Source organism: Chiloscyllium plagiosum, unplaced genomic scaffold (assembly GCF_037043375.1).
Source record: "Chiloscyllium plagiosum isolate Xiang-an unplaced genomic scaffold, Cpla_swu_hap1 HiC_scaffold_42, whole genome shotgun sequence".
Taxonomy (NCBI): Eukaryota; Metazoa; Chordata; class Chondrichthyes; order Orectolobiformes; family Hemiscylliidae; genus Chiloscyllium; species Chiloscyllium plagiosum.
The window spans coordinates 71,136,040-71,280,218 of NW_028270180.1; the positions used below are offsets into that span (position 1 = coordinate 71,136,040).

General features: G+C 43.1%; 1 long non-coding RNA gene and 1 other non-coding gene across 2 annotated transcripts; one reads left to right on the forward strand and one right to left on the reverse strand.

Moving 5' to 3' along the window:
* Positions 1 to 78,839: 78,839 nt before the first annotated feature.
* On the reverse strand, positions 78,840 to 109,429 carry LOC148137898 (uncharacterized). The gene is made up of 5 exons (XR_015754091.1): positions 109,322 to 109,429; positions 100,689 to 100,797; positions 95,529 to 95,635; positions 85,009 to 85,579; positions 78,840 to 78,960 (listed from the first exon to the last, which is right to left on the reverse strand). It is a non-coding gene; the product is annotated as an uncharacterized LOC148137898 (long non-coding RNA).
* Positions 109,430 to 131,260: 21,831 nt separating this feature from the next.
* trnav-aac (transfer RNA valine (anticodon AAC)) lies at positions 131,261 to 131,333 on the forward strand. Its single transcript has one exon. It is a non-coding gene; the product is annotated as a tRNA-Val (tRNA).
* The last annotated feature ends 12,846 nt before the right edge of the window (positions 131,334 to 144,179 follow it).

The window sequence follows — 144,179 nt, forward strand, 5'->3', positions numbered from 1 at the left end:
TCCACAGGACACGTGTGTGGCTGTCGACTTTGTGAGGGGCAAGCTGCAGGGGGACGCATGCGCAGCCTTCCCTGGCAGGCTGTGATAGGGCAGGATTTACACAGTGTCAGAGTCAGGATGTTTTCAATGTCAAAGGGTGTGATGCTAGAAAATCACAGCCGGTCAGGCAGCAGCCGATCAGTGGGAAGGAAGATGGACATGTAGGACAGGTCAAGAGGACGGTGCTGAGTTGGAAGGCTGGATCTGAGATAAGGTGGGGGGAGTGGAAATGAGGAAACTGGTGAAATCCACATTGATCCCATGTGGTTGGAGGATCCGAACACAGACGATGAGGCATCAGATGCCTGGGATTTGGCGGTGGAGGTGGCCCAGGACCTGCATGTCCTTGGTGGAGCGGGAAGGGGAGTTAAAGTTTTGGGATACAGGGTGTTTGGCTTGTTTAGTGTTTTACTGTTCGTTCACAGACCTTTTGTAAGTTAATTTTCCTCTGCTGCACAACCACTGACAATGTGCTGCTCTCTAAATGGACTAAATTTTCCACAGTATCTTTGCCAGTGAATAATTCTTGTTTTCAACAAGAGTGCATTTTCCTTCCATTTCTGACCATTAAATTTTGCAACATTCTCACTTCCTGTAATGCATTTAGCACTCCCTGTGTTTCTCTCTCCACAGACACCAGTGATTAATGCTAAAGCCCCATTGCCTGTGGAGAGGGTGATGTTTGACTTCCTTGTACAGCTGCAGTTCGTGTGGTGAAGGTGCTCCCACAATGTAGTTGGGGAAGAGCTGTTACAGATTGTTCACTGCGACAGTGAAGAGTTGATAATGTGTGTGCAAATCAACAACAGTTTGTATTTTTATCATTTTTATAATTTCACAGAAGTTGAGAATTTCTGACATAAGGCCACAGATGGGGATATTAGGTCAGGTGATCAAAAGTATTGCCAAATAAGCAGGTTTTCAGGAATACTTTAAAAGAGGAAAGCAGGTCTGAGAGGGTCAGGGTGCGAATTCCAGATTGTGTTGCCTTGACCGTGTCGAAACAGCCAGACCGGTGAAGCAATGAATAAATGCATCTTTGGGAGTCTGAAAGAAAATGAGTTGTCGAGGTCTCACAGGTTGTATGGTGCAGGGAGACAGGGATGTTCACAGCCAGGAATTACATCAAGGGAGAGAATTTTAAATTGTTGCTTGTAAATAGGAGCCTTTTGATGAATCAGCAAGTTTTGGTACAAGTGAACACTTGGGCAGTAGATTTATAGATATTCTTGAGATTATATGTAAGTTGAATGTGGGAGGCTGGCCAGGACTGTGTTTGGATAACGAAGTCTAGAGATAACACAAGGATGGATGAGTATTTCAGTAAATGAGCTGAGACTAGGGTGGAGTTGGGTGATGTCACTGATGTAAAAATAGCAGTTTTGGAGTCTGGCTCCTCCTCATCACTCCCCCTCACCAATTCACAAATTATGTTCCTTGTTCTGTCTGTCTTTTCTGGTTATGTCCTTCTCTCCAATTCTGCTAAGAACTAATATTTGACATCAAGGTTGTTGGAAAATCCTGCTCCATCTCCACTCTCCCTTTCCTTTCTGAATTCTTCATATGTGGTGTCCATCCAGGATCTATCTTTGTCCCCTCCTGTATCTCACCTATATACTGCCAGGAGGTGACATCGTATTGGTTTCACATGTACACTGACAATGCCCAGCTCTCTCTCCCCATCATCCCTCGCCATTGCTCCACTGTTACTCATTCATCAAACTGCTCACCACACGCCTACAACTTGATTGGCTGCAATTTCCTCCAATGAAACACTGCAATGATTAAATCCATTGCCTTCAGTTGCTATTACAAATTCCTTTCCCTGACTGCTGAGCCCCTCCCCCAGCCACTGGGAAATGCCTGAGGCAGAACTACACTCTTCACAATATTGCTCTCATATTCTGACCCCAAGGTGATCTTCTGAACAGACATCTACACAATCGCAAACACCAGGAATTCCAATCTCTAAAATGTTGCTTTTCTCCACCTCACCCCAGCTCCATTGCTACTGAAACCCCTTACCCATGTCTGTGTTGCATTAAAGTTGGCACATCTAAAACAGAACCCTTGATTCTGCAACTGACCCAGAGTCTGGTTCTAGGTTCCCTCATGATGAGACACATCCTCTCAGTATTTACCCTGTCATACCCCTTAATAAGCCTATATGTTTCAATAAGATCCCCTCTCATTCTCCCCCAAATCCAATGAGTCGAGTCCCAACTTCTTCAGCCTTTTCTTAAAAGATAGTCCCTGCAAACCAGGGATCACCCCACTCAATCTTCTCTGAATGCTTCAGATGAAGTGATGTATTTCCTTAAATAAAGGGACCAAACCTTCTCTCATTACTCCAGATGTGGTCTCACTTGCACTATATAAAGTGGCTCTCAGATATATACTCCAAACTCTTATACTGCAAATCCCCTGAAATCAGGAACAATATTCCTTTTCCCTTCCTGATGACCTGTTTTAACTGTGTGCTAGCCTTCTTTGTTTCCTGCACAGTTACCCACGGGTCCCTTTTGTGTTGCAGGTTTCTACAGTTTCCACCATTTAAATAGTCCTCTGTTCTTTTATTACCTCCTCCAAAATGAACAACTTCACATTATCCCAAGTTATGCTCCATTTACCAACTTATCCACTTCTCCAACGAATCCCTCTCTGTATGCAGTTTATAATCCTTCTGGAAGTTTACTGTTCTGCAATTTCTAGGAGATTCCCCCCTCATTCTTCTAAATATTTCCAGGGAGCACCGGGCAGTGGGAAGCATGCTGAGTTGCTGTCTTTTCAGAGAGACTCTTTGGAGTAACTGTGAGGACCTTGCTGCCCATTGGTCAGAATGGAGACAACTTGCCCATCAAGCTGCATGAACCTTTCACTCCCCATGTCTTATTGATGAGGCACAGCGGCAACACGGAAGGAAAGAAAAGGAAGCAAATCCTACTCTCCGCATCTCACTGACTCTTGGAACATTCTGTCCCATGTGTCAAAGATCTGCCCTGTTCAGTCACATGAAGTCCCAAGGTGGAAACTCATAGAAACCCAGATAGATTTCCCCCTGAACTGACTGCTGACCTCCACAAAGAGTAATGTGTACAGTCATCCTGGGCCATGAGGAGGGGATGGTGTGAGTTACTAACCTGACCTGACAGTGACAGATTTTATAAACTTGTATTACAGGATACTACAGGTGGATATTCAGATGGGAATCTCAGTAATTGTAACGCAAAACTCTGACTGAATTACTCAATTCATCAGGACCAGGATATTTGCACTGTGTGTGAGTATTTTGTTCCTGCTCAATTCCATTTTCTGCATAAAAATTCTCCTTTGAATCAAACCACCCTGTCAATAGATCTCCCCGAAATCTTCAATATGTGTCCAGTAATCCTTTTTTGATGAGTGTAAGGTTTAACATCCTAATGTATATGTTTTGTAAGCACTTGTCTCTCAGCTCCCTTCAATTTCCTTTGCTGCAAGGAGAACAATCTCAGTTTCCCCAAACCCCAGATTCCCCAATGTCTGATTGTTGTCTATAAGGCACACATGGGTTGTGTTGGAACATTCTCCACTTGCCTGCATCAGTGCAGCTCCCAGCAATGTTAAAGAAAGTGAACATCCTACAAGAAAAAGCACTCTGCCTGAGTGAAGTCCCATCCACCACATTCAGCATTCCCTCTCTCCACCCCCGAGGTACAGTGGCATCACTGCGCAAAAGGTATCGTCAGTATTGTCCTACCAGACCATCGAGCTGCTCTCTCGTTAGGGAGAGACGTCTGGTGGTGGTTTAACCTGAAGGTTACCACAGCCCAGGCAAGGGGAGAGGTTGAGAACAAGAGTCCATCTATTATAGATGGATAGTCTTGATATGTATTAACAACACCCATGTCCCTGCAAATAAAATCCCCCATTCCTTGAACCATCCTGGTAACTCTCCTGTGCCCCCTCTCAGGGACCCTGCCATCCTTCCCAATGTGTTGGGCGACCTCTGGTTTGCACAGCTGCTCTGTATCCCTGCGGGTGATGTCGTCATCGAGCAACAGTTGCACTAAACCTCACTGTCTGTGACGGTGGGAGACACAGAAATCCCGAAAACATTTGAGATGTATTTAGTGTGCACTTGCGATGCCATGATACATGACACTTTTCCACAAGTAATGGAAAATAGATGAGGATAATTCGGTGGAAGTTTTTTTTCTCACAGACCCGATGGACCACCAGACCTTTTTCTGTTCTGTAGACCGCTGAGATGTTTATTATAGGAATATGACAGGCTGCATTGGACATCAGGTCAGAAAAGGTGATACGAGAATAGATGACTGGTAAATGTTTTGGGGAGGAAAGTGAGACGCAGAGGTTTAAGAGGAAATTCAGAAGTTCAGCACAGGAATTGGAAAGGGCCATCATCAAGTGAGAAATAAACATTGGGCATCCTGAAAGCTGGAAATAAAGAAAGGCACATCTAGCAGAGCTTTGAGAGACTAGAGGGGATTAGACATGGGGAGGATAATGAAACTGGAGGAGATGCAAATTGGAAAGGATTGTGAGGATGGAGGATATTACAGAGATAGAGATATTTGTGATAGAGATTTTTGGATTTTGAGGCTGGAGAGGAATTATAGAGATGAGGAGGATTTGTAAGGCTGGATGAGGTGGCACTGATAGGGAGAGTTCCAAGCATAGAGGAATTTACAGAGGTAACGAGTCATAAAGTTATACAGCATCGACACAGACCCTGTGGTCCAACCGGTCCGTGTCGACCATAAATTCGAACTGAACTAATCGCATCTGCCTCCACTTGGTCCAAGTCCATCCTCGCATTCCCTATTGATATATGGGTCCAAATGTTTTTTTCCTATTAGAATCCCATTCCCCTACCCTTTTGCTCTACATTTACCCCTGACTAATTCACTCAACTCAATCATTCCTGAACACTATGGGCAATTGAGCGCAGCCAGTTCACCTACCCTGTACATCTGTGGATTGTGGAAGGAAACGGGAGCACCTGGAGGAACCCACGCTGACATGGGGAGGAATATGCAAACTCCACATGGACAGTGACCCAATACAGGAATTAAGCCTATGTCCCTGGCGCTGAGAGGTAGCAGTGCTAACCGTTGAGCCACTGTGCTACCCTGAAATTGTAATTGTATTCACAGCTGCCACGTCCTCTGCAAGTTTATTCCACATGTGAACCACTCTCTGTGCAAAAACAAAAAATAAAATCCGGAACTTCTTTTTAAAGCCTTCCTTTTCTTACGTTAAAAAGTATGTCCCCAATCTTCAATCGCGCCCCCTCCTGGAAAGGGCACCTGCTGTTCACATTACTGAAACTCTTTAGGATTTTATAAACCTCTAATAAGGTCACCCCTCAGCCTCCTGTGCTCCAGTGAAAAAGTACCCAGCCTATCCAGACTCTGCTTATAAATCAATCCCTCCGTTCCCATCACCATCCTGGTAAATCTCTTCTGAACCTGCTCCGATTTAATAATATCCTTCCTATAACAGCACAACCAGAACTGGGCACAGTATTCCAGAAGAGGCCTCACAACACCCTGTACAACCTCAACAAAACGTCCCAACTCCGAGGTTCAAAGATCTGAGCAATGAAGGCAAATGTGCTAAACCCTTTCTCAACCACCGTGTCTGCATGTGACACATACTTCAAAGACCTGAACCCCTCGGTCTCTTTGTTCCATATCACTATCCGAGGCCCAACTTTTAATCAGTGTAAGTCCTGCCCTCGTTTGTTTTACCAAGATGTAATATTTTGCATTTATTCCAATCCAAAAAATCACAAACATCCTTCGAGTATAAAGGCAAGAATAGTATACTTAAGAGTAAAATCAGTAAGGCAAAAAAGGGGACAGGACTCCGCTTTGGCGAATAGGATAAGGAATAGGGAAAGGGTTTTTAGAAATACATTAAGAGCAAATGGGTCACTAGAGACAGAATAGGCCACCTCAAAGATCAACAAGGCAGCCTATGTGTGGAGACGCAGGAGATGGGGTTGTTGGGTGGGTATACTAAACAAGAGGCATCAGTGTTTACTGTGGAGAAGGACAGATTTGTGGGGGTTGTCAAGATTTGAGATCGTGAGGGTGATGAGATGGGAGGAGATTGGAGGATGTTACAGAGATTGAGATATTTGTGATACCAGAGATAGTGATGGTCCTGAGTCTAGGGAGAATTTCTAGAGATATGGAAGGGTTTAGTCTGGATGAGGTGAAAGTGATCTGGGGAGTTGTGAGGACCGAGGAATTCACAGTGATAGCGAGAGTTAGTCATAATGTTATACAGCAAAGTAACAGACCCTGTGGTTAAACCAGTCCATGCCGACCATAATTCCCAACTAATCTAATCGCACCTGCCTCCGCTTGGTCCACATTTATCCAAATATTTCCTATTTATGTACTTGTCTGAATGTATTTTAAACATTCTAATTGTTTGTTCCATATCACGACTCAAAGCATTACTTTTAATTAGTGTAAGTCCTGCCCTCATTTGTTTTATCAAGATGTAATATTTTGCATCAGTATTTACTGTGGAGAAGGACACCGGAAATGTAGAATGTGGGGAAATAAATGGTGACATCTTGAAAAATGTCCATACTACAGAGTACTGGATGTCTTGAAACGCATAAAGGTGGACCTATCCCCAAGCTTTGATCAGGTGTACCCTAAAATTCTGTAGGAAGCGTGGGATGTGATTTCTGGGCTTCTTGCTGAGATTTTTGTATTATTGATAGTTACAGCTGAGGTGCCAGAAGACTGCGGGTTAGTTAATATGGCGCCACTATTTAACGGAGGCGGTTTGGACAAGCCCGGGAACGACAGACGCTGTGCTAGACTAGGTGTTGGAGGGAGCCCTGAGCGACAGGATTTGCGTGTATTTGGAAAAGCACGGACTGATTAGGGATAGTCAGCATAACGTTCTGCATGGGAAATCATGTGTCACGTACTTGATCTGGTTTTTAAGAAGTAACAAACAGGATTGATGAGAGCAGAGCAGTAGAGTGATCTATATGGACTTCAGTAAGGCGTTCGACAAGGTTCCCCATGGGAGACTGGTTAGCAAGGTTAGATCTCACGGAAGTAGCCATTTGGATATAGAACTGGCTCAAAGGCAGAAGTCAGAGGGTGGTGGTGATGGATGATTATTTTTCAGACTGGAGGCCTGTGACTAGTGGAGTGCCACAAGGATCGGTGCTGGGTCCACTACTTCTCATCATTTATATAAATGAATTGGATGTGAACACAGGAGGTATAATTAGTAGGTTTGTAGATGGCACCAAAATTGAAGGTATAGTGGACAGTGAAGAATGTTACCTCAGATTTCAATGGGATTTTGATCAGATGGGCAAATAGGCTTAGGAGTGGCAGATGGAGTTCAATTCAGATAAGTGCGAGGTGCTGCATTTTGGAAAAGCAAAGCTTAGCAGGACTGATACCCATCATGGTCAGGTCCTGGGGAGTGTTGCTGAACAAAGAGACCTTGCTGTGCAGGTTCATAGCTCCTTGAAAGTAGAGGCGCAGGTAGATAGGATAGTGAAGGTGTTTGGTATGATTTCCTTCATTGGTCAGAGTATTGAGTAAGAGAGTTGGGAGATCATGTTGCGGCTGTTCAGGTCATTGGTTTGGCCACTCTTGCAATATTGTGCGCAATTCTGTTCTCCACCTATCAGAAGGATGTTGTGTAACTTGAAAGGTTCACATAAGATTTATAAGGATATTGCCAGGGTTGGAGGGTTTGAGATATAGTGAGAGGCTGTATAGGCTGGGGCTGTATTCCCTGAAGTGTCAGAGGCTGAGGCGTGATCTCAGATTAGATTAGATTAGATTACTTTACAGTGTGGAAACAGGCCCTTCGGCCCAACAAGTTCACACCGACCCGCCGAAGTGTAAACCACCCATACCCCAACATTTACCCCTTACCTAACACTACGGACAATTTAGCATGGCCAATTCACCTGACCTGCACATCTTTGGACTGTGGGAGGAAACCGGAGCACCCGGAGGAAACCCACGCAGACACGGGAAGAATGTGCAAACTCCACACAGTCAGTCGCCTGAGGCGGAATTGAACCCGGGTCTCTGGCGCTGTGAGGCAGCAGTGCTAACCACTGTGCCACCGTGCCGCCCAGAGATTTATAAAATCATGAGCATGGATCGGATAGGTAGACAAGGTACTTTCACTGGAGTGAGGGAGTCTAGAACCAGAGGGCATCGATTTAGCACGAGAGGGGAAAGATATAAAAGGGACCTAAGGGGCAACTTTTTCATGCGACGGTGGTGCGTTTATGGAATGAGCTGCCAAAGGGAGTTGTGAAGGCTGCTACAATTGCAACATTTATTAGGCATCTGGATGGGTATATGAATAGCAAGGGTTTACAGGGATATCGACCAAGTGCTGGCAAATGGGAAGGGATTAGTTTCTGATATCTGGTCGGCAGGGACGAGTTTGACTGAAGGGTCTGTTTCCGTGCTGTATGTCTGTGACCCACAGCCGGGGATCAGCTCAGTGGGTTTCAGTCTCTTAAAAGGTAAATCTTACTCTGTTTTACATTTTAAAATCTGCAACATTCAGTAGAGTGAGTGTTTATTAGTTTAAATGCTTCTATTATGATCTTTTGGTTGAATGTTTTAAATATAAAATACAGGTACTAATGTATTCGAGTAGTCTTTTGTAAAGCTGTAAGACTGCCTTTTTCTGGGTCTACCGATTAAAGTGCAGAGATGGCCATTCGTACAGTGCTGTGCACTTCCTGGAGGAGAGTAGGGAGAGTTTGAATGATCCTGATGATAGCCTGCAGGAAGTGATGCAAAACCTCTTGGATCACATAGATCAGATGGAGCGGTGCTTAATGGTAATGAAGAATTTACAAGAGTCAGGTGTGTGATAGGTGGCAGTTTCAGGCCGGAAAACTGCAGATACAGTTAGGTAGATAGGTTACCTCTCGGTAAGGTAGGAGAGGGAGATAGGTAGAGCAGGAGTCTCCTGTGGCTATCCCCATCTGAAACAAATATACTATTTTGGATAATGTAGGTGATCATAGACTCTCAGGGGAATGTTACACTGACAGCCAAGTTACTGCTACTGAGACTGGCTCTACTATAATAAGAGGTATATCAGATTCCAAACACTCAATGATGATAAGGGACTCTGTAGTCGGGCACAGACTGCTGTTTCTGCAGCTGACAGTGAGACATCAGAATGGGATGGTACCTCCCTGGTGCCAGGATCAAGGATGTTTCGGACAGGTAGCAGAATATTCTCAAAGGGAAGAATGACCAGTGGGAGGTCATTGTACATTGGTACCAATGACATAGGAAGGGGAAAAGATGAAGTCCTGATGAGAGAATATAGCAAATTAGCCTGGAATATAAAAAAGTAGGTCCTCGGTCATAATATCTGCATTACTCCCGGTGTTACACGCTAGTGAGAGTAGGAATAGCAGGATGGAGGAGATGAATGATTAGTTAAGTAGCTGGTGTAGGGCAGAAGGATTCACATCTTTTGATCATTGTAATCTCCTCTGGAGTAGAGTGGACCTGCATAAGAAGGATGGATTGTACCTGAATTGGAAAGTGTCTAATATCCAGGCAGGGAGATTTGCTAGTGTTACTCAGGAGGCATTAATCCAGTGAGGGTAAACCCAAAGAGATAGTGAGAAAAGAGATATGTCTGAGGCTGGTACAGTTCAGAAGTCAAACAGCTAAGGCAGGCAAGGGCAAGGCACTGAACCAGGTAGAACTGACAAGTTACACTGCAGTTACTTCAATGCAAGAGGCCTGACAGGGAAGGCAGATGGGCTCAGGGTATGGTTTTGAACATGGGACTATGATATCAAGAGTATGACAGAATCGTTGCTGAGGGATGAGTGGGAGTGGCAGCTTAATGTTCCAGGGTGTCGATGCAAGAGGAAGGATAGAAAGGGGGACATGAGAGGAGGCGGAGTGGCCTTTTTGTTTCGGGATAGCATTATAGTTGTGCTTAGGGAGGATATTCCTGGGAGTACGTCCAGTGACGTTATTTTGGTGGAACTGGGAAATAAGAAAGGAATGATCACCTTGTTGTTATTATCTGCGTGGGCTTTGTCTGTTTGCTCTGGTTTCCTCCCACTATCTAAAGATATGCAGGTTGTGTGGATATTCCAGGCTGAATTGCCCATATTGTTAAGGGATGTGCAGGTTAGGTGGATTGGCCATGTGAAATTGCCCATAGTGTTCAGGGATGTGCACGCTAGGTGGATTAGCCATGGGAAATGCAGCGTTACAGTGGTAAGGTAGGAGTCTCTGAGGGTCGGTGTGGTTGTGATGGGCTGAATGGCCAACTTCCACGCTGTCAGGATTCTCTGATAATTCTTCTAGTTTTAAAATAGTTACAGAAAATAATAGACCAGATCTAAACGTTGTTCTAAATTGGACAAAGGTGAATTTTGACAGCACAAGGCGAGAAATTTCAATATTCCTTTGATATTCCCAGGGAAAGGGACGGATGGAAAGTGGGAACATAACATAAGAAAGAGGAGCTGCAGCAGGCTACCTGGCCCCTCAAGCCTGCTCTGCCATTCAGTAAGATCAGGGCTAATCTTTTCATGTCCTCAGATCCACATTCCTGATCTCTCACCATAATCCTTAATTCCTTTCCTGTTCACAAATGTACCTTTTGATCTAAAGATAATCAAGTCGATAATCTAACCTGCTGCACTCAGCAGCAAATTCCACAGATTCACAGATTTAGCTGAAGAAGTCCATCCTGAACTCAGTCCAAAATCTGATACCCCCTTATTTTGATGCTCTGCTTCCTAGTTTGACCCACCCCCAGCAGAAATCACCTCCTTGCTTATATCTTATCTACTCCGTTCATAATTTCCTATCCAACCTCCCATACTTCGAAATTCCAATGAGCATACTACCAGTTTCCTCAATCTCTCCGCATACGCCAACTCTCTGAAATCCTGACTAAAACTAGTGAGCCTCCTCTAAACTTCCTCCAGTGTCAGTACATCCTTCCTGAAGTAAGGGCACCAAGCCTGTACACAGTATTCCAGGTGTGGCCTCCCCAGCACCCTGTACAGCTGCAGCATAACCCTCCCTCTAGCAAGGAAGGACAATATTCCCTTCACTGCCTTAATTACCTGCTGTATCTGCAAACCAACTTCCTGTGATTCATGCACAAGGACACCCAACTCCCTCTGTACAGCAACATGCTGCAAGTTTTCACCATTTCATCATCAGTTTGCTGATGGTCCGACCAAAATGTATGACCTCACCTTTCCCAACATTTAACTCCATCTGCCAGATTCTTACCCACTCACGTAACCTACCTTTATCCCTGTGCAGACTTACAGTGGCCTTGGCACACATTGCTCTACCACTCATCTTAGTGAAGTTTACCTTTCATGAATCGATGCTCTGTCTGCTCGATGAGACAGTTTCTATCCACATAGCTCACTATTTCTTCCTTAAGAGATCAGGCATCTTCCCCACTAAGGACGTTATGCTAACGGGTCCATTTTAAAATATTCGCATCACATTTGCAACTTGCCAATCTGTCAGAACTGTCCCAGAGTCCAGCAAATTTTAGTGAATTATTAGGAGTGCATTTGCTATTTATCCTCTGCCATCTGTTAACGTCCCCTGGGGTGCATTCCATCACGGCCAGGCGACCCATCTATCTTTAGGCTGTTATCTTTCCCAACACGACCTCTTTACTGAGAATTATTGCTTCTCTGTCCTCATCTGCCATTGCGTCCATAGGCCTGCGACAACGAGAGTACACAGACAGTATGATCCTGTTAAGGCCTTAGCAGGTAGTGTGGGAAATGCTGCCCGTCGAGAAGAATTGAGGGTCTGGTCAAGAAAATGAAGGAGGGATATGGCAGGTGCAGACATCTGTGTTTGTGTGAATTCCTGGAGGAGTATAGGGGCAGTAGGAGTATACTCGAGGGAAACCAGGAGAGCAAAACGGGACATGAGAGAGCTTTGGGAAATAGGTTCCCGGAGAATCCAGAGATTCCAGAAATACACTAAGGATAAATGAGTAACCAGGCAGAGAATAGGAACCCTCAAAGATCAAGGAAAAGCTCCTGTTTGTCCTAGATAAGTATATACCTGTCAGACAGGGAGGAAGCTGTAGATTGCGGGAGCTGTGGTTTACAAAGGAAATGGAATCTCTCTTCAAAAGGAAGAAGCCGGTTTATGTTAGGATGAGATGTGAAGGCTCAGTTAGGGCGCTTGAGGGTTACAAGATAGCCAGGGGTGTCCTAAAGAAAGAGTTCAGAAGTGCCAGGAGGAGACATGAGAAATTGTTGGCGGATAGGATCAGGGTAAACCCTAAGGCTTTCTATAGGTATTTAAGGAATAAAAGAATGACGAATAAGATTGGGCCAATCAAGGATAGTAGTGAGAAGTTGTATGTGGAGTCAGAGGAGATAGGGGAAGCACTAAATGAATATTTTTCAACTGTATTCACTTTATAAAACGACAATGTTGTCGAGATTACTGAGATACAGGCTACTAGACTACGTGGGATTGAGGTTCATAAGGAAGAGGTATTAGAAATCCTGCAGAGTGTGAAAATAGATAAAACCCATCCGGCCCAGTGGCCTTATCCTAGGATCCTCTGGGAAGCCAAGGAGGAGATTGCCGAGCCTGTGGCATTGATCTTTAAATCGTCATTGTCTACAGGAATAGTGCCAGAAGACTGGAGGATAGCACATGTGGTTCCCCTGTTCAAGAAGGGGAGTAGAGACAACCCTGGTAATTCTCGACCAGTGAGCCTTACTTCAGTTGTTAGTAAAGTGTTGGAAAAGGTTATAAGAGATAGGATTTATAATCATCTAGGAAAGAGTAAATTGATTAGGGATAGTCAGCACGGTTTTGTGAAGGGTAGGTCGTGTCTCACAAACCTTTATTGAGTTCTTTGAGAAGGTGATCAAACAGGTAGATGAGAGTAAACCGGTTGATGTGGTGTATATGGATTTCAGCAAGGCGTTCGGTAAGGTTCCCCACAATAGGCTATTGTACAAAATGCGGAAGGATGGGATTGTGGGAGATAAAGCAGTTTTGATCTGTAATTAGCTTGCTGAAAGCAGACAGAGTGGTGGTTGATGCGAAATGTTCATTCTGGAGTCCAGTTGCCAGTAGTATACCGCATGGGTCAGTGTTGTGTCCACTGCTGTTCGTCATTTTCATAAACGACCTCGATGAGGGGGTAGAAGGGTGGGTTAGTATATTTTTCCAGACAACACTAAGGTCGGTGGAGTTGTGGATAGTGACGAAGGATGCTCTACGTTACAGAGAGACTTGGATAAGCTGCAGAGCTGGGCTGAGAGCTGGCAAATGGAGATTAATGCGCACAAGTGTGAGGTGATTCACTTTGGTCGGAGTAACTTGAGTGCAAAGTACTAGGCTAATGGTATGATTCTTGGTAGTGTAGATGAGCAGAGAGATCTCAGTGTCCAAATACACAGATCCTTGAAAGTTGCCACCCAGGTAGACGGGGTTGTTTAGAAGGCATACAGTGTTTTAGCTTTTCTTAATAGTGGGATCGAGTTCCGGAACCATGAGGTCATCTCTATGTGGAGAGTTAGGAGAAGGTCGGATAATTCTCCTTGGAGCTCGGAAGGTTAAGCAGTGATTTCAACCAAGAGCAGATTTCTTTCCAAGATATTTAATTTATAGAGAGACAGAGGGAGAAATTATTAACGTCATCATTTTTAGTAACTGCTTTCAAGTAATCGGCAAATAATGCAGGTTAAAAATGTGAACATTATTTTATTCCGTAAGTTCTAAGCATGTGGATCAGTTTGAACGACAGCTGGATGCAGATTCAGTAATTATTGTCAAAATAAATTTGCAATTTAGCTTCTTTTAAGAAAGGATTTGGAGGAATACAGGCAAATGGGAGGTGAGTTGGGACAGACTGGCACCATCTCCAGAGGGAGAGAGGACAGCCCCAATGGGATGAATAGCCCCCAGTCCCTCTACTGTGATACTGCCCGCTTTCACTGAATGTTGAAGCTCATTCTAGTGCAGAGCCATAGAGATGTACAGCATGAAAACAACCCCTTTGGTCAAACTAGTCCATGCTGACCAGATTTCCTAACCTAATCTCGTCCCATTTGCCAACACTACATCCTTCCAATACATATACCCATCCAGATGCTAAAGGGTCTAATTGTAGCAACCTCCACCCCTTCCCCTGACAGAAGATTCCATACACGCACCACCTGCTGTGAAAAAAGTTAACCCTCTGATCCCTTTTAAATCTTTCCCCTCTCACATTAAACCTATGCCCTCTCGTTCTGGACTCCCCCACCCCAGGGAAAAGACATTGTCTATTTATCATACCCGTGCCCCTCATGATTTTATAAACCTCAGTAAGGTCACCCTTCAGCCTCCAATAATCCTGGGAGGAGCGCACAACTCGTGTCACAATGGGGTCCGGGTGATTGATGGCAGCTTCAGACCAATAGGAGAGTTGGTGTGATCCTCCAGACAATGGGAGTGAATGAGGGGTGGGTCCAGTGGGCCAACACCTGACCATGAACTGTGCAGGTGCAGTGTCACTGTGGTGGGGGTGCACTCAGTGAGTGTGAAGGGAGTGAGAGAGACAGCAGAGTCTGGGAGAGAAATTGTGTTTGTGTGGACTGGGAGTGTTTATAAACACGGTTTTAGGCGGCTAGATCTGAATTAGAAATTCCTGGTAAATTAGAACCAAAAGAACTGCGGATGCTGTAAATCTCACACAACAACCAAAAGGTACTGGTAAAGCTCAGCAGGTCTGGCAGTATTTGTGAAGAGAAATCAGAGTTAACATTTTGGATCCGCTGACCCTTCCTCAGAACTGATGCGACTGAAAAGAAATGTCAGTTTATATGCAGAAGGTTGGAGTTAAGGAGTAAATGATAGGTGGTGATAGAGTCCAAAGAAAGAGATGGGAGCGTTGGAGGGGGAGGGTAAATAGCTGTTTATGGGGACTGTTAGTGGCTAAGCATAGGTAGTGTGTAATGGCAGGCTATATGATAACAAGGACTGGTGTGTGGGTTAAGAGGCTAGGGCGCTAGGACATTGAAGAGTTCAGGACCTAAAATTATTGAATTTGATACTGGGGATAGAGGTGTGCAGGGTCCCCAAGTGGAAGATGACGTGTTGTTCTTCCAGCTTGCGTTAAAGTGTGGCGCTGGAAAAGCATAGCAGGTCAGGTAGCATCCCAGGAGCAAGAGTTTTGGGCATAAGCCTTTCATCAGGAATGCTGGGATTGGAGGGGGAGGGGTGTAGTAAGAGGGCTGAGAGATAAATAAGAGGGATGTGTGGGGTTGGTGGGAAGGGAGCTAGGAAGGCAATAGGTAGATGTAGGTGGAGGGTAATGGAGAGAGGGTGGAGTGAATAATTGGAAAGGAAGTTGAACAGGTGGGACAGCTAAAGAGGGTGGTGACGAGTTGGAGGGTTGGATCTGGGATAAGGCAGGGGCGGGGAGATGAGGAAACCTTGATTCTGTGGTTAAAGGGTCCCAATGTGGAAGATGAGGTTTTCTTCCTCCAGGCATCAGGTGGCTGGGATTTGGTGGTGGAGGCAGCCCAGGACTTGCATGTCCTTGGCGGAGTGGGTGGGGAAGTTGAAGTGGTCGGCCACAGGATGGTTGGGTTGGTTGGTGGATGTGTCCCAGAAATGTTCCCTGAAACATTCCGCAAGTTGGTGTCCTGACTCCCCAATGGAGAGGAGACCACACCGAAATCAAAGGCCGTAATAGGTGAGGTGTTTGGATGTGCTGGAAAATCTCTGCTGGATGTGGAAGGGTCCTTTGGGGGTGAGGGGGAGGTGTGGGCACAGGTTTTACACCTCTTGCATTGGCAAGTGAAGGGGCTGGGAGTGGAGGGTGGGTGGATCTGACTGGGAATTCACAGGGAATCGTCTCTGTGGAATGCTGAAAGGAATGGAGAGGAAAATATATCTGGTGGGATCTGATTGTAGGTGGTGGAATTGCAGAGGATGATGCGTTGTATCTGGGTGGAAGGGGAGGACTAGGGGGTTCTATCCTTGTTGCAGTTGGAGAGGTGTGGTTCAATGTCAGAGGTGTGGGAAGTGGTGGAGATACACTGGAGAGTATTGTTGACCACATGGGAGGGGAAATTGCAGTCCTTGAAATACTGGGTGTTTTGGTATGTTCTGGAGTGTTCTGCCAGCTTGCATCAAGCTTCACTGGAACACTGCAGTAAGCATGAGACAGATGTTGGCCAGGGAACAGACTCGTGTGTTAAAGTAGCAGGCAGCTGGAAGTTTAGGGTCTTTTTTGTAGCAGAACGTAGATCATCAGCTGCCATTTCCAGCACCTCCACTGAGATGCTGCCAGACACAGGTTCCTGTGCCCTTCATTAACAGCCAAGCACCCTCCCACTAGATTGTTATCCACTCCTTTGTCTTTCCAAATGTTACTGTTTCTTTTGGGCACTGACCTCACCTATTATCTACTCTTTATACCCCTATTTCCTGCAGTCCAAAGGTATGCAGGTTATGTGAATTGGCCAAGCAGAATTTCTCGTAGTGTTCAGGTATGTATAGGTTAGGTGCATTAGTCAGGGGAAGTGTAGAATAATAGGGTCGGGGGATGGGTTTGGTTGAGAAACTCTTCAGAGGGTGGGTGTGGACTTGTTGGGCCGAATGGCCTGTTTCCACACTGTAGGTATTCTAATTTTCCCAGCTGCCATCGGTTCTGAGGAAGGGTCACTGGACCTAGAATGACCCTTGGTGTGTGCAGGAAGCGGAAACGGGAAAGGGGAGTTGGATCCGGTTTAGACTGGGAGGGTTTAATTACACTCTGTACAGGTAGTTAGGCCTGAATTAGAAACTCTTGGTCCCACGTTTACAGCAAATGGGAAAATGGCTGTGGCCCTCAGGCGGTGATAGGTCCTGGGTTATGGCCGCCATCTTTATTGGGGGCAAGGTACAGCGAGGCACATGGACATGTCCTCTTCCTGGGTGGGGGCGGGGTGATTGAAAGAGGAGCATTTACACATCAAACACATACCAAGAGAAATATTTGTCTTTACTGTTCAGCCTGCACTGACTGAGTTTTGTTTTGTCAATTCATTTTATAGGATATTAATTGAGAATAATTGAGACAGGGATCTCAAAAGCATTTTTCTATCATCAGCAGGGTCATCAGGATCTGAATACCATTGACATTTAACTGTGGAAGGAGAAAGGTGTGTCTGTTCTGTCTGTGGGCAAGTATCTGGTTTTTATTTCAAACAAAAAGCAGAAAGATGTTCAAATTTGTGGTTGGATCACCCTTGGGGTTTGTGTTCAATTCTGGGCCCTGCAGCTGTGGAAGGAGGTATTGGCCTGAGAGGGAGCACAGATTTATCCAAATTACACCTCGTCTCTTTATAGGAACTGTCAGATTTAGACCCAATCACCCACTTCATGATGTTAATCTGTAAACTCCTTATTTTCAATTCCTGCAAACTTCTCATTAAAATTCCTTATGGACTCAATTTCCAGCACCATTTCAGGTGGAATGTTCCAGGTTCTGACAACTGCCTATTCATTCAGAAACTGCTGAAGTCCTTGTTGACTCTGGGATTACAAAGGGCTGAATTGAGAGATGAGATGCTGTTCCTGAGCTCCCATTGAGATGCATTGGAGGTTGGGGCAGTGTAGGTGGGAGTAGACAATGAAAATGATAGGGCTGCACTGTGGGTGCTGCTTGGCTCAATGAGAGTGTTTTGGAGTTGCTGGTAAACCGAGCGAGGGGAGACAGGGAGAATGTGAACCCACAGCTTCAGTTTTAGTGCAGGCCATTCATAACTTCACATGATCTCAATGGGAACAGCCAAGTTGTAAGATACCTGCTGAGTTTTTTTTTTAAAAAACAGTTTTTAAAGTATAAAATGTCAGCTTAAGTAAAGATAGGGGCTTTTGATTATAATGGAAATGTTTGAAGAGAAGGAAGGTTGCTAGCTCATTTAAATTCTCCTGATGGGAGTAACTAACTGAAACGAGAGAGACATTGTGATCGGAGACCTCAGACCAGCGGTGTGCTCCTCTTGCGCAATGTGGGAAATAAGGGACACTTCCTGTGTCCGTGACGGCAATGTGTGCAGGAAGACTGCCCATCTGCAACTACTGGGAAACTGCTTTTCAGAGCTGGAGCTGAGAGTGAACTCACTGGAGCAATACTGAGAATGTTATGGACAGCAGGTTCAGTGAGTTACTCACACTGCAGGTGAGGGTTACACAGGCAGAAAGGGAATGGGTGACCATCAGATCAAGTCAAAGGCTCAGGAAGGAAGTGCAGGACTCCCCAGTCATCATTCCCCTTCTCAAACAGATATTGTGCACCGTTTGGGATTCTATAAGGTGGGGGGGGGGGTGGTGGGGGGAACAGGTGGGGTGGACTCTCAGGGGAAATCAGCAACAGCCAGGTTCATGACACCACAGATAGCTCCGCTGCACAGAACGGGAGGAAGGAGAATGGCAGAGCTGTAGTCAGGGTCAGAGACAGGCGCATCTGTGGCCACAGACATGAATCCAGGACAGTGGAATTGAACCCAGGTCCATTTATTGATAAGTGCACAGACCCTTAAAGGTCAGCGTCCCAAATGCAACCTTCAGCACTTGATCACCCTGAAGCTCTACTTTCCAGGGACTGTGCACTTGTTCTGAGCCCTTCAGAGAGATTGAAGGGGTTAGGGAGAAAACAGGAACAGGGTTGTGTTGTAGCTCTACAAAATAACGGTCACCCTTCCCTCTCAGTCTCCCTCCTCTGTCTCCCACCTCCCATCGTGCCTCCTCCCCACCGCAGGGAAAATACCTTGTGTATTTACCCTATCCATGCCCCTACTGATTTTATAAACCTCTCTAAGGTCACCCATCAGCATCTGACGCTCCAGGGAAAACAGTGTATTTATCCTCTCCCTGTAGCTCAAATCCTCCAACCCTGGCAACATGCTTGTAATACTATTCTGGCCACTTTCAACTTTCACAATATTGTTTTGATAGGAAGGAGACCAGAATTGCACGCAATATTCCAAGCGTGACCTAACCAATGTCCTGTACAGCCGCAATATGACCTCCCAACTGCGATACTCAGTGCTCTGACCAATAAAGGAAAGCATACTAAACACCTTCTTCACTATCCTATCTACCTGTGATTCTGCTTTCAAGGAGCTATGAACCTGCACTCCAAGGTCTCTTTGTTCAGCAGCACTCCCGAGGACCTTACCATTAAGTGTATACTTCCTGCTAAGATTTGCTTTCCCAAAATGCAGCACCTCACATTTATCTAAATTAAACTCCATCTGCCAGTCCTCAGCACATTCAACCATCTGATCAAGATCCCGTTGTAATCTGAGGTAATCCTCTTCACTGTCCACTACACCTCCAACTTTGGTGTCATCTTACTAACAATACTTCCTATATTCGCATCCAAATCATTTATATAAATTATGAAAATTAGTGGATCCAGCACTGATACTTTGTGACACCCCACTGGTCACAGGTCTCCAATCTGAAAAGCAACCTTCCACCACCACCCTCTGTCTTCTACCTTTGAGCCAGTTTTGTATCCAAATGGCTAGTTCTCTCTGTATTCCATGAGATCAACCTTGCTAACCAGTCTGCCATGGGGAACCTTGTTGAACGCCTTACTGAAGTCCATGTAGATCATTTCCACTGCTTTGCCCTCATCAATCCTCTTTGTTACTTCAAAAAAATTGACTCAAGTTCATGAGACGTGATTTCTCACACACAAAGCCATTATTAATATCCAGGACTTAACTCTGTACATTGGGATCTGTGTCACCCAGTTATGGGTGTTAATATTCTGGATAAAGTTCAAGTACACCAGCTTTATGTTAGTGACTGTGTTGAGTCTTGTTAATATCACCCGCACAGGTAAGTTCCATTTGAAAGGCAGTCCCTATATCCCTAACCCCGCTCTCATCCCCACCATAGACAGTAAGTGGGAGGAGCTCATGGAGTTTCCATGTGAGAGAGATTGAGAAAACCTTCCCTTCTTTCTACTAGCCCACCAGGAAATGGTGGTAGTGTCCTTACCTCTGAACCAGAAAGATCGGGCTCAGAGTTGAGTAACAGCATCTTTGAAAAGGCTGATTGGAAAACATGCCCAAGCCGCCAGGCCATATTGTCTCCCAGCTGTCCCTACCTGAGACTCTAAACAGAACCTTCCGGTAGTTTCTCTCCTGTCAGACTCTCTCTCCCATTGCTCACTTTGTCCAGGGTCCCCTCCTACTGCTGCACTGATCCTGTCCCTCTCTGACCTGTCCATCCCCCAGTCGCCTCCACATTCATTCATTGTTTACAATCTCCAGCCCTGCCCCCTCCACCCTATTGGGCAGCAGCTGCTGTCAATCATCCAGCTTCGTGTGTGATCTGGAGCATGTGCTGTAGGAGGGGAGACAGTGCACGTGCGCAGTGCTGGCCAATTGTTGGTGTATGTGCAGGGCGGGTCAGTGCCAGGAGGGAGGCTGTGCGTGTATGGGATTAATCTGTCATTCGCAGTTTCCTCCCTCTGGGAACAGGACCCAGGGAAATGGCCCCTGCCCTGATATCATGACAAGTGGCACAGTGGTTAGCACTGCTGCCTCACAGCGCCAAAGACCCGGGTTCAATTCCCGCCTCAGGTGACTGACTGTGTGGAGTTTGCATATTCTCCCCGTGTCTGCGTAGGTTTCCTGCGGGTGCTCTAGTTTGCTCCCACAGTCCAAAGATGTGCAGGTCAGGTGAATTGGCCACACTAAATTGCCCGTTCGTGTCAGGTAAGTGGTAAATGTAGGGGCATGGGTGGGTTGCGCTTCGGCGGGTCGGTGTGGACTTGTTGGGCCGAAGGGCCTGTTTCCACACTGTAATGTAATCTGTAATCTGTAAGTGGTCGGCTATCAGTGGGGGGAGCATTTTGCAGAAAGTTATCAGAACTCGTGTGAAGATTCAGGAATGTTATGGAAAGGAACACAGATGGGCCTGCAATTAAAGTTCTAATTTGGTTCATCTTAGTTCAATCAGATATGACTTGGCCAGTGTGTGCAGGATGGTTCTCATCAGAGGGTCCGTGTGGGGGAAATAAATAAAATGTTCCAGACTGGGGAAAAGAAATATCAGTTTGGTTCTGACCAGGAAGGAAACCTGGGAGGTGGGGGAAGGATTCACCAACATCCAGGAGGCTCCGAGTCAGACTCATTGATTTGATTTGATTAGATTTCCTACAGTGTGGAAACAGGCCTTCGGCCCAACCAGTCCACACTGACCTTCAGAAGAGTAACCCACCCAGACCCATTTCCCTCTGACTAATGCATCTAACACTGTGGGCAATTTAGCATGGCCAATTCACCTGACCTGCGCATATTTGGATTGTGGGAGGAAACCTTTTTTTGGTTCTTAGTCTGCAGGCAGGAGATAGGAAGCTGATTTCAAAGAGAAGAGAGTGTGTGTGAGAACTGGGTGTGGAGGAAAAGGGGTGAGGAGATTGGTTTGGATTTCAGTTCACAGAAGAGAGCAATTGTGAGACTGAGATTTAAAGCTTTGGGGGAACAAAGAAACTACAATTTAATACTCTCACTGTCTTATGAATTTCCATCCTGTGTTAACGGTGGTGACCTGTTTTCTCTGTTGTAGGGTTCTGAAAGGGTGGATTTGTGGATGAGAAATTCAAATTGAACTTCACGTTCCGTTTTGATAGTTACTTGATCCGTGCCGGTCTGAATATCATTGGCCTTTTCATGTGGAAGGAAAGGTGTGTATTCTGTCCGTGGGCGAATATTTCAAATGTCAGTGTGACTGGAAACATTACTGAGACACAGCCAAATCCATGTTAGTGTGGTGAGTGTGGAGAGAGAGTTCATTTGTTGTTAAAAGTCTGAAAAAACATGGCACATTTCCCAGGAACAATTAAGCTACAGATTTGTTTTGTATGAGGACAAATTTTTAATTAACCATGCAACCAGAAAGACACAAGGATACCTGCAGCATGGAAAATGCTATGAAAACAGGATTGTTGTAAAGGAGTTAATTATCGATCATGGCTTGTAATCCATTGACGTTGTCACGTCGGTTCCAGTGCCGTGGGGAAACACTGGAAATGTGATGAGTGCAGGATAGGTTTCAGTTATTAAACTGGAAAAAGTGCAGAAGAAATTTACAAGAAGTTTTGCCAGGGCTCAGGGGTCTGAGTTACAGGGAGAGGTTGGACAAGCGAGGATTTTTTTTTTGTTTAGAGCAGAGGAAATAGAGGGGGGGATGTTTTCTCGAAGTCTATAAGACCATGAGAGGCTTGGGTAAGGTGAATGCACTCCGTCTCTTTCCCAGGGAATCAAGGAGTGGAGGGCATCAGTTTAAAGTCAGAGGAGAAATTATGAAAGGGAACCTGGGGGTCAACAGTTTTACACAGAGGGTGGTATGTATATGGACTGAGCTGCCAGTGGAAGTGGTTGAGGTGGGTACATTAACAACATGTAAAAGGCATTTGGACAAATACATGGATAAGAAAGGGTCAAAAGCAGATGGGCCAAGTGCAGGGAAATGGGGTTAGCGTGGATAGATATTCTGATCGGCATGGGCCAGTTTGGGCCAAAGGGCCTGTCTCTGCTGTAGGATTCTGACTCCAAGTATATTTACTATATCTCCCGCTATCTCTGGTAGCACCCTGGGATGTATTCCATCAGGGCAAAGAGACTTGTCCACCTTTAGCTCCATTAGCTTGTCCAACTCTAACGCTTTTGTGATAATGATTGTTTCTTGGTCCTCACCTTCCTCAGTCTCCTTATCAATTACTGGCATGTTCTTCGTATCCTCCACTGTGAAGACTGACTGCTGTGTCCTCATATTCCTGAACCCTGCTGGATAGGAATAACTGGGTACAGAACTCTGAGAGGTCTTCTTTGAGTCTTTATTGATGAGACATAGCAGTTACCTGGATAGTGTACATGCAGAACACCTCCAGGCAGCATCAGGTAACTCCCCGCCTGTCCGATGTGCCGCTCCCATTCTTATACCTTTGTGGTTTGGGACTTTGAATAGAGACTGTCTCTCAGTATTATCTCCATGGCAACGGCAGTTAGAAAGTAGAGTTAAGCTCAACACTTTGTGGTTAAACCACATACCCCTCCCCCACGCCCCTGTGCCATGTCAGGTATCTGACAGGCGCTTCAGTTTCAGTGGGGCTGTCTGTCAGGATTCTGATGTGGAGGAGCCGGTGTTGGAGCGGGGTGGGTAAAGTTAAAAACCACACATCACCAGGTTATAGTCCAACAGGTTTATTTGGAAGTACAGGCTTTATGAGTGTGCTGTGAGTTGTAACTTGATCAGGATTATCTCTATGGTAACAGTTAAGTGCTTCAACAATTACAGAGGCCATATGTTCCCAACAATAGGTTCCCCTCTAGCAGTGTAAACTGCTATTCCGGCCATGAGGATAGCTACTCATCACTTTTCTCCCCCAATCCCATCCAGCTTTCTGTTGATCTTTAAAGATTTTCGAATCTCCTAGTTTCTCCATGGTCTTTGCCAATTTGTATGCTTTCTATTTCAATTTGATAGACTCCCTTATTTCCTTAGCCACCCATGGCAGATTACTCTTTTTTCCTACAGTCCTTCCTTTTCACTGATATATACTTTTGCTGAACAGTTTGAAAAATTCTTTTATATTCCTCCACTGTCTGTCAACTCTCCCACCCTAAAGTCTTTGCTTCCAGTCTACATTAGCCAACTCCTGCCTCATCCTATTGTAGTCTCCTTTGTTGAAGTACAGGATCTTGGGATTGGATTTAATCTTCCCGCTTTCCAACTGTATTCTAAATTTAACCAGACTTATCACAAGTCTTTTTATCAGATTACGAGGTGAGACAATGTTTCCTGGGTGTTTTGGTTTTCATTGTCAGAGACCTTCGCTTTGTAATAGAGTACAGGATAGATATTCACAACAGAGTATTCTGGACGGTGTGAATGTATTACACAGTCTAAAACCATACATCACTGTCTCCCCTCAGTTTACATGATTTGGAGATGCCGATGTTGGACAGGGGTATATAAATTTAAAAATCACACAACACCAGGTTATAGTCCGTCAGGTTTAATTGGAAACACATTAGATTTCGGAGAGTTGCTCCGTCATCCTGATCCAATTAAACCTGTTGGACTATAACCTGTTGTGTGATTTTTAACTCACCTCAGTTTAAAAATGTAAAATCATTATCTCCAACACGCTTCCTCACTATCTAAGTTTGGAACGCTAATCCACCTGACTATCCTGCATTTTCCGAAAATCTCCTTTGGTGAAGGTGGTGAGTGTTGGGTTCAGCTTTCCAGTTATTACCGTAAGAAGATAAGCACTGGGCACAGGAGAGGCAATGCAGCCCTTCGAACCAGCTACACCATTTTATACGGTGATGATTGAGCTCACCTCTGTCTCAGCTGGATTTTCCCGCCTGTTCTCTCTCACCCTTCAACTCATTGCAAAATCAACATCTGTATCTCTTCAGTAAATTTGCTCATTGTCCTGGCATCCACTGCATTTTGAATAGGGATTTCTACAGATTCACAGCACATTGAGATAGGTACATTCTTCTTCATAAGAATAGAATAGAATCCCTACAGTGCAGAAACAGGGTAATCACCCATGGAGTCCACACCAATCCTATAATGAGCATCCCATTCAGACTCTCCCATTTCCTGTATTTCCCATGGTTATTGGCTTAACCTGCACACGCATGGATACTGTGGGCAATTTAGCATGGCCAATCCACTTAACCTATTCATCTTTGGACTGTGGGATGAAATTGGAGCACCCAGAGGAAACCCGCACAGACACGGGGAGAACATGTAAACTCCACACAGTCGCCTAAGGCTGGCACCAAATCCAGGTCCCTGACGCTGTGAGTCAGCAATGCTAACCGTTGAGCCACCTCTGCTTAAAATCTCCTCCTCGTATTAACCTCCCCACGCCCCAGTTGGTTGAATCTATATTCCTTACATCAGAAAATCTGGTTGTGGAAGCAGATATCTCAGTAAAACCCAGTGACAGTCCATATGTTTTGTGTATCTGAATAGGGATTCAAAGTTTGTGCGAAGATTTGTAGCTCGGGTGCTCGTTGTTGTCGTTCTGTTCGCCGAGCTGGAGGTTTTTGTTGCAAACGTTTCGTCCCCTGGCTAGGCGACATCATCAGATCTTGGGAGCCTCCTGCGAAGCGCTTCTTTGATGTTTCCTCCGGTGTTTATAGTGGTCTGTCCCTGCCACTTCCGGTTGTCAGTTTCAGCTGTCCGATGTAGTGGTTGTATATTGGGTCCAGGTCGATGTGTTTGTTGATGGAGTTTGTGGATGAATGCCATGCCTCTAGGAATTCCCTGGCTGTTCTCTTTCTGGCTTTCCCTATGATAGTAGTGTTGTCCCAGTCGAATTCATGTTGCTTGTTGTCTGCATGTGGCTACTAAGGATAGCTGATCGTGTCGTTTCGTGGCTAGTTGATGTTCATGTATGCGGATTGTTAGCTGTCTTCCTGTTTGTCCTATATAGTGTTTTGTGCAGTCCTTGCATGGTATTTTGTACATTTCATTAGTTTTGCTCATGTTGGGTATCGGGTCCTTCGTTATGGTGAGTTGTTGTCTGAGCGTGGCTGTTGGTTTGTGTGCTGTTATGAGTCCTAGGGGTCGCAGTAGTCTGGCTGTCAGTTCTGAGATGCTCCTGATGTATGGTAGTGTGGCTAATCCTTTTGGTTGTGGTATGTCCTCGTTCCGTGGTCTTTCTCTTAGGCATCTGTTGATGAAGTTGCGCAGGTATCCGTTTTTGGCGAATACCTTGTATAGGTGTTCCTCTTCTTCTTTTTGCAGTCCTGGTGTACTGCAGTGTGTTGTGGCCCTTTTGAACAGTGTCTTGATGCAGCTTCGTTTGTGTGTGTTGGGGTGGTTACTTTCATAGTTTAGGACTTGGTCTGTGTGTGTGGCTTTCCTGTATACCCTTGTAGTGAATTCTCCGTTCGGTGTTCTCTGTTCTATAGAATGGGGATCCTATACACAACACCCTCCAGTCCACACTTTTCTTTCACTTTCCTGAGACAGGGCTCCAGTGGCTTCAGGGGGACTACAACTCCCACAATACCTGAGGCAGGGGCCACACGTGTGTGGGGAAACCCGGCACTGTACCTGTACAGAATGTGGGAGGGTTTTGGCGACTTGCATTGGGTATGTATACTTTGCGTAAAGAATTTCACACTGTGATTGGCTGGAGGAGGAATGTATCTGCTTATAGTATTGATCAGTTGGGGGTCAAAGTGTCACTACTCCCATGTAGGACCACTCTCCATCCCCAATTCATTGTAATGGTGGGAATCAACTAATGGGGAAACAAAGAAGGATCTGACCCATTCTCCCAGACTGAAGGTTCCTCTTCTGTCCAGGATCTGCCACCTCCCTGTCTGTTTCCTTTTGTTTCATTCTGCTGTTACATTAGTGACTTGCAGCAACTGAAGGGAAAGGAAGTGAACCCAGAAAGGGTGCAGAGTCTAACCAGGGACGGGAAGTGGTGGCATGGATCTGTTTATCAACAACTCCATGAGAAGGGAGTTGCTGATAAACAGAAGGAGGGTGCATTTTAGGGGGTAGTGGAGTCAGAATGGTGGGAGATAGTAAGTGGGCTGGAAGGTTACAGTATTGGGCGAAGAAAGTGGAAAAAGATATTCCAGAGAAACTAGAATTGTCTGTTCTGAATTTCTAACCTGTACATATTCCTTTCTACAGGGTGATTGATGGTGAAGATTTGCAGACTCAAATCTCAAAATCATGTGCAGATCGTGATTAAGTTACCCAGTGTTTGAAGAACCAAAGATGGAGACTCGCTGGGCCAACATCCTGCAACACTCTCCCTCCCAGCATTGTCGGTCTTTCTGCGCCAAATGGACTGTAAATGGTTCAAGACATCAGCTCACTACCGTCTTCTCAAGGGTAACTAGAGATGGGGAATAAATGCTGGCTGAGCCAGTGATGCCCATATCCTGGAAATGGTTTCTATCTCTAGTTGCTGAAACCCAGTTGCTGTTCCTGCAGGATGATGAGGGACGCTGAGTGCATCCTCCAGGAGGCAGAACTATCACATTACCCCTGCCTACACCTACACAGTAACACAACAACGCCACTGAAACAAAAGGTGGTGAAGCCAAAGGAGGACTTAGATATAGTTCTTTGAGGTAAAGTCATGAAAGGGGATTGGAGCACAGCAGGAACAGGAGACTGAGCTGGATGGTCAGCTGTTTCCCACTGAATGGTGGAGCAGGATTGAAAGGCCGAATGGTCTCCTCCTGCTGCTATCTCCCAGGTATATATATAGTCATGGAGCCCGGGTAGGAAGGAGTAGGCAGGGACTCTCCAGGAGATTGCACTTTCACAACAGTTTTCAGTGAGGGATGGTTTGATGGATGTTATTTAACATTTATCCTTAACACAAGGTTTGTAAATTTTGGTTTTAAAATGTTGTAAAAGTTTTTTGCAAAGCAAATAAAATTAAAGAAAATAACGTAAACTGTCTGAATATAACAATTTTAAAACTTTCAACCTGTGTAAAACAAAATCCTGTCTATTCCCTGACACCATCACTTTCCAGCTACTCGAACTCCAGGGAAATATTCCCTCCCTGTCTGAACCTTTGGTTTGATTTAACAGCTTTTCAGTTCTCGTTCTGTGAGCTGTGAAGCGTTCTTTTTCCCCCCTTTCTCCTACCCAGAAATGTTATCACAGCAACTTTTCCGCCATCAAAATCATCATTCCGCCATTTTGCTTTTGGTTAACATATAATTACCAGCAATGCAAAAGTGAGGACTGCAGATGCTGGAAACCAGAGCCTAGGTTAGAGTGGTGCTGGAAAACGGCTTTTGCCAAAACGTGGATTTTCTGGCTCCTCGGATCCTGCCTGACCTGTTGTGCTTTTCCAGCACTACTCTGATCTAGACATATAATCAGCAGCAGTAAACCATTTGTATAACCAATTGAATATTTCCAAACAAAGCCCATTACGGGCCAAGCAAACCATTACAAGTGACCGAGTGAGAAGGGACTAAATCAAAATAGAGTTGTGGGGAGGGGCCAGCGGTGGAGAGAAAGCACTATATCCCCTGCGGTGCCCACCTCTATCTAAAGGCATTGAGAGAATTGATGCACACCACATGCTCCTTCTCCAAGGAAAACCTGCTGTGTAGCCTTTATCCTCAATCATGGAATAGAATCCCTACAGTGTGGAAGGAGAGCATCCGAAGAACATCACGCACAGAGCACTGTAACCCTGCATTTCCCATGGCTGATCCACCTCGTCTGCACAATCCTGGATCCTGTGGACAAGTTAGCATGATTGATCCACCTGCACATCTTTGGGCTGTGGGAGGAAACCAGAGCACCTGGAGGGGACCCACACTATCATGGGGAGAATGTGGGAACTCCACACAGGCTATTGACCAAGACTGGACTCCAATCTTGTACCTGATGCTGTGAAGCAGCAGTGCTACAATCACAAATTAAATCAAAACAGATGATCCCTGTTTATTGTCACATTGCTGTTTGTGGAGACTTACTGCCCTGAGAGATATCCTGAGGTTCAGAAAGTGGCAATGTTAGTTCAGTCACATTCAGCCCAGTTAATGTGGTTAACAACAGCATCAATACTCTAACAGTGTCATCACGTATAAGGTCCACTCCTGACTCTGAACATAACATCAGAATCAGAGTCCTGCAGTCCAGGTGGATGACCACGTACCTGTGTGCACTCACTGGTCTCTCAATCGTGTTGAAGGCGCAGCAAATCCCTTGTCACACAGAGGGGTGAACAGCTCCTACCCACTGTGAACCCGCTGGGGTCTCGGAGACAGGATGAATCACTGAATCCCTTCTCCCACACTGAATTCCAAATTCTAACTGAGTACATCCTCCTGTTTCCTCAGTTGTTTTTGACAATCTCATTCCCCTCACACCAGAACCCGTTCCAGTGTTACAGAAACAGCAGAATGGTCAGCTGCAGCTGGTCACCTGACTGATCACTGGACACGAACGGTTCATTCTCCACAGATGCTGCCGGACCTACTGAATGTTTCCAGCAATTTCTGTTTTTATTTCTGATTTCCCAGCATTTCCAGATGTTTGCTTTTCCAATACTCATCTTGTCTGTTGCAGAGGAGTTTATTGATGAAATTAGAGGGGTTTGAAAGTTGTACGTTAGGTCACACATCAGCTATGATCATCCTGCATGGCAGAGTAGGGTTGAGGGGCTGATGGCCTTCTCCTGTTCCAATGAAAGTTATCCCTCGGCAACTTGTGGTAACATTTCCCCTCACTGCTCACTTCACCTCCACGTCGAACACACTGTTACTGACTGAACAAACCTCCTGTGTTTGAACTAAACCTGCTCATGTTCTGTGGCTCCCTATCCTGCCACCCGGGTTTAACTCTCATCATGGAATGCTGTCTTGTATTGCTGCAGGAATGCCCACAAAGGACTCAGCCTGCAGTCTGTATCCACTGGGGTCCACTATCACCGTTTATTTCCTTCTTCCTATTTCATTCTGGCTATTGAACTCTCGGTTTCAATCCATTCTCCTGTCATGCTCTTCAACATGTCCATGTGGGTGGACTAGAGGAAGCTGGGATTTAATGATGGGAAGTGGGGATTAGGCGGAAGCACGAGGAGAGGCGACAGCAAAGACAGTTCTCATTGTAACGGCAGAGTTTCTCCATGACCCAGTGAGTGGTGAGGCACCTGAGTTTGTGGGGGAGGCAGATTCAATCAGGGATTTGGTAAGACACTCAGGCATTGACCTGTCCATCTGATTGTTAACTCAGACAGAAAGAAAGATGCACATTTAGATAGCACCTTTGATGATTTGGGGCAATGAAACATGCTTCCAACCCAATAATTTCAACCATAAATCTCTGAAAACACAGACACAAAGCTTTGTACTTGTACCAGGCTGTCTCTGAGCCTCCTCTTTTCTTGAGAAAAGCGTTTTGAGCTGTTCAGCCTTTTCTGGTGATTATTACCGCTATGTTCCTGTGAGATTTGTGACTGAACCTTTATTTTCCTGTTCCTTGTGAGTGATGAAAGTAGCAAAAACAGTTCCTGACCTGTGAGGGGTTTCGGTTGGTGTATTTGTATTTACAAATCCATTCCCACCCTCACATACAGTGTGAAATTGATGTAAAACTGAAGGGAAGGAGTGAGTGAGCACCCACAGAATCATATGTATCTGAGTTGAATGAACCTGGCATTAGGAAAATGTGACAACAATCACAACTACTTAGAATCACAGAATCCAGTGGGTGCAGAAGGAGTCTATTCGGCCCATCGAGTATGCAATGACCTGCTCACCCACCGAACCCCCATAACCACACATTAACCATGGCTAGCCCAACTCACCTAAATTGCACACTGCGGCCATGTTAGCATGGCCAATCCAGTAACGTTACACATTAGGGGGAGGGTCACAAATTACACCCAAATGCTCGGAATTGTGGATGAAGGCTCACATAAACTTGACTTTGACTCAAATGCTCTGCTTTTCAAAATAAAATCTGGGGGAAACTGCAACCGGAAAGATTTCTGATTATCTCAGGAGGAAGAGAATTCAAAACTTGCGCCGTTGACCCAGGGGGCGCAGTGAAAGTTCCAGAGGTCTGGGAACCATCAGAAATGTAACAGGTTGTGAGCAAGGTGGGGGTGAGACAAGGACAAAAAGACTGTCTGTCACAGGAGAGATTAAACAGCAGAAATGGTAGTCCCTCAAGGCCACGGGAAATGTAATTAGGGCTGGGAAAGAAACAAGGAAACAAGGTGTGCAGCTGTCAAAGAAATACATTTAAAAAACAGATTATAAAAGCATAGAGGGCAGAGTTCACAGTCTGAAATTGTTGCTTTCAATGGTGAATACAAAAAGCTGTAACGCCTGGGGAGTTCTATTACAGCCAACACATACAGGATGGGCCAAGTGGCCTCGATCTGTGCTGTAACTTGCTGATTTGTTTTCCTGACATTTGTAGTTCAAGTCTGATGACGCTATTGACTTTTCCAATTGGACTGGAGTTTAATATTCTGGAGAAATGTCAAATAAATCACATTGATTACATTGTGCAGACCTTAGTCCATAACCCTGCATGTTCCAGCATTTCAGTGACATACATGTCCTGCCAGTGCGACAGGACATACAGGGATGGTGACAGTGGTGTCTAGGACACTAAGCTATGATTCTGTGTGTATAATTGTGTCAGGTTGTTGCTTGACTAGTCTGCATTCCAGCTCACCCAATAAGATGATAGCAGGGTGAGACACTACAGTTGGAGCTCATCTGCTCGCTAGTTCCTTTCCTTTCTGCTTTTTTAAAATTTCTTTCTCTCTCACTCTCCCCTTTGCAGACTCTGACACAAGTGTCTCAACATTGAATCATAACAAAAGTTTTGAAAAAATCATGTCTCTACAAGAAATTCAATGGCGGAAAATATATTATTCTTGCATCAACTACATTTTAAACAAAAACAATCCTGTTCAATAAACTCTCTCATTTCTTCCTTCAATTATATCAAGCGAGCTATTATATTTTGTCCCTCAGTTAACCAATCTTAATAAATATCCAATCAATTTCAGAGCAACATGCTTACAAAATATTGAACCAATTTATCTGTTTAGGTTTTAGCATTAGTTATCAAGTCATTACCATTACAATAATTGCATAATAATTGGTCTGGGTAACAAGTATACTGAGGTTCACAATTTAATTTATTGACTATTTGAAAAATGGTACAATATATCTTTTTTTCAGGATTCTAACAGTAATTATTAAGACATTTGCATTACAATAATTATAGTATGCTTTAGTTTAGTCTTGCTAACAACTACAGTGAAGTTTATACCTGAATTTAATCCAATCTTCCCTTGTACCTATACAGTAATATAAAAATCCAGTTTATTTCCAATCAACACACCTACAAAAGAATCCATTATTTCTGATGCAACACGCACTGTTAAAAATATGACTTTTGCTCATTTGAATGATCTGTCATCCCAGCCTTATAAATTCAGAAAAACCTAATTACTTTCCCTGCAACAATTCCTGTTCGTTTTTGCAGATAGCACAATCAAATAGCAAGATGAAATTTATCATTATTCTTAAGTATGCTAATAGAATTTTGAAAATCTATATCTTGCTAATATATAATCATTGTTCATTTCAGTCCATAGAATATAGAACAGTACAGCACAGTACAGGCCCTTTGGCCACGATGTTGTTCCGACCTTTTATCCTACTCTAAGATCAAACAAACCAACATGCCCTTCATTTACTATCATCCATGTGCCTATCCAAGAGTCGCTTAGATGTCCCTGATGGATCTGAATCTACTACCACCACTGGCAGTGCATTCCACACACCCACCACTATCTATAAAGAAACTATCTCTGACATCTCCCCACAACTTCCCCATTCACCTTAAAATTATGCCACTTTGTGGGGAAAAGTCTTTTATCATCCACTCTATCTATGCCTCTCATCATCTTACACAAAGCTATCAAGTAAGCTCTCATCCTCTTTCACTGCAATGAGCAAAGCCCCAGCTCCCTCAACATTTCTTCATAAGACATGCCTTCCAGTCCAGGCAACATCTTGATAAATCTCATCTGCAGCTTTTCTAAAGCTTCCGCATCCTATGTATAATGAGATGATCAGAACCGAACACAATATTCTAAGTCTAGTCTCACCACGGATCCATAGAGCTGCAGCATAAACACGTGGCTCTTAAACTCAATCTCCCTGCTAATGAAAGCCAACACACCATACACCGTCTTTATAACCCTATCACCTTGGATGTCAGCTATGAGGGATGTATGGACATGCACCCCACGATCCCTCTGTTCCTCCACATTGTCAAGAATCCTGCATTTAATCTGAAAATATGCACTCAAATTTGAAATTCCAAAATGAATAACTTTACATTTTCCCAGGTAGAATTCCATCTGCCACTTCTCAGCCCAGCTCTGCATCCTCTCAATGTCCTTTAGCAACCTACAAAAGCTCTCCAAACTATCCACAACTCCACCAACGCTCGTGTCATTGGAAACTTCCTAACCCACCCTTCCACTTCCTCATCCAAGTCATTTATAAAAAATCACAAAGAGCAGAGGCTCCAGAACTAATCCCTTCAGAACACCATTGGTCACCGTGCTCCAAGCTGAAAACTATCCATGTAATCTCACCCTGTCTTCTATGGGCCAGCCAATTTATTATTTAACCAGGCAGGTTTCCCTGTATCCCAGACCCCATTACTTTCTAAATGAGCCTACCATGTGGAACCTAATCAAACACCTTGCTAAAGTCCAGACATACCACATCCACTACTCTGTCCTCACCAATGTGTTTGTCACATCCTCAAATAATTCAATAAGGTTTGTGAGGCATAACCTGCCGCTCACAAAGCCATGCTGACCATCTCTAATCAATCTATACTTTTCCAAATAATCATCAATCCTGTCTCTCAGAATCCTCTCCAATAATTTGCCCACAACTGATGTAAGACTGACTTATCGATGATTCCCAGGGTTATCTCAATTGCCTTTCTTGAATAAGGGAATAACGTTTGTCACCCATCCAATCATCTGGTATGTCTCCAGTGGACAGTGAGGTTGCAAAGATCATTGCCAAAACACAGTAATCCCTTGCCTCCCTTCCCATAACAACCTAAGTTATATCCTTTCTGGCCCAGGGCACTTCTCTACCCCCATGATTTATCAGTATTTTCAGCACATTCTCCGTCTTAACATTGACCTGTTCAAACCATATCAGCCTGTTTTACGTTGTCCTCACAAATAACAAGGTCCCACTCACTCGTGAATACTGAAGCAAAATACTCATTAAGGACCTCCCCTACCTCCTCTGACTGCCGGCACAAGTTTGCTTCACTATAATGGGTATAAATGTGGAATTATGTCTCAGCATTGAATTAATGTCAACATATATTGCAGTGTACAATCACTCGATTACTTTGAATATTGAACTATATTTTAACTGAGAAAAAATTTGAATTGATTTGATACTATTTCACTTCATGCTAACATTTATTGTATTTCAAGCCACAATAAGAGTTTCATTTTTACATATATAAAACTTACTTAAAATTAATCGCATGTTTATGTAAAGAAAATAGAAGTAACATCTGCTTGTTCCTTCCTTTATCAATGCCTGTTCATTTTGAATTTGTGGAAGTTGTACATTGTTGAAAGGAAGAGAAATTGTCTTCAGCTGAATATTGATATTGAATGACTGATGCATTTTAAAAATCAAAGTACAATGATCACGCAGTTTTGTCAATTTGTCTTTCAAAGAATTGTCATGAGATTCCTGTTTATTTAAGACCACCATTCCTTTATTCTACTGTTATTGTAAAATATTGTTTAATTTCCAGTCCATTACACACAGAAACTACCGAATTAATTCCCGTTCAAATTACTGCAATAAACAGCTGATTAGTTTTCATTTGAGTAACCACAATAAACATAATATTGCAGTCCTGCCGTCCTGAATGGGAACATTTTGAAAGGAGCTTGTGAAGCTGTGGCAGTGTCTCTATTACTAGACCCGAGGGAAGGTTTCAAATCACACCTTCAACAGAAATATATCAGGAGCTGCTCTGAATGTTGATTAGAGACTACCCAAGCACAGATGGAATTGCTTTTCAATCCAACATTAGATCTGCTTTTATCTATTATATCAATAATCACAAAATCTGATACTTATTTGTGTCAGGTTACCAAGAAATATGTGTACACGTATCCCCCACTTTTGGAAAGTTTGCTTTAGCCACTTTGCTTTTACAAAAGATTTACATCTATCCCTGCTTTCTTTAACTGAAAGAAATCTGAAGAGGATTTTCACTTTTACCAAAAAAAAAGAAAATGATTAATGCTTCTTTGATTTACCCCTTTTCAGCTTATGTAAGGTTTCATCATAACGCTCTACTTTCGGATCGTGGGGATACCTGTATCTAATTCTGTTGTTTATAAGTTCCTGGAGAATATGTGAAAATGCTGCAGAATTAAAGATTACGATGTCTAAGTAATGAGATTGATCTTTTTTTTGTTCCAAAGGGGCAAGTCCAAACAATTGAAACACATTAAACATTATTCTGTCGTGCTATAAATTGGAAATAAAGTTGATATCTTCTTCAATAAGCTAACAAATGCTACCACCTATTACTTGCCAGTCAGCTGGTTACCTACTTTGTAACTAAATGTTGTAATTTATATAAATATTATTCTGTCCTTTGATCAAAGTGAATTTGTAATTGTTGTTCAGTTTATGAATTGTCAGAAAATTGTTTTTATTTTTCCATTCACCTGTTCATTTTGACCGTAAGATTGAAATGCTTTGAAAATATTGGAGTTCGTTCATTTAAAAATTAGGTTTGCACATCTCTCACATAAGTCATTTCTTGTATTATGATTTAAGGATGTTTTCTGGTGGAATTCGAATAAATTCCAAACATTTGTTCACTTCAAATAAGATCTTTAACACCCAATTATCAATCTGTTGTTAATGTTTCAGCTGTTTACATTGACATTGATTAGGTAATCATTCAGAGAGATCAACTGACAATTATAAACTATTTGCAGGACTATTGAATTGTAAGAAAGATACAGACGTGCAAACATGTTTTGGAAGGAATTGCTTTTTCATTCAAATGTGTAGGCTGTTCAAGAATTCTACATCGCCTTCCATTGTTTATTTTTGGCGAGAATACAAATTTATAGTTCATGTGAATTTTAATGTGTTCTGTATTTTGAGATTAGTGTCAGATTTAAGAAGAAAAGGAGAAGCAATTAATTTAGTGAATAGGAGAAACTTTCTATTCACTAAAGTTTCTGAAAACCCTAGTGAATAGTAAGCAAAGTAAATTAAATTGACAGAAGCCACTTTTAGTATAATCTGTGAATATTCAGTCAAATATTTCTAATGTCAAAAGTGTGGCACTGGAAAAGCACAGCAGGTCAGGCAGCATTCGAGGAGAAGCAGAATCAACGTTTTGGGCATAAGCCCTTCATCAGGATTTTTTTCTGATGACGGCCTAATTTCGAAAGGTCGGTCCTCCTGCTCTTTGGATGTGCCTGCTCTTTTCCAATGCCACACTCTTCGTTCTGATCTTCAGCTTCAGCTTTCCTCATTTTCTCCAAATATGTTTAATGAACATGAACTGAAAAGGTTAGAATCAGCAGTTGAACAAGACCAAATTAACACTTTTTTTGCAATGTTTATAGAGAAAACCTGTTTGAGAACATGCAACAAATCAGATCGAACATCTCTTGCCGTTAGAACCCTTTGCCCTTCATAATAAAGAATAACCATGGTTTGAACAGCCAGTGTGGTGTGTAACGACTGAACTGAAATACCAGAGGAGAACGATTGCATTTATTGGAGGGAATGATAACCAGATCATTACTGTGATAGTGGTGATTGATCTCAGGAACAATAAGATATTTACTGTGATTATTCCACTGAACAGTAATTAGATGGTGATGAAGATATTTGTGTGGCTTTATGTGCAGTGTTTTGTTTGAACATTGACTTCAGTAACATTGAGATATTTTACAAGATTGACAATTGACTGTTAAAGATAAGTTTTAAAGGCAACATTTTTAACAAATGTCAGTTTTACTTAGCGAAAGACATTTCTAATTATATGGAAATCCTACTGTGTGGAAACAGGCCATTTGGCCCAACAAGTCTACACTGACGTTCCAAAGAATAACCCACACAGCACCATTCTGCTCTCAGATTACTGGACATTTACCCCTGGCTAATGCACCTAACCTACACATCTCTGAACAGAACGTGCAGCTTAGCATGGCCAATTTACCTAATCTGCACATCTTTGGATTGTAGGAGAAAACCAGAACATGCAAATTCCACACAAACACGTAGCCGAGGATGGAACCAAACCCAAGTGCATAACACTGTAGGACACGAGTGCTAACCACTGATCTTCTATTCTCAATGCCCAGCCCCCATGCAACAAGTGAAATAAATTAGAGACGTGCAAAACGAAAAGTAAAAATCCCTAACAAATTATGAATGAACAATAATTAGAAAATTAATATGATCAAAGGACAAAACAATATTCAGGTGAATTGCATTGTTTAATTACAAATTTGGAAATTAGCCAACTAATGAATAACGGGAAGTGACATTTGTTTGTTTTACTGATGAAGAAATTAACTTGCTTTTCATCTTTGCAATACTGTCGAATAGCGATTTATGTGCCAGAAATGTTTGAATTAAGCTCTTTCCAATTAAAAAAAATCAGTACAATCACATTGACTTCTTCATCCTTAAGACTCAAACATTCTCAGTTACTTTCCTGGAATTCAGAACCAGCAGAATTAGTTAATTTGGTTTCTTGTGAACTCGAAGAGAATAAACAGCAGATTCTGTGAATTAGTCATTAAATGTGATTACACAGCTGAAGACAACATCCCTTTTTTGCAAAAATGCTCAACTTCGAAAAATTCAAAATGCATTGTCATTGTTTAATGAGACAATACAGAGCTGTTAATTCTTTTTCATTTGACTTAACAAAACGCAGGAATTTTACATGATTTTGTTGCATGAAAAATACTTAAATCTTATTGTGATTAGAAGTACAATAAATGTTCACATCGAAGTGAAATATATTTAAATGAATTCAACTATGTTTCCGCGGGTAAAATAAGAATTAATATTAACAATGATTGAGAGATTGTACACTACAATCTATTTAGTTATTTATGGAAAGAGCTGTAATTCCACATTTACAGCAAATATTGGATTGAATGATTATTAGGTATGAGCAACAACTGAATTATAAAATTCGATCAATGAATTTAGAAATAATGAGAAATCTCGTTTTGCTATGTGACTGAGGAAAAAATGCAAACAAACAGGAATTATTGCAATGAAAAGTAATTGCAGGTCTGTGAATTTAAAGTCTGTGATTACGGAAATCATTCAAATAAGCAAACATCAGACATTCATAATTAATGTTGGATGGGAAGTCCTTGGATCCATCGTGGGAAACTTGACCTGGAAATAAAGTTTCATATTGCAGTGTTGGCACTCAGAAACAATTGGTCAAATTAAAATGTGAATCTCACTTTACTTGTTCAAAAGACTTTCTTAAATAATTGTGTAATTATTATCATGACAATGACTTGATAATGTTGTTATATGAGCAATTAAAATGATTCAATATTTCAAAAACACTTTGCTGTGATGTTGATTGAATATTTATTAAAATTGGTAAATTGTGGAATACAATATAGTAACTATCTTTATGAATTGAAGAAAAAAATGATCCATTCAGTGATTATAGAACAATTTTTTGTAAGACCATAAGACATAGGAGCGGAAGTAAGGCCATTCGGCCCATCGAGTCCACTCCGCCATTCAATCATGGCTGATGGGCATTTCAACTCCACTTACCCGCATTCTCCCCGTAGCCCTTAATTCCTTGTAACATCAAGAATTTATCCATTTCTGCTTTGAACACATTTAGCGTCCCAGCCTCCACTGCACTCCGCGGCAATGAATTCCACAGGCCCACCACTCTCTGGCTGAAGAAATGTCTCCGCATTTCTGTTCTGAATTTAACCCCTCTAATTCTAAGGCTGTGTCCACAGGTCCTAGTCTCCTCGCCTAACGGAATCAATTTCCTGGCGTCCACCCTCTCCAAGCGATGTATTATCTTGTAAGTTTCTATTAGATCTCCCCTTAATCTTCTAAACTCCAATGAATACAATCCCAGGATCCTCAGCCGTTCCTCATATGTTAGACCTACCATTCCAGGGATCATGCGTGTGAATCTCCGCTGGACACGCTCCAGTGCCAGTATGTCCTTCCTGAGGTGTGGGGACCAAAACTGGACACAGTACTCCAAATGGGGCCTAACCAGAGCTTTATAAAGTCTCAGTAGCACAACGGTGCTTTTATATTCCAACCCTCTTGAGGTAATTGACAACATCGCATTCGCTTTCTTAATCATGGACTCAACCTGCATGGTTACCTTTCGAGAATCCTCGACTAGCACTCCCAGATCCTTCTGTACTTTGGCTTTACGAATTTTATCACCATTTAGAAAGTAATCCATGCTTCTATTATTTTTTCCAAAGTGCAAGACCTCACATTTGCTCACATTGAATTCCATCAGCCATTTCCGGGACCACTCCTCCAAACTGTATAGATCCTTCTGCAGCCTCCCCACTTCCTCAGTACTACCTGCCTGTCCACCTAACTTTGTATCATCGGCAAACTTCGCTAGAATGCCCCAGTCCCTTCATCCAGATCATTTTTTAACGTGACCAGCTGCGGCCCCAACATTGAACCCTGCGGGACACCACTTGTCACCGGCTGCCATTCCGAAAAAGAACCTTTTATCCCAACTCTCTGCCTTCTGTCAGACAGCCAATCCTCAATCCATACCAGTAGCTCACCTCAAACACCATGGGCCCTCACCTTGCTCAGCAGCCTCCCGTGTGGCACCTTATCAAACGCATTTTGGAAGTCTAGGTAGACCACATCCACTGGATTTCCCCGGTCTAACCTACTTGTCACCTCTTCAAAGAACTCAAAGACTTAACCCCTCTAATTCTAAGGCTGTGTCCACAGGTCCTAGTCTCCTCGCCTAACGGAATCAATTTCCTGGCGTCCACCCTCTCCAAGCGATGTATTATCTTGTAAGTTTCTATTAGATCTCCCCTTAATCTTCTAAACTCCAATGAATACAATCCCAGGATCCTCAGCCGTTCCTCATATGTTAGACCTACCATTCCAGGGATCATGCGTGTGAATCTCCGCTGGACACGCTCCAGTGCCAGTATGTCCTTCCTGAGGTGTGGGGACCAAAACTGGACACAGTACTCCAAATGGGGCCTAACCAGAGCTTTATAAAGTCTCAGTAGCACAACGGTGCTTTTATATTCCAACCCTCTTGAGGTAATTGACAACATCGCATTCGCTTTCTTAATCATGGACTCAACCTGCATGGTTACCTTTCGAGAATCCTCGACTAGCACTCCCAGATCCTTCTGTACTTTGGCTTTACGAATTTTATCACCATTTAGAAAGTAATCCATGCTTCTATTATTTTTTCCAAAGTGCAAGACCTCACATTTGCTCACATTGAATTCCATCAGCCATTTCCGGGACCACTCCTCCAAACTGTATAGATCCTTCTGCAGCCTCCCCACTTCCTCAGTACTACCTGCCTGTCCACCTAACTTTGTATCATCGGCAAACTTCGCTAGAATGCCCCAGTCCCTTCATCCAGATCATTTTTTAACGTGACCAGCTGCGGCCCCAACATTGAACCCTGCGGGACACCACTTGTCACCGGCTGCCATTCCGAAAAAGAACCTTTTATCCCAACTCTCTGCCTTCTGTCAGACAGCCAATCCTCAATCCATACCAGTAGCTCACCTCAAACACCATGGGCCCTCACCTTGCTCAGCAGCCTCCCGTGTGGCACCTTATCAAACGCATTTTGGAAGTCTAGGTAGACCACATCCACTGGATTTCCCCGGTCTAACCTACTTGTCACCTCTTCAAAGAACTCCAACAGGTTTGTCAGGCACGACCTCCCCTTACTAAATCCATGTTGACTTGTTCTAATCCGACCCTGCTCTTCCAAGAATTTAGAAACCTCATCCTTAATGATGGATTCTAGAATTTTACCAACAACCGAGGTTAGGCTAATTGGCCTATAATTTTCCATCTTTTGCCTTGATCCTTTCTTGAACAAGGGGATTACAACAATGATCTTCCAATCATCCGGGACTTTCCCCGACTGCAGTGACTTTTGAAAAATCTCAACCTACGCCTCCGCTATTTCCTCAGCCACCCCCCTCAGAATGCTAGGATGTAGCCCATCGGGGTAAGGAGATTTATCAATTTTAAGACCTTTTAGCTTTTCTAGCACTTTCTCTTTTGTAATGGCAACCATACTCAACTCAGCCCCTGACTCCCTTTAATTGTTGGGATATTACTCATGTCTTCCACTGTGAAGACTGACGCAAAGTACTTATTAAGTTCTCCTGCTATTTCCTTATCTCCCATCACTAGGCTTCCAGCATCAGTTTGAAGTGGCCCAATGTCTACTCTTGCCTGTCGTTTTTTTCTTATGTATTGAAATAAACTTTTATTATCATTTCTAATATTACTGGCTAGCCTACCTTCATATTTGATCCTCTCCTTCCTTATTTCTCTCTTTGTTATCCTCTGTTTGTTTTTGTAGCCTTCCCAATCTTCTGATTTCCCAGTGCTCTTGGCCACTTTATAGGCTCTCTCTTTTTCTTTGATAGATTTCCTGACTTCTTTTGTCAACCATGGCTGTCTAATCCCTCCCCGGATAATCTTTCTCTTCTTGGGGATGAACCTCTGGACAGTGTCCTCAATTTTATCCATAAACTCCTGCCATTTTTGCTCTACTGTCTTCCCTGCGAGGCTCTGCTTTCAGTCTATTTTCGTCAGTTCCTCTCTCATGCCCTCATAAATAAATTTAACTGTAACACCATTACATCCGATTTTGCCTTCTCTCTTTCAAACTGCAGACTGATCTCTACCATATTATGATCGCTGCTTCCTAAGTGTTCCCTTACTTTAAGATTTTTTTATAAAGTCTGGTTCATTACATAGCACTAGGTCCAGAATAGCCTGCTCCCTTATTGGCTCCATGACAAGCTGTTCCAAAAAGCCATCCTGTAAGCATTCCATGAATTCCCTTTCTTTGGATCCACTGGCAACATTACTTACTCAGTCCACCTGCATATTGAAGTCTCCCACGATCACCGTGACCTTACCTTTCTGACATGCCTTCTCTATTTCCCGGTACATGTTGCGCCCCTGGTCCAGACCACTGTAAGGAGGTCTGTACATAACTCCCACAATGGTTTTTTTGCCTTTGTGGTTCCTCAATTCCACCCACACAGACTCCACATCATCCGACGCTATGTCATTCAGCAACATAGATTTAATTTTGTTCTTAACTAACAAGGCCACCCCGCCCGCTCTGCCCACCTCCTTGTCTTTTCGATAAGTTGAAAACCCTTGGATGTTTAACTGCCAGTCCTGACCCCCCTGTAACCACGTCTCTGTGATGCCTACCACATCATAATCATTCACGATGATCTGTGCCCTTAGTTCATCTGCTTTGTTATGAATGTTACCAGCATTCAGGTAAAGTGCCTTAATACTAACTTTCTTATCATTAGAGATATTGGAAGTCATAAGATGTCCTAAGTTATCCTTCCTTTTTGCTGCATTCCCAGTTTGTCTCAAGTTTAAATCTGCCTGCACATATGCTATCCTGCCGCTTATCTTTCCATTTAACTCCATACTCTCGGTCGCTTTCACTTTCCCTTCCCCCCCCCCCCCCACTCAGAAGTTTAAAGTCCTACTGACCACCCTATTTATCCTCTTCGCTAGAACATTGGTACCTGATCGGTTCAGGTGGAGACCGTCCCAACGGTACAGATCCCCCCGGTTCCAAAACTGATGCAAATGCCCCATGAAGTGGAATCCCTCTTTCCCACACCATTCCCTGAGTTACATGTTTACTTCCCTAGTTTTCTTATCATTATGCCAATTGGCACGTGGCTCGGGCAGTAATCTGGAGATTATGACCCTTGAGGACCTGTACTTCAATTTCCTTCCTAGTGCTCGATAATCCCCAAGCAGGTCCTCCACCCTAGCTTTGCCTATGTTGTTAGTCCCAGTGTGGACCACAACAACTGGATTCTCTCCCTCCCGCTCCATTATCCTTTCAAGCCGGTCAGAGATGTCCCGAACCCTGGCACTGGGTTGGCAACACACCGTCCGAGACTCCCGATCCGGCTTGCAAAGGATATTGGGATCTGTCCCCCTAATTATAGAATCCCCTATAACAACTACTTGTCTTTTTGCTCCCCCCTCTTGAATGGCTTTCTGCACAATGGTGCCGTGGTCAGCTGGCTCATCCTATCCAGAGCCCTTTTCCTCATTTGTACAGGGAGCAAGAACCTCATACCTGTTGGACAACGTCAAGGGCTGAGGCTCCTGCACTCAGGTTCCCCCAACCTGCTTCACTTATAGTCACACTCTGATGTCCCTGATCACTAGCTGAATGTGAATTACTTAATCTCCCTGGTGTGACTGCCTACTGAAACAAAGCGAACAGGTAACTCTCCCCCTCCCAGATGTGCCGCAGTGTTTGAAGCTCATATTGCAGATCATCAACTCTGATCCGGAGTTCTTCCAGCAACCAACACTTGCTGCAGATGTGGTCACTGCCATTCACAATGGGAACAGCCAGCTCCCACATCATACATCTACAGCACATCACCTGTACAGCCATCTCTGCTTAGTTAATTATTTTATTACTTTGTACAGGTTTGAGTTAAAATACTTCCTGATACCTCTCTGCTATAGTCTTTTTAAAAAAAAACAATTAATAGACAAACAGTACTTAGTAAGGAGGTTAGAGGAGGAGGAGGAGGGCGGGTAGGAGACACTACGGTTGTAGAGTCTCGGGTTTAGCTGCCTTCCTGATTTATATACTCACTGCTTTCCTTCCCGGCTGCCCCTCTGGTCGTTGTTACGTCCCCCGCTGCTCCCGGTCTTTCTGTGTAGAGAGAAAAAAAACACTGCTGCCCGCTACCGGTAAGTACTTACTCAGGTTATTCTACTGAACAATAATCAGATGGTGATGGAAGTCTTTGTGTAGCTCTATGTGTACTGTTTAGTGTGAACATTGGTTTCACTAAAATTGAGATATTTACATGAATTAGGAACAGATTGATAATTGGATGTGAATGATCTGATTTAAAATCTGACAGTTTTTGATATTTACTACGATTGCTGAGTGAAACGTTCTTAAACCATCATGCAATCAATGGGATAGGTGAGAGTTGGCAAATCCAACTTTCAAATGAACGGACCCTAATATTTTCACACCATTTCAATGTCACATTCAATATAAATAGATGACTGGAAAGCTATAATCAAATCTCACACAATTCATAAACTGACCAGTAATTTAAAAAATGATATATAATATCATGTGACATTTGTTTATTTTACTGAAGAATTAATTGATCTTTTCTCATATTTATAGCACTGGAACATAAAATTCTATGTGTTGTTTTAACTAAGATCTACAGAACAAGAGAAAATTAATAACTATCATGACTTCGTATATTTCAGCTATATGACTGCAACATTCTCAAATATTTTCTGAGGAATATTGATTGAGTGGAATTAGATACATCTTGCTATTAGTGACCAGAAGAAAGTATATAGCAGATACTGTGATTATTGGAATGAACGATGATACCTCCTTATAATCTACTGATATTGTGATTGGATATACAGTAAATGTCAGCATCAAAGTAAATTATAATCAAATCAATTCAAAAATGTTGCCAAGTTTAAAATAAATACAATATTCACAATGATTGAAAGATTGCACTTTTCAATGTCCTTGCAATATTTATTGTACGGAAGCATTATTCCACATTTATACCCCTTACTGGATTGCACAATTATTATATATAAGATATATTAGCAAGAAAGGGATTGAGAATAATGAGAAATCTCATCTTGATATTAGACTGAGTAATATATAGAAATGAAGAATAATATTGCAGGGAAACATAATTGGAGCTCTCTGAATTTCAAAGGCTGAGATAATTGTAATCTTTCAAATGAGCAAAAATCAGATAGTTACAAAGAATTTTGCAAGGGATATTATTGCTCGTTTTGTATTTGGATTGGCCTGAACAAGTAGGTATTAATATAGTAGCATTGACAACAAGAAATAATGAAAGAAATTTTAAAAAACACTGCATGTTTACAAAGTCTAAGTTAAATTGCTGTGTAATTATTGTAATTGATAAATGCCTTTATAATGCTGACAGATAAATTGACTTAATATTTTGAAAGCACTTTGTTCTGATGTTGATTGGATACATTAAGGTTAAGAAACTGAAAATTAAAGCATAAAACTTAGCTGGATGGTGTGAAAAAATCATTCAGCAACAATTGGAAAAAAACAATTTTGTTCAAAACTGCAGGCAATGCAAGAGTTATATGCTTCCAATAGCTTTCTTGAAGAGTCATGTTAATTTTGTTAATGTTATTTTTATCACAATACAGTTTCAATATTTATTTCAGAATTAGGAGGAAAAGTTTTAGGCCATGAAAATGACTATTATTGTGAACAAACTGTAGTGTCAATGACATTTGGTACGGAAAGGAATTCTCATAATTGTGTGATTATTATTCACTGCCAACTAACATGGAAGGGAAAGGGAAATTGCCAACATTTCCAAGCATTTGTTTTCTTATAATGAAATGAAAATAAAAATCATTTTGGAGGACACAAGATTTGAAAAAAAGAAACAGTCACATCATGTGACATTTGAGCTGAAGACTAGTTCCCGTTTCCTCGATTGTAGTCTTCACAATAATTTAAAACTTATTGTTGGTTGAACTAAAGAACAAATGGATATAATCAAATTGTTTTCTTGTACACCAAAAAAAGCAAATGTAAAACAATTTTATCATGAAAATTATATCACTCTGAATGTAATAATTTCACACACAATAAATGTATGTATTGAATTGAAATGTCATCATAGCTGTAGAAGTGTTTTCCCCTGACAGGGAATGAAGACTCTGGAAGTAGGCTGAGTTCAGGCAAGTGGAAGATGTTTACTCATGCAGCAATCAGTTAATGAAGGGATCATCCCCCGAGGCCAATCTCGGAAGGGAGATCCATGACACACTGTAACATATACAATAAAAATCAGCATTTTTATGGACTTTCTGCATCACAATGGCCACATGCATTGTAGTTACAGCCCTCTCCTCCTCACCCAATTCAAACACTTAATCGTAGATGGACATTCTAATGGACATTCCCAAATTCCTTTCTTCTCATGTTGTTTAACAGGTACGATAATCTCCAGACATTGGTATCTTTCCACGCATCTTATTAATTCAGATTCCAACGTTATTCCTGCACTCCCTCGGGCCTCTCAGGATGCCTTATCAGTTGGGACATTTTGAATTCTGCTATTCATTATATTTTATTTTATCAAAGTCAATTACTTCTCATATTGTTCACTGTCCTAATTATATATGTACAAAGAAATACAAAATACAGTTAGTTTTAACTTACTTGCTATAAGATTAGTAATATGATTTGTGTTCTAATGTTCGTTACATTGTGTAAAATTATACAGCTACTCTTACTGTCAGGACTTTATAATTAATGGGCAGTCAACATCATACCTTGTAGTTAATTCCTCAAACTAGCTAACTACACATCTAAGTCTAAATGCTTTTCTATAATTTTTTTTTGATAGGCATTGGTTACGTGTATCTAATTATGTTACAAATTACCTCTATGATTGTCAAGAATCTGTAATTAGAACCTTTGTTTAATATTCTTAGTAACTTTAAAATAATAACTATTTCTGACAAACGAAATCTTCTATTGTCACGACAGCTGATTAGAAATCTCATATAGCTGCCTGTCATATGTAAAAATGAACATCATTTGTTGGAGTGTAATGGGCATAGTGGTTAGCACTGCTGCCTCACAGCACCAGAGACCCGGCTTGAATTCCCGCCTCAGGCGACTGACTGTGTGGAATTTGCACATTCTTCCCATGTCTGCGTGGATTTCCCCCCACAGTCCAAAAATGTGCAGATTAGGTGAATTGGCCATGCTAAATTGCCCGTAGTGTTAGGGGCAGGGGTAAATGTAGGGGTATGGGTGGGTTGCGCTTCGGTGGGTCGGTGTGGACTTGTTGGGCCGAAGAGCCTGTTTCCACACTGTAAGTAATCTAAACTCAAAAAAAAATCAGACATCACTTAATATGTAAGGCCGAATATTAATCCAATGATTTCTGTGAACATTCAAATTAGAAAGGAACAGATATTACCTGTGAGTGTTGGATGGGAAAATCATTAATTAGTTTGTGTTTGTGTTGACCTGGAATAAGAGAACTATTATTCCTTTTTAATAATGACACTTAGAAATAATGGATTAAATTAAAATGTGAATTAGACGATGTTTGTTACAAAACCTAAACTGAATTACTGTGAGATTTTTGGAGAGACAATGAATTGATAATTATTTTTAGAACTTTGGCAAAGTAAGTGATTCAATATTTCCAAACGGGTTTGCTCTGATGTTGACTAGATATTTCTTAATCTGTTAGCTGAGAATACAAATTCTGGCATGATGATGTGGCAAGACATTCGACATTCAGTGAACGTTAATCAGAAATGGTTTGTCATTCAAAATTCTCAGATCTTCAAGATTTCTATACTTGGTTTCTTAGCTTTTCTTCTGGAGAAATATAATATATAAGAACAAATTTTGCATTGTATTTAATTTATGCAATTTTTCATATCATCAACATTTAGAAATATGAGTCAGAATTATAAAGAACATAAGTCAATAAGGAAGATTTATTTTCACAGAAGCATACAGCATTTATCAAGGTATTTGTTTCAATATTTTCTCTGAATAAACGGATAAATACATTTAATGGGGACCTGTTGACAATGTAATGAGCCACAATTACATTTTTATCATAGTTTTTGGATTGGAAATCTATCAGAAAAAGATTCCTATATTTAAGACTTGCTTCATCTCGATACATGGTACGAGCAGTATCCTCAGTCAGAAGTAATAAGGTGTCATCATTGGTCTGGGAAAGATGTAGTGTGTAAATTATAATAAGGTGTCTCTTACATATCTTTGGATCCGGTGAGACTGTGATGTTTGCTGTGAACAATAAGGCATGTACAAAGTGTTTTTCACCGAACAGTAGTTAGGTTGTCTTGAAGACCATTATGAGTACTTTGATTTCAATAATGTTGAGCTGATTTCCATGATCTAAGAAATGTTTCACAACATTTTACCAAAATTCTGGGTTCTAAGCATTCAATGGGTTTCGTGCAAACACCCTTCACTTGTCGTAATTCTCAAGCGAGGTGTCTAACGCTGCAAGTTTAGGTGCCAGGAAGTCTGCTTCAACCTCTCCAAAACACAACTCTCGGGCTGGTTGTAACTGGCTCTCCAGAAATGTTGTGAGCTCTTTAACCGGGCTTTCCACTGGTTTTTGGAACTGGTTATTTTGTCTAATGTTTGCTTTACTTTGACCTTTTTAGCTCTGATTTCTCAAGCTTTAGGAATAATTAGAATGTTCAATTATGGGCGACAGGTCACTTGACCTTAGTGGACAGGTAAATATGGTTCACTTATTGTTTTAATAACGAATTGAGAATGAATCTTTGCATTTTAACAAATAAAAGTTTCAATTTTTTCAGTGGTTTACAATGACATTGATTAGGTACTCATTAAGAGAGATCAACTGACAATTATAAGCTATTTGCAGGATTTTTGAATTGAAAAAGGATACAGACGTGCAGAGATTTTTTTCGGAGGCATTGCTTGTTCATTCAAATATCATGGCTGTTCAAGAGGTCTATGTAGCTGTTCATTGGTTCTCTTGTCCAGATACTAATTTATAATTCATATCGCTTTTATTGTGCCCAGAGTTTTGAGATTTGTATCAGGTTAAGAAGAAAACGAGGAGCTATTAAAATGAGAACTTGAGTGAATAGAAAGCACAGTAAATTTATATTGCAGAGGAAAAAGAGAGTATTAGCTCCAAATAAGCTGACAAATATTTTTTATGTCGAAAGTGTGGTGGTGGAAAAGCACAGCAGACCAGGCAGCATCCATGGAGCCGGAGATTCACGATAGAACATAGAACAATACAGCACAGAACAGGCCCTTCAGCCCACGATGTTTTGCCGACTATTTGTCCTAGCTTAAGCACCCATCGATGTACCTGTCCAATTGCCGCTTAAACGTCACCAATGATTCTGACTCTGCCACTCCCACAGGCAACGCATTCCATGCCCCCACAACTCTCTGGGTAAAGAACTTACCCCTGACATCCCCCCTATACCTTCCACACTTCATCTTAAATTTATGTCCCTTGTAACACTCTGTTGTACCCGGGGGAAAAGTCTCTGACTGTCTACTCTATCTATTCTTCTGATCATCTTATAAACTTCTATCAAGTCACCCCTCATCCTTTACTGTTCCAATGAGAAAAGGCCTAGCACTCTCAACCTATCCTCGTACGACCTATTCTCCATTCCAGGCAAATCTTCTCTGCACCCTCTCCAACACTTCCACATCTTTCCTAAAGTGAGGCGACCAGAACTGTACACAGTACTCCAAATGTGGCCTAACCAAGGTTCTGGACAGCTGCAACATCACTTCACGACTCTTGAATTCAATCCCTCTGCTAATGAACGCTAATACACCATAGGCCTTCTTACAAGCTCTATCCACCTGAGTGGAAACTTTCAAAGATCTATGAACATAGACCCCAACATCCCTCTGCTCCTCCACCTTACTAAGAACCCTACCGTTAACCCTGTATTCCACATTCTTATTTGTCCTTCCAAAATGGACAACCTCACACATTACAGGGTTGAACTCCATCTGCCACTCCTCAGCCCAGCTCTGCATCATATCTAAGTCCCTTTGCAGCTGACAACAGCCCTCCTCACTATTCACAACTCCACCAATCTTCGTATCATCTGCAAATTTACTGACCCACCCTTTGACTCCCTCTTCCAAGTCATTAATAAAAATTACAAACAGCAGAGGACCCAGAACTGATTCCTGTGGAACTCCACTTGCAACTGGGCTCCAGGCTGAATATTTACCATCTACCACCACTCTCTGACTTCGACCAGTTAGCCAGTTTTCTATCCAACTGGCCAAATTTCCCTCTATCCCATGCCTCCTGACTTTCTGCATAAGCCTACCATGAGGAACCTTATCAAATGCCTTACTAAAATCCATGTACACTAAATCCACTGCTCTACCCTCATCCACATGCTTGGTCACCTCCTGAAATAATTCAATAAGAAGATGAAGGCTTATGTCTGAAACGTGGTTTCTGCTGGTCCTCAGATGCTGCCTGACATACTTTGCTATTCCAGCACCACATTCTTGACTCTGATCTCCAGCATCTGCTTTCCCTCACTTTCTCCAAATATTTGTAATGGACATGAACAGAAAATAGTAGCCTTGGCAGTTGAACAAAACCAAATTTACACTTTCTTTTTGCAATATTTGGACTGAAAATTGTTTTGATCATGCAACACATCAGGACATATGAACATCTCTTCCGTTAGAATCCTTGACCATTCATACTAAAGAATAACCACTGCTTTGACCATTCATTATCGTGTGTAATTACTGAACTGAAATCCCACAGGACAACTGCTGCATTTATTGGAGGGAATGATAACAGATCCTTACTGTGGCAGTGGGGATTGATTTCAGGGACAATCGGATAGTTACTTGATTATTCCACTAAACAGTAATTAGCTGGCCGTGAAGACCTTTATGTGGCCTCATGTTTAGTGTTTTGTGTGAGCAAAGATTTAATAAATAATGAGATATTTTACAAGATTTAGGAACACTGATAATCAAGTGTTAAAGGTATTAACTAAAGTCAACTTTAAAAAAGTTAGAATTGCTTAGAGAAACGCAATTAAACTATTGTAGAATCCCTGTTAGCACAGTTTGATAACAGGTCATTTCATTGAAATAAATGACCCTCCAAAGAGTAACCTATCCAAACACTTTCCCAACCATATTCCTCTACATTTACTGCTGACTAACATACACATCCCTGAACACAATGTGCAATTTAGCATGGCTAGCTCACCTAACCTGCACATCTTTGGATTGTTGGAGGAAACCACAGCAAAGTCACATAGACTTGGGGAGAATGGGCAAAGTACAAAATGTACACCCGACGATGGGATCAAACTGAGATCCCTGGCACTGTGAGGCAGCAGTGTTAATGACTGAGCCACTGTGTAACTATATGCAATAAGTAAAATCAGTGAGAAGTTTGCAAAGACAAATTTCAAATAAACACCCTCCGCTATTGTCAAAGCATGTAAAATTTGCATTCAATACGAATAGATGAATGGAAAACAAAAAAAAAATCCTCAACAATTCACGAATGAAAAATAATTAGAAATTTAATTTGATCAAAGGTCATTCCAATATTTAGATGAATTGTAATTTTTAATAACAAATGTAGGTAACTAGCTGGCTAATGGATAATTGGAAGTGGCATATGTTTACTTTACAGATGAAGAAAGCGACTTGTTTCCACCCCCCTTGTAACACAGCAGAATAACAATGTGAATGTCCGAAATGTTTGAATCAAGCTCTTCCGAACAAAAAACTGATCACTTCCGATCACTTAGCTTTTTACCTTTAAGACCGCAACATTCTCAAATATTTTTCAGGAATTTGGAACTAGCAGAACTAGTTAATTAGTTTCCTGGGAACCCGAAGAAGAGAATAAACAGCAGATACAGTGAAGAAGTCATTCAATGTGAATATTCAACTGAAGACAACATTCCTTCTTTCTAAAAATGTTCAACTTCCAAAAATTCAAAATTTATTGTCATTATTGAATGAAACAATAAAGAGATGCTGATACTTTTTCATTGGGTTTTATTGCATGAAAAATGCTTAAGTCTTACGTGTTAGCATTGAAGTGAAATATATTTACATTAATACAACGATGTTTCAACAGGTAAAATAAATATTGATTATTACAATTAATGAGAGAATGTACACTGCAATACATATGAAGAAATAACATGATTCAATATTTCAAAAGCACTTTGCTGTGTTGTCGATTGAATATTTATTAAGATCAGTAAACTAAGGAATAAAACATAGTAGCTAGCTTTACGTATTAAAGAAAAAATGAGACATTCAGTGATTATTGAACAAAATTCTTTTCTGAACTCAAAAATATATGCAATATAAAAATTGTGAATTTCTTTCCACTGGATTCCTTGTAGAGATAGTACGTTGATTAATATTATAATCAAAGTGTCAGAATTAGGAAGAGAATTAATAGATCATGAAAGGAGCATGAAACTAAACAAACAATGAAGTCACTGCTGGGTGGTATATAAAGCGATTGTAATAATTGTGTCATTATTGTACAATGATGAATCGTGTTGGAATTGAAACAAAAAAAAATCAACACTTCTTAGAATGCAATGAAAGCAATAATCATTTTGTAGCACGCATGATTGGAAACAGCAGTCTTTTAATATGACATACAGTGAAGACTAACCTTTTTGCAAAAATATAAGAAGTTCATAAGTTCAAAATGTAGCGTTTGTTGAATTTGCAACAAAAATTGTTATAATTTGAATTGTCTCTTGCACACACACAAAGAAGAGGAGCTTAAAGATTGTTAGAATATTTAAAAAATTGTTTCCAGTATTATTGTATTACAGTCAATATCCATGACAAATTAGAATTATTGGTTTAAACAACATAAATGGTCGTTAACGACGGAACTGAAATATAAGATATCAAATGCACTTACTGCATGGAATAGTAAATAAATGCTTACTATTGGCATTAGTCTCGGGAACATTAAGATACTTAGGTTGTTCTACTGAATAGTAATCAGCTGATTATGAATATCTTTGTGTCGCTTTATGTGCACTGTTTTGTGTGAACATTGACTTCAAGAAAATTGAGATGAATTAGGAACAGATTAATAATTGGGTGTTAAGGATCTTATTTATGATTAGACTTTTTAAATAGTTAATATAATTGCTGAGCAAAACACACTTCAGACATCATGCAATAAATGAGATAACTGATTGTGAGAAACGAAGTTTAGTCACTTCAATAACTTCAGTCTGAAACAAGACCTGAATCAGTAGTATCGTTTATTACGCTGTTGCAAGAGGGGTGTGGTATCCACTGTCCACAAGGCACACACACACACACTGAATTTAACGAGTACACAATATTTATGTAGTTCGTTTCTCTTCCCTCCTCCCATTGCTCCTCGCCTGTTTACATCTGTTTCTAATCTAAACCTGGTTGTTTATCTCTGAACTCATCCAGCCTCGTCCCCGACAAAATGTTTATTTCTGGCCTCACAAGACCGTTTGACCACCTCCCTCTGTGGTCTTATTGTTATTTATCCTTCTTCACTGCCATCTATTTCCGTGCTCACCAAAGCATAATTTCCTTTTATTCTTTATTTACACCGAGCCTTATGATCTTTTGGATGGTGTTTTTTTTTGTTCCTGCTGAAGCGGGAAACAGATGCGTGTAACTGTTTGTACAGGCATATCTACCTTAACCTACACACCCTCCCCTCAAAGCACCTTAACTATTTGTCTATAACATCTACCATTATTTGCAGGCACATTTCATTCTTGTATGCACATTTTAGGTAATACAAAAGCAATTATATATTCCCTTCACATAGCTTTCATGCTTGTTAACTCAGCTCTTGGCTGAAACAATTATACATTGGTGTGAGTTCATTTACCTTGAATAAACAATTATGATTGCAGAAGTAACACTGCTTTACCTATATCCCACAGTGATAAAAATGCAAAGTCAAATTTCAAATGAATTCACTTGGATATTTTCACAGCAGTTCAATCTCACGTTCAATATAAATAGGCGAGTGGAAAACGAAAAAGAAATTTCACACAATTCATAAACAGATCAATAATTAAAAATTGATAAATAAAAGGAATTGACATTTGTTTATTTGACTGAACAAGAAATTTATTTTTTCTGCTCATTTTTATAGCACCGGAGCATCAAGTTCTATGTCCTGTTTGAACTCAACCCTTCAGAACAAAATAAAATAAATTAATATCATTACTATGTATATTTCATCCGTATGACTGCAACATTCTCAAATATTTTCCAACGAATATTGATTGAGTGGAATTAGATACATTCTGTTATTAGTGACCTGAAGAAAATAAATAGCAAATACTGTGATTATTGGAATGAACAACAGATGGAAGCTAATCTAATATTGAATTGAAAGGCAATTCAATTGATTCTTAGATATTTTCTAATCAACATTCAGAGCCGCTCTGGCACAACTCTGTGCAAGGTGGGAATTGAAACTGTACCTCCTGGTCTGGTAACAGAGATACTAGCAGAGCTGCACAACATTCCTTCATAATGTTCCCAACCAGGTTGGGCAGGTCTACAATCACATGCTCACTGTGGTTACTCAAGTGAAAATTAATCAGATGCTTATTGTGATAATTGGATTGGAATTAAATGGATGGATCCTGTGTGTAATGTACTTAAAATTAAATAGTAATTTACAATAATGATGGGAGTTAACATATGTCTTAATTAAATATGATTTTTATGATAATTTGTGGAATGACAACTTGACAGATTTGTGTGATTACTGTAAATTGATAAATACACATGAATACAATCATTCGACATGTTCATAATAGTTTCTCATTTTATGAAATGCAACATATTTTTTTTTTGTTCTACACGTAAATTGGAACAAAATGATGAATTGGTCAGTCAATGTGACTATTCAGCTGAAGACAACTTTCATTCTTTCTGAAAATGTCTGATTTTAAGAAGCCACCATTTCTTGTGATTGTTTAATGAAACAAGAAAGATGTCAATCCTTTTTTTGTGTATTTCAAAAAAATTCATCGGAATTTAAATAATTTTGCACAAGAAAAATATTCAACTATTATTGTGATTAGAAGCACAATAAATGTTAATATTGAAGTGAATTACAATCAAATCATTTCAGAAGTGTTTCCAAGTTTAAAATGAAAAGCAATATTCACAATGATTGAGAGATTGTACATTGCTAAGTCCTTGCAACAGTTATTATATGGAACCATAATTCCACATTTACATTCTTTGCCAAATTGAACAATTATTCGATATTAGCAACAAATTAATTTTAAAACTACTATTAATGAATTTAAGAATAATGAGATATATCAACTTACTATTCCACTGAGTAATGTGCAGAAATGAAGAGAAATATTGCAGTGTAAAGTAACTGGTGTTCTCTGAATATCAATGCCTGAGATGACTGTGATCTTTCAAATGAGCAAAAGTCAGATATTTACAAACGATGTCGCAAGGGCAGTTATTGGTCTTTTCTGGGTGTATTGGCCCGACCAAACAGGTTTTTATATTGTAGCATTCACAATAAGAAACATGGAAAATATTAAATAAACATTAACTTAAACTTCATAACAAGCACAAAGTGCTGTGAAATTATTGTAATTGTTAATTGTTTCCAAAATATTGATAGATAAATTAACTTGATATTTTGAAAGCACTTTGCTCTGACTTCGATTGCGTAATAATTAAGATTGATAAACAGAACATTAATATATAAAAAGTCACTTTAATAATTCTAAAAAATACTCAGCAAAAATTGACTCAGTTCAAAATTGGGTTTTTTTTGTTGAGTCATGTTTATTTTTTAAATTTTTATCGCCATAAATGTTTAAACATCTATGTCAGAATAAGGAAGAAAATAATTAGACCGGGAAAGTGAGTACTATTGTGAACAAAAGGTCGAGTTAATGACATTTGGTACAGAAAATTATTTTGCAGAAAATGACTGATAATTACGTGATTATTGTTCATTGACAACTAATGCTGAAAGTAAAGGAAACAGATTCTAACATTTCCAAAGCAGGTTTTTTTTTCTTATAATGAAATTAAAATACAAATCATTTTAGAGGTCACATGATTTGAAAAACTGTCATTTAATGTGATATTTGAGTTGAAGAATCGTTATTTTTCCCCCAGTGTAGTCTTTTCAATAATTTAAAATTTAGTGTTATTTGAGCAAAAGAACAGATGGGTGTACCTACATTGTTTTCCTCACACAAAATAAGTAAAGTCAACAACATTTTTAAGTTTCGTAGAGTTGATTAGCAAAATGCATTGAAGCTATCATGCACGAAGTGAGATAAGTGAGAGAGAGACAAATTAAATGTTCAAATGAGCACGTCGATATTTTGAAAGCTTATCAATCTTATGAATTATGAATAGGTGGATGGAAAATAAAAACATATTACTGACAATTCATGAATGAATAGTAACAAGAAATTTAATTTGTTCAAAGCACATAACAATATTTAGATGAATTGCAATATTTAGTTACAATTGTAGGTGAACAACTGACCAATGAATAATATGAAGTTGCATTTGGTAATTTTGCTGAAGAGGAATTTCGACTGTTTATTTTTTTCATCTTTATAATACTGGGGAATAAGGAGTTATGTGCTTGAAATGTCTGAACAAGCTTCTTTCAAACAGAAAAAAAAACACAGAGAGTATCATTTCTTAGACTCTTCCAACCTTAAGATCTCAACATTCTCAACTACTTTTCCAAGGAATTTCGAACCAGCAGAATTAGATGCATCGTTTTATTAGTGACCTGAAGAAAATAATTAGTAGATATGGTGATGATTGAAATGCACAGCAGATTGAAGTATATTTCATGTTGTTTGAAAAGCAGTTCAGTCTATGCTCAGGTATTTTCTCAGGAATATTTGGAGCAGCTCTGACACATCTCTGCTGAAGATGGGAATTTAAATCATTCCTCCTGATCTTGTCGCAGAGACACTGTCAGAGCTCCACAAGGACCCTTCATAATTCCCCCCCCCCCCCCCCCCCCCCACGGAAGGGTAGGACCATAGTCACATGCTTACTGTGGCAACACAAATGAAAACGAATCAGATGTTTACTGTAATAATTTGTATGGGAATTAATTACATATTTCCTGTGTGTAATGAACTGACAAAATGAATGAGTAATTTACAGTAATGATGTAACAAAGCAATAATGACTTTAATTAAATATGAATCTCATGAAGATCCATGATAGGAAAAAATGCCTAATCATTTGATCGTTGTACACTGATGAACAAAGATCAATAAAATAATTTCATATGTTCAAAGCAAGTTTTCACAGAATAAAAAGAAAATTAAAATGCTTTTGCAACATAAATGAATAGGAAAATAAATGAATTAGTCACACAATAGGACTATTCATCTGAAGACAACGTCCCTTCTTTCCAGAAATGTTCACTTCCCAAAGTTCAAAATGTATTGTGACTATTTCATGAAACAATAGAGATGTTAGTTCATTTTGTTGTACTTCAAAACGTCGCAAGAATTTTAAATGATTTTGTTCCATGAAAAATGATTAACTTGTACCGCGTTTATAAATACAGTAAATGTTAACATGTAAACAAAACATAATTAAATCAATTCAACTTTTGCTAGGGTTAAAATAAAAATTGATATTTACAACACACACTGCAAATCTTTACATTATTTCATACATGAGCCATATTCTACAGATATGCCCTGAACTATATTGAACAATGATTAGATAATAACAGAAATTGGATTGTCAAAATTCTATCAGTTAATTTAAGAATACTGACAAATCTTAGTTGATTATTTCACTGAACAATGTGGAGAAACGACCAGGAATTATTCTAATGAAAAGTAATTACAGTTCTCTGAACGCTTCAGGCTGAGATTGCCGTGATCATTCAAATGAGCAATCATCAAATATTTACAATGAGGCATTGAATGGGAAGTCATTGGTTCCAATATAGGATTGTTCACCTGAACAGTAAATTGAATTTCATATTGTAGTGTTCGTAGTCAGAAACAATTGATGCAATTAAAATGCGATTCTCACTATATTTGTTAGAAAGATTAACTCCAATAATTGTGCAATTAATGTAATGGCAGTGACTGGAAAAATAACATTATAATCTGAAAAGATAAATTGATTTACTGTTCTGAAAGCACTTTGCTGTGATGATTATTGGATATTCATTAAGATCGGTAAACTGAGGATTACAATATAATGGCTAGCTTTATGGATTCACAAAAATAATCCATTCAGTTATTATTCAGCAGAATTGTTTTTGGGTCAAACATGCAGGATTACATGAATGACATGTTTCCATCCATTGGTTTGCTTCTTGAGACGTACCTTTAATTTATATACTTTTGTTAATGACCAATGTTTAGACATTCGTGTCAGAAGTCGGACGTTAATCAGTCGATAGTGAAAGTGCGTATGACAGTGAACCTAAGATACAGAGAACTTCCATAATTTTGTGATGATTGTACATTGATAAATAACTTTGGAGTAAAAAAAAATCAGCATGTTCAAAGCAGTTTTTTTGCTCATAACAAATTGAAAATTTAAAAAATCCTTCTGCAGTGCACATGATTTGAAAACACATCAGTCACTAGTCAAAAAAAATACCAGTCACGGAAAACATCGGCTCGAGACAGTAAGACCCTTATGAAGAGTATTCTACTCAACAGTAATTCGAGGACCTTGAACATCTTCATGTCGTCTTTGCAAAGAATACTTATTATTCCTAAAGTTTTATTATCGTAAATATTTCGACATTTATATCTGAACTAGGAAGAAAATGAGAAGCGATTCACATGAGTATTTTCGTGAGTGAAAGTCAAAATAAGTTTACAGTGCCAAGTTTCACTATTTTGTCTGAATAAGCAGATAAAGATTTTTAAGGTGCGAGCTCAAAATGTTTTCACCTACAGGTTGTACTAAGCCAAAATACATTATTTTATTTTGCGATAATTCAACTGGATTGGAAATCTATGTATGCTGATGTTAGCGTCCTCGCTCATTGTTATTGGTTTTAGCGAAATATTTCGTGTGCAATTACTGAAGTGAAATGTAAGAAATCAAGTGCATTTATTGGATGGAACTGCTCACCAAATGTTTACTGTGATTCTTGTTCTCAGAAACAATAAGATATTTACTCAGGTTTTTCTCTTGAGCAGTAATTAGATGACCAGGAAGACATTTGTGTGGTTGTATGTGCCGTGTTCAGTGAGCATTTCTTTTCAATCACAATTATATTATATTAATATAGGAAGGGATTAATAATCGTGTGTTAAAAATCTTAATTAAAGTCATATTTTCTTTTAAAAATTACGAGAATTCCTTTGTGCAACAATAATTTGGAGATGTCGGTGTTGGACTAGGGTGGGCAAAGTTAAAAATCACATGACACCAGGTTATAGTCCAACAGGTTTATTTGGAAGCACTAGCTTTCAAGGCTATGGCTCTGCATCTGGTTATCTGGTATCTTAGGAGACACACTACTAGAGCCACAAGTGCCTTTCATGATCTTCCCAACAAGGAAGGGTTGGATTATTATCAATTGGGATTACTCAAATGAAAACTAACCAGTGTTCATTCCGATAATTGGGCTGGGAATTAATTAGACTGTTTCTGTATAATGGACTGAGAATGAACCAGTAATTCACAATAATAAAGGTACTAAGCACATATGCTCTAACTTACATATTAATATCAGAATAATTGGAAGAAAGATAAATCGACATATCATGAGCTTGTTGTAAATTCATAAAAAATACAACTGCTGAATACGTTTAAAGCAGTTTTTCTTATAAAGAAAAAGATAATGAGAATGTTTAGCAGTCGGACGGAATTGGAAGAAAAGGTCATTCACTGTGACTATTCAGCTGCAGACATCTTCTCTTCCTTCCACAAATGTATAACTCGCAACAATTCCAAATGTATTTTGATTGATAAAGGAAAGAGCAAACATCTGTAAATTCTATTTTTTTTGTTTACAAAAAATGTCACAAATTTAACTTTTTAAGCTTTAAAATATTTAAATCTTACTGTGATCAGAATTACAATAAATCTTTGTGTTGAAGAAAAATATAATCAAATCAATCAAAATTTAGATCGATATTCACAATAATTGGGAGAGTGAACACTGCAATATCTTTCCATCAGTTGATGTAATGAGCCATAATTCCACTTTTCTATCCCTTACTGGATTGATCAGTGGTTAGATATTAGCAATAACTAAATTATTAGTATGCTGTCAGTGACCTGCATGTTAATAAGAAACTTCCCAATGCTGTTTGTTCGAAATAAACAGTAATTATTGGTGAAATGTCATTAGATGTCTCTTAATCGATGAGGCTGTGATTACTTTGATTTTGAAATGAGTAGTATTCCAATATTTCCAATGAGTATTGGATGGAAAATCGATGCTTTTTGGTGTAGACCTGATTTTTTTTATTGTAGTATTGGCAGTAATAATCAATGGATAATATTATGATATGCATCACACCTTACTGAATATTTTCAAGTTTTCTAACAGGTTTCTAGTCCAATCTGCAGTTTAAAAGGGGTAATTTTGGCTCAGTACATCAGTAACTGCAAATGGTTTCAACTCATCTCCAAAGTTATTAATCTTATAATTTAAAAAAAAATCAAAAAATGACCTCTGTAAATGTCATTGACTCTAACTTTAGATTATAGTCAAGTTCGTTCTCTACTTATTTTCTTTCTATTTCCGACACCAGTGGCTAAATGTTGATTAGATTAAATGTCATATGAGTGAGACATTAGTTTTCTCTCAAAGATCTGTGCAGCACAGGAATGGGTCCTTTGGCCCATAACGTTATGCTGAACATAATGCAAAAGAAACTCATCCCTTCTGCCGACCCTTGATCCATATCCATCCAAATTATCTACATGAACATTAAATAGCCTTAATGTATCTGCCTCCACCACCAACCCTTGAAGTTCATCCCAGACATCTACCACTCCCTGTGTAAAAAACAATTGCCCCTCACATGCCCCTTGAATTTTTCCCCCTAGCCTTAAATGCATGACTCATAGTTCTCATGTTTCAACTCTGGTGAGAAACTTCCTGACTGACAACTCTACCTATATATCTCATGATTGTATAGACTTCAATCAATTTTTCCCCCAGCAACCGCCACTCCACAAAAAAGCAGCCTGAGTTTTTTCTCGCCTCTCAAATCCAGGCAGCATCCTGGTAAATGCTCTCTGTACCCTCTCCAAATCCTCCATATCCTTCCTGTAATGTGGCGAACAGAAGTGAATACAATACTTCAAGTATGCCTTAACCAAAGTCTTATGATGTTGCAACATGATATCCTGACTTTTGTAACCAGTTCCATGACCAATAAAGGCAAGCATGCCATTTGCCTTCCTTACCACCCTATCTACTTGCATGGACACTTTCAGGGAGCCATGGTCATGAATGCCAAGATCCCTTTGAACAACAAAGTTGTTCAAGGTCCTGCCATGAACGATCTACTTTTCCTTAACATTTGAGCTCCCAAAGTGAGACACCTCATACTTGTATGGATTAAGCTTTATCTTTAATTTCTCTACCCATAGCTGCAGTTTATCTTTTTCCTGCTGCATTCTTTGGCAACCTTCTACATTATTCACAACTGCACTGAACTTTGTATCATCTGCAAGCTTATTAACTCACCCAATTAGATTTTAATCCATGTCACTTCTATATATTTGTATCGTGAAAAGAAGGGTTCCAGTATAGATCCCTGTGGGAAAAAGACAGAAAATGAGGGAAATGCAGAATTCTTGAATAAATGAGTTTTTTTTTCAATGACATAACAATTCTGATGAATAATCTCTGAAGTTGTGATTTTTGTTTTCACATTAACCCAATATTTTAATTCTCAGTTTACTGATCTTAATGAATATCCAGTACAAACTGCTTTGAATATATTGAATCATTTTAAGTGTTGAGTTCTAACATTATGGCACAGTGGTTAGCACTGCTGCCTCACAGCTCCATGAGACCCAGGTTCAATTCCCGCCTCAGGCAACTGACTGTGTGGAGTTTGCACATTCTCTCCATGTCTGCGTGGGTTTCCTCCAGCTGCTCCGGTTTCCTCCCACAGTCCAAAGATGTGCAGGTCAGGGGAATTGGCCATGCTAAAATTGCCCGTAGTGTTAGATAAGGGGTAGATGTAGGAGTGTGGGTGGGTTGCGCTTCGGCGGGGCGGTGTGGACTTGTAGGGCCAAAGGGCCTGTTTCCACACTGTAAGTAAAGTAATCTAATCTAATTTAATTGTCCTTTCAATTCTCACGCCATCATGAGATTCTCATTTTAGTTGAATCCATTATTTTTTAATGCCAGTGTCATAATGAAATATTAATATTATTTTCAGGTCAACACACCTGCAATTAACCAACGTTTTCTCACCCAACACTCATAGTAACTGTCTCATTCTCTTTCATTTGAATTCTCATATTAATGGATGGATTATTAATCAGCCTTATCAATTAAGAGATGGCTAATTATTTTTCACTTCAATATTTCAGTTTTTTCCGATTTCCTGCACAGTTACATTGCAATGAGGATTTTCTTATCCACCTTAAATTTGGTTTCAGCCATTTTAAAACTAATTATTGCTATTGTCTAACTGGTAATCATTGTTTAAATGCAATATATCCAGCTGTCGATGTGGAACAATGGCTCAAAACATCAACTGACAAACAATATTGCACTCTACAATCTCTTAATCTTAGCAAAATAATTTTCAGTGTGGAAGCTTAGTTGGATTGAATTGGCTGTGAGCAAAAATACATTCTGAGGAAGGATCACTGGACCCAAAGTATTAACACTGAATGCTCCCCACACATGCTGCCAGACCTGTTGAGTTGGTTTCCAGCAATTACTGATTTTGTTTCTGAGTTCCAGCATCCACAGTTTTTTGCATTCTTGTACTGATTGTATTTCACTTCAATGCTAACATTTCTATAATTCTGATTATTACAAAAGAGATAACCATTTTTCACATTAAACATTATTTAAATTTCATGTGTTTCTTGTGTACACAAACCTGAATTAACAAATGTTTGATCTATTCTTTTACAATAAATCTTGAATTCTTAGAAATCACAATTTTGTGAAACTGAGGGAAGTTGCCTTTCGCTGAGTAGTCACATTGAATGACCAATGCTTTATTTCCAAATCATGTGCTTTACAAAGCAGTTTAATTTTAATTTATGTATGTGAATAACTGCTTCAAACATATTGAATTATTTGATTATCATGAAACTTATATTTATTTAAGATCATTGTCACTTCGTTCCATCATTATTAGAAATTACTAATTCTTTTTATCCATTACACACTGGAACTATCTAATACAATCCTCGTCCAATTATCACAATAAATATCTGAGCAGATTTCCCTGAGAGTAACCACAGTAAGTTTGTGATTATAGTCCTGCCGTTCCTGCATGGGAACATTATGGAGGGCTCTGGTAATGTCTGTACTAATAGACCAGAAGGGCAGGCGTTCAATTCCTACCTTAAACAGAGATGTGTCAAAGCACCTCAGAGTTGATTTGAAAATATCTAAGTGTCAATTGAATTATTTTTCAATCCAACATTTTCTCAACTTGTATCTGTTGTTCATTATAATGATCACAATATCTTGAATTTATTTGCTTCAGGTTACTGATTAAAGTATGAATGTTATTAAGGTGAGGGGGAAAGTTTTAAAAGGGATCTGAGGGGCAACTCTTTTCACAACGCGTGTTTGGCATTTTGAGATGAGCTGTGAGAGGAAAGGCAGCAGCTGGTACGATTACAACATCTAAAAGACATTTGAACAGCTACATGGATAGAAAACATCCAGAGGGATATGGGACAAACACAGGAAAATGGGACTAGTTTAGTTTCAGAAACCTGGCCGGAATGCCAAGTTGGGCTGAATGGCCTGTTTCCGTGCTGTATCAGTCTAACGTTTTACAATTCAAACTTGACTGTGCTGGGTAAAGGAAAGCAAAAACGGGTGTTAATTCTATTTTCTGTCCATGAAAAAGTGACATAAATTTTAAATAATTGTGTCACATGAAATAGTTCACTCTTATTGTGATTAGAAATACAATGAATCCGAGTATTAAAGTGAAATATAATTGAATTAATTCAACTGTGTTTCCATGATTAAAATAAAAATTGATATTCACAATGATGAAGAGTTTGTACACTGCAATATATTCACATCAGTTCATTTACTGAGCTATTATTGCACATTTATACCTCTTCCTGAACTGAACAATAATTACATATTAACAACACAGATTTTTGAAAATGTATCAGTGCACTTCAAAGAAGGAGATATTTAATGTTACTATGTGACTGTGCAATGTGTAGACATGAACAGCAATCATTGCAGTGAAAAGTAATTACAGTTCTCTGAATTTATAAGGCTGAGATTGCTGTGATTATTCAAATGAACAAAAGTCAGTTTTCAAAGCGTGTTGGATGCAAAATCATTGGTTTCACTGTGGGATAGTTGACCTGAAAACAATAGCATTGCTGCAATGGATTAAATGAAACAATGGATTAAATTAAAATATGGATCTGACTATACACGTTAGAAAGACAAACAAATTATTCTGTAATTATTATAAGGATAATGAATTCATAATAAATGTTGTAATCTGAACAAATAAGTTGACTCAATATTTTAAAAGCACTTTGCTCTGATGTTGATTAGACATCATTAAGATCGGTAAACTGAAGACTACAATATAACAGCTAGATTGATGGATTGAGGACAATAAATGAGCCATTCAGTAATTATTGAAAAGAAATGACTTTTGATCAAAATGCAAACAATACAGAAGTAATGTATTTCATTCAATTAGCTTACATGCAGAAACGTATGTTTTTAATTTATTTAATTTTATCCTGATCGATGTTCAAACATTTGTGTCTGAATTAGGAAGAAAATAAGGAGATAATGAAAGTGAATATCAGAGTGACCACAAGATACAGTCCATGACATTTGATAGAAAAAGGAATTTGCATAATTTTGTAATTATTGAACGTTGATAAATAATTAACTCCTCAGGTACTGAAGCAGTCCAACCCCAAGAACTACAAAATCTGGACAATATCCAGGTTTGGGCTGACAAGGGGCAAGTAACATACATGCCACACAAATGCAGGCTGTGACCATCACGTATAAGAAATGACCTAACCACCATCACTTGACATTCAATGCTGTTACAATCACTGAACACCCACTATCAACACTATCCTGGGGATAATCATTGATCAAAAACTGAATTGGTCTCACCACATAAACACAGTGGCTACAAGAGTAATTCAACTCCTGGCTCCTGAAAGCCTGCCCAACAGCTACCAGGCACAAGTCAGGAGTGTGATGGAATACTCCCCACTTGCCTGGATGAGTGCAGCTCTAACAACACTCAAGGAACCCATGGCCGCTTCCATCTCGAAGGACAAGGGCAACAGCTATATGGAAATACAACTACCTTCAAGATCCCCTCCAAGGTACTAACCCACCCTGACTTGGGAATATATCGCCATTCCTTCACTGTCGGTGGGTGAATGTCCTGGAAATCCCCACCCCAATGGCATCGTGGGTGATCCCACAGCAGCTAGACTGCAGCGGTTCAAGAACACAGCTCACCACCAATTTCTCAAGGGTAACTAGGGATGGGCAATAAATGCTGGGCCCAGCCAGTGACAACCAAATCACATCAAATAAATATTAAAATAATGTCTCCAAGATCAAAACAGCTCCAACGCTGTCCTAGCTGCAATCTCTGCCTCTTCTTATTGACAAAGATAAAAGGTTACCCTGCCCAACTTTCTCATCAGTACAGTATTCAACCCAGCCTTCTCTTATACCAACCAGCAGCATTTCCATCACCAGCAGCAACTCCACTTAAAATATTTTGTCAGTAACTTTTCATTAACTGGTTACTTCAACTACAATGCAATCTCTACAAACAGACCAAGTACCTTTTAGGCGACAACAAATTTTCTAACAACGTTTCTTGATCTCTCTCTGCCATTCTTTTTGGTTATATGAGGTAGGGAAGGATGGGATCACCACAGTGATGTAAGATATATGTAACACAGTGAGACAGGAAAGCTCGTATGGCTCACGTTTACTCTTAGACCCCACAGTGTGGAACAACGCATTCACTGCATAATAAACACAACACAACATTTCAACCCGGCGTGACAGTAATAAAATGTGGATCGGTTGGACAGGCTGGATTTGTTTCAGCTGGAGTTTGTGAGAGTGAGGGATGACATGACTGAAGAATCTAAGATCCTGAATGGTTTGGTAAGGAGGACGTGGAAAGGATGTTTCCTCTTGTGGGTCATACGTTAAAATTAGATTCACCCTTTCAGGACAGAGATGAGGAGGTTTATTTCCTCACAGAGGGCTGTGCAACTTTGGAACTCTCTGCCCCAGAAGGTGGGCTCAATGAATATTTTTTAAGACACAAGTTGATAGATTCTTGCTAAGGGACGTTGGGGGAAGATGGAACATCAATCACTAACAGATCAGGCCTGGCCTTATTGAATGATAGAGTGGACTTGAGGGGCTGAATGGTCACCTCCTGCTTCTTTCTCACATGACCCAGGACGAAGAGCTTTGTTGAAAATTTATTCACTGGATGTAGGTGCCACTGGCTATGGGCAACATTTATTACCCAGAGGGCAGGTAAGAGTCAACCACATTGCTGTGGGTCAGGAGTCACATGGAGACTAGATCAGGTAAGGATGGCAGTTTCTTTCCCTAAAGGACATCAGTGACCGAGATGGGTTTTTCCTGACAATCGAGAATAATTTCATCAATAGCTCATAATTCTAGATGATTATTGAATTCAAACTCCTGAAACTGACTGACCATGTGGCTGTCAGTGAATCCAACACAAGTGAATGGAAACATTGCTCAGAGTCTGGTTCTGGAACATTCAACACAACCAGGAAATGGAAAGTGAATAATTAGCTGAAAACAAGACCACTGCTCTGTTAGAGACAAAATCATTTAATGTTCAGTTATTCACCATTATTGACTCACAGAATATTCTAACCTGCAGAATCACAGTAAAAGGGAAAAGTAAACAACATTCTTGGCAAAGACATAATGAACGGAATGCTTGTATAAAACAGCTCTGAACAAAGGGGCTGAATCCTCCACAAACTGACAAATCAGATTTGTGGATAGAGATTGGAAATCTTTAGAAATAAAAACCCTTCCCTGCCTATGGTGTGTGCTAGAACCCATTCTCAGAGTGATCTGCCACTTATTTCCTTTGAAGAGAATCTGTTTCCCCTCACAAAAGGAGGTGTGTTGCTCACCTCAGTTACAGACTGACTTACAGACAAAGGAAACCTGATCAGGGACTCGCAGGTTAATTAAGCTTTTAGTGACAGTCCACTGCACACATCAAGAGCTCAGACCACAACAGATTCTAGTGAAACCAACAATGCAATGAAAAAGGCGACTTGCTCTTTATAATCATGCAGCCTCTCTCAATCAAATAATCCCAGTCAACTTCTAAACATTTAAAAACTATTAATATCAATGAATATATATTTTTTTTCCATTCCTAATTTCCTCCAAAAAAATGCATCTGATTATTCTCTTCAAAATATATTTTAAATGGTGAATTCCAAATCACAATTCATTTCCACTTATTCTTAGAGCAAAACAACTTGCAAACTAAAATAGTTTTCATGTCAATAATGACACTGAAAACTTTGTTATGTAGTTTATCCGTATTTCCAAATATTGTTTTGGTTCATTATTGTAGTGAAGCTAAAATTAAAGTCTATTTATTTTCTCTGATATCCTTCCATTACTTTATTCCCTAATAACAATGCATGACGTAATGGGTGACAAGCATTAAAATAAAATCGAATTTTCAATGCAAGAACTGGTACAAATAATCACATATTATTCAGTTCATTCATTGTCGTTGATTATCAGAGTTATTTTCATTGTATGATCACGTTAAATTCACTTAAATAATCACAGTACGATTTTCACCTCTATAGATAAGTGAAGTGAATGTCAAATTATTAATATTTCAAGTCAAACTAAATTCACATTTTGTTCTGTTTTATTCAAGGAATGATGGAATATATTACATTATTATGGGAAACAGGAACAAGTGAAGGTGGTGGTTCTCAGATGTGAAGCCTTAAATCCAAAGGGCCAGGTGGTAGTTACAGTGGGGGAGGTACCTAGTCTCTCTCTATCCTCAGAAGGCAGTGAGGATGGTGACACTGGCAGGAACGGGTTAGATGACAAAGCGTCTACGTATGGATAGAGGGACGGCAATGGGTGGGATGACCCACCGCCCTGTAAGGCCCAGAAGGCCGTGTCTATAGCATCGCTGTGCATCAAAGCTCAAACTTGGACAGACAGGAGGGGTGGGGGCAACAAAGGGAACTGACAGAAACTAAACCTGAACCGTTCACCCGCTGAACGACAGATGTTGGTGAATGAACACCCAGCCTGATAGAGAAATGGTAATAATGGGCCTTATTGGGACAATATGGATGAATTAGTAGAGGTACACAGTCTCACCGAAGATGATGTATGGACCCTCCCTCGGGCCAAGATGCCCTGAAGTGTACAACAGAAACTGTCCCTGCAATGAGAGGATGGGGTACAAGCCGGTTCCTCCCAGAGTACAGCCGATCAGTGTCTCCAGGCATTAACAGATATTGCAGGGACACACAGGGGACGGGACAGGCTGAATGGGCTAAAATAACCTTGGTGACTCAGGGGCCCAAAGATAATATCGAGGATTATACAGAGAGGAAGCCTGAGGTGTAAGGACCACGGGGGTTTACCAAACTCCAGCCTGTGATGATGAAATAGGTTTGATGTATTTAAAAGATGACATGGGATCCTATTTAACTGTAATTATAAACATGGGACTCCCAGTGGGAGATAATTCTAACCACACTCTGAATTGCGTCATGAGAGCTGAGGCAAACTCAGAAACACAGGGGAATAGCTGCAGTACAGGGAGGGTAATCAGACCCACAATGTTACAAGGGAAGCAGGAAAGGGCACAAAGACAAGGAACGTAGGCACAGAGAGGGAGATAGGTGTTCATATTGTGTGTGGCCTGTGTTCACCTAAGTATATGCATAGCCCATGAATATTCATTGACGCGCTGTTGAAGGGCCAAAACTGCATGATGCTAACACCGGAGCATCTTTGTCAGTTACCGATAAGCATTTACCCCTCACTCCCTCAATTACTAAATTGAGAGCAGTCGGAGAGGGAACCTAGGAAGCTGGATGAAGCAAAGCTGCCCCGATGTAGACTGGGAGTATGACAAAATGTATTCAGATATGGAGGTGTGAAACTCAATAAGGGACCTTCTGGGAGTTGCTCCTATTCATGCAACTATTGACATCAACATCTGAATTTAAACATGGGGATGCTCCGGCCAGGACTGGGACAGAAAGAAAAGGAGAGGCAACCTCTCCAGAGTAGCTACATTGCAGGGAGACTGGGACAGTCAAAGAATCTGGTGGGTTATTGCTCGGACGAACTCAGCGGTGTGCGTAACTCAAACAAGAAAGTGGGTTGTTATCTATCGACCCTGTAGAGATCGAGGGCCCTCTCACTCCCCACACAAACAGGATCTCATCAAAACTGGGGATGAGGGGGCAATAATTGTGAGAGTGACAGATTGACAGAAGCTGGAAATAGTCTGGGTCCATACCTGTGGACATTGAATGGCAGATGAAAGTGGTGTTTACTGACTGAGGAGAACAGGCGACCAGGATACTATTACCTCAGGGATCCTGCAATATTCTAGTATATCCCACCGATGTGTGTTTGATGGATTTAGTCACACTGATCTTACCAACACCTCATCACCTCAAACAGTGAAGAAAGAACATATCCAGATATTATACAGAGTATTGAATCAGGTTAACCAGGCCAGGCTTAAAATTAACGCACAGCGAGTGCAACTGGGAAGGTAGGGAGAGACGTAACTAGGACATCATATTGGGGAGATCAAATCAGGGAGGGAGAGGGAACAGTCCCAGCGGGAACAAAAACTATGATTATAAAACTATACACCCACACACCGTAAAGGGATCAGGCAAACTTTAGGATTGTTTAATTATTGTGGGAATTTTATGAGGAATTATCCAGAAATAGAGAACCATCACGAGCCCTGGCAGAAGCGCGGACATTAACCAGGGATGAGGGAGGCAAAATGCACACAGTCAGCATGCCTTTGGTATAGTTCAGGACTGGGCTCGGTGAAGGTACATCACCCTGTCTGGGGACCACATTGAGCATGAAGAACAGGTCAGAGAATTAGTGGAAGCAGCTAACTTTCCCAGTGAAGCAGCAATAATGAAGATTAGAGCTCACAGGAAAGTAGAAACCCCACACCAACGCGGTAGTTGGTGACATGGGTGAGCATACTTACTGAAACGGTGCAGACATTTGAGGAGGATGCAGTGGCAGTAGCTACAGAAGCGAGAAAGGAAAGTTTAAAGACATTTCCAGAAACAGTCCCACAGCAGGAGAAACAGGAAGGGGAAAAGGGTGGGGCAGTAATAGGACATAGGATGATGCAGCAGTGCCACTGTATAAGACAAACATTATGAAAAACATATCATGGGCTGGCCCATATTGAGCAGGATAAAATGCAATATCGGATGATCAACTACAGGGGTGTTGTGGAACAAGAAGGTTTTGTCAAAGGGGTGTAGTCTGTACACAGCGTGAGCCAGGGAAAACAATCAGGATAAAATGGAGGAAGCCGTAGGGACCCAGGGGCCCACGGGAACAATTACAGATGGATTTTATGTACACCCCCATCCCAATCCCAGGGAAGGAAATCCTGCTGGGTCTTAATAAACAGGTTTACTCAGTGGGCGGAAGCATTCCCCTGCAGATTCTGACCAAGGGACACACGTTCCAGGAAACTAAGTTAAGCAGCTCTGTGGCCTGTTTGGTACTGAGCAGAAATCCCATCTCACATACCACCCCCAGAGCTCAGGGACAGGAGAAGGAATGAAGCAGACACTGAAAGCTAGTCTGACTAAGGCCCTGACAGAGACAGGCAGAGATGGGTTAGTGTACTCCCCACAATCCTAATGAAACTGACTTCAACCCCAGCAAAGGGAACTGAGCAATCCCCCTTTGAATTAGTGACCGGATGGACTATGCAGCTGCCAGAGGGTATGGTAGTGGGAGGGCAGGAGATGTACAATGGCAAGGATAGGGTGAAACAATTTGTGAAAGAACTGACAAAGCAACTGCATGAGCTGAGAGGGGAAGTTGCAGACGGACAGAGAATCAGAGACTGGGCAAGGGAGCTCATAAACATCCGAGCTGACATCCCGAACCCAGGAGATCGGGTCAGGGGGGAACGAATGAAAGAAACACATCAAAATGATGGACTTGGCTGGGGGAGCCACAGAATTCCAGAGAGGGAACTCTTTCATCATGCATTAGTAAGGAGCTCTGAATAAACATTGGTCGTGCTGCTCAGCACAGAACTCAAGGCTCCTCTTTGATATTTCTCCCAGCAACAGTTGTGCAGGGGTATGTTGCCGGCTGGAGGTCTGTGACCAGTGCCTCTGTTCTACAAGGGTCAGAGCTGGGACATCTGTTGTTTGTAACACATATAAATGATTAGCCTGAAAATATAAACGATTTAATTAGCAAGTTTGTAGATGGCACAAAGTGAAGAAGCTGTGAATCGTGAATAATGTTGTCAAAGGAAACATCAAGGACGAGATCAGTTGGAAGGTTATGCGGAGAAATTGCAGATAGGTTTTAATTCAGACAAGTGTGACGTGATCCGTTTTGGGCGGCTCATTGTAAAAGGAATGTATACACTAAAAGGAAGCGCCCTGAGCAGCATTGATATACAGAGGTGCAAGTTCACAGCTCCCTGAATGTGGTGAAGGAGGTGGATGGCAGGCTTGCCTTCTTCTGTCAGGGACTGAATATAAAACTGTCATTAGGCCACCTTTGCAGTATTGTGTGCTGTTTTGAGCACCGCATTATAAGGAGGATGTGGAGGCTTTGGAGAGGGTGGAAATGGGTTTACCAGGATGTTGCCTGGATTGGGAGAAGTTGGAAAATCTTGGATTGTTGTCTTTGGAAAGTCAGTGGCTGTGGAGTGATCCGAGAGGCACAGACAGAGTGAATAATCTGAATCCTTTTCCAAGTGGAAATTACCAATTCCACAGGCCATAGATTTAAGGGGAGATGGGGCAAGTTTAACGGAAATGAAAACTGAAAGAACAGCAGATGCTGTAAACCAGAAAGAAAAACAGAAGTTTCTGAAAAAGCTCAGCAGTTCTAGCAGCATCTGTGAAGAGAAATTAGTTAACATTTCTGAGGAAGGGGGACCGGACCTGAAACATTAACTGATTTTTCTTCACAGATGCTGCATGACCTGCTGAGCATTTTCAAAAACAACTGCGCAAGTTAAAAGGGAGTTGTGTCAGACAAGTTTATTATGCAGAAGGTGGTCAGTGACTAGAATGTACTTGCCTGAGAGATGGTAAAAACAGAAACAATCACAATGTTTAAGAGGCATTTGGACAGACAGATAAGCAGGCATGGGTTGGCAGGGATATGGATCATGTACAGGCAGATGGAATCAGTTTGGAATGGCATCATGATCAGCACAGGCATGGTGGGCCGATTATTCAGGTGCTGTACTGTTCTGTTTTCCAGGGGGTAGAATGATAATATTTTGAGTAGAATATGTCTCTTCTTTAGAACACAAAGTAAGTTGATGCATTTTGAGAGAAGCAATGTAGAAAGGGAATATATGTTTGAATGGCACAGACACAGGGAGCAGGACAGCAGGAATGCGGGACAATGTGTACAAATCCTTAAAGGAGAGAGAACATAAAGTGTTTTGAGTAAATGTACAGGATGCTGGGCTTCATTAATAGAGGGAATGATAACATACTCATGGAAAAGATGCTGACCGTTGACAAAGTTCTACTTAGGTCACAGTCAATCATTGCATCCAATTGTGGTCAACAGATTCCTGGTCAGGATGAGGAAGTTAAAATACCACAGATGGGCCTGTTCCATACTTTGCTTCACTTTCAGGATGGAGAAAGTGAGGTCTGCAGATGCTGGAGATCAAAGTTGAAACTTTATTGCTGGAACAGCACAGCAGGACAGGCAGCATCCAGGGAACAGGAGATTCGACGTTTCGGGCACAGGCCCTTCTTCAGGAATGAGCAGAGAGTGTTCAGCAGGAGAAGATAAAAGGTAGGGAGGAGGGACTTGGAGGAGGGGAGTTGGAAATGTGATAGGTGGAAAGAGGTCAAGGTGAGGGTGATAGGTCGGAGTAGGAAGGAGGCGGAGAGGTCAAGAAGAAGACTGCAGGTCAGGAAGGCGGTGCCGGGCTGGAGGGATCCGGCTGAGACAAGGTGGGGGGAGGGGGGATGAAGAAACTGGTGAAGTCCAAGTTCATCCCCTGCGGTTGGAGGGTTCCCAGTCGGAAGATAAGACGCTCCTCCTCCGATCGTCGGGTTGTTGTGGTTTGGCGGTGGATGAGTCCAATGACCTGCATATCCTCGGTGGAGTGGGAGGGGGAGTTGAAATGCTGTGCCACAGGTTGGTTGGGTTGGTTCGTCCGGGTGGCCCAGAGGTGCTCTCTGAATCGCTCCGCAAGTAGGCGGCCTGTCTCCCCAATATAGAGGAGGCCACACCGGCTGCAGCGGATGCAGTAGATGATGTGGGTGGAGGTGCAGGTGAATCTGTGGCGGATATGGAAGTTTCCCTTGGGGCCTTGGAGAGAAGTGAGGGGGGAGGTGTGGGCGCAAGTGTTGCACCTCCTGCGGTTGCAAGGGAAGGTGCCGGGAGTGGTGGTTGGGTCGGTGGGGGGTGTGGATCTGACAAGGGAGTCGCGGAGGGAGTGGTCTCTACGGAAAGCTGATAGGGGAGGGGAGGGAAATATATCCTTGGTGCTGGGGTCTGTTTGGAGGTGGCGGAAGTGACGGCAGATGATGCGCTGTACATGGAGATTGGTGGGGTGGTAGGTGAGGACCAGAGGGGTTCTGTCCTGGTGGCGGTTGGAGGGGCAGGGCTCAAGGGCGGAGGAGCGGGAAGTGGAAGAGATGCGGTGGAGGGCACCGTCGACCACGTCGGGGGGGAAATTGCGGTCCTTAAAGAAGGAGGCCATCTGTGTTGTACGTATTTTGAACTGGTCCTCCTGGGAGCAGATGCGGCGGAGTCGAAGGAATGGGGAGAATGGGATGGCGTTTTTACAGGGGGCAGGATGGGAGGAGGTGTAGTGCAGGTAGCTGTGGGAGTCGGTAGGTTTGTAGTAGATGTCCGTGTTGATTCGGTCACCTGAGATAGAAACAGAAAGGTCTAGGAAGGGGAGGGAGGAGTCCGAGACTGTCCAGGTGAATTTGAGGTCGGGGTGGAAGGTGTTAGTGTAGTGGATGAACTGTTCAACCTCCTCGTGGGAGCACGAGGTAGCGCCGATACAGTCATCAATGTAGCGAAGAAAAAGATGGGGGGTGGGGCCAGTGTAGTTGCGGAAGATGGATTGTTCCACATACCCTACGAAGAGGCAGGCATAGCTGGGGCCCATGCGGGTGCCCATGGCTACTCCTTTTGTTTGGAGAAAGTGGGAGGATTGGAAAGAAAAGTTGTTCAGGGTGAGGACCAGTTCGGTCAGTCGAAGGAGGGTGTCGGTGGAAGGGTACTGGGTGGTACGGCGGGAAAGGAAGAAGCGGAGTGCTTTAAGTCCTTCGTGATGGGGGATGGAGGTGTACAGGGACTGGATGTCCATGGTGAAGATGAGGCGTTGGGGACCGGGGAAGCGGAAATCCTGGAGGAGGTGGAGGGCGTGGGTGGTGTCACGAACGTAGGTGGGGAGTTCTTGGACTAATGGGGACAGGACCGTGTCGAGGTATGCCGAGATGAGTTCGGTTGGGCAGGAGCAGGCTGAGACGATGGGTCGTCCGGGGCAGTCAGGTTTGTGGATTTTGGGCAGGAGGTAGAAACGGGCGGTGCGGGGTTGTGGGACTATGAGGTTGGAGGCGGTGGATGGGAGGTCCCCTGAGGGGATGAGGTCATGGACGGTCTGGGAGATGATGGTTTGGTGGTGGGGGGTGGGGTCATGGTCAAGGGGACGGTAGGAGCCCACCCCCCACCACCAAACCATCATCTCCCAGACCGTCCATAACCTCATCACCTCAGGGGACCTCCCATCCACCGCCTCCAACCTCATAGTCCCACAACCCCGCACCGCCCGTTTCTACCTCCTGCCCAAAATCCACAAACCTGACTGCCCCGGACGACCCATCGTCTCAGCCTGCTCCTGCCCAACCGAACTCATCTCGGCATACCTCGACACGGTCCTGTCCCCATTAGTCCAAGAACTCCCCACCTACGTTCGTGACACCACCCACGCCCTCCACCTCCTCCAGGATTTCCGCTTCCCCGGTCCCCAACGCCTCATCTTCACCATGGACATCCAGTCCCTGTACACCTCCATCCCCCATCACGAAGGACTTAAAGCACTCCGCTTCTTCCTTTCCCGCCGTACCACCCAGTACCCTTCCACCGACACCCTCCTTCGACTGACCGAACTGGTCCTCACCCTGAACAACTTTTCTTTCCAATCCTCCCACTTTCTCCAAACAAAAGGAGTCGCCATGGGCACCCGCATGGGCCCCATCTATGCCTGCCTCTTCGTAGGGTATGTGGAACAATCCATCTTCCGCAACTACACTGGCCCCACCCCCCATCTTTTTCTTCGCTACATTGATGACTGTATCGGCGCTACCTCGTGCTCCCACGAGGAGGTTGAACAGTTCATCCACTACACTAACACCTTCCACCCCGACCTCAAATTCACCTGGACAGTCTCGGACTCCTCCCTCCCCTTCCTAGACCTTTCTGTTTCTATCTCAGGCGACCGAATCAACACGGACATCTACTACAAACCTACCGACTCACACAGCTACCTGGACTACACCTCCTCCCATCCTGCCCCCTGTAAAAACGCCATCCCATTCTCCCAATTCCTTCATCTCCGCCGCATCTGCTCCCAGGAGGACCAGTTCAAAATACGTACAACACAGATGGCCTCCTTCTTTAAGGACCGCAATTTCCCCCCCGACGTGGTCGACGGTGCCCTCCACCGCATCTCTTCCACTTCCCGCTCCTCCGCCCTTGAGCCCTGCCCCTCCAACCGCCACCAGGACAGAACCCCACTGGTCCTCACCTACCACCCCACCAATCTCCATGTACAGCGCATCATCCGCCGTCACTTCCGCCACCTCCAAACAGACCCCAGCACCAAGGATATATTTCCCTCCCCTCCCCTATCAGCTTTCCATAGAGACCACTCCCTCCGCGACTCCCTTGACAGATCCACACCCCCCACCGACCCAACCACCACTCCCGGCACCTTCCCTTGCAACCGCAGGAGGTGCAACACTTGCGCCCACACCTCCCCCCTCACTTCTCTCCAAGGCCCCAAGGGAAACTTCCATATCCGCCACAGATTCACCTGCACCTCCACCCGCATCATCTACTGCATCCGCTGCAGCCAGTGTGGCCTCCTCTATATAGGGGAGACAGGCCGCCTACTTGCGGAGCGATTCAGAGAGCACCTCTGGGCCACCCGGACGAACCAACCCAACCAACCTGTGGCACAGCATTTCAACTCCCCCTCCCACTCCACCGAGGATATGCAGGTCATTGGACTCATCCACCGCCAAACCACAACAACCCGACGATCGGAGGAGGAGCGTCTTATCTTCCGACTGGGAACCCTCCAACCGCAGGGGATGAACTTGGACTTCACCAGTTTCTTCATCCCCCCTCCCCCCACCTTGTCTCAGCCGGATCCCTCCAGCCCGGCACCGCCTTCCTGACCTGCAGTCTTCTTCTTGACCTCTCCGCCTCCATCCTACTCCGGCCTATCACCCTCACCTTGACCTCTTTCCACCTATCACATTTCCAACTCCCCTCCTCCAAGTCCCTCCTCCCTACCTTTTATCTTCTCCTGCTGAACACTCTCTGCTCATTCCTGAAGAAGGGCCTGTGCCCGAAACGTCGAATCTCCTGTTCCCTGGATGCTGCCTGACCTGCTGTGCTGTTCCAGCAATAAAGTTTCAACTTCTCTTTCAGGATGCATTGGTGACTCAAGGGTTAAACATTATCCTGCCAAAGGTCTTACTGCCGTATTGTAAGAATACAAGGCCTGTACTCTTCCAATACAGACTGAACACCTTAGTAGGGGTGAGGCAGACCGTATCTTCGAAATAGAACCTCTTGGAGCCACACATGTGGATTCCACCATAACCCCAGACAGAGCAATTTACCCTTTCCAGACAAGACTGAGAGCCCTGGGCACAACCCTGTTAAACTGCCTCCTGCTCTGATTGTCTCACTTCCCCTCCATATGAGCATAGGTAAGTGAATCCCCCATTTACTGAAAGATGAACCCTTCTGCCTTAATCTCTTCCCATCAACACATAATGATGGACAATACGATAATCAGTTTCTGTAATCCATCACACATTATCACAGGACATTGGCATTCATCAAGCTTTGTAAATTCATAATTACCAGCTTTAAACTATGTAGTAGCAATTGCCCATGTGACTGATATGCCTTTGTCTACTTCTTATTAAATATACTGTCTCTGTGGGTAAGGCAGAGGTTCGTGAAGATGAGTCTGTACAGGTAGACACTCGGCTACTTTAGAGATGCTTTGAAACTCTTGCGGGCTGTCCGATAATAAAGCTACTGCTGTTGTCCAGAAAACTTGTGTCGTCTGGATTTGTGGAACAAAACAGACATTAAATACATTTTTGATAAAGCTGTATAAGATTATAACAGACCTAGATATAGCAGACAAAAATATCTGTATTTGATATTAAGACCAGATGTAAGATTTAGAGAGAGCGGAAGATGAGCAAGTGTTTCTGTTGACTGTATTGGCTGGAAGTATGCAGAACATGTTGCCTATTATGGTGGTGCAAGTAGAGAATATCAATGATTGATAAAAACAATTAGATCAGTTCTGAGGGAAATAAACTTGCAGAGTTTGGGGTACGTATGGGGAATGAGAATATGGGATTCTGCTACAGAGAGCCAGCTTGGATTTGATGGGCCTCTTTCTGTGCTATAATGATTTTATTTGGACTTGCTTAACTTGCTCTGGTCACCGATTAAGTTGTCATTTAGGTAAATCTGCTCAGTGTTCCTACTCAGACCAATACAGGCTGTCCCTCCACAGCAGGAGATAATGTTTACTGCTTTATACTGGGTTCTTTTGTTTTTTTTGGGGGGGGGGGCGAACGGTGTGTGTAACAGTCTGCTAGCATTTATCTGAAATGGCAAAACACCAGTGCAGCCAGACTAGGGATCGACTCTGGAAATGTGGGGAATGCCAGAAGGGAATTCTTTACCCATCCCACCTGGAAACTGGCCAAACCAGTCAGACTGAGGAGCTGTTCACTTGCTCTGTGTGTGTGTGGTGGAAGGGATTCACTCAGGCAGCCATCCTGCTGAGACACCAGTCAATTTACTGATAGCCACAGTTGAAGGATTTTTTTCTCTTTTCATGCCAAGGAATGAACAATGGTTTTGGCAGCTGATAAAGTTGTGCACACAGAGATCTTAGCTTTGGAAATGTTCACAACATTGTTGAACATGCACAGATTCACACTGGGTACAGATTTTTATTTTCCTTTATTCATTCACAGGATGAGGGTGTCGCTGGCCCGGCAGCATTTACTGCCCATCCCTAATTGCCCAGAGGGCAGGTAAGAGTCAACCACATTGCTGTGGGTCTGAGGTCACAATGTTGGCCAGACCAGGTAAGGATGGCAGCTTCCTTCTGGAAAGGGCATTAGTGAACCAGATGGGTTTTTCTGACAATCGATTAATGGTCATCATTAGACTCTAAATTCACAAGTTTTTTTTTAATTGATTTCAAATCCTCCCATCTGCTGCAGCAGGCTTTGAACCCAGGTCTTCAGAACAGTATCTGGGGTTTTAGATTAATTGTCTCGCGACAATACCACTCGGCCAATACGTCCCCACATCGCTGTCCATCTGCACAGAGTGAACAGTGATTTTCTGGTTCATCAGAACTGGGTAATCACACATACGTTTGCTCAATGATTGCAGGAGTTGGATGTTGATTGGCAATTGACATCCATCTCCAAACCATGTATCCTGGGGTTTGTTTCTGGTGATGATTGGAAGCACCATCAGTCTTGTTATCTTTTGGGGATAAAAACAGTTTCAATTAGCTTTCTGTTAAATGCATGGCAATCAATTCTATCTCACAACTCTCAGGCAGATTAGTTTCTTTTGAAGGGCTCTCCATCTCCCCAACCTCCTCCATCCTCACCCCCAACAGTACAATAATCTCATAGAGTCTCTTTGTGACTATGAATGAGACAATCTGATCTGCTGCTTCTTTCCCTAATCCTGTGTCAAGTTGGATCTTAAACTCCCCTTACTGCAGTTGTGATCCTGCATCATTGTACAGTGTTGCTCGTATTTCATGTCTTGGTCTATCAGTGTTCATGATACTGCATGTAGTATATGGGGCCAACAATGTAGGAGTTTAGCTCTTTCCTTCCACCAACAGCAGTAGAATTGTACTCCAACAAAACTTACAGAATCACGGCCCCGCATATCCCCCAACTTACCTCTTACCATCAAACTAGAGTATCAATCCTCATTCAACTGAGAGAATTCAGGACGGCATGTCAGTCACAGCAGCATGAATACCTAAAAGTGAGGTGTTAACCTGATGAAGTTACCAAAGAGGACTACTTGTGTGCGTAACAGCATAAGCAGCAAGTAAGAGACAGAGTGAAGCAATCCGGGAAACAACAGAACAGATCTAAGATCTGCAGTCCAACAAAATCCAGTTGTGAATGAAGTCAGAGCACAGCTGGAGTTCTGAGAACAATTCTCTTCAAGATATTAACCAACAAGAATGTCAAACTGGATTAATTATCATAAAACTCAAGTCCTTTTGATATTCATATATTTACAATCAGTGTTCAATTCACCAAATGTAGCTGAAGGTAAAGATAATCTTCAAGTGATTGTAATAGTGGAGACATCTGAATCAGCAAATTAAAGCCTGTTGTGTTTAGATAGTAATAATTTTAAAGAGATTTTAAAAAGTAAGGTGACTTGAGTACAATGGAAGAAGTTGATTGGTGGGTAGCTGATAATGTTGTTTTAATCTGAAGTTAATTTAAGATTAGTTAACAAATAAACACATGGTATGGAATCCCAGCCCCATGGAGTGCACATCCAGTTCCATGTGGGAAAACCAGGACACTTCTTGTGTGAGCGACAACCACAAGAACACGGAGGTGACGTGGGAAATGTCAGGAACACTCGTTTGACCACAGTTAAAGTACTGCACACACTTCTGATACCTTTATTCCAGGGTTAATGTGATCACACCAGAGAGGGTACAGAGGTGATTGATCAAAATATTTCTACAATTGGAAAATTTCTGCTCTGAGGAAAGGTTGGATAGGCTGGGGATGATTTCCGAGGAGGATGAGGTGAGATTTAATTGAAGTGATAAAATGCTGAGGAATCCAGATCGAGTGGATAGGAAGGAGCTATTCATTAACTGAGAAGTCAGAAACTGGAGGATTTAGATTGAAATTAATTCCCAGAAAGAAGGGGAGGGGAGAATTCATTTCACTCGGAGATGGTGGGGAGCAGGAACTCATTGATGGGGTGGCAGGGGCCGTAACCAGCTTCACATTACAAGAAAAGGACATGGATGTAACTGAGATGCTGGAACATGCAGGGCTGCGGACTAAAGTCTGCAGAATGGGATCATTGTGATATATTTAATATTTCTCCAGAATATTAAACTCAAGTCCAATTTGATAATTTATGAACATCATCCGACCTGAATTCCAAATGTCAGAATACATTTATCAGAAAGTTACAGCACAGATCGAGGCCACTTGGCCTATCCTGCATGTATTGGCTGTAATAGAATGACCCAGGCTTTACAGCGTTCTGTACTCACCAATGAGAGCAACAATTTCAGATTGCATACTCTGCCCTCTATGTTGTTATAATCTGTTTTTTCAATGTATTTCTTTGACAGCTGCTCACCTTGTTTCCTGGTTTCTTTCCCAGTCCTAACTCCATTCCCCATGGCCTTGAGGGGCTACCATTTCTGCAATTTAATCTCTCCTGCCTTCCCCCATGTGACAGACTACCTTTTTGTCCTTGTCTCACCCCCACCTTGCTCACAACTTGTTACATTTCTGATGGTTCCCAGACCTCTGTGACTTCACTGCGCCCCCTGGGTCAGTGGCACGAGTTTTGAATTCTCTTCCTCATGAGATAATCGGAAATCTTTCTGGCTGCAGTTTCCCCCAGATTTTATTTTGAATAAAAAAGAGGATTTGCGTCAGAGTCAAGTATTTGTGAGCCTTCATCCACAATCCTGAGCACTTAGACATAATATGTGACCCTCCCACAGATGTGCAGGTTTGATGGATTGGCTGTGCAAACATGGCCTGTAGTGTGTAGGTTAGGTGGGTTGGGTTAGCCATGGTAAATGTTGGGTTATGGAGGTAGGGTGGGACAGTAGGTCATTGCAGACTTGATGGTCCGAATAGTCTCTTTGTGCGCCTAAGGGATTCTGTAATTCTAACTAGTTGTGATTGTTGTCACGTTTTCCTAAGTCCAGGTTCATTCAACTCAGATACACATACTGCCTTTTGTGTTTCTGTGGGTGCTCACTCAATCCTTTCCTTCTGTTTTACATCAATTTCACACTGTATGTGAGGGTGGGAATGAATGTGTAAACCGAAACCCGTCACAAGTCAGGAACTGTTTCTGCTACTAGCATCACTCAACAGGAAAATAAAGATTCAGTCACAAATCTGACAGAAACACAGAAGTTATAATCACCAGGAAAGGCTTAACAGCTTACAACTCTTTTCTTAAGAAAAGAGGCGGCTGAGAGACAACCTGGTACAAGTAGGAAGCTTTGTGTCTGTGTTTTCAGAGATTTGAGGTTGAAATCATTGGGTTGGAAGCATGTTTCATTGCCCCAGGTCATCAAAGGTGCTATCTAAATGTGCATCTTTCTTTCTGCCTATCTGTCTGAGTCAACAATCAGACGGATATGTTATTGTCTGACTGTTTTCCCAAATCCCTGATTGAATTTGCCTCCCCCCACAATCTCAGATGCCAGCTGCCTCTAGCCCACCCAAATGGACATGTTGAAGAGCATGACAGGAGAATGGATTGAAACCGAGTTCAATGCCAGAATGAAATAGGAAGAAGGAAATAAACGGGATTTTTGGATCCCAAGGGATACAGACTCCAGGATTAGTCCTTGTGGGCATTCCCGCAGTAACACGAGACAGCATTCCATGATGAGAGTTAAATCCGGGTGGCAGTAGAGGGAGGCACTGAACATGAGCAGGTTTAGTTCAAACACAGGAGGTTTGTTCAGTCACTAACAGTGTGTTAGACATGGGTGTGAAGTGAACAGTGAGGGGAAATGTTACCACAAGCTGCAGATGGATAACTTTCATTGGAACAGGAGGAAGCCATTCAGCCCTTCATGGCTGATTTGTGACCTTAGTTGCAATGTTCAAAACTCTCCAAACTCATCAGTAAACTCCTCTGCAACAGACAAGATCAATATTCAAAAACGAAACATCTGTAAATGCTGGGAAATCAGGAACAAAAACAGAAATTGCTGAAACAAAATCAGCAGATCTGGCAGCATCTGTGGAGAGTGAACCGTTGGGACCAGTGACCGGTCAGGTGACCAGCTGCAGCTGACCATTCTGCCTTTTCTGTAAGACTGGAACAGGTTCTGGTGCGAGGGGAATGAGACTGTCAATCAGAATAAAATCTGATTGACGTGCTCAATCAGAATAAAACACATTTTGGTCTTTCACTTTTAATTCAACTGCAAAAATTATTCATTATCATTTCAGAAATAAGATAATAGGCCAGAAATCAACTCTTCATGTCATGGTGTCTGAGAAACTGTTAATTCTGACCTGGTCCAGCCTACATGTGCATCTAGACACTGAATAACGTGGTTGACTCTGAACGATCTCTTGGGCAGTTAGAATGGATGACAAATGCTGCCCCAGCAAGTGATGCTATGATCTAATGAACAAACAAAACAAATCTGATCGCTGTGGTTAGTTGTGAACTCGCTGGTGTTATTGGAAGAGGACGAATGGGAAGGTTTATGGGGTAAAGGGAGAAGAATAGCATTCGGTGAGGTGATCCTTTGGAGAGCTGATGAGGCAATCAGCCTTCTTTTGCGCAGTGACAATTCTGTGAATATTTCATTCTGAGCCCTCTAAGGAAATATCAGGGTAGGGTTTGTAAAGAGGTCAGATTGAATGAGTGTCTCGGTGAACACAAGTGAGACACAAGTACAGAGAGGCTTTGGGATGGATTAAATTATATTTTATACATTTGCATAGTCATCAACATTACAGCAGTTAAAACTGGGAGTATAATTAGAGCAGCAAATAAATCTGAAACATTTATGCAGATAAAGGGAATGCTGGGTAAAGATACCGTAGTTAGTGCTTATTTTATTTCAGGCACAGCAGCCTAGGAGCACATCCTTCCTGTACCTATCCTCTCGAGCTCTTGAAGATTTTTGTTCATTGAAGTGTTTCATGTTTAGATACTCCAGAGAAGACAGCTTCAAGCTCCTCAATCTGTCCTGCCAGGGCAACGCTGCTGTTAGAATTCAATTCACTGGCATGTTACTGGCTTCTTCATGGACTGGAACTGGCAATTGAGACTGAAAGGTTACTGTATAAAATATCTTCAATGGTATTGCCAGACGTGAGTGGTTTTAGGACAATGACCTTGGCTTGCAGGCATTGAGTGTCAGAGCACTTCCTGTTGTGGGGCATCCTGTTTAGATTCAATCTAAACAGATTAACTATTAGAACTGACTTGCACTGGCTCCGTCAAAGTGGTCAGAGCATTATGGCTGTCATCGAAGCTGGTAACAAACTTCCCATGGGTTAAAAATCGTAAATGATAGAGTAGGTACGAGGTCTGATAACACTGTTGGAGTATCGATGTTGTTGTTAATCAGATTAACTCGGCAGGAGTTGACTGAATTTATATTGTCTCTTTCCGAATCTCAGGATGTCTTTCTGGGCAATAAGTCTCCACAAACAGCAATGTGACAAGGAGCAGGGATCATCTGTTTTGATTTAAATTGCTCTGTAGCATTGCTGCTTCACAGCATCAGGTACAAGGTTGGAGTCCAGCCTTGGTCAACAGCCTGGGTGGAGTTTGCACATTCTCCCCAGGATAGTGTGGGTCCACTACAGGTGCTCTGGTTTCCTCCCACAGTCCAAAGATTTGTGGGTGGATCAGTCATGCTAAATTGTCCATAGTGTCCAGGATTATGCAGACTCGGTGGATCAGCCATGGGAAATGCAGTGTTACAGGGGTGGAGTGCTCCAGATGGGATGCTCTTTGGTTAGTTGGTGGGGTTTGATGGATCAATGCTCTCCTTCCACATTGTAGGGATTTTATTCCATGATTGAGGATAAAGGCGACACAACAGGGTGTCCTTGGAGAAGGAGCATGTGGTGTGCATCAATTCTCCCGATGCCTTTAGATAGAGGTGGGCACTGCAGTGGATACAGTGCTTTATCTCCATCGCTGCCTCCTTACCCCCAACTCTACTTTGATTTGGTCCCTTCCCACTTTGTCATTTGTAATGGTTTGCTTTGCCTGTAAGGGGCGTTGTTTATAAATATTCAATTGGTTACATGGGTGGTTTACTGCTGGTGATTATATGTGAACCAAAATGGTGTAATGATGATGTTGATGGTGAGAAGGTTGCTCAGCTGTGTGAGAGAAATGGGGAATAAAGAATGCTTCACAGCTCACAGAATGAGAACTGAACATCAGTTAAATCAAACCAAAGGTTCTGACAGGGAGGGAATATTTCCCTGGAGCTTGAGTAACTGGAAAATGATGGTGTCCGGGAATAGACAGGATTTTGTTTTACAAGGCATTTGAAATTTTAAAAACTGTTATATTCAGATAGTTTCATTTCTTTTCTTTTAGTTTTATTTATTGTGGAATAAATAGCTACAATATTTTAAAATCAAATTCACAAACCTTGTGTTAAAGACAAATGTTAAATAAAATCCATCAAACCGTCCCTCACTGAAAACTGATGTGGACGTGCATTCGCCTGCAGAATCCCTTCCCTGCCTACTTCTTCCTACCCGGGCTCCATGGCTATATACATACCTGGGAGATAGCAGCAGGAGGCCATTCGGCCTTTCAATCCTGCTCCACCATTCAATGGGAATCAGCTGGCCATCCAGCTCAGTCTCCTGTTCCTGCTGTGTTCCAATCCCCTTTCATGACTTTACCTCGAAGAACGATATCTAAGTCCTCCTTTGGCTTCACTGCCTTTTGTTCCAGTGGTGTTGCGGTGTTACTGTGTAGGTGTAGGCAGGGGTAATGTGATGGTTCTGCCTTCTGGAGGACGCACTCAGCGTCCCTCATCATCCTGCAGTAACATCAACGGGGTTTCAGCAACTAAAGATAGAAACCGTTTCCAGGATATGGGCATCACTGGCTCAGCCAGTATTTATTCCCCATTTCTCGTTACCGTTGAGAAGGTGGTAGTGAGCTGCTGTCTTGAACCACTCACAGTCCGTTTGGCCCAGATAGACCGACAATGCTGGGAGGGAGAGTGTCGCTGGATTTTGTCCAAGTTATTCTCCATCTTTGGTTCTTCAAATGCTGGTTAACTTAATCACGATCTGCACATGATTTTGAGATTTCAGTCTGCAAATCTTCACCATCGAGCACCCTGTATAAAGGAATATGTACAGGTTAGAAATTCAGAGCAGACAATTCTAGCTTCTCTGGAATATCTTTTTCCCTTTCTTCCGCCAAAGCTGTAACGCTCCAGCTCTCTTACTCTCTCCCACCATTCTGCCTCTGCAGTCCCGAATGTACCCGCCGCCATTCTCATGGAGTTACTGGTAAACAGATCCATGCCACCAATTCCCGTCCCTGGTTAGACTCTGCACCCTTTCTGGGTTTAGTCCATTTCCCTTCAGTTGCTGCAAGTCAATAATGTAACAGCAGAATGAATCAAAAGGAAACAGAAAGGGAGGTGGCAGATCCTGGACAGAAGAGGAACCTTCAGTCTGGGAGAATGGGTCAGATCCTTCTTTGTTTCCCATTGGTTGATTCCCAGCATTATGACAAGTTGGGGATGGAACTTGGGCCCATGTGGGTATGGTGACACTTTGACCCCACCAACCTGTCAATACCAGAAGCTGATACGTTTCTCCTCCAGCCAATCACAATGTCAAATGCTTCCTGCTAATTGCTCCAAAGCACATGCTCCAAAATCCACCCATATTATGTACATGTGCAGTGCTGGGCTTCCCCGCACATGCGTGGTCCCTGCCTCAGGGATTGTGGGAGTTGTAGCCCCCATGAAGCCACTGAAGACATGTTTCTGATAGTGAATGAAAGGTGAGGGCTGGAGGGTGTTGTGTATAGGATCCCCATTCAGACACGGGCTGTTACTGGATTTTACTGAGACATCGGCTTCCACAACCTGATTTCTGACATAAGGAACATAGATTCAGACAATTGCGGGGTGGGGAGGTTAATAAGGGGTAGCAGATTTTAAGCAGATGTAGCTCAGTGGCTAGCACTGCTGCCTCACAGCGTCAGGGACCCAGATTTTATTTCAGCCAGAGGCGACTGTGTGGAGTTTATACGTTCTCAGCATGTCTGCGTGGGTTTCCTAGGGTGCTCGAACTTCCTCCTACAGTCCAAAGATGTGTAGATTAGATGGATTGCCTATGCTAAATTGCCCACAGTGTCCGTCTATGTGCCGGTTAGGCCATTAGCTATGGGAAATGCAGGGTTACCGGGATAGGGTGGGTCTGAATGGGATGCTCATCATAGGTTGGTGTGGACTCGTTGGATGAATACCCTGTTTCTGCACTATAGGAACTCTATTATATTCTCATGAAGAAGAATGAACTTGTCTCAATGTGTTGTGAATCTGGGGAATTCCTTATTCAAAATGCGGTGGTTGCCAGGACAATGAGCAGATTTAATGAAGAGATGCAGATGTTGAATTTGCAATGAGATGAAGGGTGAGAGAGAACAGGTGGGAAAATCCAGCTGAGACCGAGGTGAGCTCAATCATCATGGTATTAAATGATGGAGCTGGTTCGAAGGGCTGCATTGCTTCTCCTGTGCTCAGTGCTTATCTTCTTACGGTAATAACTGGAAAGCTGAATCCAAAAATCACCAACTTCACCAAAGGAGATTTTGAAAAATTCAGGATAGTCAGGTGGATTAGCTTTCCAAACTTAGGTAGTGAGGAAGCATATAGGAGATAATGATTTTGCAATTTTAAACTGAGGGGAGACAGTGATTTATGGTTTTAGACTGTGCAGTACATTCACACCGTCCAGAATACTCTGTTGTGAATATCTATCCTATACTTTACTACAAAGCCAAGGTCTTTGACAATGAAACGCAAAACACCCAGGAAACATCGCCTCACCTTGTAATCTGATAAAAGACTTCTGACAAATCTAGTTGAATTTAGAACACAGATGGAAAGCTGGAAGATTAGATCCAATCCCAAGATCCTGTGCTTAAACAAAGGAGACTACAATAGGATGAGGCAGGAGTTGGCTAATGTAAACTGGAAGCAAAGACTTTACCGTGGGAAAGTTGACGGACAGTGGGGGAAATACCAAAGCAATTTTTCGAAGTGCTCAGCAAAAGTATATAGCAGTGAAAAGGAAGGACTGTAGGAAAAGGAGTAATCTGCCATGAGTGGCTAAGGAAATAAGAGAGTCTATCAAATTGAAATAGAAGGCATACAAATTGGCAAAGACCAAGGAGAAACTAGGAGATTAGAAAAACTTTAAAGATCAACAGAAAGCTAGATGGGATTGGGGGAGAAAAGTGATGAGTAGCTATCCCCAGGGACGGAATAGCAGTTTACACTGCTGGAGGGGAACCTATTGTGTGGGGAACATATGGCCTCTGTAATTGTTGAAGTACTTAACTGTTACCATAGAGATAATCCTGACCAAGTTACAAATCACAGCACACTCCAAACGCTTGTATTCCCAAATAAACCTGTTGGACTATAACCTGGTGTTGTGTGATTTCGAAGTTTGTCCACCCCACCACCGGCTCCTCCACATCAGAATCCTGATAGATACCCCACTGAAACTGAAGCGTCTGTCAGATACTTGAGGGAGCCACAGGGGCGTGGGGGAGGGGTGTGCGTTTTAACCACAAAGTGTTGGGCTGAACTCGAATTTTTAACTGCCGTTGCCATGGAGATAATACTGAGAGACAGCGTCCATTCAAAACCACAAACCACAAAGGTATAAGAATGGGAGCGGCACATCGGACAGGCGGGGAGTTACCTGATGCTGCCTGGAGGTGTTCTGCATGTACACTATCCAGGTAACTGCCATGTCTCATCAACAAAGACTCAAAGACGACCTCTCAGAGTTCTGTGCCCAGTTATTCCTATCCAGCAGGGTTCAGGAATATGAGTACACAGCAGTAAGTCTTCACAGTGGAGGATACGAAGAACATGCCAGTAATTGATAAGGAAACTGAGGAAGGTGAGGACCTAGAAATAACCATTATCGTGAAAGAGTTAGAGCTGGGCAAGCTAATGGAGCTAAAGGTAGACAAGTCTCATTGCCCTGATGGAACACATCCCAGGATACCAACAGAGTTAGTGGGAGAAATAGCAGATGCACTTAGAGTTATAGCATCCTGCAGCAGAGACAGGCCCTTTGGCCCAAACTGGCCCATACTGACCAGAATGTCCATCCACGCTAACCCCATTTCCCTGCACTTGGCCCATTTGCTTCTGACCCTTTGCTATCCATGTAATTATCCAAATGTCTTTTACCTATTGTGAGTGTACCCACCTCAACCACTTCCACTGGCAGCTCATTCCATATACATACGACCCTCTGTGTAAAACAGTTGCCCCTCAGCTTCCCTTTTATTAGTTCCCCTCTAACCTTCAACTGACGCCATCCAGTCCTTGATTCCCTGGGAAAAAGACTGAATGCACTCACCTTACCCATGCCTCTCATGGTCTTATACACTTCTAGAAAAGTACCCCCTCAGTTTCCTCTGCTCTAAACAAAAAGATCCTCGCTTGTCCAACCTCTTCCTATTTCTCAGACCCCTGAGCCCTGGCAACATCCTTGTTCTGCACTTTTTACAGTTTAATAACTGAAACCTACACTGCATTCTTCATATTTCCAGTATTTCCCCATGGTGCTGGAACCGACGTGACAACGTCAATGGATTGCAATCCATGATCGAGAATGAACTCTTTTCTAACAATCCCGTTTTCATAGTGTTTCCCATGGTGCAGGTATCCTTGTGTCTTTCTGGTTGCATGGTTAATTAAAGACTTGTCCTTCTACAAAGCAAAGCTGTGGCTTACTTGTTCCTGGGAAACGTGCCATGATTTTTCAGACTTTCAAAATCAAATGAAACCTCTCTCCACACTAACATGGACTTGGCTGTACCTTAGTAATGTTTCCAGTCACACTGACATTTGAAATATTCGCCCACGGACAGAATACACAGCTTTCCTTCCACATGAAAAAGCCAATGATATTCAGATCGGCACGGATCAAGTAACTATCAGATCTGAACATGAAGTTCAATTTGAATTTCTCATCCACAAATCCACCCTTTCAGTACTCGACAACTGAGAAAACAACTCACCACGTTAATACAGGATGGATCTTTATAAGACAATTATAGTATTAAATTGTAGTTTCTTGTTCCCCAAAGTTTTAACTCTCAGTCAAACAATTTATTTCTTCTGTGAACTGAAATCCAAACCAATCTCCTCACTCCTTTCCTCCACGCCCAGTTCTCACACTCTTTCTCCTCTCTTTGAATTCACTTTCCTAGCTCTTCCTGCATACACTACTTCCTGCACACTCTGGCCAAATCCCGTCTTACTAAAATGAACCAAATTAGAACTCTAATTGCAGGCCCGTCCTTGTCGCTTTCCATAAAATCCCTGAATCTTCACAAAAGAGTTCTGATAACTTTTTGCAAAATGCTGCACCACTGATACTCTGATCACATGTCAGGGGGCCAGGAAACGGGCCACACCCCTGAGTCCTGCTCCCAGAGAGAGGAAGATGCCCATGACAGATTAATCCCTCACACCACAACCTCCTTCCCAGGCACTGTGCATACTCCCACAATTGGCCAGCACTGCACCCATACACTGGTCTCCTCTCCTACAGCACGTGCTCCCAATCAAACAGGAGCCTGGGTGATTGACAGCAGCTGCTGCCCAATATATCAAAATCCCTCCAGTTTGGAAACTGGCCCTTCGGCCAAACAAGTCCATAATGACCCTCCAAACAGTAACTTACACAGACCCATTCCCCGACCCGATATTTACCCCTGACTAATGTAACTAATACTATGGGCAATTTAGAATGGCCAATTCACCTGTCCTGCCCATCTTTGGATTGGGGGAGGAAACCGGAGCACCCGGAGGAAACCCGCTCAGACATGGGGAGAATGCACAAACTCTGGGTTTGGCTGGAATCGAAACCGGGTACCTGGTGCTGTGAGGCAGCAGTGCGAACCACTGAGCCGTCTCTATAGACGGGAAGGGGTGGGGCTGGAGAACTGGGGTAATGAGATTGTAAACAATGAATGAAGTTGGAGGACACTGGGGGATGGACATGTCAGTGAGCGACAGGAGCAGTGCAGCAGCAAGAGGGGATCCTGGACAAACTGAGCAATGGGAGAGTCTGACAGGAGAGAAACTACAGGAAGGTTCTGTTTGGAGGCTCAGGCAGGGACAGCTGGGAGACACGGTGGCACAGTGGTTAGCACTGCTGCCTCACAGCGCCAGAGACCCGGGTTCAATTCCTGACTCAGGCGACTGACTGTGTGGAGTTTGCACATTCTCCCCGTGTCTGCGTGGGTTTCCTCCGGGTGCTCCGGTTTCCTCCCACAGTCCAAAGATGTGCGGGTCAGGTGAATTGGCCATGCTAAATTGTCCATAGTGTTAGGTTAAAGGGGTAAATGTAGGGGAATGGGTGGGTTGCGCTTCGGTGGGTCGGTGTGGACTTGTTGGGCCGAAGGGCCTGTTTCCACACTAAGTAATCTAATCTAAACAGCTTTGTGCATGGGAAATCATGTCTCATGAATTTGACTCAGTTTTTTTGAAGAAGTAACAAAGAGGATTGCTGAGGTCAGAGCATGGACATGATCTACATGACTTCAGTAACGTGTTTGACAAGGTTCCTCATGGGAGACTGGTCAGCAAGGTTAGATCGCATGGAGTACAGAACTGGGTCGAAGGTAGAAGGCAGAGGGGGCTTTTCAGGCTGGAGGCTTGTGACCAATGGAGTGTCACAAGGATCGGTGCTGGATCCACTACTTTTCATCACTTATATCCATGATTTGGATGTGAACATAAGAGGTATTGTTAGTAAGTTTGCAGATGACACCAAAATGGGAGGTGTAGCAGACAGGGAAAAAGATTACCTCAGAGTACAAGGGGATCTGGATCAGAAGGGTGAATGGGGTGAGGAGTTCAGTTCAGAAAAATGCAAGCTGCTGCATTTTGGAAAAGCAAACTTTAGCAGGACTTATACAGTTTATAGTAAGTTCCAGGGGAGTGCTGCTAAACAAAGAGTCCTTGGAGTGCAGGTTCATAGTTCCTTGACAGTAGAGTAGCAAGTAGATAGGATAGTGAAGGCGGCAATTGGTCTGCTTGCCTTTTTTGGTCAGAGCATTGAGTGTAGCGGCTGGGAGGTCATATTGGGGCTGTACAGGACATTGATTTGGCAACTTTTGTAATATTCCATGCAATTCTGGTCTCCTTCCTATCAGATGGATGTTCTCAAACTTGAAAGGGGTCAGAAAAGAAGTAGAGGATGTTGCCAGGGTTGGATAGGCTGTTTTCCCTGGAGCGTCAGAGGCTGAACGGTGACCTGAAAGAGATTTTTAAAATCAGGCCGGGCATGGATAGGGTAAATAGACAAGATATTTTTCCTGCGGAGGGGGGAGTACAGAACTAGGGGACTGAGAAGGGAGGGTAGGCAGAGAGGGGGTGGGCGGAGGGTCAGAGAGGGTGGATGGATCGAGAGGGTTGGGACAGAAATGGGTGGGGACAGAGGGGGGATAGAGAGGGGAGGCACAGAAATGGATGGGGACAGAAAGCGGGATTAGAGAGGAGGGGAACAGACAGGGCGATCAGAGGGGGCGACCGACGGTTGGGGGGGCGACCGACAAAGAGGGGGAACAGACTGAGGGGGGGGGCAACCGATGGAGGGGGGTGAAGAAGACGGGTGTGCGACCGACAGGGGGGCGACTGACAGAGGTGGGACAGACCGAGGGGGCAAAAGATGGGGGGACAGACCGACAGATTGTGGGACAGACCAACGGGGGAGGGGCGACCGACGAGGTGGGGGGGCGACAAAGGACTGACCGACAGAGGGGGGGAACCATACAGAGTGGGGGGAGACGGGGGGAACAGAGAGGGGGAAGATGGAGAGTTATTTTATAGATCTACAACTCAACCCTGTTCGTATTTTCTCCTCCTCACCTTAATTTCCTCTGAAGGGCTCAGAACAACTGCATAGTTCCTGGAAAGTGGAGATTCAGGGAGATCAGGTGCTGAATGTTGCATTTGGGACACTGACCTTTAATGGAATGTGCTGGTCAATAAATGGACTCTGGTTTGATTCCACTGTCTGTGTGGTATTTGCACATTCTCCCCGTGTGTCTGCGTGGGCTTCCTCTGGGTGCTCTTAATTTCCTCCCACAATTCCAAAGACATGCACTTTAGATGGATTAGCTTTGGGTAATGGTAGGTTACAGAGTTAGGGTGGAATACTGTTCCGATGGTTGGTATGGTCTCATGGGCAGAAAGGCCTGCTTCCACACTGTGGGGATTCTGTCACTGAGATAGGGGTTAGGAGGTCACGTTGTGGCTGAGTAGGGCATTGGTGAGGCCAGTTTTAGGATACTGCATTCAATTGTGGTCTCCATGATTTCAGAAAGATGTTATCAGAATAGGACTCAACCTCTTAATGGCAAGTTCTTGGGAAGTGTTGACAAACAAACAGACCACGCAGTGTGGGTTGATTGTTCCTTGAAAGTGTGGTTGAAGGTAGACAGGTCGGTGAAGGTGGTGTGCTGTATGCTAACTGTTATTGGGCAGTGCATTGAGGATAGGAGTTGGGAGATCATGTTTCGGTTGGACAGTTTATTGGCTCGGCCACTTTTGGAATCCCCAGACTGCTTTCAATTCCAGTCTCCCTGTTACAGGAAAAATGTTGGGAAACTTGCAAGAGTTCAGCGAAGTTTTACCTTGTGGTGCCAGTATTGGAACATTTGAACCATAGGAAGAGGCTGAAGAGGCTGAGGCTATTTCCCTGCAACACTGGACATTTTAGGTGGCTTTATCGAACTTTATAAAATTATGAGGAGCAATGATAGGGTGACTAGTCATGGTTTCTTTTTTCCCAGGGTAGGGGAGACCAAACAAATGTGAATCTTTTTTCCAATGTGGAAATGACAAATTCTAGAGGAGAGATGGCAAGTTTAAAGGATGTGAAAACCGAAACAACTGAAGATGCTGGAAACCAGGAAGAGAAACAGAAGTTTCTGGAAAAAGCTTAGCAGGTCTAACAGCAGGTGCGAAAATAAATTAGAGATAACGTATCTGAGGAAGGGTGACCAGACCAGAAACTTTAACTGATTTTCATTCACAGATGCTGCATGACCTGCTGAGCATTTCCAACAACATCTGTGCAAGTTTAAAGGAAGTTGTTTGGAGTATATACCTGAGAGGAACTTTATAAAGTGCGAGTCAGACCACATCTGGAGAAATGACAGAAGTTTTGGTCCCTTTATTTAAGGAAACACATCATTTCATCAGAGGCATTTCACAGAAAATTGACTGGGATGATCCCTGGTTTGCAGGGATTATTTTTTAAGAAAAGACTGAAGACGTTGGGACTCTACTCACTGGATTTGGGAGGAATGAGAGGGGATCTCATTGTAACATGCAGGATACTTAAGGAGTTTGACAGGGTAAATACTGAGTGGATTAGATTACATTAGATTAGATTAGATTACTTACAGTGTGGAAACAGGCCCTTCGGCCCAACAAGTCCACACTGCCCTGCCGAAGCGCAACCCACCCATACCCCTACATTTACCCCTTACCTAACACTACGGGCAATTTGAGCATGGCCAACTCACCTGACCTGCACATCTTTGCACTGTGGGAGGAAACCAGAGCACCCGGAGGAAATTCACGCAGACACGGGGAGAACGTGCAAACTCCACACAGTCAGTCGCCTGAGGCGGGAATTGAACCCGGGTCTCTGGCGCTGTGAGGCAGTAGCGCTAACCACTGTGTGCCGCCGTGTGATGTTTCCCATGTGAGGGGTTTCATTAGCAATGGAGCTGGAATGAGGTGGAGATCAGCAACATTTTAAGAGATTGGAATTCCTGGTGTTTGTGATTGTGTAGGTGTCTGATCAGAAGGTCACCTTGGGGTCAGATATGAGAGCAATATTATGAAGAGTGCGGTTCTGCCTCAGACAGTTCCCAGGGAGAGGGAGGGGCTCAGCAGTAAGGGAAAGTAATTTGTAATAGCAACTGAAGGCAATGGGTTTAATCGTTGCAACGTTCCGTTGTAGGAAATTGCAGCCAATCGCGTAGTGGGAGTGTGATGAGCAGTTTGATAACTGAGTAATGGAGAGGGATGATGGGGAGGGAGAGCTGGGCATTGTCAGTGTACATGTGAAACCTAACACGGTGCTTTTGGACGATGTCACCTCTTGGCAGTGTGTAGGTGAGAAACAGGACGGACCAAGGCGAGATCCTTGAGGGACACCAAATATAAGGAATTCAGAAAGGAAAGGGAGAGTCGGGATGGAGCAGGTTTTCCAACAACGGTGGGGTCAAATATTAGTTTGTAGCAGAATGGGAGAGAAAGACATAACCAGAAAAAAACAGACAGGTAGAACAAGGAACAATATGTGATTTGGTGAGGGGGAGTGATGAGGAGGAGGAGCAGCCCAACTCCAAAAGCACTATTTCTACATTAGTGACATCACCCAACTCCACCCTAGTCTCAGCTCATTGACCGAAATACTCTTCCATCCCTGTGTTATCTCCAGACTTCATTATCCAAACACTCCTGGGCAGCCTCCCACATTCAACTTAAATGTAATCTCAAGAGTATCTAAAACCCTCCTGCCCAAGTGCTCACTTGTACCAAAACTTGTTGATCCATCAAGAGGCTCCTATTAACAAGCAACAATTTAAAATTCTCACCCTTGATGTAATTCCTGGCTGTGAACACCCCTGTCTCCCTGCACCACACAACCTGTGAGACCCCGACAACTCATTTTCTTTCAGACTCCCAACGATGTGTTTACTCATTGCTTCAACTGTCCAGCGGTTTCTACTGTTGCCAAGGCAACACAGTCTGGAATTCCCACCCTAACCCCCTCAGACCTGCTTTCCTCCTTTAAGGTATTCCTGAAAACCTGCTTATTTGGCAATTCTTTTGATCACCTGACCTAATATCCCCATCTGTGGCCTTATGTCAGAAGTTCTCAATAGTATTTCTGTGGAATTATAAACATGTTAAAAAAACTGTTGTTGATTTGCACATACATTGTCAACTCTTCACTGTCGCTGAGTGAATAATCTATAACAGCTCTTACCCGACCACATTGTGGGAGCACCTTCACCACACGAATTGCAGCTGTACAAGGAATTCAAACATCACCTTCTCCACAGGCAATGGGGCTTTGGCACTGATCAATGGTATCTGTGGAGGGAAAAACACACAGTTGATATTTCAGGGAGTGCAAAATGCATTATAGGGAGGGAAAATGGTGCAGAATTTGGATTTTGAAATTTGTGTTTTACAATGTGCACTAAGTTCTATAAAACCTCTTATCCCATACCATGAAAATTTCCTACTCTTCCTGGTCTATGTCCTTCCTTTCCCCTGCCCTTCACCTTCACACATTTCCAATGCCTTGGTCACAACAATCGTGTGCTGTCAGTGAAGTTTATCATGTGGTTTGAGTATTGTCCCGCCCCTCATTCACTCCGATTGGTTGAAGGACCAACTAGCACCTCTAGCCCCCGCTCCCCCACTCTTATTGGTCGTGCGCTGACATCAATAATTCGAGGCCCATTGTGGGCTGGAGCATGCTCAGTGCTTCCTGCTTTTGCTCCTGTTCATTAGGTATGAGAGAGAGAGGGCTCATCCCTATTTCTCTTGATGTCAGACAATAACAACAACTACCTGCATTGTATGGAGCCTTTCACATTGACAAATCTCCTAAAATGCATCACGAATGATGGAAACGTTGATTAAAGAGAACGATTTTTAGATACATCCTTAAGGCGGACAGAGGGGGTTCGGGAGGATATTCCAAAGGTTTGTGTCTTTGGCAGCTTCAATCGTGGAGTGATATAGGTGGGCAACAGCTTACAATGGAGACAGTTAGTGGCTAACCATAGGTTAACAACGTCATGTCGTAGCCCCCTACCCCACACACCAGTTCTTGTTCTCACAGCCTGCCATTACACACTACCTATGGTTCGCCATTAACAGTCTCCATTAACAACTAGTCACCCTCCCCCAGCCAGATGCTTATCCTTTATCCAACTGTTCCTCTCACTCTATCCCCACCTATCCTTTACTCCTTTTATCCTTCTCCCACACTATCTTCTGAACATAAACTTACTTTTATTCTCAGTAACATCTGTTCTGTGGAAGGGACATCGGATCTTAAACTTTAACTCTGATTTCTCTTCACAGATGCTGCCAGACTTGCTGAGCATTTCCAGAACCTCCTGGTTGTTGTTTCCGATTTACACCATCCGCAGTTCTTTTGGTTTTAATTTACCGGGAGTTTGTAATTCAGGTCCAACAGCCTCTGTCCCAGTCTCTGCTGTCTCTCCCAACCCCAAACAGTGACACTGCACCCGCACAGCTCATGGACAGGTGTTGTCTTGCTGGCCACACCCCTCATTCAATCCCATTGGCTGCAGGACCACACAGACTCTCCTCCCATTGGTCTGGAGCTGCCGTCAATCAGCCGGGCCCCATTGTGATGAGTGTGGAGGGCTAATCCCTCTCTCTGCCCTGAGATGAGCTTCATCATTCACAGTGAATGGGACAGTATCACAGAGCACAGGGGCGGGGGGCAATTCAGCCCATTGGGGCTGTACACTCTCCCTCTGGAGATGCTGCAAGTCTGTCCCAAGTCCCCTCCCATGTGCCCACAGCCCCCCCAAATCGTTCCTTAAAAAGTAAAATTCCAAGTCTGTTTTCAGAATACCTGCTGAATCTGTGTTGTTCAGACTGTTCCAGATGCTCAGAACTTTCTGAGTAAAATAGTGATCACATTTTCACCTTGTATTATTTGCCAATTACTTGAATGTAGTTACTAAAGATTGTGAAAGTGTTAACAATCCCTCTCTCTCTCTGCAAATTCAAGACCTTGGAACCAAATCTGCACCAGATCGAAATCACTGCTTCATCTTCTCAGCTCCAAGGATAATTATCTGTGCTTCAGCTAGCTCTCCACACAATAGAGGAATGCATCTTAATTTATTAAGATCAAAGAAACAGACCTTCGGTCCAAGTCGTCCGTGCCAACAAGGAATCCTAAACTAATGGATTCCCATTTACCATCTATTGGCCTGTATCCATCGAAACCCTTCTTATTCATGTACCCAATTGGAAGCCTTTTAAATGTTGTGATTTTATCAGCCTCCACTACTTCATCTGGTAGGTCCTCCCATACAGACACCACACTCAGCTTGAAAACGTTGCCACTTAGATCCCTTTTAAATCTTTGCCCTCTCAACTTCAACCCATGTGCTCTAGTTTTGGACCCACCTAACCTGAAGAAATAGGACTCCAGCTGCTCACCTTATCCACGCCCCTCGTGATTTTATAAATCTCCATGAAGTCACCTCTCAGTCTTTGACTCTCCAGAGAAAATAGCCCCAGCCTATTCAGCCTCCCCCTGTAGCCCAAATCCTCCAATCCTGGCAACGTTTTTGTAAATCTCGTCCAAACCTTTTCAAGTTTCACAACATCCTTCCCAGAACAGGGAAATTCAAACTGAAAACAGAATTCCAGATGTGGCTTAATCATCATCCTGTCCAACCACAGTATGACGTCCCAGCTTCTGTATTCAATGCATTGACCAATAACGGAGAGTGTTAATGGAGTCCCATTTGCCAGCGGTTAACCCTTATCCCTCTAAAACCTTCCTCTTCATATACACAATCAAATGCCTTTTAAATGCTGCAATTGTACTAGCCTCCACCCCTTCCTCTGGCAGTTCATTCCCTACTTGCAATGCCCTCAACATGAATAAGATGCCCCTTAGATCCCTTTTAAATCTTTTCCCTCTCACCTTAAGCCTGTACCCTCTAGTTCTGGACCCACCGAACTTGGGAGAAAGTCCCTGACTGCGCACCTTATCCATGCCCTTCATGATTTTATAAGATCACCTCTCAGCCTCCAACTCTCCAGGGAAAATAGTCCCAGTCTATTCAGCCTTTTCCAATAGCTCAAACCGTCCAACCCTGGCAAAATCCTTGCAAATATTTTCTGAACCCTTTCAAGTTTCTCAACATTATTCCAAGAACGGGGAGATTGAAAACAGAATTCCAGAAGGGCTTTAATCAGTGCCCTGTCTTGCCACAATATGACGTCACAACAGCTGCATTCAATAACGGGGGGGCGGGGGGGGGGGGGGGGGTACCAAATGCTACATTCACTACCCCGCCTACCTGTGACTCTATTTTCAAGGAACTATAAACCTGCACTCCAAGGTCTCTTTGTTCAGCAATGTTCCCCAGGACTTTACCATTAAGTGTATAAATCCTGCCCTGATTTGCCTTTCCAAAATACAACAGCTCACATTTATCTAAATTGAACTCCGTCTGCCATTCCTCGCCCCAGTGGCCTATCTGATCAAGATTCTGTTGTATTCTGAACTAACCTTCTTCACTGTCCACGACACCTCCAATTTTGGTATCTTCTGTAAACCTACTGACTATACCTCATATAGTCACATCCAAGTCATTTATTTAAGGGCTCAATATCCATCCTTGCAGCACATTGCTCCTCACAGGCCTCCAGTCCGCAAAACAACCCTCCATCATCATCCTCTGTCTCCTACCTTCAAGGCAGTTTTGTAATGGCTTGCTCTCCCTGCATTCCATGTTATCTAACCCTGCTAACCAGTCTGCTTTGTGGAACCTTGTTGAATGTCCATATAAACAACATTCACCGCCTGGCTTCATCAATTTTCTTTGTCACTTCAAAACATTCAGTCAAGTTAGTGAGACACAATTGTGCATGTACAAAGCCACATTGACTCTCCCTGTCATTCCTCACCTTTCCAAAATAGATGGATATCCTGTCCTTCAGAATCCCTTCCAACAACTTGCCTGCCACTGACTTCAGGCTCACTGTTTTCTTGTTCCATGGCCTCTCCTTACCAGTTTTTTAAAATAATGGCACCTCACCTGTCGCTATCAACGATACAAATACCTCAGGAGAGGCCCAACAATCACTTCACTAGATTTCCAGAAAGTTCCAGAATACACCCGATCATATTCCAGGGCTTTATCCACCTAGATGCGATTTAAGACATCTAGTACCACCTCCTCTGTAACATGGATACTTTTCAAGTTATCACTGTTTATTTCTCCAAACTCTCGAGCTTCCATATACTTCTCCAGTAAAAATAACGTGAAATATTTGCATATCTTTTGCACTCCCTGTGGTTCCATAGACAGCCTTGTTGACCTTTAAGGGGTCCTATTCTCTGGGCCAGTTAATCTTTTGTCTGTGATATATTTGTTTAATCTCTTTGGATTCTATTCCAGGACATCCCAGAAAGGCCTACTTCACGGACCGTAAATTTCCTCTGACTTGATCAACACATACCCTCCACTTCCCGCACCTCCGCCTTTACCCCACCCCTTCAGCCACAATAAAGAATATAACCCTGCGGTCTTCACCTTCCACCCCACTAATCTCCAGATACAGCACATTAACCTCTGTCATTTCTGCTACCTAAAGTCAGACCCCACCACCAGAGACATATTTCCCTCCCCACCTTTATCTGCGTTCCGCAGAGACCATTCCCGCTGTGCCTTCCTTGTTCGGTCCACACCCTCCCACCAACCCACGCTCCACACCCTTGACCCTCCCTTGCCGCCATGGGAGATGTAAAACATGCGGCCACACCTCCCTCTGACATCTGTCTAAGTTCCCAAAAGGATCTTTTCACATCAGGCAGAGATTTGCCTGCACATCCCAAAACCTCATATACTGCATCTAGACACTATGGGAAGAAGGGCCTATTCCCGAAATGTCGATTCTCCTGTTCCTTGGATGCTGCCTGACCTGCTGCGCTTTTCCAGCAACACATTTTCAGCTCTGGGGAGAATGTGCCAACTCCAACAAAGACAGTTGCCCGAGGCTGGAATCAAACCCAGGTCCCTGGTGCTGAGGAAGCAGTGCTAACCTCTGAGCCACAATACTCTGGGATCTTTGGTGCTGATGCGCTGCCCCACTGATACCTCAGTCACTCACCCTGCCTCATTTCCTAAGAGGCAGTGATGACGGAGTGAAATTATCGCTGGACAGTTAATCCAGAGACCCAAATAAGGTTCAGGGGACCCGGGGTTGAATCCCATCACGGCAGATTTTGGAACGTGAATTCAATAAATATCTGGAAAAAATAATCTAGTGACGACAAGGATTCCACTGTCAATTGTTGGAAAACCCATCTGGTTCACTAATGACCTTTAGGGAAGGAAAATGCCATCCTTACCTGGTCTGGTCTGCATGGGACTCCAGACCTATAGCAACGTGGTTGACTCTTAACTGCCCTCTGGGTAAACGCAGCAATAAATGCTGGCCGAGCCAGTGACAGCCTTATCCTGTGAATGAATAAAGAAAACAGATCAGGTTTTGTTCCTTCTCTAGTAGGTACATCCTACAAACTGATTCTGAAATGTTCTCGTACACACTGAACAAATACCTTTCCATCCAAGCCCTTAACACTACGAGGCTATGTTGGTAAAGTTAAAACCACTTATCATTGCATCCATAATATTCTTACAGATAACTGAGGTCTCCTGGTAAAATTGTGTCTCAATTCTCCGCTGACTATTGGGAGAGAGTCTATAATACAATCCCATTAAGATGGTAATCCCTTTCTTATTTCTCAGTACCAACCAAATAACTTGCCTGGATGTACTCCCAGGAATATCCTCCCAAAGCCCAGCCATAATGTTATCCCTAATCAAAAACACCTCTCCCCCTGATCTGTTGCCCCCTTTCTATCCTTGCTATAGCATCTATACCCTGGAACATGAAGCTGCCAGTCCTATCCATCCCTGAGTGATGCCTCTGTTATTGCTGTAATATCCCAGTGCCATGTTCAAAACCATACCCTGAGCCTACCTACCTGACTTGTAAGGCCTCTTGCACTGAAATAAATGCAGTGCAACTGGTCCGTCGCACCTCATTCTGTGATTTGCTCTTGCCTGCCTTGACAGTCTGACTGGTGAACAGTACCAGCCTCAGACTCACCTCTTTTCTCACTATCTCTTTAGGATCACCCCGACTCCCTCACTGGTTTAATGCCTCCCGAGTGGCACGAGCAAATCTCCCTGCTCGTCAGGACCCCATGCTTTCCCCTTCCTATGCCATTGGTACCAATATACAATGACCTCCCACTGGTTATTTTCCCTTTTGAAAATACTCTGCTCCCTCAGAGACATCCTTGACACTGGCACCAGGGCAGCACCACCCCATTCTGATGTCTCACTGTCAGCTGCAGAAACAGCAGACTGTGCCCCTGACTAGAGAGTCCCCAATCACCATCGATCTTGTGGAACTGGATATACCTCATATTATGTTAAAAGCCAGTCTCAGTACCAGTAACTTGATTGTCAGTGCTACATTCCCCTGAAAGTCTATGACCACCTACATTTTCCAAAACAGTATACTTGCCTGAGATGGGGATAGCCACAGGAGACTCCTGCAGTACCGACCTAACCACCTACCCCCCCCCCCCCCCAGCTTTCCTGGCGGTAACCCATCTACCTGACTGTATCTGCAGTATCCTGCATTCCTGAGACTGCCACCTATCACACACCCTGGCTCCTGTCAATTCCTCACTGCCGTTAATCACTCCTCCACCAATCCATGCGATCCAAAAGGATTTGCAATCACACTTGCTACAGACACAATCATCAGGATCATTGAAACTCTCCCTCATCTCCCACATCCGACAGGAACAGCACGCCACTCTACAACAGGCCATCTCTCCGCCTTAACAATCTACAGACCAAAACAAAGACACAGTCTTACTGCTCGAAAAATACTGCCCGAGAATAACAATGCTTATGTTTCATATCTTAAACATTTAATTAAGAGACCCTAAGACATTAAAAAGAAATCCTCACCTTACTCACTATTGTAGATTGAATAAAATAAAACCGGCTAAGATTGATATTTGAAGAGACTGAAACTCACTGATCTGATCCCCAGCTCGGAGTACCTCCAAGGGCGAGGTCTCTCGGAGGGCAGCTGTGAAATGTCACTGTTTCTCTTCTCTGCCCACTCCATTTCCAGAGAGGTTTTTAACTTCACAGCAAGTCAGCTCAGAGAGGTCACTGCTTGGTTTTACTCACTGGGGATTGCCTTTGCTGCCCAGACCAGTATTTACTGGCCACCTTTACTTGTCTTGGAGAAAGTGGTGGTTAACCGCCTCCCTGAAATGCTGCAGTCCATGTACACCACAGTGATGTTTGGACAACAATCCCCCTGTGGCCCCACGTCCCTCCCTCTCTCTGTAATCCCCCTCCGGCTTCAGAAATTACATGTCCGTGGCATAAGATTTTTATTTGGATTCATTTTTGTTTAATAAACCCCCCCCCCCCCACCAAAAAAAGTGTAATATTTTGCCCCAAACAAATTTCTGTTGATTGACCTTTCGGAGAGGCTGACACATGAACGTTGCAGTATTTTATCTCACATTGTACACCTAGAATGATGGAACTTTCTTTTAAACATTGCTAAAAGGGAGGCAATGGCTTAATGGTATTCCTGCCAGATGAGAGACATGTGCAATGTTCCGAGGATTAGGGATAGAATCCCAACATGGCTGATGGTGGCATCGGAATTCAATACAATCTAGAATGAAAAGGCGAATGATGACCATGAAACTATTGTCGATTGTTAGAAACCCACCTGGTTCACTAATGTCCTGTAGGGAAGGAAACGGTCATCCTCACCTGGTCTGGCCAACATGTGACTCCAGACCCACAGCAATGTGGTTAACTCTCAACTGCCCTCAGGAAAAATACTTTACAAACTGTTAACAAATATTCCGCAGGTATCACTTAAAAACTGGCTGTTCACCTTGGGACCATGTGAATATCTGAACGGCCTGAACTAAAACTGAGTTTCAGCTTCACCTTCTCCCTGTCTCACATCAGTCTGTTTACACCCAACTCCAAAACACTCTCATTGAGCCAAGCAGCCCTCACAGTTGCCGCCCTGTCATCTTCATTGTCTGCTCATACCTACACTCCCCTCAGCCTCCTGTACTGTTCCAATGCATCTCAATGGGAGTTCAGGAACAGCACCTCATCTTTCAATTCAGCCCTTTGTAACCCCAGAGTCAACATGGACCTCAGCAGTTTCTGAATGAATAGATAGTTGTCAGAAGCTGCAACATTCCACCTGAATAGGTACTGGAATTTGAGTCCGAAAGGACTCTAAATCGGAAGTTTGAAGGTAATTGAAAATATGAAGTTTTTCATAAAGTGGATGATTGGGTCTCAATCTGAGAGTTCTTCCAAAGAGGCGAGGTGTAATTTGGATAAATCTGTGCTCCCTCTCAGGCCAATATCTCCTTCCTCAGCTGCAGGGTCCAGAACAGAGCACACACCCAATGGGTGATCCAACCATGAATTTGTACATCTTTCTGCTTAACAAAAATATTGGAGATATTTTCCCTCAAACAGAACAGACAAACCTTTCTCCTTCCACAATTAAATGCTAATGATATTCAGATCCTGATGACTCCATTGACTGTAAAAACTTGCTTTGAGATCCCAGCCTCAATTATTAGGATTTAATATCCTATGAAATGAATTCACAAAACAAAACTCACAGTCAGTGCAGGAAGAATATAAAGACATACTTTTCTCTTGGTATGTGCTTGATCTGTAAATGCCTCTCTTGAAATCGTACGCTTCCCCCCCCAACCCATCCTAGGAAGGGGACATGCACATGTGCCTCACTGTATCTAGCCTCCAATAAAAATGGCGGCCATACCCCAGGACCTTTCACCGCCTGAGGGCCGCAGCCGTTTTCCAATCTGCTGCAAACGCGGGATTTAGAGTTTCTAATTCAGACTTACGAACCGCACAGAGTGTAATTAAAACTTCCCAGTCTAAAGTGACTCATTATCTCCGTGTCTCTGAGGCCACTCTCCCCTTCCCTGTTTGCCTCTCCCACATTCACCAACAGCCGAGTCACATGGCACTGCATCTGCCGAGTTACTGGTGACGTGTCATCCCACTGGTAACGCCCCTCATTCACTCCCATTGTTTGGATGACCAGCTGGTTCGACTTGTCTACCAGTCCCGCCACCTTTTCCTATTGGTCTGAAGCTTCCACCAATCAGGTGGACCCCATTGTGAGGTCAGTGGTGGGATCCTCCCCCTGTCTGAATCAAACCTGAAAGGTGTATGGATGGTGTCAATCAGGAACAACAAGCAGAAGGTGCTGGGAAAGCTCAGCAGGTCTGGCAGCATCTGGGAACAGAAATCTGTCCAGTGGCCCTGCCTCAGAACTGATGGGAGCTGGGAAAATTAGGATCCTGACAGTGTGGAAACAGACCATTCGGCCCAAAAGGTCCCTCCGAAGGGTATCCCACCCAGACCCATTCCCCTACCCTATTTCTGTATATTTCACCTGACTAATGCACCTAACCTACACATCCCTGAACACTATGGGAAATTTAGCTTGGCCAATAAAACTAACCTGCAGATCTTTGTACGCAGGAGATAGGGGTTAAACAGTAAATAATAGGCAGGGACAGAACCCAGAGAGAGACTGGAACTTTTAGAAAGACAAATGAGTGGATTATGATTAGGCTGGGAGGGTGCATAGCTGTTAATGGAGGGGACAGGAACTTGTGTCTGGCAGCATCTCAGTGGCCTTGGCGGAAATGGCGACAGATGATCTACGTTCTGCTGCAAAAACAGACCCCAAGCTTCCAGCTGCCTGCCACTTTAACACACGAGCCTGTTCCCTGGCCAACATCTCTATCTCATGCTTACTGCTGTGTCCCAGTGAGGCCAGAACATACCAAATGGCCCCGTACTTCAAGGACTGCAATTTCCCCTCCCATGTGGTCAATACCATCCACTATATCTCCTCCACTTCCTGCACCTCTGCCTTTGAAACCCACATCTCCAACGAGGATAGAACACCCCCCCACCAAGTCCTTAGCTTCCACCCAGATACAACACATCAGCCTCTGCCATTTCCACCAGCCACAATCAGACCGCACCATCAGATTCTTAAGGGGTTTGACAGAATAAGTACTGATGTGTCTGAACGTAAATACTGAGAGGGGAGCCTGAAACCAAATTCTGAGCCAGTCAAAGAATTAAGGGTTCTGCTTTGGATTCGTCAAGTTTAAGGCAACACAGACACGGGTAAGGGGTTTCAGTTGCAATGAAGCTGGGGTGAGGAGGAGACAAGCAATGTTTAAGAGATTGGAATTGCTGGTGTTTGGGATTGTGTAGATGCCTGATCAGAAGGTCAGCTTCGCGTCAGATATAACTGCAATACTGTGAAGAGTGTAGTTCTGCTGCATAGTTCCCAGTGAGAAGGAGGGGCTCAGCAATAAGGGAAAGGAATTTATCAGGCAACGGGTTTAACCACTACAATGTTTCATGGGAGGAAACTGCACCTAATCGAGTAGTGGGAATGTGGTAAGCAGTTTGATAAGTGAGTAACAGTGGAGTAATGAAGAGGGACAGCTGGGCATTGTCAGTGTACATGTGAAACCCAAAATGGTACTTTTGCACAATGTCACCTCCTGGTAGTATGTACGTAAAATCCAGAAAGGACCAAGGACACCAAATGCAAGGAATTCAGAAAGGAAAGGGAGAGTGGAGATGGAGCAGGATTTTGGGAGAGAAGGACATAACCAGAAAAGACAGAACAAGGAACAATATCTATGAATCGGTGAGGGAGACTGATGAGGAGGAGGAGGAGGAGGAGGAGGAGGAGGAGGAGGAGGAATGAGAGTTGGAAAGTCTATGGTTTAGTGAGATTAGGGTAAAAGGTCAAGATGAGCTCTGATAAGGCTTGACATGAGGTTGGAGAAAGATGCAAGTTTAGGACAAAACCGGGAGCACCACGTGAGGCAGTTTGACTCACTGGGCTAGTGGGAGGGAGGGATGCAGCAGATCGGATTATCTCAGTCTTAGTGACAGAGAAACTCCATGTTCTCCAAACTCTTGTTGTTGGAGCGAAGGATGGAGGAGACAGGAGGATGGACAGTGTTTCACAAAGAAACAAAACCTGGGTAAGTGATATTTAAAGTGAGTGAACAAACGTAATGTGTTTAAATTTTATCCAAAATATTAAAACAAACGACTGAAGTCCTGGTTCGAATCCCATCTTGGCAGATGTGGAATCTGAATTCAAGAAAAAATACCTGGAATTAGGAATCTCCTGAACTCCATGGAATCATTGTCAATGGCGGAAAAAAAACCTGCCAACCTGACAGCGGCCCAGCCAGCTACTCACTGTATTAATCACTGCAAAGTCTCAACAAAGGAATGAAACTGGATGGACCACTCGGCATCTAAGAAGGCACCATTTAATACAACCCCAGAATCAGCCCTCTCAGTGGTGCAACGTCCTCCAGACTAACATCTGGATTTTGGTGCCAAAATGTGCAGACCTCTCTCACAGACCAATCAAGGAACAGCCTGACAGTCATACTCATGAAATCAACCCTTACAGACAATGACCAGACACCACCATCACCATCCCAAGGTATTGAGATTGTGGTGATGGAAAAGCACAACAGGTCAGGCAGCACCTGAGGACCTGCTGTGCTTTTCCAGCACCAGACTCTTGACTCTGATCTCCAGCATCTGCAGTCTTCACTTTCTCCTGAAATCTCTGGATATGTCCTGTCCCACCGGCAGGACAGACCAGGCAGAGGTGGTGGCACAGTGGCGTACAGACAGGGAGGATTTGCCCTGGGAGTACACAGCATTGGCTCCGGAGACCAGGAAGTCTCATGGCTCCTGCTGATGACCACGTACCATCCTCCCTTGGCTGACGGATCAGTTCTCCTTCATGTTGAACAACATTTGGAGGAAGCACTGAGGCAATAAAATGGTGTCAAACGTACTCTGGGTACAGGATTTCAATGTCCACAATCGAGACTAACTCTGCAACAGATTTACTGACTGAGCTGGCCAGGTCCTAAAGGACATAGCTGCTCAATTGAGTCTGCAGCGGGTGGTCAGGGAACCAAGAGGGAAAAACATACTTGATCTCATTGTTATGAATTGACCAGCTACAGATACATCTGTCCATGACAGTATCAGTACGAGCGACCATCACACATTCCTTTTGGAGACAAAGTCTTGCCTTAAAGTTGAGAAAAACCTCCATTGTGTTGAGTGACACTATCACCGTTCTAAATGGGACAGACTTTGAAGAGATGTAGGATCTCAAACTGGGTATCTCTGAGGCACTGTGGGACATCAACAGCAGCAGGGCTATACTCCAGCACAATCTGTAATCTCATGGGTTTGTAAATCCCACACTCACCCATCTCAATGGACAGGAAAGGAGGGCATGCCATGAGCAGCACCAGGCAGTCCTAAAAATGAAGTGCCAACCTGGTGAAGCTATCAAACAGGACCATCTGCATCAAACAGCATCAGCAGCAAGCAGAACTAAACGATCCGACATCCAATGGAACAGATTGGAGCTCTGCAGTTCTCCCACATCCAGTTGTGAACGGTGATGGACAATTAAACAACTCACTGGAGGAAGCATCACAGATATCCCCACCCTTACTGATGGAGGGGCCTCACACACCCATGCACCAGATAAGATGACAGCATTTGCAGCAATCTTCAGTCAGAAGTGCAAAGTGGGATGATCCATCTCAGCCTTCTCCAGTGGTTTCTAACATCACAGATGTGAGTTTTAAGCCAGTTGGATTCAGTTTGAATAACATCAAGAAATGGTTAAGTAGTGCAAAGGCTACGGGCCCTGCCAATATTCTGGCAATAATACTGATGGCTTGTGCTCCAGAACTTGCCACCCACCAAGCCACGTACCACTCCAGCACTGGCATCGACCAACAATGTGGAACATTGCCCAGGGATGTTCAACACAAAAACACAGGGCAATCCAACCCAGGCAATTTCCCTCTATCAGTCCACACTCGATCAGCAGTAAAGTGATAGAAGGTGTCATCTACAGGGCTACCAAGCAGCAGCTGCTCCGCAACAGCCAGCTCAGCGACACTCACTTTAGGCTCCACCAGGGCCACTCAGCTCCCGATGGTGTTACCGCCCTGATTCACAATCTGGCAACCAGCTGAATCCTAGAGATGAGGTGAGAGCGACAGCCCAGTCCCACTCCAAGATCACAATTTCTAGCTGATTCTACCCTTGTATCAGCTCATATACTCTCATCCACCTTGTGTTATCTCCAGACTTCATTATCCAAACACACTCCTGGCCAGCTGCCCACATTCAACCTCCCTGTAATCTCAAGAAACACTATATCTCTGCTGCCCAAGTACTCCCTTGTACCAAAATTTGTCGATCCATCAAAAGGCTCCTATTCATAATCAACAACATAGAACCACAGAGATGTACAGCATGGAAACAAACCCTTCAATCCAACCCGTCCATGCCGACCAGATATCCCAATCCAATCTAGTCTCACCTGCCAGCATCCGGCCCACATCCCTCAATTTAAAATTCTCACTCTTGATTCAATTCCTGGTTGTGATCATTCCTAGCTCGCTGCTTCACACACCCTTTGAGACCTCAACAACCCATTCTGTTCGAGACTCCCAATGATCTGTTAATTCATTACCTCACCTGTGTGGCTGCTTTTACAGTTGCCAAAGCAAAAAGGTCTGAAATTCACAGCTAAAACCTCACAGATCTGCTTTCCTCCTTTAGACATTCCTCAAAACCTGCTTATTTGGCAATGCTTTTGGTCACCTTACCTAATATCATCCTTCTCTGGCCTTATGTCTAAAGTTCCCAATAATATTTTTGTGAAATTATAAGCGGGATAACAAAACTACAAACTGTTCTTTAATTGGACATTATCTTCAAATCATCACTGTTGCTGTAATGAATACTCTATAATGCCACTTACCCAACCACACTGTGGGAGCACCTTCACCACACAAACTGCAGCTGTACAAGAAAGTCAAACATCATCCTCTCCACAAGCAACAGGGCTTTGGCATTAATCACTGGTATCTGTGGAAGGAGAAACACAGTTAATGTTTCAGAGAGTGCAAAACGGATTACAGGGAATGAAAATGGTGCAGAATTTGATAGTTAGAAATGGAAGGAAAATGCACTTTCTTATTGGAAAAAAGAATTCTTGACTGTCAAAGATTTTCCAGAAAAAAATTAATAAGCAGCAGATGGTCAGCGGCTGGGCGGCAGTGAAAAATTAACTTACAAAAATGTCTGTAAAAGTAATAGTAAAATACTAAACAGACCAAATATACACCCATTGTTTGAGACTGAGGAAGCTAGATATTGACAAAGTGGTCATGAGGGATCCCAGAGATGAAGCAGAGCAGTATAAGCTGTTATGATCCCACATAAAGATGTATAGCACCAACACAGACCCTTCGGTCTGACTCATCCACGCCAACCAGGTATCCAAACCTAATCTATTCCCATTTGCCAGCACTTGGCCCATATCCCTGTAAATGCTTCCTCATCATATCATGTGTCTATTTAGATGCCTTTAACATGTTGTAATTGTACTAGCCTCTACCACTTCCTCTGGCATTCATTCCACCCACTGCATGAAAGAGTTGTCCTTTAGGCCCCTTTGAAATTTTCTCCGTTCACCCTAAATGCCCTCTACATCTGGGCACCACCACTCCAGGGAAAACACCTTGTTCATTTACTCTATTCATGCCCCTCATGATTGTATAAACCTCCATAACATCACCACTCAGCCTATGGCACTCCAGGGAAAACAGCCCAAGCCTTTTATGCCTCACCCTACAGCTCAAATCCTCCAACCCGAACAACATCCTTGTAATTCTTTTTTGAAACCTTTCAAGTTTCACAGCACCCTTCTGATAGGAGGCAGGCCAGAACTGCACACAATATTCCAAAAGTGGCCTAACGAATGTCCTGTACAGCGACATGACCTCCCACATCCTATACTCAATGCTCTAACCAATAAAGGAAAATATACTGAACACCTTCTTCATCATCCTATCTACGTGCAACTTGACTTGCAAGGACTATGAACCTGCAATCCAAGGTCTCTTTGTTCCGCAAACGTCTCCAGGGCCTTGCCATTCAGTGTACGAGTCCTGCCCTGATTTGCTTTTCCAAACTGTAGCACCTCATATTTATCGAAATTAAACCCCATCTGATCAATATCTCATTGTAATCTGAGGTAACCTTCTTCATTATCCACAATATCTCCAATTTTGTATGACCTGCAAACTCATTTACGATACCAAATCATTTAAATGAATGGCGAAACAAATCCAGAAATAAACATCCATTTCTCTAAGTTTGAATGTGCTCTGTGTAAATCCTGCCCAATGACTCTGTACCAGAGAAAGGCTGAACATGCGCCTGGCTGCACCTTGCCCCCTACAAAGCTGGCGGCTCCGCACATGTCCAGTGAATTCGTGCCCCGAATAAAGGCAATTCCCCGTTTACTGAAAACACGAGACTGGGACGTTCAAATTTGTGTTTTCCGACGTGCACATTTTGTTTGTAAAACCTCTCCGCTCATACAGAATCGCTCTCACCTCCTGCGGTTCCACAGACAGCCTTGATGACTTTTGCGGGTACCTATTCTCTGCCTGGTTACTCATTTGTCATTAGTGTATTTGTACAATCACTTTGGATTCTCCTTAAACCTATTTCCTAAAGCTATCTCATGTCCCCTTTTTGCCCTCCTGGTTTACCTCGAGTATACTCCTACTGCCGCTACACTCCTCTAGGGATTCACACAAACACAGCTCTCTGTACCTGCCATATCCCTCCTTCATTTTCTCGACCAGGTCCACAATTTCTTTCGTCAGGCAGCACTCTTTACACCTACCAGCCTTGGCCTTAACAGTAACATACTGTCTATGTACTCTCATTGTCGCAGGCCTATGGAGGCAATGGCAGATGAGGATACAGAAGCAATCATTCTCAGTAAAGAGGTAATGTTGGGAAAGATATCAGCCTAAAGGTAGATGGGTCTCCTGGCTCTGATGGAATGCATCCCAGGGACTAAAAGAGATGTTGGGAAAGGGGGCGGGGGGGGGGGGGGGGGAGAATAACAAATAGACCTCGTGATAATTCACTAAAATTTGTTGGATATCTGGTTTTGACAGACTGGAAGCTGCAAATGTGGTGCCACTATTTTTCAAAAAGGATCCGTTAGCTTAACTTCTGTAGTGGAGAAAATGCTTGAACCTCTCAAGGAAGTAGTGGTGAGATATCTGGGTAGAAATTGTCTCATTGAGCAGACACAGCATGGATTCATGAACGGCAGGTCACGATTAACGCGTTTACTAGAATTACTTGAGGATACGACGAGTGCTTTGGACAAGGGGGACTCGGTGGATGTGGTGTACCTGGATTTCCAGAAGGCATTCGATAAGTTGCCACATAAAAGGCTGCTGAATAAGGTAAACATGCATGGCATTATGGGTAATTATCATTGATACAGGATGGGTTAACCAACAAAATGTAAAGAATGGGGATAAATGGGTGTTTGGATTTGTGTTGGCACTACAACTGTTTGCAATTTACACAAATGTTTTGGAGTTGAGGACCAAGTGTACGGTGTCAGAGTTCACATTTGATACAAAAATGAGGTAGAGCAATGTGTGCAGAGGCCACTGTAAGTCTGCACAGGGATACAGATCAGTTATGTGGGTGGGTAAGGATCTGGCAGATGGAGTTCAATGTTGGGAAATGTGAGGTCATCCATTTTAGTCGGACTAACACCAAACTGATGACGAAATGGTGAAAACGTGCAGCATGCTGCTGTACAGAGGGAGCTGGGTGTCCTTATGCATGAATCACAGGAAGCTGGTTTGCAGGTGCAGCAGGAAATTAAGGCAGTGAAGGGAATATTGTCCTTCCTTGCTAGAGGGATGGTAACGCTGCAGCTGTACAGGGTGCTGGGGAGGCCACACCTGGAGTACTGTGTACAGGTTTGGTCTCCTTACTTCAGGAAGATGTACTGGCACTGGAGGGAGTATAGAGGAGGTTCACTAGTTTGGGTTAGGAGTTGAGGATTGGTGCATGCGGAGAGATTGAGAAAACTGGTTCTATAGTCATTGTAATTTAGAAGAATGGGAGGTTGGATAGGAAACAATAAAATTATGAAGGGAGTAGATTAGACAGAAGCAGGGAGGCTATTTCCACTGGGGGTGGGTCAAACTACAGAGCATTACCTCAAAATAAAGGGGAGCAGATTTAGGACTGAGTTCAGGAGGAGCTTCTTCAGCTAAAGGATTGTCAATCTGTGGAATTCCCTGCCGAGTGCAGCATTTGACGTTATCAACTTGAATGCCTTTAAGGCAAAATGTAGATTTGTGAATAGGAAAAGACTTAAGGGTTATGGTGAGAGATCAGGAAAGTGGAGCAGAGGCCATGAGAAGATCAGCCCTGATCTTATTCAATGGTAGAGCAGGCTTGAGGGGCCAGATGAAAGTTCTTGCCTTGTGCCATCAAAATTGGCCTTTGTCCAATTCAGAACCTTAACTCTTAGATCTGGTATATTATTTTCTGTAACTATTTTAAAACTTGTAGAATTATCAGAGACTCCCAACAGCGTAGAAGCAGGTCATTCAGCCCATCATACTAATACTGACCTGGCAAGCCTCCTAACCTCCTCCGATAACACTGCACTTCTCAGGGCCAGCCAACCTACACATCCCTGAACATTATGGGCAATTCATCCTGGATAATCCACCCAACCTGCACATCTTTGGACTGTGGGAGGAAACCAGAGCACCCGGACAAGATCCATGCAGAAAACCCCAATAAGGTGATTATCCCTTTCTTATTTCCCAGTTCCACCTAAATAACTTCACTGGGCGTACTCCCAGGAATATCCTCCCTAAGCAAAAACATAATGCTATCCCGAATCAAAAATGTCACTCCCCCTCCTCTCTTGTCCCCCTTTCTATTCTTCCTATAGCATCTATACCCTGGAACATCAAGCTGCCAGTCCTATCCATCCCTGAGTGATGCCTCTGTAATTGCTATAATATCCCAGTGCCATGTTCAAAACCATACCCTGAGCTCCTCTGCCTTCCCTGTCAGGCCTCTTCTATTGAAGTAAATGCAGTGCAACTGCTCAGTCCGACTTCATTCTGTGCCTTGCCCTTGCCTGCCTTGACTATTTGACTTCTGAACTGTACCAGCCTCAGACATATCTCTTTCCTCACTATCTTCTTGGGTTTACACCCACTCCCTCACTGGTTTAATGCCTCCGAGTATCACCAGCAAGTCTCCCTGTCTAGACATTAGACACCTTCCAATTCAGGTACTATCCATCCTTCTTATGCAGGTCAACTCTACTCCAGAGGAGATCACAACGATCCAAAAAACGTGAATCCTTTTCCCCTGCACCAGCTCCTTAGCCACTCAATGAGCACCTCCTCCTCCTCTGTAATATGGACATTTTCCAAGATGTCACCATTTATTTCCCCACATTCTATATCTCCCATGTACTTCTTCACAGTAAACACTAATGCAAAATACTTGTTTCCTATCTCGCCCATCGCCTGCAGCTCCACACAATGGCTGCCTTGCTGATCTTTGAGGGTCTCTATTTTCTCCCTAGTTAGCCTTTTGCTCATGTATTAACAAAAGCCCTTTGGATTATCCTTAACCCTATTCGCCAAAGCTATCTCACGTCCCTTTTTTGCCTCCTGATTTCCCTCTTAATTATACTCCTACTGCCTTTATACTCAAATTTTTTTTGGATTGGAATAAATGCAAAATATAACATCCTGACAAAACAAACGAGACCTGACAAAACAAACGAGGGTAGGACTTACACTCAATAAAAGTAGGGCCTTGAGTAGTGATATGGGAACAAAGAGACCAAGGGGTTCACGTCTTTGAAGTTTGTGTTACATGTAGAAAGGGCGGTTAAGAAGATACTTAGCACACTTACCTTCATTGTTCAGACCTTTGAGTACAAGAGTGGGGACGTTGCGTTGAGGATGTACAGAACGTTGGGGAGGCCTCTTCTGGAATACTCTGTCCAGTTCTGTTTGTGCTGTTATAGGAAGGATATTATTAAATTGGAGCATGTTGCCATGAATGGAGGGATTGTGTTTTAAGGAGAGGCTGGATAGGCTGGGAATTTTTTTCACTAGCATGCACAAGGTTGAGGGGTGACCTTATTAGAGGTTTACAAAATCAGAAAGAGTGTAGATAAGGTGAATAGCCGGGGGAGAGAGGGATTCAAAACTCGGGTGCATTCATTTTGAGAAGAAATTAGAAAGATTTGAGAAAAGACATTAGGGTTTTTATAAAAAAAATTATATGTGTGAAATGAACTTCCAGAGGAAGTGGTAGCTGTGAATACAATTACAATATTCAAAAGACATTCAAATAAGTACATAAATAGGAAATATTTGGATGGATGTGGACTAAGCGGAGGCAGGTACAATTAGTTCAGTTTGGAATTATGGTTGGCATGGACTGGTTGGACCACAGGGCCTGTTTCCTTGCTGTATAACATTATGATTCTAATCCTCACTAACTCTAAATTCATCCATCCTCAACTCTCCCGATCACTGTCACTTCATCCAGCCTCATAACTCTTCCTTATTTATATACTTCCTCACCAGCCACAGAACGCTCACTATCTCATGTCCTCCAGTTTCTCAAATCTCTGCGATATGTGCCTTTCTTTAGTTTCAGCCTTGAGGATGCCCTCATTCACTCCGATTGGTTGGAGGACAAACTGGTCTCCAGTACTGCCCTCTACCCCCTATTGGCCTGTGCTGACATCAATCATCGGGGCCCATTGTGAGGTGAGTGGTGGGATCCTCCCTCTCTCTGCCCTGGGATGAGTTACAATATTCACAGTCAATGGGACAGTATCACAGAGCACAGGGGTTGGGGCTATTCAGCCCATTTGGGATGTACCCTCTCCCTATGGAGATGCTGCAAATCTGTCCCAATTCCCTTCCCATTTGCCCATGGACTCCCAAATCTTCCCTTAAAAAGTAAAATTCCAAATCTGTTTATGAATAACTGCTGAGTCTGTGTCCAGCTGCCATTCAGACTGTTCCAGATACTCAGAACTTACTGAATAAAATAATGTTCACATTATTTGCCAATTACCTGAAAATTGTTACTAAAATTGTGACATTGTTAACAATTCCACTCTCTCTGCAGATTCGATATCCTAGAAACAAATTTGCACCTGGTCAAAATCACTGCTTAACCTTCTCAGCTCCAAGGACAATTATCTGTGCTTCTGCTAGCTCTCCACAAAAGAGGAACACATCTTATTTTAATTTATTAGTGTCATAGAGATGTACAGCACAGAAACAGACCTTTGGTCCAATTTGTCCATGCCAACGAGGAATCCTCAACAAATGGAGCCCCATTTGCCAGCTATTGGTCCGTATCATTGGAAACTCTTCCTCTTCATGTACCCAATCGGATGCCTTTCAAATGTTGTAATTGTATCAGCTTCCACTATTTCATCTGGCAGCTCATTCCACACATACACCACACACAGCTTGAAAACTTTGCCCCTTAGATCTGTTTTTAATCTTTGCCCTCTCAACCTAAGCCCATGTGATCTTATTTTGATCCCACCTAACTGGGGGGAAAGGACCCTGGCTGTTCACCTTATCCATGCCCTTCATGATTTTATAAATCTCCATGAAGTCACCCCTCAGTCTTCGACTCACTAGGGAAATTAACTCTGGCCTATTCAGCCTCTCCCTGTAGTCCAAATCCTCCAACCCTAGCAAAGTCTTTGTAAATCTTGTCTGAACTCTTTCAAGATTCACAACATCCTTTCCAGAACAGGGAATTTCGAACTTCAAACAGAATTCCTGAAATGGCTTAATCAATGTCCTGTCCAACCACACAATTTGACGTCCCAGCTTATGTACTCAATGCATTGGCCAATCAATATAAGCATACCAAACACCACCTTCACTAGTCTGCCTACCTGCGAGTCTACTTTCAAGGAACAATGAACCTGCACTCCATGGTCTCTATGTTCAACAACATTCCCTAGGACTTTACCATTAAGTGTACAAGTCCTGCTCTGATTTGTCTTTCCAAAATCCAACAGCTTACATTTGTCTAAATTGAACCCAGTCTGCCATTCTTCGCTCCAATGGCCCATCTGGTCAAGATACTGTTGCATTCTGAACTTGTCCACTTCTTCATTGTCCACTACACCTCCAATTTTGGTGTCTTCTGTAAACCCACTGACCATATCTCATATTCACATCCAAGTCATTTATTTAAGGACCCAATATCCATTCCTGCAGGACAATGCTGCTCACAGGCCTCCAGTCCGCAAAGCAACCCTCCTACCTTCAAGCCAGTTTTGTATCCAAATGGCTCGTTCTCCCGCCATTTCATGTTGTTATCTAACCTTGCTAACCAGTCTGCTTTGTGGAACATCGTTCAGTGTCCATATAGACAACGTCCACAGTCTGCCTTCATCAATCATCTTTGTCACATCTTCAAAAAAAACTCAATCAAGTTCGAGAGAGAGAATTTCCCACACACAAAGCCATGTTAACTATCCCTAATCAATCCTCGTCTTTCCAAATCATGTAAATCCTGTCCCTCAGAATCCCTTCCAACAACTTACCTACCACTGACGTTAGGTGGACTGTTCTCCTGTTCCCTGGCATTTCCTTACCACCTTTTTTAAATAATGGCCACCCATCTTCCAGCACCTCACCTGTCACAAACAATGATATAAATATCTCAGGGACGGGCACTGCCATCACCTTCCTAGCTTTCCACAAATTTCTGGGATACACCTGATCAGGTCCCAGGGATTTATCAACCTTGCTACTGTTTAAGACATCCACTACTTCCTCCTCTGTAATCTAGACACTTTTCAAGTGATCACTATTTATTTCTCCAAACTCTCTAGAATAGAATAGCATAGTATTTCTCCGACCTCCTGTTGTTCCATAGATGGCCTTGTTGATCTTTAAGAATTCCTATTCTCCGTCTGGTTATGATTTTATCCTTAATGTATTTGTAGAATCTCTTTGGATTCTCCTTAAAAACTATTTCCTAGAGATATTTCAAGTCCCCTTTTTGCTCTCCTGATTACCCTCGAGTATATTCCTGTAAAAACGTGATCCTGTACTCCCAATTCCTCTGCCTCTGTCATATCTGCTCCAGGCAGAAGCAATTCAACTCCAGGACATCCCAGAAAGGTTTCCTCTTTCAAGGACCGGATTTCCCTCCCACTTGATCAACAATGCACTCCAACGCATATCCTCCACTTCCTGTACCTCCGCCTTCCCCCCACCCCTCCAACCACAATAAGAATATAATCCTCCGGTCCTCACCTGCCACCCACTAATCTCCATGAACCTCTGCTATGTCCGCTACCTACAGTCAGACCCCACCACCAGGGATATATCTCCCTCCCCAGTCCTTTCTATCTTCCGCAGAGACCATGGGATCTTTGGTGCTGATGTGCTGCCCCACGGATACCTCAGTCACTCATCCTGCCAAATGGCCTCGTGAGATTATCACTAGATGGATAATCCAGACACCCAGATAACATTCTGGGGCCCAGGGTTTGGATCCCATCACGGCAGAGAGTGGAATATGAATTCAATAAAAATTTGGAAGTAAGAATCTATTAAAGACCATGAATCCATTGTTGATTATTGCGAAAATAAATCTCATCAGATTCACTAATATCCTTCGGGGAAGGAATCTGCCATCCTTACCTGATCTGGCACACTTGTGACTCCAGACCCACAGCAATGTGGTTGACTCTTTACTGCCCTTTGGGCCCAGCCAGTGACACCCTCATCCTGTGAATGAATAACAAAGAAGGTCAAGTCTTGTACACAACCATACTATTCTTACAGAGAAGTGATCTCTTAGTAAATTTGCTTCTCAACTCCCTGCTGACTATTGGGGAAGGGGGGGTCAATAGTACCATCCCAATAAGGAGATCATCCCTTTCTTATTTCTCAGTTCCACCTGTATCACCTGCCTGGATGTACTCCCAGGAATACCCTCTTGAAGCCCAGCTGTAATGTTATCCCTAATCAAAAATATCTCTCCCCTTGCTCTGTTGCCCCCTTTCTATCTTTGCGATAGCATCTATTCACTGGAACATTAAGCTGCTGGTCCTATCCATCCCTGAGTCATGCCTCTGTAATTGCTATAATAACCCAGTGCGATGTTCAAAACCATACCCTGAGCTCCTCTGCCCAACCTATCGGGCCTCCTGCATTGAAATAAATGCAGTGTAACTGCTCATTCTGTGCCTTGCCCTTGTCTGCCTTGACTGTTTGACGTCTGAACTGTACCAGCGTCAGACTTAGCTCTTCCTCACTCTCTCTCTGGGTTTACCCACATTCCTTCACTGGTTTAATGCCTCCTGAATAGCACTAGCAACTGTTCCCTTCCAGTGCAGGTACAATCCATCCTTCTGATGGAGGTCAATTCTACCCCACAAGAGATTCCAATGATCCAACAATGTGAACTCTTCTATTCCTATGTCATTGATACCAATAAACAACAGCCTCCCCTCAAAATGGTTATTCTCCCCTTTAAGAATATTCAGCTCCCTCTCTGAGACATCCTTATACAAAAATTACACATTCGAATAACAAACCTTACACTCAGCACGTCATCATAAAAGGATTACATGACACATTGAAGGTTTGGGGAGACCTTTTGCGAGAATGCGATGATTCAAAGGAGAATTTTTAAGCAGCAAATAGGATTGATCTGGAACACAATACTCACACACACAATGCGAATATCCAGGTCCTGATATCCTGAGTAATTCAATCAGAGTTTGGCAGAATATTTACTGAGATTACCATCTGAATGTCCACCTGTAATATCCTGTAATACAAGTTTATAAAATCTGCCACTACCAGTTCAAGTTAGAAACCCACACCATCCCCTCCTCGTGGCCCAGGATGACTGGACATATTACCCTTGAGGACATCAGCAGTCAACTCAGGGGGAAATATGTGGGTTTCTAGGAGATTCCAACTTGAGATCTCATGTGACTGAACACAGCAGTTCATTGACACGTTGGAGAAAATGATCCAAGCGTCAGTGAGATATGGGGAACAAGAATTACTTTCTTTTCTTTTATTCCGTGCTGCCGCTCTGCCTCATCAATAAGACTTGGGTGTGAAAGGCTAACGATGGGCAAGTTGTCTCCATCCTGACCAATGGGTAGGAAGATCCTCTCAATCACTCCAAAGCGTAACCCTAAAAAGATAGCAACTCTGCCTGCTTCCCACTGCCCAGTGCTCCCAGTAAATGTTTGGAAGAATGGGAAGGAGAGATATCTCCTAGAAAAGGCATAACTGTAAAGGTCTAAGAGGATTATGAAAAGAGAGAGTTGCTCAGGAGAAGGGGGCAACAAGTTGCCAGATGGGGTGTAACTTGGGAAAATGGGAAGTTGCTCATTTTGGAGGAGATAATAAAAGAGCTAAGTACTATTTAAATGGTGGAAACTGTAGAAAGCTGTACCACAAAGGGACCAGGGGTAATTGTTCAGGAAACACAGAAAGCTACCACACAGTTACAACAGGGAATGAGGAAGGGGAATCGAATGTTTTGTTTCAAAGGTTCTCAGTACTAGAGTTTGGAGTATATACATGAGAGTAACGTGTGGAAGTGCTGGTGAGACCACCATATCTGCAGTAATGAGAGCAGTTTTGGTGGCTTTAGATAAGGAAATGTGTCACTTTATTGGAGGCATTTCAGGGAAGATTTAATGAGATGATACCTGGTTTGGAGGGATTATCTTTTAAATAAAGGCTGAAAAGGTTGGGACTCTACTCACTGGATTTTGGAGAAAGAGAGGTGATCTCATTGAGACCGATGGGGTTCTTAAGGGGTTTGACAGGATAAATACTGAGAGGATGTGTCTGAGGGTAAATACTGAGGGGGGGGTGGGGGGGGAGTCTGAAACCAGATTCTGAGTCACGGAATCAAGGGTTTTTTTTTCAAGTTTAAGGTGACACAGATGCGGGTAAGGGGTTTCAGTAGCAATGGAGCTGGGATGAGGTGGAGAAAAGCAACGTTTAAGAGATTGGAATTCCTGGTGTTGTGATTGTGTGGATGTCTGATCAGAAGGTCACCTTGGGGTCAGATATAACAGCAATATTGTGAAGAGTGTTGTTCTGCCTCAGAGAGTTCCAAGTGAGAGGGAGGGGCTCAGCAGAAAAGTAAAGGTAAGGCAATGGGTTTAACCGTGACAATGTTTCAATGGAGGAAACTGCAGCTAATCGAGTAGTGGGAGCGTGGTAAGCAGTTTGATAACTGAGTAACAGTGGAGTAATGGAGAGGGATGATGGGGAGGGAGAGCTGGGCATCGTCAGTGTACATGTCAAACCTAACAGTGTTTTTGGATGATATCACCTCCTGGCACTACGTACGTGAGATACAGGAGAGACCAAGGATAGATCGTTGAGGGACACCAAATGCAAGGAATTCAGAAAGGAAAGGGAGAGTGGAGATGGAGCAGGATTTTCCAACAACGGTGAGGTCAAATATTAGTTTTTCACAGAATGGGAGAGAACGACATAACCAGAAAAGACCAACAGACAGAACAAGGAACAATATCTATGAATTGGCGAGGGGGAGTGATGAGGCGGCAGCGGAGGAGAGAGAGTTGGAAAGTGAGTTTAGTGAGATTAGAGTAAAGGGTCAAGGGGGGCTCTGATAAGGCTTTACAAGAGACTGGAGAAAGATGTAGGTTTAGGATAAAAACCAGGAACACCACGTGATGCAGTTTGGCTCAGTGGGCTAGTGGGAGGGAGGGAAAGAGCAGATCGGATTATCTCAGTCTTAGTGTCAGAGAAACTCCATGTGCTCTTCACTCGTTGTTGGAGGGGAGGGTGGAGGAGACAGGATGATGGACAGTGTTTTACAAAGAAACAAAACCAGGGTTCGTGATATTTCAAATGAGTGAACAAACCTGATGTATTTAGCTTTTATCCAGAATATTAAAACAAACGACTGAAGTCCTGGTTCGAATCCCGTCTTGGCAGTTGGTGGAATCTGAATTCAAGAAAAAAAAGTATTAGGAATCTCCTGATCTCCATGAAACCATTGTCAATGGCGAGACAACTCCTGCCAACCTGACAGCGGCCCAGCCAGCTATTCACTGTATTAATCACTCCAAAGTCTCAACAAAGGAATGAAACTGGATGGACCAGTTGGCAACTAACAAGGCACCAGAAATTACAACCACAGAATCAGCCCTCTCAATGCTGCAACGTCCTCCTCACTAACATATGGTTTTTGGTGCCAAAATGTGGAGAGCTGTCTCACAGACCAATCAAGGAAGAGCCTGATATACTCATACTCACGGAATCATCCCTTACAAACAATGACCAGACACCACCATCACCATCCCCAGATATCGAGAGTGTGGTGCTGGAAAAGCACAACAGTCAGGCAGCATCCGAGGAGCAGGAGAATCGACGTTTCGAGTCTAAGCCCTTCATCAGCCTGACCTGCTGGGCTTTTCCTGCACCAGACTCTTGACTCTGATCTCCAGCATCTGCACTCTTCACTTTCTCCTGAAATCTCTGGATATGTCCTGTCCCACCAGCAGGACAGACCAGGCAGATGTGGTGGCACAGTGGCGTACAGACAGGGAGGATTTGCCCTGGGAGTACACAGCATTGGGTCCGGAGACCAGGAAATCTCAGGGCTCCTGCTGATTACCACGTCCCGTCCTCCCTTGGCTGATGGATCAGTTCTCCTTCATGTTGAACAACATTTGGAGGAAGCACTGAGGAAGTAAAATGGTGTCAAACGTATTCTGGGTACAGGATTTCAAGGTCCACAATCGAGACTAGTTCTGCAACGGAATTACTGACTGAGCTGGTCAGGTCCGAAAGGAAATAGCTGCTCAACTGAGTATGCAGCAGGTGGTGAGGGAACCAACAAGAGTGTAAAACATACTTGATCTCATTGTTAGGAATTGACCAGCGGCAGATACATCTGGCCATGACAGTATCAGTAAGAGCGACCATCACACATTCCTTTCGGAGACAAAGTCTTGCCTTAAAGTTGAGAAAAACCTCAACCGTGTTGAGTGGCATTATCACAGTTCTAAATGGGACAGACTTCGAACTGGGTGTCTCTGAGGCACTGTGGGACATCAACAGCAGCAGAACTGCACTCCAGCACAATCTGTAATCTCATGGGTTTGTAAATCCTGCTCTCACCCATCACAATGGACAGGAAAGGAGGGCATGCCATGAGCGGCACCAGGCAGACCGAAAAATCAAGTGCCAACCTGGTGAAGCTATCAAACAGAACTACCTGCATATCAAACAGCATCAGCAGCAAGCAACAGAGCTAAACGATCCTACATCCAATGGAACAGATCGGAGCTCTGCAGTTCTGCCACACCCAGTTGTGAACGGTGATGGCCAATTAAACAACTCACTGGAGGAAGCATCACAGAAATCCCACCCTTACTGATGGAGGGGCCTCGCACACCTATGCAGCAATCTTCAGCCAGAACTGCAAAGTGGGATGATCCATCTCAGCCTTCTCCAGTGGTTTCTAACATCACAGATGTCAGTTTTAAGCAAGATCGATTCAGTTTGAAGAATACCAAGAAATGGTTAAGTAGTGTAAAGGGTTCGGGCCCTGCCAACATTCTGGCAATAATACTGATGGCTTGTGCTCCAGAACTTGCCACCCATCGAGCCACGTACCGCTCCAGCACTGGCATCGACCAACAATGTGGAACATTGCCCAGGGATGTTCAACAGAACAACACAGGGCAATCCAACCCAGGCAATTTCCCTCTATCAGTCCATACTCGATCAGCAGTAAAGTGATGTCATCAACAGGGCTACCAAGCAGCAGCTACTCAGCAACAGCCAGCTCAGCGACACTCATTTTAGGCTCCACCAGGGCCACTCAGCTCCCGATTGCGTTACCGCCCTGATTCACAATCTGGCAACCAGCTGAATCCCAGAGGTGAGGTGAGTGTGATAACTCAGTCCCACGCCAAGACCACTATTTCTAGCTGATTCCACCCTTGTCTCAGCTCATACTTTCATTTTCCAAACACACTCAGGGCCAGCTTCCCACATTCAACCTCCCTGTAATCTCAAAAAAGTCTAAATCTCTGCTTGTTGATTCATCAAAAGGCTCCTAACTAAAATGAACAGCATGCAGCCATAGAGATGTACAGCAAGTAAACAGACCCTTCGGTCCAACCTGTCCATCCCGACCAGATATCCCAACCCAATCTAGTCTCACCTGCCAGCACCTGGCCAATATCCCTCAATTTAAAATTCTCACACTTGATTTAATTCCTGGCTGTGATAATCCCTAGCACCCTGCACCACACACACTTTGAGCCCTCGACAACCCATTTTCTTCGAGACTCCCAACCATTTGTTAATGCATTACTTCACCTGTGTGGCTGTTTCTACAGTTGCTGAAGCAGCATGGTCTTAAATTCGTAGCCAAAACCTCACAGGTCTGCTTTCCACCTTTAAGAAATCCCTCAAAAGCTGCTTTTTGGCAATGCTTTTGGTCACCTGACCTAATATCTCCATCTCTGGCCATATGTTTAAAGTTCTCAATCGTATTTTTGTGAAATTATAAGCATGATAATAAAAATACAAACTGTTGTTGATTTGGACATTATTTTCAAATCATCACTGTTGCTGAATGAATAACCTATAATGCCACTTACCCAACCACATTAGATTAGATTAGATTAGATTACATTACAGTGTGGAAACAGGCCCTTCGGCCCAACAAGTCCACACCGACCCGCCACCTAAAACTACAGACAATTTAGCATGGCCAATTCACCTGACCTGCACATTTTTGGATTGTGGGAGGAAACCGGAGCACCCGGAGGAAACCCACGCAGACACGGGGAGAACGTGCAAACTCCACAAAGTGGGTCGCCTGAGGTGGGAATTGAACCCGGGTCTCAGGCGCTGTGAGGCAGCAGTGCTTTCCACTGTGCCACCGTGCCGCCCACATTGTGAGAGCACCTTCACCACACAAACTGCAGCTGTACAAGAAAGTCAAACATCATCCTCTCCACAGGCAACAGGGCTTTGGCATTAATCATTGGTATCAGTGGAAGTAGAAACACAGTTGATGTTTCAGGGAGTGCAAAATGGATTACAGGGAATGAAAATGGTGTAGAATTTGATAGTCAGAAATGGAAGGAAAATACACTTGCTTGTTGGAAAAAAGAATTCTTGACTGTCAAAAATATTCAAGATAAAAGTAATCTGATAATAGAGCAGCACATGATCAGGGGCTGGACTGCAATGAAAAAACTCGTTTACAAAGGGGCTATAAAAGTAATAATACAGTAGTAAACAGACCAAAAATACACCCATGGTTCGAGACTGAGGAAGCTAGATCTTGACAAAGTGGCCATGAGGGAGCCCAGAGGTGAATCAGAGCAGTATTGACTGCTATGATCCCAAAGACTCTCTACCAGAGAAAGGCTGCACGTGCGACTGGCTGCACCTTGCCCCCTACAAAGATGGCGGCTCCGCACGTGAATCGTTGTCCCGAATAAAGATGGCGGCGCTCACTCAGGCCTGCAGCCGCGCTGAGGCCATTCCTCATTTACTGCAAACACGGGACTGGGACGTTCACATTTGTGTTTTCCAACGTGCACAATTTGTTTGTAAAACCTCTCCGCTCATAGCAACACAGTTTTTCTCCCGTTTCCCTGTTTATTTCTTTCCTTACCATATCCTTTCTCTCCATAACTTCCCGAGCATTCATTACAGCGACTCTGCGCCGCGCGCGAGGATGATCACGTTGTCTAGTTTAGCTCCGCCCTTCATTCACGTTGATTGGTTGGAGGACCAACATCCCGCTAGGTCATCCAGCTCCGCCCACCGTCCTTTCATTGGTCCGGTGCTGACATCAATCACCCGGGGTCCCTTTGTTGACTAGAGCATGCGCAGTGTGTCCTGCTTTAGCTGATATGTTGGGTAATGTGATGGGAGAGTTTACTGAGGGTAAGAATTCCCTTTGTGTGAGCTCTGCAGTAGATTTCCTTTATTCATGGAGGGAATTGCCTTCCTACTCATGACTGAATAGCTGCGATTGATGAATCAATGCCACCTGAATCAGTACATAAACACCCCATTTTCACTCCTTTTCACAACATCTGAGATCTTTACCACATTGTATCACGCTCTTCTTTGGAAACAAAAAAAAAACAGGAATCGGAGCCGGAGTAGGGCATTCATTCCCTTCAGCTTGTTCCCCCATTCTATCAGATCATGGCTGGGCCAACCCAGTTCTCAACACCTCTTTTATGCCTCATCAGCATAGCCCTCAACTGCTCAATATTTCAAAAATATGTCTGCCCTCTTTTAAAATAATTTGAGATAGAATCATAGATTGCCTACAGTGTAGAAACAGGCTCTTCAGCCCAACAAGCCAGAACAACCCTCTGAAGAGTAACCCAACCATTCCCCTCCCACATTTAACTTTCACAATTGTTTGGGTGAGAAAATTCTAGCCGTTCAATGAGAGAAAAAAATCATTACTTTTTATAAAATGAATGTTCCCTTATGTAATATCCCCTGGTTTCAGACTTCGTTGGTGCTAGAAGATCTAGTCAACATCCACCCTGTCAACCTCCTCAGAATCTTGTTTCCATTACATCACCCCTGCTTATCTATTCTTGATAGGTCAACCCTTTCGTCCTCGAAGCACGTAAGTGAATCTTTTTTGAATGGTCTCTGATGTTGGCTTATCCTTTATTAAATATGGGAGCGAACATTATATACAGAACTGCAAATGAGGACTCAGCAACAACCAATGTGGTTAACCAATCCTCAATCCATGCTAATACATTATGCCGATACCATGAGCTCCTAAATTGTGCAATTTTATGTAGCACCTTATCATTTGCATTTTTAAAATCCAAATACAGAACATCATTGGATTGCCCTTTATCAGCCCTGCTTGTTATCTCCTCAATGAACTGTCGCAAATTTGTCAAATATAGTTTCTCTTTCACAAAACCCAGTCTACCATGTTTAATGATAAGCTTTTCTAAATGTCCTGCAATTTCTTACTTTAATATTCGACTCTGTAGATTCTTTCAGTAGCTTTGCTAAGTATGATTCCCGTCTCTTAAATCCATGCGGACTCTGTCCAATCCAGTCACTGTTCAGTAAGAAACTTGACTGTACTCCAATGTAGTTAGTAAATTTATCTGGATTTATTGTTAAAAATCGATTACTTATCAAGACTGGACCCATGCAATATCAATAAATTAGTGAGTCTGAATTTGGGTTATAATGTTTTTTTTTGTTAATTCTTTTTCTACTGTGTTATGCAGACAGCACCAAGTGATCACTCTTAATTGCGGGGAACTTTGAAAATAATATATTTTAAAAATGACTTCCCAAAATGCTGCCTCATTATTGGACAAGGAGGATTTTGCATTAAATAGTTTGCAGATAAAATTGAACAGATGTTTGCTGCAATTTGGCCAGACTGCAGGTTACACCAAACTGGCAACTCTGCTCTCAAATTCTTATTTGACACTGCCCAAGGCGATACCGATGGGACTTCACTTTGCCATTCTTGTTCACCAGCTTTATTTCCAGGTTTAATCATATAAACATCCTGGAGCTTGTAATATTAGACAACTTGTCTTTTAGGTACATATGTAAATATCATACTGAAATGTTGCACTGAATGGTATCAAATCTGAAATTAGTCTCTAATCTGATAGTAACGTGCTTTGACCCTTCTACGTATGTATTGGCATAAGTCGATGCCAGTTATTTTTCTGAAGCCTGTGATTCCTGATGAAGGGCTTATGCCCGAAACATCAACTCTCCTGCTTCTCGGATGCTGCCTGACTTGCTGTGCTTTTCCAGCATGACACTTTTCGACTCTGATGTCCAGGTTCTTTGATCATCACTTTCTCCTTTGAGTAGATTAAACCAAGAATAATTTTTGTTGATCAAAGTGCAATAGGAACCAATTCATGAAATTCAGATATCTCACATTTACCTTCACTATATGAAGGCTAAGACATTACTAAATTATTGTCAGTAATTGAAACTGTGCTGACAAACTTGTGCAGTATCAGTGCCTCACCTTTAGAGTGTTCCCAGACATCGCGCAGCTGCAGTATTTTGTTTTGCATTCAGCTATATGTTGTTCTCACTTGTTTCTTTGTGAAAGATTACAAAATTAACTTCGATGAATGAACTTATGACATCTTTAACCAATGTTGGTAGAAATAAATGTCAGTATTTCAAGTGCTGAAAAAGTAAAATAAACTGATAATCAGTAGAAAGGGTTTAAGGTTGATATGGAACAAATGCTGGCAAATGGGATTAGATTAATTTTTGATATCAGGTCAGCATGGGCAAGTTGGACTGAAGAGTCTGATTTTGTGTTGTACATCTGTGACTTCATTCTCTCAATTATTCAAGAAGTTAAATACTTTGAGGAGGAAAAGGAAAATTTATGCAGACAGCACTTGGAATGATGATTGAGGTATATCAAACTCACATTATTTCATGACTTTTTCCTCTGAGTTCTTCAATGAATAAACTTGTTTTATTATCTGAATAACTATGTATCATGTGATTTGTTACGCAGAAAATATTTCATTAGGATCTAGGTGAACTAGTAAGAAGTGTTCATTTTTAAAATTTAGGCAGCTTGATTGTTAAGCAAGAAAACGTTAGCGTTTTACTTCCACTGAATCATTGCTCTATAAAGGATAAAAAGCTTTTTAACTTTTGTGGGCACTGAATATATGGAGATCAATTCTGAAGGAAAAAAAAAACCTCGTCAGTAATGGAGTAATTGCTTCTGGTCACTCTTCAGGCTATAGAGACTCGGAAAGAAATGAGTTGGCCAAAGTTAGCAACATCATTTGGATGGACTATGCTCATTGGGGAAACTTGCAAGATCTGTAGAAGAAACTCCTATTTCAGAGTGTATGCAATAAACCTGAATATTGTTATTTTTTCACAGAGCTTGGGACCTGACTGGAGCAGCAATGAACCCTTTATTGTTTCTCAAATTTCCGAGCTTGCCAAATTATTGTTGGTAAATGCAGGTGACTTTGTCAAAGCACATTTCACATGCCCCAGCTAGGAATTTGGTCCCAATTCTGTCAGTCCATCCATTCCTTTGGATAAGAGGTATTTTAAATGTGAGCACTCCATTTACCTAATTGAATTGAATACTTCAGTGGTTAAGTCCTTTTGGATTCTTAATTTATAATTACTCAATGTGATTTTTTGTTCCCCCTGAATTTGCCAAGCACTGGGCAGTTCTGGAATATTCCAAATATTTACAATAGATGGATTTACACTATTGAAGGCAAGCTGGCAGATTTGAATACCATTCGGGTCGTCAACAACAATACAAAAGTAACTTTATGAATTGCTTACTGTACAATGTAAGCCAAGTGCTACTGAAGCCAGAGATAGTCTCCCAAGGATTCCAAAATCTAAACAGTGCATTCCAGATATGCTCACTGTCACCATCTGGGAGCAGTCTCCCAAAGTGCTCCCAGCATTTAGAAACCGCACACACTGCCCTCCAAAGTTAAATCTGCTGCCACAGGCTTCACTCTTATTGTATACAATGACATTTATTGTCCAGTTCTTTAACGTGACAAATGATTTTACAAACAATTTAGAGAATACTTTAAATCCTGAAGAAATGTGATGTCAGCCCTTTGTAGAGGTGAATGGAAAGTGTGATGTTTGCTTGACTTTGGCTCTATGTATCAGACTGAACTGAACCTTTAGCAAGATGTGGGATGTTTCCCACACACTTTGTTTAAAAAAAGCAAAGATTATGCCCTGAGATTTAAATGTTCAATCAGATTTAATAAAAATCCTTCCAAAAATTGAGTTTGACTACAGCTCCTGTAAAGAGACATGCTGTTGACCTTCAATTTTGTGACATGTGATCATTCTTTGATAAAGGTGGCTGTGTGTAACACTGCAGGATGTCGTGCTGAAGTGCCTCATTGGGTGGATGAGATTTATTACTGGTGGAACTCGGCTAATTTTGAGACAGAATGTTACTTTGAGTTAAATATTGTTTTTAAACTGAGACGTGCTTGTGCAACTCAAGTGTGGAAACTATGCTCATATTTGCAATGAACCTTTCACTTTTGGAGATTAATATTTTTCCGATCTGTTTTGTAAATAAAGTTCACTCTCGAAAGCACAGTGCTGGAGAACCGCAGGTCCAGCAGCATCTCTGAGGGGAATTAAACATTGTAAGTTTCACGTCCAGTGACCTTTTCTCTATTCAGACAAAGAGACAGTGAACTTGAAATGTAACATTTTTTTCTCTTCACCGATGTCCTCAGAACTGCTGAGTTTCTCCAGCACTTTGTTTCTGGGGTTCAGATCTCCAGCACCTGCAGTTTATTGTTTTGTTATAGATCCTATGATTTGACTTGGGGAGTGAGAGGCAGCAACAATGATCAACATGGAACCCTTATCATGTGACTTTGCATCTGTTGTTATGCAGGAGGACAATTGGAAATACAAGAAAATGAGGCGGCGCGGCCGGCTGGTAGTGTGGCCGAGCGGTCTAAGGCGCTAGATCCAGGTTCCAGTCTCGAAAGGGGCGCGAATTCGAATCCCACCACTGCCATTTCTGCTGATCAACTCCAACGCTGCAGCTTGTTAAAATGCTGTTTCGTTGCCCACTGTCTATTGATGTTGAAAACAAAAGTAAAATGGGTTTGCTTCCCAGGGAATTAACTGTGGTGTGGGATACTGCCAAATATTTCAAAATGTCTCTACTGTCATGATCGTGTTCGTCTCCCGCGCGGAAAATCGCAAACAGTTCTGCCGTCCCAGGCAAGTTGAGCTTTTACTGGAACCGAATGGAGACTGTTATTTCATCGCTGTTGTGAAACGAAGTCCTACGGTGACTCTACTCGTTGGTTATTTGGGTTTCTAGCTAATGGGAAAATCGTTCCAATGAATTTCGATGTCATACCTTATTGAATATCTTCCATTTCCGTCCTGGAAACATCGGAAGGGAAAGGTAATCTAATCGAGACTGTGATTGGTGAAATTCACTTTTTACGGCCAATTCTTATTATGTTCTTTCTTTCTCTCTTTTCAGCATTGTCTGGAAAGTGGTGGTGCACTAAGGCTGCAGTATGTTTGAAAGAGTCGTTTGGAAATGCCCTGTTGTTAGTTGTGAGATTACTTTATGACTCATGCCCTCGGACTGTATCACATTTAGCATTCATGCATCTCTGTGTCTGAAAATGCCAGTTTCGTTTGTGTTCCGTGTTAAATGCTTTCTGTTTTGCGATTCGCTCAATACATTTCGATTTAACAGAGTTTCTGAGGTAACTTCCAGCAGCAAAAATCCTCAGCTGAGGATCTGTGAAAATTTCACAGAGTATGGTCAGTCGGAGCTAAAGTAAGGAAGTCGTTCGTTTCTGCAGTGTTTCACAATACTACCTTTCCCGTGAGCAGTCGAACAGACTAAATGATTGTGCCACAGACTGCGATGGCAAACTCCGCTAAAAAGTAATCATTTAAAGCCGGTGGAAGCAACATGACGTTATTGGGGTACATCGTGGAAAAAGATACTTCGGTGGACCTCGTCCATGCTCACCACATAGCCAAAACTAAACAAGTCCCGTTCCCCAGCATTTGGCCCCAAACCCTCTCAACGCACCATATCCAGAAACTCACCCGATTACCTTTGCAATTTTCTGAGTGTAATAGCCTCCTCCGAGCTATTGGAAACAAAAAGGTGAAACGTAGAACGGATTCAACTTTCAGTGCTGGACGCCACTGAGCCGGAGCACGCACGGCAGTGGCTCGTTTCTGTAGTGTAGTGGTCATCACGTTCGCCTAACACGCGAAAGGTCCCCAGTTCGAAACTGGGCAGGAACTGTTTTGTTCTTCAACTGCAGCCTTTTACATGGACAAGAGCTGAGCTTTCTTGCATGCTTTCCCATCTGCAAACCTGCCTTCGAATTTGCTTGAACAAATCTGCTCTGGTAGTGAAAGGTAATGCAATTCCATTTAATTACAGTGCAAAGCGTTGTTAGGTTTTTCTCCAACCTGGTTCTGATCATATGCCATTCTGTTGGAGAATGTAGTTACCGCCTTCTGATCCTTCCACGAAAAGCAGTACCGCATTTGCCTTCCTTGCGCCGACGGCTCGGTTCAAAGACAGGAAAGAAGCTGATGCGCTGGTGTCACAGCGCACCACGAATTCCTGAACTTGTCTGTCTGTCAAATGTACCCCAAGGTCGTCTCAGAAAGACCTCATTTGGAAGCTGTCAATCGTGATTCAACGTGCGAGAATTGGCACCAGATATCCTGAATCATATTTTGGAGCAATTCGCACGTTCGTGGCTCATTCAATCAGCAACAGCAATGAAAGAAATTGCACTCTCAGAGGAATCTTTCGACTTGCGCATTCATAGCGTCGCTAGTATTAAGGTCCGCCCCGAGATCTAAGTCATGTTGGAACTGAAACGGTGGAATCGACAGAGAGGCTACAGAATGACATCGCATCCATTTGGTTTTCATTAAATCACTGACGAGCAGGAAAATGTAAACGGGGAGGGCGAGTGGAGAAGTGAGGCAGTTGCAGCTCTGGTGAAATTCCTTCTTTGTGATTCACTCAGCAACCAGAGACGTGAAGGTGACTCAGGCGTGAAAGCTCTTCACATCGAGAACAAAAAGCACTCAAGGACAGTTAGCACCTCTTCCGGAGTGAGGGTGGGGTGAGGTAATTACCTTTTGACTTCTGTTACTATGTTCAGAAACTGCCGTTTTGATTGAGGTGAACAGAAACTGCATTTCTAAAAAGCACCATGGAATTTAGCAAAATTTATCGAGTCGCTTGTCGTCGATTCCCACATAGGTTTCCAACGCAGTTAGTATCCATGTGGCTCATGTCCAGGTGTGAACATCTCTGCAGCACATTGCACGGTTAAGGTAAAAGGCAAGGAAAGTGGCTTCTAGAACTGGCTCCGAGGTCAGAGCATTCTCACAATGTGATCTGTCGTTCTCGGATTGTAATGTTACCTCCGGTTTTAGGGTGGAGAACATTCTTTGGGACTCTTATTCTGAAAAAAAAACAGACACAGCGACTGAAACTATGCTGCACGGTATGATGTGGATGACGGCCTGCTCAGGTTTGTGCATTTTCCCTGTCGTCCGGTGTGTTTCATGTTCCGTGCAAACGTGAAAGTCGTCCTGTTTCGAGCAATGGGTGAAATCATTTAGCAAAGCGAGATTCGAAATTGCAGTAATGTCAAGCAGCTCATGGTTATTTGACCAAATCATAAGCGAACCCATATTCTCACGCACTCACAGATACATTTGTAGCTGAAAAGAGTCTGAGAAGATAGACTCAGCTTACCATTGATTTTTGACTGGACTGATGGGCTATCAATATCTGCTGCGAAATTGACATTGTAGCTGTGCGAGTCCGAGAGGACATCCCAGCAGCTGTGCGAGTCCGAGAGGAATCATGGAACCCTTATCATGTGACTTTGCATCTGTTGTTATGCAGGAGGACAATTGGAAATACAAGAAAATGAGGCGGCGCGGCCGGCTGGTAGTGTGGCCGAGCGGTCTAAGGCGCTGGATCCAGGTTCCAGTCTCGAAAGGGGCGCGGATTCGAATCCCACCACTGCCATTTCTGCTGATCAACTCCAACGCTGCAGCTTGTTAAAATGCTGTTTCGTTGCCCACTGTCTATTGATGTTGAAAACAAAAGTAAAATGGGTTTGCTTCCCAGGGAATTAACTGTGGTGTGGGATACTGCCAAATATTTCAAAATGTCTCTACTGTCATGATCGTGTTCGTCTCCCGCGCGGAAAATCGCAAACAGTTCTGCCGTCCCAGGCAAGTTGAGCTTTTACTGGAACCGAATGGAGACTGTTATTTCATCGCTGTTGTGAAACGAAGTCCTACGGTGACTCTACTCGTTGGTTATTTGGGTTTCTAGCTAATGGGAAAATCGTCCCAATGAATTTCGATGTCATACCTTATTGAATATCTTCCATTTCCGTCCTGGAAACATCGGAAGGGAAAGGTAATCTAATCGAGACTGTGATTGGTGAAATTCACTTTTTACGGCCAATTCTTATTATGTTCTTTCTTTCTCTCTTTTCAGCATTGTCTGGAAAGTGGTGGTGCACTAAGGCTGCAGTATGTTTGAAAGAGTCGTTTGGAAATGCCCTGTTGTTAGTTGTGAGATTACTTTATGACTCATGCCCTCGGACTGTATCACATTTAGCATTCATGCATCTCTGTGTCTGAAAATGCCAGTTTCGTTTGTGTTCCGTGTTAAATGCTTTCTGTTTTGCGATTCGCTCAATACATTTCGATTTAACAGAGTTTCTGAGGTAACTTCCAGCAGCAAAAATCCTCAGCTGAGGATCTGGGAAAATTTCACAGAGTATGGTCAGTCGGAGCTAAAGTAAGGAAGTCGTTCGTTTCTGCAGTGTTTCACAATACTACCTTTCCCGTGAGCAGTCGAACAGACTAAATGATTGTGCCACTGACTGCGATGGCAAACTCCGCTAAAAAGTAATCCTTTAAAGCCGGTGGAAGCAACATGATGTTATTGGGGTACATCGTGGAAAAAGATACTTCGGTGGACCTCGTCCATGCTCACCACATAGCCAAAACTAAACAAGTCCCGTTCCCCAGCATTTGGCCCCAAACCCTCTCAACGCACCATATCCAGAAACTCACCCGATTACCTTTGCAATTTTCTGAGTGTAATAGCCTCCTCCGAGCTATTGGAAACAAAAAGGTGAAACGTAGAACGGATTCAACTTTCAGTGCTGGACGCCAGTGAGCCGGAGCACGCGCGGCAGTGGCTCTTTTCTGTAGTGTAGTGGTCATCACGTTCGCCTAACACGCGGAAGGTCCCCAGTTCGAAACTGGGCAGAAACTGTTTTGTTCTTCAACTGCAGCCTTTTACATGGACAAGAGCTGAGCTTTCTTGCATGCTTTCCCATCTGCAAACCTGCCTTCGAATTTGCTTGAACAAATCTGCTCTGGTAGTGAAATGTAATGCAATTCCATTTAATTACAGTGCAAAGCGTTGTTAGGTTTTTCTCCAACCTGGTTCTGATCATATGCCATTCTGTTGGAGAATGTAGTTACCGCCTTCTGATCCTTCCACGAAAAGCAGTACCGCATTTGCCTTCCTTGCGCCGACGGCTCGGTTCAAAGACAGGAAAGAAGCTGATGCGCTGGTGTCACAGCGCACCACGAATTCCTGAACTTGTCTGTCTGTCAAATGTACCCCAAGGTCGTCTCAGAAAGACCTCATTTGGAAGCTGTCAATCGTGATTCAACGTGCGAGAATTGGCACCAGATATCCTGAATCATGTTTTGGAGCAATTCGCACGTTCGTGGCTCATTCAATCAGCAACAGCAATGAAAGAAATTGCACTCTCAGAGGAACCTTTCGACTTGCGCATTCATAGCGTCGCTAGTATTAAGGTCCGCCCCGAGATCTAAGTCATGTTGGAACTGAAACGGTGGAATCGACAGAGAGGCTACAGAATGACATCGCATCCATTTGGTTTTCTTTAAATCACTGACGAGCAGGAAAATGTAAACGGGGAGGGCGAGTGGAGAAGTGAGGCAGTTGCAGCTCTGGTGAAATTCCTTCTTTGTGATTCACTCAGCAACCAGAGACGTGAAGGTGACTCAGGCGTGAAAGCTCTTCACATCGAGAACAAAAAGCACTCAAGGGCAGTTAGCACCTCTTCCGGAGTGAGGGTGGGGTGAGGTAATTACCTTTTGACTTCTGTTACTATGTTCAGAAACTGCCGTTTTGATTGAGGTGAACAGAAACTGCATTTCTAAAAAGCACCATGGAATTTAGCAAAATTTATTGTGTCGCTTGTCGTCGATTCCCACATAGGTTTCCAACGCAGTTGGTATCCATGTGGCTCATGTCCAGGTGTGAACATCTCTGCAGCACATTGCACGGTTAAGGTAAAAGGCAAGGAAAGTGGCTTCTAGAACTGGCTCCGAGGTCAGAGCATTCTCACAATGTGATCTGTCGTTCTCGGATTGTAATGTTACCTCCGGTTTTAGGGTGGAGAACATTCTTTGGGACTCTTATTCTGAAAAAAAAAAACAGACACAGCGACTGAAACTATGCTGCACGGTATGATGTGGATTACGGCCTGCTCAGGTTTGTGCATTTTCCCTGTCGTCCGGTGTGTTTCATGTTCCGTGTAAACGTGAAAGTCGTCCTGTTTCGAGCAATGGGTGAAATCATTTAGCAAAGCGAGATTCGAAATTGCAGTAATGTCAAGCAGCTCATGGTTATTTGACCAAATCATAAGCGAACCCATATTCTCACGCACTCACAGATACATTTGTAGCTGAAAAGAGTCTGAGAAGATAGACTCAGCTTACCATTGATTTTTGACTGGACTGATGGGCTATCAATATCTGCTGCGAAATTGACATTGTAGCTGTGCGAGTCCGAGAGGACATCCCAGCAGCTGTGCGAGTCCGAGAGGAATCATGGAACCCTTATCATGTGACTTTGCATCTGTTGTTATGCAGGAGGACAATTGGAAATACAAGAAAATGAGGCGGCGCTGCCGTCTGGTAGTGTGGCCGAGCGGTCTAAGGCGCTGGATCCAGGTTCCTGTCTCGAAAGAGGCGTGGATTCGAATCCCACCACTGCCATTTCTGCTGATCAACTCCAACGCTGCAGCTTGTTAAAATGCTGTTTCGTTGCCCACTGTCTATTGATTTTGAAAACAAAAGTAAAATGTGTTTGCTTCCCAGGGAGTTAACTGTGGTGTGGGATACTGCCATATATTTCAAAATGTCTCTACTGTCATGATCGTGTTCGCCTCCCGCGCGGAAAATCGCAAACAGTTCTGCCGTCCCAGGCAAGTTGAGCTTTTACTGGAACCGAATGGAGACTGTTATTTCATCGCTGTTGTGAAACGAAGTCCTACGGTGACTCTACTCGTTGGTTATTTGGGTTTCTAGCTAATGGGAAAATCGTCCCAATGAATTTCGATGTCATACCTTATTGAATATCTTCCACTTCCGTCCTGGAAACATCGGAAGGGAAAGGTAATCTAATCGAGACTGTGATTGGTGAAATTCACTTTTTACGGCCAATTCTTATTATGTTCTTTCTTTCTATCTTTTCAGCATTGTCTGGAAAGTGGTGGTGCACTAAGGCTGCAGTATGTTTGAAAGAGTCGTTTGGAAATGCCCTGTTGTTAGTTGTGAGATTACTTTATGACTCATGCCCTCGGACTTTATCACATTTAGCATTCATGCATCTCTGTGTCTGAAAATGCCAGTTTCGTTTGTGTTCCGTGTTAAATGCTTTCTGTTTTGCGATTCGCTCAATACATTTCGATTTAACAGAGTTTCTGAGGTAACTTCCAGCAGCAAAAATCCTCAGCTGAGGATCTGGGAAAATTTCACAGAGTATGGTCAGTCGGAGCTAAAGTAAGGAAGTCGTTCGTTTCTGCAGTGTTTCACAATACTACCTTTCCCGTGAGCAGTCGAACAGACTAAATGATTGAGCCACAGACTGCGATGGCAAACTCCGCTAAAAAGTAATCATTTAAAGCCGGTGGAAGCAACATGACGTTATTGGGGTACATCGTGGAAAAAGATACTTCGGTGGACCTCGTCCATGCTCACCACATAGCCAAAACTAAACAAGTCCCGTTCCCCAGCATTTGGCCCCAAACCCTCTCAACGCACCATATCCAGAAACTCACCCGATTACCTTTGCAATTTTCTGAGTGTAATAGCCTCCTCCGAGCTATTGGAAACAAAAAGGTGAAACGTAGAACGGATTCAACTTTCAGTGCTGGACGCCACTGAGCCGGAGCACGCACGGCAGTGGCTCGTTTCTGTAGTGTAGTGGTCATCACGTTCACCTAACACGGGAAAGGTCCCCAGTTCGAAACTGGGCAGGAACTGTTTTGTTCTTCAACTGCAGCCTTTTACATGGACAAGAGCTGAGCTTTCTTGCATGCTTTCCCATCTGCAAACCTGCCTTCGAATTTGCTTGAACAAATCTGCTCTGGTAGTGAAAGGTAATGCAATTCCATTTAATTACAGTGCAAAGCGTTGTTAGGTTTTTCTCCAACCTGGTTCTGATCATATGCCATTCTGTTGGAGAATGTAGTTACCGCCTTCTGATCCTTCCACGAAAAGCAGTACCGCATTTGCCTTCCTTACGCCGACGGCTCGGTTCAAAGACAGGAAAGAAGCTGATGCGCTGGTGTCACAGCGCACCACGAATTCCTGAACTTGTCTGTCTGTCAAATGTACCCCAAGGTCGTCTCAGAAAGACCTCATTTGGAAGCTGTCAATCGTGATTCAACGTGCGAGAATTGGCACCAGATATCCTGAATCATATTTTGGAGCAATTCGCACGTTCGTGGCTCATTCAATCAGCAACAGCAATGAAAGAAATTGCACTCTCAGAGGAATCTTTCGACTTGCGCATTCATAGCGTCGCTAGTATTAAGGTCCGCCCCGAGATCTAAGTCATGTTGGAACTGAAACGGTGGAATCGACAGAGAGGCTACAGAATGACATCGCATCCATTTGGTTTTCTTTAAATCACTGACGAGCAGGAAAATGTAAACGGGGAGGGCGAGTGGAGAAGTGAGGCAGTTGCAGCTCTGGTGAAATTCCTTCTTTGTGATTCACTCAGCAACCAGAGACGTGAAGGTGACTCAGGCGTGAAAGCTCTTCACATCGAGAACAAAAAGCACTCAAGGACAGTTAGCAGCTCTTCCGGAGTGAGGGTGGGGTGAGGTAATTACCTTTTGACTTCTGTTACTATGTTCAGAAACTGCCGTTTTGATTGAGGTGAACAGAAACTGCATTTCTAAAAAGCACCATGGAATTTAGCAAAATTTATTGAGTCGCTTGTCGTCGATTCCCACATAGGTTTCCAACGCAGTTAGTATCCATGTGGCTCATGTCCAGGTGTGAACATCTCTGCAGCACATTACACGGTTAAGGTAAAAGGCAAGGAAAGTGGCTTCTAGAACTGGCTCCGAGGTCAGAGCATTCTCACAATGTGATCTGTCGTTCTCGGATTGTAATGTTACCTCCGGTTTTAGGGTGGAGAACATTCTTTGGGACTCTTATTCTGAAAAAAAAACAGACACAGCGACTGAAACTATGCTGCACGGTATGATGTGGATGACGGCCTGCTCAGGTTTGTGCATTTTCCCTGTCGTCCGGTGTGTTTCATGTTCCGTGCAAACGTGAAAGTCGTCCTGTTTCGAGCAATGGGTGAAATCATTTAGCAAAGCGAGATTCGAAATTGCAGTAATGTCAAGCAGCTCATGGTTATTTGACCAAATCATAAGCGAACCCATATTCTCACGCACTCACAGATACATTTGTAGCTGAAAAGAGTCTGAGAAGATAGACTCAGCTTACCATTGATTTTTGACTGGACTGATGGGCTATCAATATCTGCTGCGAAATTGACATTGTAGCTGTGCGAGTCCGAGAGGACATCCCAGCAGCTGTGCGAGTCCGAGAGGAATCATGGAACCCTTATCATGTGACTTTGCATCTGTTGTTATGCAGGAGGACAATTGGAAATACAATAAAATGAGGCGGCGCGGCCGGCTGGTAGTGTGGCCGAGCGGTCTAAGGCGCTGGATCCAGGTTCCAGTCTCGAAAGGGGCGCGGATTCGAATCCCACCACTGCCATTTCTGCTGATCAACTCCAACGCTGCAGCTTGTTAAAATGCTGTTTCGTTGCCCACTGTCTATTGATGTTGAAAACAAAAGTAAAATGGGTTTGCTTCCCAGGGAATTAACTGTGGTGTGGGATACTGCCAAATATTTCAAAATGTCTCTACTGTCATGATCGTGTTCGTCTCCCGCGCGGAAAATCGCAAACAGTTCTGCCGTCCCAGGCAAGTTGAGCTTTTACTGGAACCGAATGGAGACTGTTATTTCATCGCTGTTGTGAAACGAAGTCCTACGGTGACTCTACTCGTTGGTTATTTGGGTTTCTAGCTAATGGGAAAATCGTCCCAATGAATTTCGATGTCATACCTTATTGAATATCTTCCATTTCCGTCCTGGAAACATCGGAAGGGAAAGGTAATCTAATCGAGACTGTGATTGGTGAAATTCACTTTTTACGGCCAATTCTTATTATGTTCTTTCTTTCTCTCTTTTCAGCATTGTCTGGAAAGTGGTGGTGCACTAAGGCTGCAGTATGTTTGAAAGAGTCGTTTGGAAATGCCCTGTTGTTAGTTGTGAGATTACTTTATGACTCATGCCCTCGGACTGTATCACATTTAGCATTCATGCATCTCTGTGTCTGAAAATGCCAGTTTCGTTTGTGTTCCGTGTTAAATGCTTTCTGTTTTGCGATTCGCTCAATACATTTCGATTTAACAGAGTTTCTGAGGTAACTTCCAGCAGCAAAAATCCTCAGCTGAGGATCTGGGAAAATTTCACAGAGTATGGTCAGTCGGAGCTAAAGTAAGGAAGTCGTTCGTTTCTGCAGTGTTTCACAATACTACCTTTCCCGTGAGCAGTCGAACAGACTAAATGATTGTGCCACTGACTGCGATGGCAAACTCCGCTAAAAAGTAATCCTTTAAAGCCGGTGGAAGCAACATGATGTTATTGGGGTACATCGTGGAAAAAGATACTTCGGTGGACCTCGTCCATGCTCACCACATAGCCAAAACTAAACAAGTCCCGTTCCCCAGCATTTGGCCCCAAACCCTCTCAACGCACCATATCCAGAAACTCACCCGATTACCTTTGCAATTTTCTGAGTGTAATAGCCTACTCCGAGCTATTGGAAACAAAAAGGTGAAACGTAGAACGGATTCAACTTTCAGTGCTGGACGCCAGTGAGCCGGAGCACGCGCGGCAGCGGCTCTTTTCTGTAGTGTAGTGGTCATCACGTTCGCCTAACACGCGGAAGGTCCCCAGTTCGAAACTGGGCCGAAACTGTTTTGTTCTTCAACTGCAGCCTTTTACATGGACAAGAGCTGAGCTTTCTTGCATGCTTTCCCATCTGCAAACCTGCCTTCGAATTTGCTTGAACAAATCTGCTCTGGTAGTGAAATGTAATGCAATTCCATTTAATTACAGTGCAAAGCGTTGTTAGGTTTTTCTCCAACCTGGTTCTGATCATATGCCATTCTGTTGGAGAATGTAGTTACCGCCTTCTGATCCTTCCACGAAAAGCAGTACCGCATTTGCCTTCCTTGCGCCGACGGCTCGGTTCAAAGACAGGAAAGAAGCTGATGCGCTGGTGTCACAGCGCACCACGAATTCCTGAACTTGTCTGTCTGTCAAATGTACCCCAAGGTCGTCTCAGAAAGACCTCATTTGGAAGCTGTCAATCGTGATTCAACGTGCGAGAATTGGCACCAGATATCCTGAATCATGTTTTGGAGCAATTCGCACGTTCGTGGCTCATTCAATCAGCAACAGCAATGAAAGAAATTGCACTCTCAGAGGAACCTTTCGACTTGCGCATTCATAGCGTCGCTAGTATTAAGGTCCGCCCCGAGATCTAAGTCATGTTGGAACTGAAACGGTGGAATCGACAGAGAGGCTACAGAATGACATCGCATCCATTTGGTTTTCTTTAAATCACTGACGAGCAGGAAAATGTAAACGGGGAGGGCGAGTGGAGAAGTGAGGCAGTTGCAGCTCTGGTGAAATTCCTTCTTTGTGATTCACTCAGCAACCAGAGACGTGAAGGTGACTCAGGCGTGAAAGCTCTTCACATCGAGAACAAAAAGCACTCAAGGGCAGTTAGCACCTCTTCCGGAGTGAGGGTGGGGTGAGGTAATTACCTTTTGACTTCTGTTACTATGTTCAGAAACTGCCGTTTTGATTGAGGTGAACAGAAACTGCATTTCTAAAAAGCACCATGGAATTTAGCAAAATTTATTGTGTCGCTTGTCGTCGATTCCCACATAGGTTTCCAACGCAGTTGGTATCCATGTGGCTCATGTCCAGGTGTGAACATCTCTGCAGCACATTGCACGGTTAAGGTAAAAGGCAAGGAAAGTGGCTTCTAGAACTGGCTCCGAGGTCAGAGCATTCTCACAATGTGATCTGTCGTTCTCGGATTGTAATGTTACCTCCGGTTTTAGGGTGGAGAACATTCTTTGGGACTCTTATTCTGAAAAAAAAAAACAGACACAGCGACTGAAACTATGCTGCACGGTATGATGTGGATTACGGCCTGCTCAGGTTTGTGCATTTTCCCTGTCGTCCGGTGTGTTTCATGTTCCGTGTAAACGTGAAAGTCGTCCTGTTTCGAGCAATGGGTGAAATCATTTAGCAAAGCGAGATTCGAAATTGCAGTAATGTCAAGCAGCTCATGGTTATTTGACCAAATCATAAGCGAACCCATATTCTCACGCACTCACAGATACATTTGTAGCTGAAAAGAGTCTGAGAAGATAGACTCAGCTTACCATTGATTTTTGACTGGACTGATGGGCTATCAATATCTGCTGCGAAATTGACATTGTAGCTGTGCGAGTCCGAGAGGACATCCCAGCAGCTGTGCGAGTCCGAGAGGAATCATGGAACCCTTATCATGTGACTTTGCATCTGTTGTTATGCAGGAGGACAATTGGAAATACAAGAAAATGAGGCGGCGCTGCCGTCTGGTAGTGTGGCCGAGCGGTCTAAGGCGCTGGATCCAGGTTCCTGTCTCGAAAGAGGCGTGGATTCGAATCCCACCACTGCCATTTCTGCTGATCAACTCCAACGCTGCAGCTTGTTAAAATGCTGTTTCGTTGCCCACTGTCTATTGATTTTGAAAACAAAAGTAAAATGTGTTTGCTTCCCAGGGAGTTAACTGTGGTGTGGGATACTGCCATATATTTCAAAATGTCTCTACTGTCATGATCGTGTTCGCCTCCCGCGCGGAAAATCGCAAACAGTTCTGCCGTCCCAGGCAAGTTGAGCTTTTACTGGAACCGAATGGAGACTGTTATTTCATCGCTGTTGTGAAACGAAGTCCTACGGTGACTCTACTCGTTGGTTATTTGGGTTTCTAGCTAATGGGAAAATCGTCCCAATGAATTTCGATGTCATACCTCATTGAATATCTTCCACTTCCGTCCTGGAAACATCGGAAGGGAAAGGTAATCTAATCGAGACTGTGATTGGTGAAATTCACTTTTTACGGCCAATTCTTATTATGTTCTTTCTTTCTATCTTTTCAGCATTGTCTGGAAAGTGGTGGTGCACTAAGGCTGCAGTATGTTTGAAAGAGTCGTTTGGAAATGCCCTGTTGTTAGTTGTGAGATTACTTTATGACTCATGCCCTCGGACTTTATCACATTTAGCATTCATGCATCTCTGTGTCTGAAAATGCCAGTTTCGTTTGTGTTCCGTGTTAAATGCTTTCTGTTTTGCGATTCGCTCAATACATTTCGATTTAACAGAGTTTCTGAGGTAACATCCAGCAGCAAAAATCCTCAGCTGAGGATCTGTGAAAATTTCACAGAGTATGGTCAGTCGGAGCTAAACTAAGGAAGTCGTTCGTTTCTGCAGTGTTTCACAATACTATCTTTCCCGTGAGCAGTCGAACAGACTAAATGATTGTGCCACAGACTGCGATGGCAAACTCCGCTAAAAAGTAATCCTTTAAAGCCGGTGGAAGCAACATGACGTTATTGGGGTACATCGTGGAAAAAGATACTTCGGTGGACCTCGTCCATGCTCACCACATAGCCAAAACTAAACAAGTCCCGTTCCCCAGCATTTGGCCCCAAACCCTCTCAACGCACCATATCCAGAAACTCACCCGATTACCTTTGCAATTTTCTGAGTGTAATAGCCTCCTCCGAGCTATTGGAAACAAAAAGGTGAAACGTAGAACGGATTCAACTTTCAGTGCTGGACGCCAGTGAGCCGGAGCACGCACGGCAGTGGCTCGTTTCTGTAGTGTAGTGGTCATCACGTTCGCCTAACACGCGAAAGGTCCCCTGTTCGAAACTGGCCAGAAACTGTTTTGTTCTTCAACTGCAGCCTTTTACATGGACAAGAGCTGAGCTTTCTTGCATGCTTTCCCATCTGCAAACCTGCCTTCGAATTTGCTTGAACAAATCTGCTCTGGTAGTGAAATGTAATGCAATTCCATTTAATTACAGTGCAAAGCGTTGTTAGGTTTTTCTCCAACCTGGTTCTGATCATATGCCATTCTGTTGGAGAATGTAGTTACCGCCTTCTGATCCTTCCACGAAAAGCAGCACCGCATTTGCCTTCCTTGCGCCGACGGCTCGGTTCAAAGACAGGAAAGAAGCTGATGCGCTGGTGTCACAGCGCACCACGAATTCCTGAACTTGTCTGTCTGTCAAATGTACCCCAAGGTCGTCTCAGAAAGACCTCATTTGGAAGCTGTCAATCGTGATTCAACGTGCGAGAATTGGCACCAGATATCCTGAATCATGTTTTGGAGCAATTCGCACGTTCGTGGCTCATTCAATCAGCAACAGCAATGAAAGAAATTGCACTCTCAGAGGAACCTTTCGACTTGCGCATTCATAGCGTCGCTAGTATTAAGGTCCGCCCCGAGATCTAAGTCATGTTGGAACTGAAACGGTGGAATCGACAGAGAGGCTACAGAATGACATCGCATCCATTTGGTTTTCTTTAAATCACTGACGAGCAGGAAAATGTAAACGGGGAGGGCGAGTGGAGAAGTGAGGCAGTTGCAGCTCTGGTGAAATT